Source organism: Balaenoptera ricei, chromosome 1 (assembly GCF_028023285.1).
Source record: "Balaenoptera ricei isolate mBalRic1 chromosome 1, mBalRic1.hap2, whole genome shotgun sequence".
Lineage (NCBI taxonomy): Eukaryota > Metazoa > Chordata > Mammalia > Artiodactyla > Balaenopteridae > Balaenoptera > Balaenoptera ricei.
In genome coordinates this window covers 141,993,740-142,095,282 of record NC_082639.1, presented here as the reverse complement: position 1 = coordinate 142,095,282, position 101,543 = coordinate 141,993,740, and the positions used below count along the sequence as shown (strand labels likewise).

At 38.9% G+C, this 101,543-nt stretch overlaps 2 protein-coding genes across 7 annotated transcripts; one reads left to right on the top strand and one right to left on the bottom strand.

The window, feature by feature from the left end:
- Positions 1 to 569: 569 nt before the first annotated feature.
- SOAT1 (sterol O-acyltransferase 1) lies at positions 570 to 59,031 on the bottom strand. Of its 6 annotated transcripts, none has more exons than XM_059903750.1 (18): positions 58,801 to 59,031; positions 54,150 to 54,256; positions 47,215 to 47,386; positions 46,738 to 46,866; positions 31,420 to 31,478; positions 13,980 to 14,128; positions 12,745 to 12,804; positions 11,916 to 12,023; positions 10,744 to 11,026; positions 9,925 to 10,003; positions 9,275 to 9,356; positions 8,925 to 8,970; positions 8,082 to 8,211; positions 6,375 to 6,472; positions 5,135 to 5,233; positions 3,960 to 4,095; positions 3,204 to 3,349; positions 571 to 1,670 (listed from the first exon to the last, which is right to left on the bottom strand). In XM_059903750.1, exons 4-18 carry the CDS (start codon positions 46,856 to 46,858, stop codon positions 1,614 to 1,616), a joined length of 1,653 nt encoding a protein of 550 aa, XP_059759733.1. In that variant the 5' UTR covers positions 46,859 to 46,866; positions 47,215 to 47,386; positions 54,150 to 54,256; positions 58,801 to 59,031; the 3' UTR covers positions 571 to 1,613. The 6 variants fall into 6 exon arrangements, with proteins under 6 accessions (XP_059759754.1, XP_059759733.1, XP_059759747.1 ...); XM_059903764.1 differs by having other exon boundaries at positions 47,215 to 47,351; XM_059903744.1 differs by lacking the exon at positions 54,150 to 54,256.
- Positions 59,032 to 73,404: 14,373 nt separating this feature from the next.
- On the top strand, positions 73,405 to 73,900 carry LOC132352933 (transcription elongation factor A protein-like 8). Its single transcript, XM_059903734.1, has one exon. It carries the CDS (start codon positions 73,405 to 73,407, stop codon positions 73,756 to 73,758), a length of 354 nt encoding a protein of 117 aa, XP_059759717.1. The 3' UTR covers positions 73,759 to 73,900.
- The last annotated feature ends 27,643 nt before the right edge of the window (positions 73,901 to 101,543 follow it).

The following is a 101,543-nucleotide window of genomic DNA, read 5'->3' as shown; positions in this document are numbered from 1 at the left end:
AACACATATATATGGAATCTAAGGCAAAATAAAGGTCATGAAGAACCTAGGGGTAAGACGGGAATAAAGACACAGACCTACTAGAGAATGGACTTGAGGATATGGGGAGGGGGAAGGGTAAGCTGTGACAAAGTGAGAGAGTGGCATGGACATATATACACTACCAAATGTAAAATCGATAGCTAGTGGGAAGCAGCCGCATAGCACAGGGAGATCAGCTCAGTGGTTTGTGACCACCTAGAGGGGTGGGATAGGGAGGGTGGGAGGGAGGGAGACACAAGAGGGAAGAGATATGGGAACATATGTATATGTATAACTGATTCACTTTGTTATAAAGCAGAAACTAACACACCATTGTAAAGCAATTATACTCCAATAAAGATGTTTAAAAAAAAAAAAAAAAAACACCCTTCCAAAGCTCAGTCTTTACCAACATAATCATATGTCATTCAAACAACCAAAATAATTCCTACACACCACACTGTATTAGCTATAGGCATCTTATAACATGAAAAATCACACAATAAAGTAAATTTTCTTGAAAATGATCACCTATTAATTTATTGCAACTAAAGTACACTACCATTAAAAGTATAATAATTGAGCAAATGCAGAAGCCAGCTTCTGGATCTTTAATATTCCCTTTAATATTAATGGTGGTGATTAATACTTATGTTACAGACTTACTAGTCTGAAAAATAATTCACGTCAGTATTTATTAGATAAAAATAACTGTACCAAAGGTTACTTCTAAATAACTTCAAAGAAGTTATTAACTTTTGTTGTTTAAACTTTCAGGTATCTTCCACATAAGTTCCACAATAAAATAATTTAAACATATGATTGACTCTGCAAGTTTTTAAAAATTACTTTAGAAGTTAAAAGAGGAATATTTTTCTTTGTCCTGTGCCACTTCTTTTTCCCTTCCTACTTCTGTCCTCCTCAATATATAATACTATGGATGCAAACTCAAGAATTCAAAGTGAAAGGGATAATTTTGCTTCAGACATCACGACCTACACTGTATAGCAAAAACAAGATAAAAATAGAATAGAACTGAAAAAAAATACAAATTAGGATATATAACAAGATTATCTTTGGAAAAATAGATATTTTCTCTCTACTAGAAATAGCAAAACATTCCACATTATTTTCTTTCCCAATTGCATGGTTAATTAGCATACATTCCAACAACGCACATGAAAAAATTTCTAAGCCAGAGGTACTTAAATGATTTCTTCATCAATGTTTTGGCTAATTCAGTGGCCAAGAAAACATGATGTTTAGTCTCTAATTAGATGGAATCAAGAAACAAAACAGAATTTCTGAGGTTTAAGCTGATATGACCCAGCAAAAAATCTGTCATTATATCAGCTACAAGTCTCCCTTCTCCCAAAAAGGAAAAAATTAAGAACTGCTTAAAAGTGTACAGGCTTCCAGGAAACTTCTAACAGCTCAGCTTCAGGTGACCTAGTAATGGAGTGAGTCATCTGTAAAGCCTGGAGTGGTCCAAATAACACAGATAACTTCAGTAACGGCTGGAAACAGATGCTGGCCCCAAATCAGGTAGAATACCCCATCTTCAGTCAAGGAAGGAAACAAAGTCCAAGCTTCTAAAACACGTAACGACAAGTCCAGGAACGTGGCCGGATATAATCCAGAAATGTGGGCTTCGAGGGGAAAAAAAAGAATGGAAGAGTAGTTTTATTTGTGTGCACTGTACGTATGAGAGATGGGGTAGATAGGGGGTGTTAATGTTACACATGGCACATCTCTAAAATGCCTCCCAGCATTTCAGTAACCTTTAAGCTATAAGCAGCTCACTAATTCAAAAGATGTTCATCATTTTTATCTATAGCACAGATTTACTTGATTTAGAAGCTTTACGTGAAGCTAAGTCCAGTAAACTCTACACAACTGCATGGACTCCTGACCAAATTCCAAATAGGCACTACCTTTTTTTCTGTATCTTGCATTTTGTTTTAGCACAGTCCTACTTTTAGTAGCCCAAAATCTAAATGGTGGTAGGTTAAGGATGATAATATACACAAATTACTATAATACAAAGCTTAAATTACTGAATTATCTAAATGAGGAACAGATGAAATACTATGAACGTTCAGAAATAGAAAAGAGACTAGAGCAGGAATTTTAAACAGCTTCATGGGGACTTCCCTCGTGGTGCAGTGGTTAAGACTCCATGCAGGGGGCCCAGGTTCGATCCCTGGTCAGGGAACTAGATCCCACATGCATGCCGCAACTAAGAGTTCGCATGCCAGAAGTAAGGAGCCCATGTGCCACAACTAAGGAGCCGGTGAGCCGCAACTAAGACCCAGCGCAACCAACCAACCAACCAACCAAATAAATAAATAAATAAATAAGCTTCATGGACGACATTGCATCCAAATCAGATCTTGATAAAATCTGACAGATGAAATCTGAGTGCAAAGAGCAGAGTGACCAGAGACACAGTCCAGAGTCCAGAGCAGTTAGTTCAAATGCACAAAGGGGACTCATAGGAAATAAGGAGGGGATGTGAGGGCAGCATAGCAAAATCAGGGTGGACAGTAGAAGCTTTGGGAGAGAAACTGATTAATTTGATTTTGAACATCTTCAGTTATAGGTATCTGTGAGAAATACCCAAGCAGATGTATCAAGAAGCCCCCCACCCCAAATATTTGGGAGTTTTCTATAAGCAGCCGAAAGCTAAAGCTCTAAGAATGAGACTCTTACAAAATTACAAACAAGAAAACAACAACAAAAAAAGGGAAATGGGCTCCTAGGCATATGAGTCTAGCTGGACATTTTTATAGAGTTTATTACTTCGGGAAGGAAGAGGTAAAAGATGTGTATTTGGGCGTGGGGGTGGATACACATGCCACTGGGAAAACCTTGGAGAAGACCTACATTTTCAGGGCACAGGAAGAAGATTAGAAGGAGCTAAAGAAAAATCAGATAAAGAGAAAAAAAAAGAGAGAGAGAACCAAGAACTAGGAGAGTTCAATGGGAAGAAAACCAAAGAAAAGAAAAAGTTCAAGGACAGTGCAGTAAGATAAGTTCCTGCTTTTACTCCACACTTCCCTCCCCTTAACATTCATTTATCACCATCTCCACTACTCCCTTCTCCTTAACACTGCCCACCAACCCTCACAATCAGGGGACAAATAGGTTACTTCACCACTCCAGCCTGATTGATGACTCACATTTTTCAAGGGGCAGTGTTGACGTGCATACCACTCTTGAGAATAAAAGCACAGGAGGACTCCATTGCCCGCGAAAAGGGAAGTCCACATCAGAACATTCCAAATTGGCCTTTTCCGACTATCATTGGCAATGAAGTTGAAAGCCACTAAAGTTAGGAAAACAACAAAAAATATATATAGTCATCAAAACAAAATCTACCAGGAGATGAGGGCCCTCAGATATCTGCTACAATCATTTAGTTATCATAAACAGCATCAACTGTGTATATACACGTTCTATTCTGCCCATTGGTCCCATAAGTAAAAATGAAGCTTCACTGTTGAAATTTATTAATCAGTGATTATTTGGAAATCAGTCAGTATTCAGAACAGGTGAAAACATATTTCATGGACGCATTCATATTCTAACTCGTCCCTCTCCACCCCACCCAAAAAAGGGTTAGTTTTTTTCAGAGGGTGAACACTGAACAGAGTTTAAGAATGGTGAGGTTGTTTATAGTTTTTATGAGCTACCAAGTCAGTGTTATCAATAGTCTTCAAGAGGTTATTTAGTTCATTTCTCTACATCAAAGTGTAAGCATCTTGCAACAGAGTTGTACATACTCAAAATTAATGTTCTTACCATCAGATAAACAACATTGCCTTGAAATGGTATTACTATTTACTATCTAGTTTTCTACATTGACTTTATATTTTATTTTCTAAATTTCTCTTTTAGCATGATACTCAGTACTCATGAGATGCCAAGATACTTACTTCCAAAGAACATGAAGAGCACAAAAAGCACTGGATAGAAAAAGTTCAAGCAAACAGCCAAGGCATATTCGTGCACTACAGCAGACACAGCAAAGACAGCTAACATGGCAGCTGACCTGAACTTCTTTGTGAAAAACTAGGGTAAAAGGAAAATATTAGAGGCAATTTTCAGAAAGTAAGTAATTAAAGATGAACTACATAAGACTTATAATTAACACATACTAAAGGCACCTATTTAATTATATTCATATTTGATTTTCTAAGTCTACTCGGAGTAATCCAATGTACTAAAATAATGACAAAAACATCTATGCTTAAAAATCCTTACTTTACTAAATGAGGCATTTTCAAAACCATTAATGTTGAAAGATCGAGCATATTTTCAAAAACATTAATAACTTATATTTGTAACTCACTATGGTTGACAAAACATAGTTTTCATTTATAAACGGACACATCAAATCTAGAGTAGCATTGTATGGTAGATTGGGCAGGTATCATTTTTACAGGTAACAAAACGAAGATTTAGAAACAAGGGACTTGCCTCATCCATAAGTCAAATTACATTTATAAATGAAAGAACATTAGAATACTGTGCTATTTGCAGCACAACACACTGTCATTTAGCCAAATAGTGCCCTTATTTAACAATTCAAACCTGCAATCCAGAGATATCAACGTTAATCAACCATGAGACTCAAGAGTACATTTCTTCTGTCTAAATAAGTTCTGCTCTAAAGAATGTCTCAAAGACATATATTAATAATCTATATCGGAGAGTTGTAAATCAGAACATAGGTGGTTTCTCCACTTCTAACAAAGGAAGAAAAACAAAAAAACAAATGGAAAAAGCTAGGGGAGATTATTTGTTGGCAATGAGACTCCAACAAAATGATCCATTACTGGTGGATCATTTCAACTTCTCCAAATGCCTGCACGCATTCTTACTTTGTAGTCATGTAAAATAAAAATCCAGAGCAAAAACATGGTCTTAGTCCTAGTAACTGTAGATACTGGTCTCAGTGCTATTCAAAGCAGAAGGTTTCTTAGACATTAATGGCTCACAAGAGAATTGAAGACAACTAAGTATAACTTCCTCCAGCTGCACAACAGTAATACTTTCTGGAAAAGAATCTCCATTTCTTAAACAACATTAACTAAATCTTGCTGCTTACCCAGAGAAAGTCCTTGTAAGCATAGTAATATAGCCAGTCATGGACCACCACATTCCAGGTCCTGTAATAGTTAGCGTATGATGTGGAGTTCCACCAATCCTAAGGAAAAAAAGCAAAGGTATACATATACACAGAACCAAAGCAAAACCTACTCCCAGAGAATATACACACATAATATAACACCTAGCGTGTGTTATGATAAATTGTTAGTCCATACGCTGATGTCAGAAAAATCTTCAAAGGCATTTTGAAGGCATTATTTGTGTTCAGTGTGACATTAATCCTAGTTCTATGGATGATTAAGTTCCCAGGTTCACTATCTCTTTATCACACAAGTTATGATGGAAGATACACAACATTATCATTAAATCTAATGTTCATCTAAATAACAATCAGTAAATCCCCCGTACCTTGCTAAAACACAATGAGAGATTCTAAGGTCACACAGACTTAGATAGTATGATAACCCTCAAGAGCAGTTTGCTGGTATCATAAACAGCAAAATTTAAGTTGTACCACGAGTGAGATGGTGGCTTCCTCCAAGTCCTGGTGCTCCTTTATAGATATCCTGTTTCTTACTCTAAGATCAGACCAATGGAATAAGACATATAAAATTTGCAACCCGCACTCGCTGCTTCTTTGAGAAAGGAGGGGTACGCTGGGAGTGTTGCCAAAACATGAACAGACAGACAAAATTCTAGAGGGCTTTAGGTGGGATTACAGAACACTGTGAACTACCCTGCCTCTACTCTACAACTTAATTCCAACTTTGGAAGTGTAAGAATACTATCTGAAGCAGAATTAATGCCTTTCAAAATAAAGGAGGGAGAAGTTATTTCCTTCATGAACTGTTCAACAATCTTAAATAGAATAATTTGCTGAGATCACTCCTACAGCACCAGACAGCCGATTTCAAATGAATAAAAAGTCAGCAAAAAAAAAAGTCAGCAAAGTCTCAGAATGCCCTCTGGACACCTGCTTTCCCACTGTAATCCCCAATACAGGATCCAGTAGGAACCAAATGCAGTACTAAGGGAGCAGATTTAGAGGTAGAAGAAAAGACAAGACTACGCCACTTAAATCAGTAATAAAATTTCAGACTTAATATTGGTAAAAACTGTGGAAGAAAATGATTTCACAACGTTTATGTTAAAAAGCTAGTAGCCAACAACGCTCAAATACTTAACAATGAGGACACAAATAAAATGTGAAAAGGAAGATGAGTCCAAGTACACATTACCTTATAAAACATCCTGTCACCAAAGCGTAACATCTCAGCAAAGGCATTGAGCCAGCAGTGCAAAAAGGCAAAAAAACTAAGGAACAGTATCAGCACAGCTAAAAATAAGATGAACAATATTAAGACTCTTTCCAAATAGCTCACATACCAATCAGTTAATTATATGTCATCATTTGCTTAGCTGGAATTATTTTGTAAAATTAAAGTTATTATTCCAGCTTACCCATTCTAGAAATGATACAGTGTATTTTGAAAGTTAATTATTTTAACCTAATAAAGAAATAACTTTCTTCCAAGTGGGTTTTATAGACAAAAATGACCCAGCCTGTTTTTAATGGAAATGCCTAGATGTATGGCTTAACTTGGTAGTAAAAGCCCTTTAAAATCTGGCCGTGTATTCCTCTAAACTAGCTGTTTAAAACTGGGGGAGATTTTGCCCCCAGGAGATGGCTGGCAATTCTGGAGACATTTTTGGTTATCACAATTCAAGAAGTGGGCCTTGTGCTATGATATCTAGTTGTTAGAGGCCAGGATGTGGCTAATATTCTACAATGCACATGACAGCCCCCCAAACAAAGAATTATCCAGCCCAAAATGTCAACAGTGACAAGGTTAACTTATCTCTGCCTCTACTCCCAATGTAGCAAACATCATCTGCAACTGGACTTCTGCCATTCCCAAATACTCCATACCTTTGAATCCATCCCACTACCTGGAAGCAACTTTCCACCACCTCTCTGCCCGGCAAACGACTATTTATTTTTCAATACCCAATGTTAAATGTCATCTCCACTATGAGACAAAGTTCAACAGCACCTTAGTATATTATATATTACACTATATTTTAAAATATCAATTTACATACCCATCCTTTTCATTCACTTGTTTTTTCAAAAAATATTAGTCTACTATGTATAAGACAATGTAGGAGAGGCTATGACTGGCTATAAGACACAATCCTTGAGCTTATGGAATTTGCAGCTTAGTGAGGAAGACACACATATGTAACACATATCCCATCAGAGGGACAGATAAAAGAATTTATTGGAGTAAATCTTGAGGGGCAATCATGGAGGATTACTAGCAGATGTCTGGGAGAGAGGGAGAGGAAGAAAGAACGTGATGGCAGAAAACAATACCAACATTTAATGGGTAGAGAAAAGAGAAAGAGTAAGTAAAGGAAACTAAATGTAATTAAACTGCAAGCTTCCAGAGGATAAAGAGTATGTATGTCTGGTTCACTGCTATGTATGGTATGGCCAGAAAGACAGGAGAATAAGAGAGTGGCAAGACAGACTTCAAAATGTGGTCAACAGCACCCAATGCTTCATGGAGATCAAACAGAATAAGGGCTAAGCCAACTACTGGAGGAGATTAGAGATCTTAATAAAGGCCATTTCAATGACCTGGTCTGATTAGGAGCAAGATTACAGTGACTGAAGAGTGAACGGGAAGATAAAGCATGAATACAGACTATCCACAGTCAGAGAAAGCAAAACTTGCGTGAAAGAAGACAAATGGAAAGACTGGCCAGGGACTGGAAGGATGCTTCATCTGGCAGATAGACGGAAAGAGGTTAAAGATGGGTACAGATGCAGTAGATGAGTTTATAGCAAAAAGCAGGTAAATCAAAGGTGCTCACACGCAATGGCTTTCTATTTTCCTTGCAACTTTATGAATAGCCAAATTAACCAGTACCCGTGTTACCTGGCAAGATGGAGTTAAATATACATAAGACCAGAACACGAGCGCTGAAGGGCTCCTGTTTGATATTCCGAAACAAGGGGGTGCAGAGCCTTTCAAAGACGTAGTACACATAAAAAAAGCAACCAAAAACCTGGAACATAACAAAGATAATTATAATAAAGAGAGCTTGATCAGGAAAGATGAAAAGTAATTTTTTTTTCCTTCAAAAGAACATATATATGTGACCTGTAAACTAACATTTACATATATATTCCATTTAACACTAGTATATAAGATTGCCGAACTGTAATCCTTCAGATTACAATCCTTCAGTACTCAAGCCTAATTTCTACCATACCTATTCCCAACCCTTTACCAAATGGCATTTTTGAAAGATCAGACTCTGGAATCTCTCTTTCCTGCTACATGAAACTCATAACAAAAGAACCTATTTCATAAATGGGTATTTGATTGACACAAGATTTTAAAATGGGATCTTCTGGGATTTATGATTCTGATAAAGGGTCGAGGGAGTGTCAGACCACCTCCACACAGATATACATCCAAAAATAAAATAAAAAACAGAAAGGGAGGGGGAAATTAATGTAGATGCATACTGAAGTAACCAAACGGAATTATTTTACTTAAATTTTTTTTTTTTTTAATTGTAGAAAATTAGTTTTGATGTATTGGCAAAGCAAACACCATTTACTGAACTGGGAATAGTTTAAAGACTTCAGTAAGAGTTCTAGAGCTCCCAGGAGACATGAATTAAACAACACTTTAAATATATTAAATTATTATTATATTCAAATCCCCATCTCCCACCAGCCAACAAACCTTAGGCACTTAAAAAAAATTTACCTGTGCAAACTGCATAGCCACGTAACCCCATCTTACAATGGGAGTCCTAAAACGGAAGAAACAAAATTACTTTCTAAATAAAGTAAATAAATGAACTTTAAAAAAGGTCCTCACAGTATCTTCCCACACAGAACATCATTTTTGACATAGGAAAAACTTGTATAATTCTGTCAAGAATGACTGAAATCAAATCAGATTGCTAGAATCACGATCTGGGGTTTCCCATGCCAGCAAGAAAATTAAAACCCATTCTAACTGCTCTGTAGCACTACATGAACTGGTCTACCTACCCCACCTCCTTCCTGGCACACTCCTGGTGCTACCCCATTTCTGCTTCATAATGCCATTACCTGGGATAGTTGTCACGGTAGATGAGGGTAGGAGCAAATAAGAAGTACAAGTACTGGTTGACTGTGGGTACTGGAACAGTGCCTGGAAAAGGAAAACTATGCTTAGACTGGAGGCTCTTCAATTTCTTTCAGCAAAACTGAAAGAGGAAAATAAGCACAGAATAGGGAAGACAAAAAGCTACCTCTCCTTAGCTCATGTTGTTCCTTCCTGCTCTCCCAAAATGATGACTTCTTATTCCTAAATTAATTGAATATTACCAATCCCTCTAAACTAAGTTACTCCTGTGACTTAGACATAACTTCTAGAGTTTGAAGCAGCAATTCAAGGAAAGTAAGCACACGGGGTGTAATGACTCTATTAACATTCTATACAAATAACGCAAAAGTTGCAAGAGTCTAATGATCAATGTTTTAAATTTTGGGGACCAAAGGTAAAACAGAAACAATCAGGAAACAGTGAGAAGGTCTTCCAAATCAATACAGATCATATATATATATTTTTTTCCTCCTCTCCCAACAGTTTTTTTTTTTTTTTGGATCCTTGTACTTAAAATGAAACATAATGTCTACAGAATGTAATATGCCATTCCAGTAAACACCAAAGGTTGAAATACCCTGTGAATAATCCTTTGACTTATGGAATTACATACTTGACTTCTCCTTGGCTGAATTGAGTACCCGAGGCACATTCTCTCTGACAAATGAGTGGGCCTTCATTATAAAACGAATCTACAAAGGAGGGGGGAAAAAAGATGAATTTTCTTTCATTGACTTGTCTCCTATAAGCAGCCACAGAACAGCACTAGATTATAAACACACAAAGAACTTAATTTTGTATATACCAACTCTAACTCACTTTTATGGACTAAAACAAATGAAAAACAAACTCTAAAGAGAGACATGTTATTACTCAAATTATTTTGCAACTAACAGCACCATCTGTTACAGGTATATTACAAATTAAGAAATTAAAAGCCTGTTCAAAGAAAGTCTCCTGAAAAGGTCCTTTCCATCAGTCAAACAGAGCATTACAGACAGCCAAACCGAACATTACAGATAGCCAATAAAAGTCAGAAAATTCTGAAGGGCGTACAAACAAAATAAATCTTTTAGATGGCTATATGACAAAACAATGAATCTGACACTTCAAAAGTAGAGTTTTTAATTACAAAAGTATTTTATACTTTAGATGGCTTCTACACAAAGTGTTCAAGAACAAAATTTGAATTCATCCAGAACAGTTCAATGTAATTTATTTCAATTATCAAGAATCAGAGAACACTGAAGCTAGAACGAATTTTAAAAGACAAGATGATGTAGTTTAACACTTTAATTTTATAGATAATAGCACAAAGAACCAGATATGAAAATTTATCCAACTAATACAACAAAAAATAACAATTATTATTGTTATTATTATTATTATTAACTAAGCATAGCATTGTATTGAGCAACACTCAAAACCTTACCTGTTCGAGTATAACAATGAATCGGGAAGCTGGTGGTAGTGTATACACTAATACAACATAAAGTGGTCCCAAACCTAGAACTCCAATCTGGAAGACCACAAAAAGGAAGCAATGCAAGACAGAATGGACTACTGGATGAGAACTCCTGTGATAGCCTCTGGCCCAGCGTTGAAACAGGAAATAGGGAACTGTAAGTGTACATAAGAACATGGTGCACCACGTCCACATAGCAACAGTAAGTTTGCCAAAAGCATAAGACATGAGATTGAACTCAAGCACTAGCCTGGGGAAAAAAAGCACAGAGAAAGAACTCAGAAGTGGATTTTTAATATGCACTGATTTATAAAATTAAAAACTTTCAGACCCAAAACTTTCAACTTTAGGAGACACAACAACACTAATACACAGAAGTCATGGATGTAACACTTGTGCTCCTAAGCCTCAGCTTCATAACTTATTTATCTATTTTCTAAAAGCTCTAGGATAATATGGTCTTTGAACATAAGATACCTAAACTACTAACCTAAGATAACAAGACTCTGAACTTCTCAAAGATTAGATTCTGACATTAATACATTTTAAAGTCTAAAATATGCTATGGGAAATATTTAAATATTTAAAATATTTAAATGTTTAAATAGCAATCATTTATGTACAAAAGATGATTTTGCAGAATGAAATAGTACAATTCGAAAATCTAATATACTATTATGATTATCTCAAATTTTAATTTACTAATAAAGCACATAATTCAATGTATGATTATCACACTGTCATTTTTAGTTATAATTTGATTTTTATATTAAAAATATCATGTTTTTCAAATGTTAAATTCCAATAAACTACCTATTTTTAGAAACAACTTAAAATGCATACCCATAGCAGAAAAATTGGTAAGTCATATATACAATATTCTCTCATTTAGGAAAATTACCTAGAAACTACTAAGATGGTCTATTAAAATAGACCATTTTAAAAATAAAAGTCATAAAACTTCTAATATTCTTTTTAGTTGTACTTTTCAGGAGAGAGAACTCTCACCCTCAAATCAGCTGCTTTGGGATTTTCTGAAGCAATTTAACCAAATCATCTTTTTTCAAAATTTAAGTATAGTGAAAACTCCCAACACCCCATGCATCAACTAAGCAAACAGGTATACAATACTGTCTTACCTTCCTTCATCAATGTAATCTACTACAAGTGTGCTGAGAATGAAGAGAATGAGGAGGGCAATGAACATGTGATATATCGTTCTGATGTGGTCCACCTCAAACAGCTCACTGTAAATGTAGTTCAAAGAAAATTAATCGATATTTAACTTTAAAACACCATATATTAAAGACTTTACTTCAAAGCAGTTCAGAAGATGCTTAATCCACACTCCAAAAACATCTCAAACAGTAATCACAGAACATTACTCACGAATATCAGTATTCTAATGAAGAAATCAATGATAATCAACTCAGACAGCATTTCAAAAGAAATATTCATTACCTACTCAAAATGTACCTTTAATTTTCAGTTCACAAATGAAGTTGCCACAATTAATTTACATTGCCTATTTTTTTCCCATAAAATCTACACAATCGGGGTTCTAAAATAAGTAAATCTGAGAAAACCATCAAGTCTCAAAGTTGGCTAGCCAAAGAAGAGATGAAAAAAATTTATGTATCAAGAAGACAGCACCATCGAAACTCTCTTGAAGTGGTTTACCTAATTAGAAAATTTCTGTTCTAGCAGCACAACTTCAAGGAATTTATCAGAGGACCAATAACCATTCTTATCTCCAACTCCTCCTTTGAAACTAGATACAGAACCAAAAGATCAGAAAGGAGGAGCAAGAGATGGCAAATGTACAAAAACAAGTATCAAAACCAATGTATTACATGAATACAGAACAAACCTATTAAACATTCATAGAGTACTCAGTGATTCTAACCATCAGAATAGTTTGATTTTTAAAAATTCAAATAATTAACAAAAGCAACTAAAAATACTCACTCTAAGAGAGATCGCCTTATAACAAAAATCTTTCCATGTTCTGGAGGTGCTCTCAGATCTCTGGGAAGAGCAAAAAATTAAAATATGAGTACTTCAAGTATTACAAGAAATTTAAACCTATGGATAAGAAAAGCAATATTACCAACTACAGCTTATAATATTAACTGCCTTCTCACTATGATCCAGGTACTGTGTTAGGGTTTTATGCATGTTTTGTCATTTGCTCCTTCTGAACAATGCTGTGAGGTAGGTGCAGACATATCTGATTAGGAAGGAAGAGATGTTAGGTAAACCTAACTAGAGCAGCACTCAAAAAGACCCCACAGCCCAGCCCCTATGGAGATGCATTCCTGGAATCACAGGCTGACAACCACTCTTCCTTCTCCTAAACACCCCTAAGGACAAGCCTCCAGCCATACTTTACTCAGTTCGCATACTATTTTTGGTCTGTCCTCCAAAACTGCACTGATATGTATGATACCCTCCCCTAAGGTCTTCCAACAACCCCCAACAGCCTCCTGATCTAAAAGGTTACCTCCAGTTACTAAAACCTCACATTTTAACATCTAACATTATCACCTTCTTTAGGGCTTCTTGCAGTACCATTAGCACCTCTGCTATGGTTAGCTATTCTGGTCAAAACAGTTCTCCAGAACAGGAGACTGACAGAGACCAAAGAGGCATAAAACCAAGGAAAGCACAAAATGGCAAATTAGCACACACTGGCCTTGGATAGCCTTCCCTCTACTGCTCTGGATGACTGACCAATTAAAATAACGTATACTAATTGCACTGTACTTTATTACAAGTACTGTATAGAGTACAATAGAGAGGCAGTATAAGACACAGTGAAGAGCACGGACACTGGGTTCAAATCCCCACTGTGTAATCTTGGACAACATTTAACTGCTTCGTGCTTCAGTTTCCTAACCTGTAATATGCAGCTATATTATGTGCCTCACAGGGTCATTGTTTGGTTTAAATGTAAAGCATTCAGCAAGTGTTGGCTATGTTATTTTATAAGTCAGCATGGTCTTAAATGAGGCATGCATGTTTGTTATAATCCACATATTAAGATGAAGAAACCCACCCTTCAAGTGTTTAAAATAGCAATACATGGCTAATAAAAGGTAGTGTGGTGTGAATCCAGGCTTTTTTAGTGCAATCCACATTGAGACCACTGAGCTGTGCTAGAGTAGACTTGTGCATTAGAAGAAACTATTACTCATACTTACTTAGCTCTGTGGCTGTTCTCTCCTTCAAGAACAGAAAAGGATGTGAGAGCACAACCACCATTGTCTAATGATGCAGATTTTTCTATGAGATTGGTCACAAAATCATCAAAGTGACTGCCAACTTCCTTCATAAAAAAGGGCTTCAATTCCTAGAATTTTAAGACAAATAAAGGAAAACATTAGGAGCTAACTAGCTTATGAGTTGTTGACATTTTTTAAAGGGTTCTCCTAAATAGAGCTGGATCAAAAGGAATCCATGATAAGTGAATTCACAGGAATAAAAACAGAAAAGTGATTTCTACAGCTGACCTGTAGTTTCAGAAACTGCTACTGAAAAAGCAACATGATGATTTGTCTTTTTAAGAATGTATACCCTTTGGACTTCCCTGGTGGCACAGTGGTTAAGAGTCCGCCTGCCAGGGCTTCCCTAGTGGCGCAGTGGTTGAGAATCTGCCTGCCGATGCAGGGGACACGGGTTCGAGCCCTGTTCTGGGAAGATCCCACATGCTGCGGAGCAACTAGGCCCGTGAGCCACAACTACTGAGCCTGCGCATCTGGAGCCTGTGCTCCGCAACAAGAGAGGCCACGATAGTGAGAGGCCCGTGCACTGCAATGAAGAGTGGCCCCCGCTTGCCTCAACTGGAGAAAACCCTCGCACAGAAACGAAGACCCAACACAACCAAAAATAATTAATTAATTAATTAATTAATGTAAAAAAGAAAAAAATGAATATCTGCTTAAAAAAAAAAAAAAAAAAGAATCCGCCTGCCAATACAGGGGACACGGGTTCAAGCCCTGGTCCGGGAAGATCCCACATGCTGCGGAGCAACTATGCCCGTGTGCCACAACTGCTGAGCCTGCGCTCTAGAGCCCACGAGCCACAACTACTGAAGCCCATGCACCTGGAGCCCACACTCCGCAACAAGAGAAGCCACTGCAATGAGAAGCCCGCGCACCGCAACAAAGAGTAGCCCCGTTTGCCGCAAATAGAGAAAGCCCGCGCGCAGCAACGAAGACCCAACGCAGCCAAAAAAATTAAAATAAATAAAATAAAAATTTTAAAAAAGCATGTATACACTTTTAGGCATAAATCAAAGTAATCACCTATTAAATGAACTCCTACGAATGATATACAAAAACAGAATAACAGAAATGCTAAAAATGACATTATTTTTTTCTCTTCAAATTTTTATACGGAAAACAAAAATCAATATTATGTCACCATTATATAATTTTAAGTCCCCTTTCTTCTCAAGCAACCCCTTCAGCACCAAGTGTCCAGTGTTTATATTGAATATTTTAAGTCATGTCATTTCTCTGTGATACCAACATTTATACAATAATGTATATTCCTACCTCCACAGCTATATAGTTATCTAACTATAACACACACTTTTATAACACAGAATTGTTATACATTTTAACACTTTAAAACTTACAGTTTTTGAAAAGTATGAGGCAAAAAAAATTTTTTTCTTCAAATTATAATGGGCCACCTACTGTGGATGCTCAAATTGTAAATTGTGGTATTTTAAAATTGGCAGGACTCATCTACACAAAGGAAAACAAAGTGTTACTAATTTTTCAAGAAAAAAAAATGCTCTCTCCTCTAACTATATTATTTAGGTTGAACCTAAAATATCTGAAGTAGCCTTTTTTCTGGATTCTGTTTTTGTTTTTGTTTTTCTGGACTCTGTTTTAACAAGAGCTTGGCCAAGTCTTTTAAAAGTAAAGCCTGGGGCTTCCCTGGTGGCGCAGTGGTTAAGAATCTGTCTGCCAATGCAGGGGACACGGGTTCGAGCCCTGGTCTGGGAAGATCCCACATGCAGCGGAGCAACTAAGCCCGTGAGCCACAACTACTGAGCCCGTGAGCCACAACTACTGAGCCTGTGCATCTGGAGCCTGTGCTCCGCAACGGGAGAGGCCGTGACAGTGAGAGGCCATGACAGTGAGAGGCCGTGACAGTGAGAGACCCGCGCACCGCGATGAAGAGTGGCCCCAGCTCGCCACGGCTGGAGAAAGCCCTCGCACAGAAACGAAGACCCAACACAGCCAAAAATAAATAAATTAATTAATTAATTCAAAAAAAAAAAAAAGTAAAGCCTGAAAATATTAATGTATCTAATGGAACTGTATGAAGGTTTTTCAAACTACTTCCTTCTAGAGTTCCCAAATGTTTTTGGGGTCCCGGGCAGTGAGAACTGGGCACAAAAGCCTTTCTGTGTTCCCCATTTCTTGTTTGTAGGAAATAGGCTTCATTCAGCCTCCTTGACCTTCCCAGAGTTCCAAAGGGAAGGTTCAAACAGCTGTTTATCAGGGAAGGGAGGGGATGCAGAAACAAGGGCGGAGCAGTCAAGAAACAATAGTGCAAGCCTTGGGACAGGGTCCTGGCTCCCCCTCAAGGAATATACAATATCTTTGAGCTCTTCTGCACAACAAAGGCCCCCACCCAGATGGAGGATGGCAACTTTAGGCTGAGTGCAAGATTCCTGGAGCACTGCCCTGTTACCTCACCACCAACCAATCAGAAGGAAGCCATACACCCTACAGCCCTCACCCCAAATTTTGCCTATAAAAACTTCTACCCCCAAACTGTAACAAGGAAGAGCCAACTGTGACTCCAAGTTGGATCTGTTTCTTTTACTTTAACCTTTGCGTTTCGTTGCTTTTGTTATTATAATCACTGTCTATAGCTGTAAGCACACATAATGGCCTGCCACCGGGAACCCCTGTCCCTCTGTCTGTTAAACTAAAAGGCCTTTGTTCAGCTCACAGAGAAACATTCTGACCCTGCCCACCTGTGAATGGCTGCAGAAAAGACAAAATTAACACATCCCCTCCTCAAGATAAATGGCCTTTTCTCTACTTCCTCACCTCCTCCCCATCTCTTCTATAAAAGAAACTGGCATCCAGACCCTGAATAAGATGGTTTTGGGGCGGGGGCGGGGGGGGGGGGCGGACCCTAGTCCGCCATCTTCTCGGTCTGCTGGCTTTCCGAATAAAGTCGCTATTCCTTGCCTCAACACCTCGTCTCCTTGATTTATTGCCCTGCTGTGCGGCGAGCAGAGTGAGCCTGGACTCGGTAACACAAACTCCGATGTTTCAGTTTATTTGGCCTCACTGTGTGTCAGGCACACAAACCTTGTTCAGTAACAATAGCTGATGGAGATGAAAAATACGAGATACACACATATGAACAATACACAGTAGACTACCTAAATGTCACCTGAGAAATAGAACCATTAATGAAAAGACTCAAAGAACATATAAAAGTTTAGCAAAGAAAGCAAACCGGAGATGACTGGAAATGCCTTTTTTGAGCTGGATGTCAAGCTGAAACCTTTAAGGATCTCAGTAAGTAGGACTTAAGATTAACTGAAAAGTGGGAGGAGGAGACAATATGATGAAAACCCAAGAGAGGAAAGTATTAGCCAAACAGAAAATGTGAATGATGCTGCCTGGTTTTAAGGACAGAAACATATAGAACCTATGTTCCCTGGAAGAAATAAAGAGTTTTATAAAATTATTTGTTCATATTAAGGTTATCAAATAGTATTTTATTTTAGTTCCTTTTGCTTGTTTCAATTATATGCCCATCTTCATTCTGAAATTTTTCAATAGGCATGATGCTGCTACCGAGTCCAAGCTCGCTCTGCTTACCGCACAACAGGCCAATAAATCGGGAGAGGAGGTGTTGAGGCAAAGAATACGACTTTATTCGGAAAGCCGGCAGACCGAGAAGATGGAGGACTAGGGTTTCCAAAAAACCATCTTATCGGGGTCTGGATGCCAGTTTCTTTTATAGAAAAGTAAGGAGGAGGAGGTGAGGAAGTAAAGTAATAAGGCCATTTATCTTGCAAAAAAGGAGGGGATGTGTTAATTTCTTCTTTTCTGTAGCCATTTACAGGTGGGCAGGGTCAGATTGTCTCCCTAAGAGCTGAACAGAGGAACTTTAGTTTAACATTCAGGCAGAGGGGCAGGGTTCCCTGAGTCAGGCCATTATGTATAATAACAAAAGCAACGAAAAGCAAAGGTTAAAGTAAAAGAAACAGATCCAATGTGGAGTCAAAATTGGCTCTTCCCTGTTACAGTGCTTCCCTAACCAAAAACAAAACAAACACCCAAAAAAGTGACACTCAAACAAAAAAAGGAGCGGGGGGTGGGCTATTTTCTCATTAAGTTCTAGCATTGGACTGCTTAATAAATGAAGGTATTTTTCAGGTACAAAAACGCTGTCTCACGTAGAAATACACTAAAAGAGAAGAAGGGAAAGAATTCGTTCATTCCACTAAGTGCTAGGTGTAGTTCTGGGCACTGCTGCAGGCACTGGAGATCCAACAATGAACAAAACCTAGTGCCTGCCCTCATGGAACTTAAAACTCCAGTGGGGGTAAACAGGACATATAGTATGCCAGATGGTGTTAGGGAAAGAAAGAAAGAGAAGGGACTGGGGGAAAGAGGGTGCTATTTTTCATAGAGAGGTCAGAGAAAGCCTCAAAAATAAGATGACGTTTGATAAGATCTGAAGAATGTAAGAGGGCAAGTTAGTCAATACCTGTGGGAAAAGTACCAGAAGAAAGAAAGCGTTAAGGGTAAAAAGCCCTGAGGCAGGAACACCCTTGAAATGTTTGAGTAATAGCAAGGAAACAGGACATTATAGTTGAAGCAAAAGAGTGATAAGAGTTGAGGTCAGAAAAGAAGGGGAGGGTGGCAGGAGAGGGGCGAAACCATGTAAGGTCTTAACACTTTACCCACTATTCACATTAGTGCATTGAAATTTTATTCAACATTAAAAAAGAAGCCTGGAATCTTTTAACTAGGATTCCTCATACTCTGGAACTAGCACCCTTCCCAATTAAGTATCGGGTTAAGTAGACCAGAAGCATGGGAAAAAAACAAGCCATAATGAATGTTATAAAAATATCAGTAAAAGCTGATATTTATCTACCCAACTCAAATGAAAAATACTCAACTTCTCACGGCACAAGCTCGTGCCTTACTACTCGCCCACAGATGAGCCGTTGCCGTACATGCCCCAAAACTTGCAATTTCCACAGCCTACAGCAACCTCCTTATCCTCACCCTCCTCATCAATCAAACCATTCTCTTTTCCCCTTCTTTTTCTCCCCATACTCCAAAACTCCTACTGTAAGCAAAGAATGTTGCCCACCATTCCAGTTCTACAAGGATCAAACCCTTGCCACTGCAGTCACCCACCCTTGAGGGGAATTCAGGATGGAGAAAACAAGGAAGCATTCCATGCTTTGGATATAATGACCCCTAGACAGTAAATTGCACATCTAAGGAAAATTTTCAAATGGCCCCAGATTCTTGTATCTTCCTGTACATAGAAAAGTACTAAAATCATTAATTTGAGATGTCTATTCTTTGTGATTAGCAGTAATCCTCCTATGCTTGACTACATGTTTTTCCCAGGCAAAAATCTCATATATATCCTGGCTCCTCTCCTGCCTCTTTTTTTTATTATTATTAATTAATTAATTAATTTTTATTTATTTTTGGCTGTGTTGGGTCTTCGTTTCTGTGCGAGGGCTTTCTCTAGTTGCGGCGACCGGGGGCCACTCTTCATTGCGGTGCGCGGGCCTCTCACTATCGCGGCCTCTCTTGTTGCGGAGCACAGGCTCCAGACGCGCAGGCTCAGTAGTTGTGACGCACGGGCCTAGTTGCTCTGCGGCATGTGGGATCTTCCCAGACCAGGGCTCGAACCCGTGTCTCCTGCATCGGCAGGCAGACTTTCAACCACTGCGCCACCAGGGAAGCCCTCTCCTGCCTCTTTTGAACAGTCTCCTCAGAGCCACTAAGAGGCTATTTCTTGGGGTATGAGGTCCCTGAATAAGGTTCCTGAATAAAAGCTTAACTCACAACTTTTACCTTTTGAGCTGTTCTTTCAGTGGACAGTGAAACTGAGCAGGAGCCTACATGGCCCTTCCAGGTATAAAAGCCTTTCTGTGTTTCCTGTTTCTTGTTTGTAGGAAAAAAGCTTGAGCCTCCTAGACCTTCCCAGAGTTCTAAAGGGCAGATTCATGCAGTTACTAATTAGGGAATGCAGAAACAAAGGAAAAGCAGTCAAGAAAGATAGTTCAACAATAAAACAGAGTCCTAGTTCCTCCTCAAGGGATATACATAACAATCTGATACATATCTTCGAATTGTTCTACAGGAACAATTCCAGGTGGAAGATGGGAACTGCAGGCTCAGACCCCAGACTGGTCTCACCCAGAAGGTTGATTTGAGATTCCTGGAACAGCACACTGTTACCTCACCAGCAACCAATCAGAAGAAAGTCATACACCCTACAGCCGCCACCCCAAATGTTGCCTTTAAAAACTCTTCCCTGAAAACCACCCAGAGTTCATGTCTTCTGAGCATGAGCCACTCATTCTCCTTGTGTAAGCAAATAGGGTAGGGGGTCCCCAGAGAAAGAAAACTAGGCATGGCTTTCTTGACATATGAGAAGCCATTTTTGGCCTAAGTAATATTGTGATCTAAGCCTGGTCACAATGCTTGCCCTTGAACAGATCTCATAATTAATGATCTTAAGGGAAGTAAGGGAATGCAGAACAAAGGAAAAGGAGTTAAGAAACAATAGTCCTAGTTCCTCCTCAAGGGATATACATAATATCTTTGAGTTCAGCAGGAACTAAGGCCCTCACGCGGGTGGAGGATGGAGTAACGATGTTGACCCTCATGACTTCAACTAAAGTTTAGACTCTGTGGACTTTCAGCCCAATTCTATGTTTCTCAGCTCAAGCCCCTCCATGAATATGCATGTACCCTTGGCTTAAAACTTCCCCAATTTTGCTGTTGGGGAGACAATGCTTTGGGAAAGATCCCCAGTGTTCTCCAAGTAATAAATCCTTCTCCCACTCTTTGCCTTGGTTGTGTCTTTTGGCTTGACACCCACCAAGAAGTGAACCCAGTTTTTCGGGTAACACTTGCTTGGTCCTTACAATAACTTTTCTCTGCTCCAAACTCTGATGTTTTGGTTGTTTGGTTTCACACTGCACCAGGCACACAAACTTGGGTTTGACAACAACAGCATGAAGGCATTTCTTAATGCTGATGATATAAAATTCACATTTTATGGCAAGACGAGAAAGATTTAAACATAATATTTTCCTTTGCCTGTTTGGACCTCCTCCCTCCCCCCTTTAGTGTGTATTGTGCATGTGCATTAACCAAACCTCCTTAGCAGATAACATTCTTTCTTAATCTCATCAAGGGTCACAACTCCTTAGGAGATAACCTTCCTTCTTAATCTTGTAAGGGGCCCCAAAGACCATGACCTACTACCTGCTTTGTACCTCTAGATCTGGATTGTGTCAACTGTCAATAATCTGTCATTTAATGTACAGCCCTCTATCTCAAAAACTTAATATAACTGTCTATGACCTCTCATAGGCAGAACAGTTCTTGGAAATTTCTGAGAGGCTGTTCCCAGGTTATAATCCTCAATTTGGCGTGAATAAGATTGTCCACTTCTTTCTTAGAAGGACTTACTAATTTTTTTCATCAACGATGCCTTTGTCCTCTTTCTCTGAGGAATTAAAGTTGATTGAAGCTGCTGCCACTGGGACACAAGGAAGAACTCTATTGTGGACACTATTAAGTTTCCTTAACCTCCTCCTTTCATGTATCCAAGTACTGATAGAAATAAAGAGTGACTGCTTATTACTGTCAATCCCTTTGTAAGAGGGAATACACGGAAGCACAGTACAAGAAGTGCTCCACTTCTGCCTTTTTCTGAGTTCTTCTATTTCATGAAACTTGTGTTAATTAGCACTTCAAAACGTGACCACAATAAATCTGTCTAAAAATGTCTATCAGTAACCTGAAAAGGAGACAAGCTTATAGGCTTTCTAATTTACTTATCTTCTCAATCTCATCTCTATTAACATTAACTTCACCCAGCCCATGGACTATATGATTGTCCCAGCACAACAGATGGACAGAAGGAAAACAGAAGGAAGGAGGCAGGCAGTTAACTAGAAACTAGAAAAGCAAGGTGCTTAGATAATCTATCAAAGAACCTCATTTTTAAAACAAGCAGTTAAAGGAGACAACCTCTAAGATTCTAAGAATGGGGAACAACCACCAAGAAGCAAAGATTCTACGGTTGGAACGCAGTGAAGGCACGCACGAGTGATCAGAGACGAGGCTGGAGAAACAAATAGGGTCTATAGTTCATGACAGATGTTTTAAGGTTTTTGTTTGTTTGTTTGTTTTTTGCCACGTCACTCGGCTTGTGGGATCTTAGTTCCCTAACCGGGGATTTATTTATTTATTTATTTATTTAGGCCGCGCTGTGTCTCAGTTGCGGCACACGGGATCTTCAGTTGCAGCATGCGGACTCCTTAGCTGTGGCATGCATGTGGGATCTAGTTCCCCGACCAGGGATTGAACCCGGGACCCCTGCATTGGGAGCATAGAGTCTTACCCACCTGACCACCAGGGAAGTTCCCCCAATCAGGGATTGAACCTGGGCCCTCAGCAGTGAAAGCAAGGAGGAGTCCTAACCACTGGACCACCAGGGAATTCCCCCATTTTAAGAATTTTTCATTTTATCCTAAGGGCAACTGAAAACCAATGTGTTTTAAGCGCAAGGTTTATAAACATATTCAGATTTGCACTTCAGAAAGAGAACGCTTCTAAAAAGCCTTCCAAACAGAGATTACTTTGGACTGAGTCTTAAAATGAGAAAAGAGCAGGGTCGTTTACGGATAAAGTAACCCTTACAGAGGCATGAAAAATTTTTAAAGTAGGTTGAGAGAAAGAAACACAAAATAAACATGTATACTCTGAGTAGAGAGTATAAAATATTATACTCTGGAACTTCCAGGTTGGTGAACCCATGGTGACGCAGGGAGAATGGCTCACTCAGAGAGCATGGAAGCTCCGCACCCTTTCCCCATACTTGCCCTGTGCACCTCTTCCACCTGGCTGTTCCTGAGCTATTATATCCTTTTATAATAAACTGGTGATCTAGTAAATAAAAAAAATTAAGAAATAAAAATTATACTCTGACTTCACAAGGTCATATCACTAGTTCATGAATTACTTGTTTCTTTGATTCACCACCTGGCTTTGCACAGAGAATCTTTTAACCTCACAGTGGCATGGAACCAGAAACCTGACCTTTTCGGGCAAAGCAAGTAACACAACAGAACAGGTAATACAGCGTTTAAATTGAATCCCCAAGAGAGGGCTCCCCTAACAATTCACTCTAACGTATATTGCATCTTATTCTTTTCCATCATTGCACTTAATCTAAAATGCTTAATATTTCTATTTTTTGGTGTCTTAATGTCCACCTCCCCCACCTGACTTTAAAACCATGTCTATTTGTTAACCACTCTACAGTCACCTCTCAGCAAAACAACTGCCAAGACTGTATGTGTTAAATATATTTCCAGACAGCTTTTGATATCAACTCCTGCCCCCGAAACCCCTACTCATACCACTGCTTGCTTTATTCGATATCTGTTATAAAGCAGAAAGTAGATATCTAAAACAAAACAAAACTACATAGCCCTGACTTCTTTGTGGAAACTATAAAGGGAAAGGAACTAAAAATCACTACTGTTGTTATTGTTGATAATGGCTGTTAATAACTGAATGACTGCTTTATGCTAGATACTCTCTTAGGGGCTTTTAAATATTATTTCTAGTCTTAAAACAGTCTTTGAAGTAGGCAATAGAATTCCTATTTTACATATGAGAGATCTAAGCGTGAACAAGTCAAGTGATGTGACTTACCCAAGGTCACCACTTGTAGGCTATAGAACTAGGATCAGAACTCCAGTCTATCTGACCTCAGAGTTCGCATTATATTATATTGCTTTCCACTGTACTTTATATAAAATAGCTTCTATATGATTAGCGCCATAAGCCAAAAGAGTAAAACCTAAAATGTCAATGATGTACATACATGTAGCCTGAAAATGGTAGGTAATCCAGTAAACAGGTGTTGTTTAGCTTAGTTCTGTTACAAACATTTCATCTGAAGGCATCCGTGTAGAAGAGGTTTAAAGTCCTAAATGGTGCATTGTAATAAATTCCTCCTACATAGTCAAAAAAAGTCTTGAGTGTAACTATTACATAATCCTTAATACAGGAAGCCAAAGGTTCAAGATAAACCAGAAACTAATCAAATTAGAGCTCTGAATTTTAATCCCTTTTTATTTAAAATAAAATTCATCCTGGGCTATTTCCCAATTTAAGTTAGACTACAATATTCTTGATATCATATTGTTATCAGTCTAAACTGAGCTGAAACACATTTATTTACCTGAATCTACTTAGGTAGCTCCTGCATCTTAACTATCCAAATGGTATATATTACAGTTTCTTATCATCACTGCCTACCTCCTTCACTTCATTAGCCATTATTAAATGCTAGAAAACAAGAAAGGAGTAAAAATATTACATTCCCAGTAGTTACCAAATGATGCATCCGTACAAATGACTATCATGAAATAATTTTTTAAAAATCACATTTTCAAAGAATATTTTAACACAAAAAAAGCCACAAAATGATGTTAAGAAAAATATACAACTGAATATATAAATGGATGCTGATTTTGCTAATGTATCTGACACAGATGCCTGCATGTGTCTACTTGGATCTGTGCATACAATATAAGAAGGAAAACAAATTACTGGAGAAAATAAACCAAAATATTATCTCCAAGTGGTGGGCATATGGGTGGTAAGTGTTTCCTTTTTATACTTTGTCTCATAAATTTTCTGCAATGAGCCTATATTACTTCTATAATCAGAAAAAAAAAACTACACTAATTAAGAAAATATATTCCTCCTGTTCTTCAAACAATCCTCCTGTTGTGATATGGTATCAAAACATTAAAATAAAATCTTTTAAACCTTGCACTTTTTTTCTAAAAGAAGGTACCTTATCTAATCTGTCACTGATCTTTGGCACTATGGAAAAAAAAAGCTGCCAAGTGAATTACACTACACAGCACAGTGTTTTCTTGTTTCCAGAGACATTACAAAACAGAGAGTAACCATCACCTGTAAGATCTTCAATAGAGCTCTAAAATCATGTAGTTTCTTACCAAGAATACCAACGTACAGTGACATCACCTAAGAGCTTTCAATGAACAATTTAAAGGTATCTAACTCAATTGCTGTTCCTCTTGCTTATCCATTTTGTAGATAGTATTCTCGGCTAGCATGAGAACAGAAACGACGTCTTCAAAATCTCAGCACCTACTGTAGTGCCTGACAGACAAAGGAACCAAGTAAGTGTTGTTCATGGAACTAAATTACTGAACATTCCTAAGGGGGAATGCGGCAGGTACATTTCTTCATTTTGTAAATAAGTGATGAAATCATAAAGAACAATGAACTGACCTTCCCAAAGTTTATCAAAGCAGACTAGAGACTAATATATTTATTTATGTATTTAAGTAAAATGAGGAAAGGCAGAAAGGGAAACAGAAGAATGTAGTCACACTTACACAGCCAAAAGAAGGTAAGATTTGACCAGAAGATCAGGGGTAGTAAACTACAATGGATAATTGGATAGTTATTATAGTGACTGTTAATTGTCAACCTATCATTTCCCACCCCCTTCCTTAGTACTAGAACCCCTAATTTTTACCTGGGCACCTAAATGCCCAGAATAAATAAATTTCCCAGTCTCCCTTTGCACCTAGGTGTGGCCAGGTGACTAAGTTCTTGCCAATGAGATACAGGCAGAATCGGTTTGACAAAACCTCCAGAAAAACTTCCTTAACAGACAGCTGGCACCTGTTCCTTGCCGCCTTTCTTCCCCTACATCAATTCTGCTCTTTGAAACTCAGATGAAATGGCTGAAGCCACTTGGACAATGAGAAGACAAATCACAGCCTACAAATGGTGAGGCGGGGAGGCAGAAGGAGGAGTCGCTGAGGACCAGAGTCACCATACCAGCTGTGGACCTCTCACCTCTGGATCATTGACACAAGAGGAAAATGCACTTCTATCTTGTTTAAGCCACAATTATTTGTGTTCATCTTGCGTTGCTATTACGGCACAAGCTAATCTCAACTTATACAAATGATCAAAGAATTTCTGGGCAGAAAACACTTAGACTTGTCTTTCCAGCAGTCTGCCAACAAATCAAATAAGTTGGCACTATCCAAAAACTTCTTTAGTTTACTTGAACAAGTGATAAGCCATGAAGAGGAGGCCTCGTTTGTAGACATGCCATTTGAGTCGTACTCATTACACATCGCTCATTTAATGGTTAGGCAACTGCACTAGATACTGATATGAAAAACAACACTAGAAATGCTATATAAGAAGCAAGTGAAATATAAATATGTATTTTTAAGAAGCAGAAAGAGAAAGTAATTTTTCATCCCTTCAATTTTCACATTAGACCTAACATTTCCTCTATAAAATTGTGTACATTAATAAAAGTTCTACAAACATCGATAGTAAAGATATCCTCTTTTCTCTTCTCAACATACTCACTTTCCTCTGGAAACTGTCCTCAAAGGTGAGGACAGGCACCCCGTGTCCAGGTTAGGGCTGTACTATATGGCCCTGCCCTTCTGAACAAAATTCAATTCTCTCTCTCATAGACCTGAAACTCTGAGCTTAGAAAGCGTGACTGGAAACCTTATTAACTGAAAAATTCAGAAATAGCTGAACTCTTGCCATTAAAATAAATATCCTTTCCAAAGCCTGAGCGTGTTCAACTTCTCCTAGGATTCTATGAGATACATTAATCTTTCAAATACACTTCCTTTTATGCTTAAATAAGGCAAAGTAGGTTTCTGGTATCTGCAACCAATAGAAAAAATATAAAACAATGTTAAAGCTAATTTCTCTACTAATGTAGAGAATGTAGCTCTGATGTAGCTGGTTGGAACCTAATCATTTGAATCTCCCTTGGACTGTTCCAAGATCTTTAAAGGCTTGTTACAATACAATTCTAAGGATTTCAAAAGGTCATACATAGTGCTGTATGACCCCACTAGCACCATATTTTTTTTTTTAATTAAGTACTTCAAAGTTTTTTTATGACAGCATTTAGACCTAGAAGTGACCTTAAAAAATTCAATCAGTTCAACCCACTAATGTCATCACCTCTCTCATTTCTCTTCCCTTAGGACTAAAGAGCTTGCTCAGTACTTGACAACCTTCTTCACACCTTTCTCCTTAATAGGAGCTCCTCTATCTGTATATATAAATTTTCACTGAATTCTTTGTAAGTTGCCATATTTAGCAAATAAAAATATAGGAGACCCCCCCCCACTATATATATTTAGGACAGTTGGTTAAATTTGAATTTGATAAACAACTAACTTTTTTAGTCTAGGTATGTCCCGAATATTGCATGATGACCAACAAACTATCTGTGGTTTGCCTGAAATTCAAATTTATCTAGGCATACTGTATTTTATCTGACAACTCTAGTGCCATGGAGCCGAAAGAGTTGCCCAGTAAGAGCTATAGTCTATCTATTCCCTTTACAACAGGAAGTAGAGAATTAGGAGCAAAAGTTTAAGTTAGCTACACAATGATGACACAGACTGTTAGAGCTGAAGGGTACCCCGGAGATAACTAGTCCAGTGTTCTTACTTTAAACATTAGGGTAAGAGTGTCCAACTGGGTTGGAACATGACACCAAATTACCAATGATTAGAAAGATTGTTTATTTTCATTTGTCTCTAAAATTATTTCTAAAATCCCACAAGGGAAAAGAACAAGTAAATTTCATGGCTCTGAACAATATTCACATACCTGCCACCTCAATGGTCATTTCGTATTAGTAAATGTTATTAACAAAGCAAACAAAAACACATAACCAGTTAGACATCACTGTTATGAATGGGATAATTTAAGTAAATAAGATTGCATACATAAAGCACCTACCTAGTATAAGGCCTAGCCCATAACAGGACTTCTAAATGTAGTTCCCTTCTCCTCCCTGCCTCTATTTACTCAGTCTAGAACACTAAAATATTATAGTAGCTTCCAGTCTGGTCTCATTGTCTCCAAACTCTATATCATCAACTTTGATATCAGTACAGCATTCCTAATGTATCTCCCTCAAAAACACTGCAATTAATTAATAATGGCAAGATGTTCAATCTCTTCAGATACCAAATTGCCAATTAAAACACTCCTAAGTCAAATCGTCCATAAGTTCACCAAAGGAATTTTGGTGATTCATTCAGAACAAGCAGTGTATAACAAAGAGAGTATATGCTAAGACCTTAGAAGTATAAAAGGGAGGACATCATTTCAAGCTGCGGTATTTAGAAAACTTTAGAAGCAGCAGCATTTGAGTGAGAATTTGAAGGATATACAATATTTTAATTGGTGAAGGTAGGAAGTTAAAGGAAATTTCAAGTAGAAAGAGCTTCATGAACAAGGGCATGAAGGTAGGAAAAAAATGCCTTACAATCTAGCCCAAATTTTATTTTTCTTTCTATCATGCTCCACCAGGGGCACAGATGCTAATCAAGTGTAATTTCCAAGACACAGTTTAAGTTTCTTTCCTCCATACCTCTGTTCAAGCCATGCCCTCCTTCAATAACCGGGAACAAGTCTTGCACAACACAGAGTAATAAATAATACTAGCTAAACCAACCTCCACCTTTCCCTCAGCTTCTATTCCCTTACTTCATCCATTTCTTTCTCTCTCCTTCAAATCTTTCCAACTGACCAAACTACAGAATATAATATTATTCACTGATTAATATATAAAGTAGAGAAGTAGAATACTCCCTTTAAAAACAAAGTTTCAACTTAAATCCTTGAAACATTCCCTCCATTCCCCCCCTCCCCTCCCCTTTTACTTCTCATTCCACATTCCCTTTCCTCTTTGGGTTACTGATGCTATATTTTTTTTAAATTCCCCTCCCACCTCAGATTTTTAAAATAAATAGCAATGACAGCAGGGATGGACTGCGCTTTCACAAATGTGAAACTTTCCCTCACAAGCAGAGCACAGTAAGGGCTTTGTGTTCTTTCTGGGAAGGGGACAAGGAGCAAAACAGGAACAGAAGGGGAATCTGAAAAGGAATGGAAGGTGTCCAGCCCGTCTAGAGGAATAAAGGTCAGGAATATTCTGGTAAGCCATAAAAACAAAATTTCTTTATTGTAATGACTAAATTTGCAAGAATGGGCCCTTAAAAGTAGCACATATGCCTACATACTAAATAGTTTTCTTTTGTTAGCCAAAATTATATATTATCTGTCAGAGAAGTCCAAGTTACCAAATAATCAAGTCTTCAATCTCTTATAATGGGATAACAAATTAGTAACTGGAAAAGACATTCACCAGAAATGGCCTGGATCATTGTAGTTTTAAAGGCTTACACAGGTAACCTAATGGAATCAGGAAAAATAAAATGTAACACACTATTAACTAGGAGTCTAGACTCTCAGTTTCAAGTATAGTCAATATACCTTTTGAATACCACTTTATAAAGCAATGTAAAGTGCTTATATTGTAGAAAATACATATATACCTCCAGAATTGGGGGGGGGGGGGAAGGGGGGGAGATATCGCAATGTTAAGCAAATAGGTACTTGTAGTAAAATGTCTAGTGAGAGCACCATCCCTGGACTCAAAAAGTGCTGGATCTCCAACAAACGAAATGACAGTGAAAATACCCCAGGACTGGAAATAACTTAACAACTAGCTCTCATGTTTAAAAAAAAATAAAAAAACAACAAAAAACAAACAAACAAACAAACAAAAAACTAGCTCTCACAATTACAAAGACACTAATATCAAAGTGAATGCAAACAATCTTGCATATACTGTTTTATGAAACAGGATAAAAATATCTAAATTTAAAGTATTCCATATAAATGCATATATGCATGCATGCATACGTAACTAAATTAATAAAAACAGGGCTATTTCATCCACATCATTGGATGTTTATATATTCAAGTTGGCCAATAATTTTTTTTCTTTTGCTGAGCACTTATGTATTTTTGACCATATAAGTCATTTGCTTCTCAGGTTTATTATTTACTGACTAATCTCCTGTGTTAGAATGTGAGCTTCCTGAAGAAAAGGCCTTTTATTTTGATTAGTTATGTATCCCAGGGCTAGTAACAGAGCCTGACATGTAGAAGGTGTTCAAAACAGTATCAGTGAATGAATAAACTGATAAGCAAATAGCCTAAGTTCACAAGGTAGGTTATAGAGGTGGGTCTGTCTGACTCCAAAACCCAAGCATTTCCACTAAGCCTATGTTAATACAAGTTATTCATATGCTTGGAGGAAACCATTTACCGAAATAAATTTTTAAAATGAATAATAGACATGGTGTATTTCAAAGACTCTTAGAAACCTTAGAAATTTTGAAAGTGATCTTATTGGGAAAAAGAGAGGCTGGCTTGGATTTGAAGTCAACTTATATTCGGCACACAGAGTATTAGATATTTTTTTTAATATAAAATTATTTATTTTCTTTATTTATTTTTGGCTGCGTTGGGTCCTCGTCACTGCGTGCGGGCTCTCTCTAGTTGCGGCACGTGGGGGTCACTCCTCACTGCAGTGTGCGGGCCTCTCACTGTGGTGGCCTCTCCCATTGCGGAGCACGGGCTCTAGGCGTGCAGGCTTCAGTAGTTGTGGCTCGTGGGCTGTAGAGCGCAGGCTCAGTAGCTGTGGCACACGGGGCTTAGTTGCTCCGCGACATGTGGGATCTTCCAGATCAGGGCAGGAACCTGTGTCCCCTGCATTGGCAGGAGAACTCCTAACCACTGTGCCACCAGGGAAGTCCCAGGTTTTTTTTGTTTTTTTTAAGTGTTCTTTGTCCTCCAGAATTTCCTGAGGGCACTGCTGAATTCTAACTTGTAGAACTGTTTGCCCTGCTTGAAATGTCTGCTATTTATTTATTTTTTGGCTGCGCCACACAGCTTGCAGGATCTTAGTTTCCCGACCAGGGACTGGACTCGGGCCACCGCAGTGAAAGCGTCGAGTCCTAACTGCTGGACCGCCAGGAATTCCCTGAAATGTCTTGATGTTGTTTGTGAGTTGATATTTCTATTTCTTCTACATCCGTAACAGGGAATCTACTTCTAAATTCAGATTCAATGTTTATTGAACGCCTATTATTTACTATGAAACATGACAGATACTTTCATAAAGCACCTACACAAGCACTTACACAAGCATTCAACTGTATCATGTTTGCTAAAATTGAGTTTTACCGGTAAAAGCCAGAAAATGAGAGTGATGGATGATAGTACAGAAAAAAAACAAAAAACAATCTGGTTCTTATGTAGGATGACGAGATGGCAGACCTTATTTTCCTGTTTCATTTCGACTGATAAGAAAGGTAAATAACTCTTTAAACAGTTTAGCATTAAAAATTGTACTGAATAAAACTCTTTACCCTAAAACTCTACATTTTTGTTTCTGGAAGAGGGAGTTACTTACCTCTGCCTCTGCTGTCAACTGTATCTTCTTTGCTATCAGCTGTTTTAAATCAATCCGACCTAAGGAAAGAAAAAAGTATAACTTTTAAGTTGATGGAGATAGTTACCTATCAGCATTATTTAAATCGTGAAGTTGAAAAACAAGCAAAAAATGACAACTATGTAAACTATGGTACAACCACAAAACATGACACAACTCTTAAAAATGAAGCACGGACAATATAAATAGAAGGAAATTTATACATAAAAATGCTAAGTTGAAAAAAAACAAAACTACTATATGTACACACAGTACTTACAACTATATTAATCATAGGATGCTGACGGTATAGGAAATTCTGACAGTACAGGAAATTAGTTTCTGTGAATGGATCCTGCAACTATGAGTAGTAAAATGTACAAGCAACAATAGAAAAATTAAATAAATCGGACTTCGTCAAAAATTGAAAAAAAAAAAAAAAAAAGTTTCTGCTCCAAAGAAGTAAAAAGACACAAAACGGGGAAAAAAACTTGCAAATCTGATCTGGAACCTGCATCCAGAATATGTAAAGAACTCTTACAACTCAATGGTAAAGATGAATAGTCCAACTTAAGCATCTGAAAAGACATGTCTCCAAAAAAGATATACAAATGGTCAATACCATCTGAAAAGATGCTCAATATCACTGGCCATCAGGGAAATGCAAATCAAAACCACAAAGAAATATCACTTCATACCCACGAGGATGGCTATAATCAAAAACACATAAGTGTTGGCCATTGTACACCTTAAGCTAATACAATGTTATGTGTCAATTATCTCAATAAAGCTAGAAAAAGAGTTGTACAAGCAGGAAATTTTGAGAAGAGCATTATTTCAGGGATTGGATGTGATAGCTTTTCTGTAATACAATTAGAGAGTGTTAATAAACACTTGTAACAATGATGTTTATAAGCTTGGTACAAATAAAACAGTTTATTATTTACTATTTTTTTAATTTTTAATTTTTTTGTTTGCGCTGGGTCTTTGTTGCTGCGTGTGGGCTTTCTCTAGTTGTGGTGAGCAGGAGCTACCCTTCGTTGCGGTGCACGGGGCTTCTCATTGCGGTGGCTTCTCTTGCTGCGGAGCACAGGCTCTAGGCGCACGGGCTTCAGTAGTTGCAGCGCCTGGGCTCAGTAGTTGTGACTCATGGGCTCTAGAGCACAGTCTCAGTAGTTGTGGCCCACGGGCTCAGTTGCTCCGGAGATCTGGGAGCAACTGAGAAGTTGTGGGATCTTCCCGCAGCAGGGATCGAACCCACATCCCCTGCATTGGCAGGGGGATTCTTAACCACTGCGCCACCAGGGAAGTCCCAAAACAGAGTTTTTTAAGTGAGGAGAAAAAAGCTTTGACCAGAACATGGAGAAATTAAAACCCTCCTACATTGCTGGTGAGAATGTAAAATGACACAATGCTTTTGAAAAAGTCTGGAAGTTCCTCAAAAGGTAAACACAGAGGTACCATATAACCCAGAAATTCCACCCTTAGGTAAATACACAAGAGAAATGAAAACAGACCCCCCTCTCCCATTTATAGAAAATTAAAGGGGCTTCCTTGGTGGCACAGTGGTTAAGAATCCGCCTGCCAATGCAGGGGACATGGATTCGAGCCCTGGGCCGGGAAGATCCCACATGCCGTGGAGCAAATAAGACCGTGAGCCACAACTACTGAAGCCCGCGTGCCACAACTACTGAAGCCTGCGCACCAAGAGCCTGTGCTCCGCACCAAGAGCCTGTGCTCCGCAACAAGAGAAGCCACTGCAATGAGAAGCCCGTGCACTGCAACGAACCCCCACTTGCCGCAACTAGAGAAAGCCTGTGCGCAGCAATGAAGACCCAATGCAGCCAAAAATAAAAATAAATAAATAAATTTACTTAAAAAAAAAAAAAAGAAAATTAAAAATCCAAGCCCCCCAAAAAAGATCTAACAAGATCGCTCATTATCCTATGATGTTCAAGTAACTAATATTAACATTTTGGTAAATATTATTTGTCCTTTTACTTTGGCAAATATTAAATAATAATATTAAATATAATATTATAAATATACATACTATAAAAACAGAGTCATTATGAATACTGTTTGGTAACCTGTTTTCATTTAACATATTGTTAATATCTTTGCATATCATTACATATTCTTCCACATCATTTTTATGGGTCTACTATTCTATTTTTATGGCTGAAATAGAATTTATTTAATCCTCTATTGGACATTTTGATTCTTTATATCGTTTCACAATATTCCACTTGGAAAAAAGGCATGGAGAACGTGAAGGTCCAAAATGCACCTAATAAAAGCTCTATAAGGAGAGGAAAAATTTGAAGTAATAATGGCTGAGAACTTTCTGGGAGTGTTAAAAAAAAGCCAATCCTCAAAGGAAGATCAAAGAATCCCAAGCAGGGTAAAGATATATCATAGTGAAACTGTGTAACACAGAGGTTTATTTAAAAACGAAACACAAAACAAAAAGACTCTTAAAAGCACCCAGAAAGAAAACATCACCTTCAAGAGAACTGCCATTATGCTGTGTGACTCATCAACACCAACAATAGAAGCCAGCAAACAGTGAAATAATATCTTAAACTGTTGATAACAGTGAAGTTTATGACTGGGAAGGAGGCTAGAGGTCATATCATGGAGAGCCTGTGTGTATCACAACAAGGGCTTTGAGGAAACTAAGAATTTTAAGCAGAAGAGTAACTGATCTGATATTGGAAAATCCCACTCTCTGGCAGGAGAGGAAGAAATGACCACATAAGAGAAATGCAATAAATCCTGACAAGAAATGATGTTGCCATAAGCCAAAACAATAGCGCTGAGAATGGATAGGAGAGGATAAATTTTGAGAATATTCCCAAATTGGTAACTTTATTAGGTAAGAAATATGAAGGTAAAACAAATATCCATTTGATTTTTCTATCAACTGTAAAAATACTTTTGTTTAGTTCTCTACTATCTATGATCAGACCATGGATTCATAAATAAGCTATTTACTTCATAAATAAATGAATACAGAAACTTCTTCCCTTCAACTAATTACCATAGGGGGATGGGGAAGAAGACGCCAAAGATTAATTCTCACTACTTGTGCATCATTTCCAAAAGGAATCTGTCTATTCATAAACAACCTAACCACCATTCAAACTGGCTTTGAGGAGGCAGGGACTGGAAAGCAGGGAAAGAGTTTTTTCTCACTTAGACTAGAATCTCTAAAGGCCCCGCTCCAAGTGACAGTAAAGTTATATAAAGTCGAAGAAAAATATATTAAAAATCCAATTCAATTCATTTTCTTTCACCTTAAAACTAACCTCACACAATATTCAAAATTACTTTCTTGCTACCCACCAAAACTTAAATGTCATAAAAATCAAAAGAATAATGCCCTAAAAGCTAACATCCAGTGATTTAAAGAACTATATACAGGGACTTCCCTGGTGGCACAATGGTTAAGAATCTGCCTGCCAATGCAGGGGACATGGGTTCCATCCCTGGTCTGGGAAGATCCCACAAGCCGCAGAGCAACTAAGCCCCTGCGCCACAACTACTGAGCCTGCATGCCACAAATACTGAAGCCCATGCACCTAGTGCCCATGCTCCACGACAAGAGAAGCCACTGCAATGAGAAGCCCACGCACAGCAACGAAGACCCAACACAGCCAAAAATAAATTTAAAAAATTTTTAAATATATAAAAATAAAATTAAAAAATAAAGAACTATGTACAGACACCCAACCACATAAGTCAACTCAAGGCTTCTAAATTTCTAAAACATTGACCCTGAAATAGTGATAAGCCAGGACTGAGGGTCATGCAATTTCTGAAATACCTGCCTAGATCTATTAATATCACTAACTGATAACTGATCATTAACTGATAATACCTATTAGTAGACCCAAAGATAAATCCTTAAAGAAAACTACTCTAGATTTTGTTTTTTCCTAACCCTCTTATCTCTAAGAAGTCAGGCTTGCGACATTTATCTTCATGAACACTACCTCACACTTGTAAAGTCTACAACATTGAATTGAGTATTTAAAAATTTACTCCTGGGGCTTCCCTGGTGGCGCAGTGGTTGAGAATCTGCCTGCCAACGCAGGGGTCACGGGTTCGAGCCCTGGTCCGGGAAGATCCCACATGCCGCGGAGCAACTGGGCCCGTGAGCCACAATTACTGAGCCTGCGCGTCTGGAGCCTGTGCCCCGCAACAAGAGAGGCCGCGATAGTGAGAGGCCCGCGCACCGCAATGAAGAGTGGCCCCCACTTGCCGCAACTCGAGAAAGCCCTCGCACAGAAACGAAGACCCACCCAACACAGCCATAAATAAATAAATTTAAAAAAATAAAAAATAAAAAAATAAAAATAAAAATTTACTCCTTGAAGTATCAAAAATCTAATTTGAACCAGTTTTGATAAAGACCTTCCTAAAATTATTACATGCTTTACCACCTTAAAAAAAAAAAAAAAAGAGAGAGAGAGAGACTGTACATAATCTTTATGTCGAATAAAAGATCATTTATTGCACTGTGCTATTATAGTGACACCTTTAGTAGAACTGAAATGAGAGCAATGGAGCCCACATTAAACAGCTCCAGAAAGTTGTGCCTTTCTACTAGGGTTGCTTCTTCACGGCTCTTCACCAAATCTGATTCCTGTAACAATCCTATACTTACACTACTATGCCAAATTTACTGCCAATGTTACCCAGAAGGAAAAGATAAATGACCAAGCTTATTAAATTAGTAACGCACTTATTCATTCAATTATATACTCACTCACTAAATAAAAACCCTCTGAGAACCCAATTTATACGGGGTACTAGGCATGTATTCCAAACCCCTCCTTTAGGATCTCAATAGAAGTATGCAAACACTGATAACTACAATACACAAAAGGGCTGTGGGATCATCAGGGTGGAGAGAGCTTTTGCAGAGGAAGTCAATATTTGAGCTGTCTCAACTGATAAAATGCCTCTAGGTGCCAAGCTCTCTTTGCTTTACAATACTGTACTTAATATAGGCTTTTGCCTAAGGGCAGCTTTTAACTCCTTACTTTCTAGGTTACCAGTTACTTTCTAGATCAGTGCTGCCCAACAGAAACATAATGTCAACCACGTTATGTAATTTAAAATTTCCTGGGAGCCACATGAAAAAGTAAAAACAGGTGCAAAGTGAGTCTTAAAAACAGGTGCAAAGTGGTATGTATTTTACAACTTTGGTGTTATCTCAATTCAGACTAGCCACAGTTCAAGTGCTCAACCGGACCAGACTGAACAGTGTAGTTCTAAATCAGGGGTCAGCAATTTTTTTCTGCAATGGGCCAGAGAGTATGTATTTCAGGCTTTGGGGGCCATATGGTCCAAAAGCACTACAGCCATAACTGAATGGAAGTGGCTGTGTATGACAACTCCTGTTCTAGATGGCTGAATTTACTGTGAGTCTGGCTGACAAAACTGACAGGTATGCACAATTATTTTTTATAATCTCACGTGACTGTGGTGAACAACGCTGGTTGCTTCCGCCACAAGGGCATGTGTTTCATTCCCTTTGCCAGAGACTGATTTAAGAATGGGCATGAGCACCAGTCAGAGATGGCCCGCTCAGGTTTACTGAGAAGAAGAGTGTAAAGGGACTATTTTATAAATGTGTGGGCAAATTTAAGAAAAGCAACAAAGGATGGCGTAGCATTCTAGGGCTAGTAACAAGCAACAGGAAAGCTGTTACTATCCTGAAAGGGCAAAGGAGGGAAATGGTTTAGGAAACCCGAAGAGAACTCCCTGGAGAGAACTATTAGACAGAAGAGATGGTTACCCAGCCCAGAGGGAACCTATGTTATAAACACACACCTTACTCTCTGCCCTTGGACCTCCTATCAATGCCACCCACCCCAACCATGACCGAACCCTACCAGAAACCAGAGGGTATGGAAGCCATTTGATTGTGCCCGGGGAGGCTGATGCTCTGGACACTAAGTAGGGTAGAAAAGAGTAAAGAGGTAAAAGGAAGACAGCATAACTTGTAATCTAGCTCTGGCCAATGAGACATGAGAAGTCTGTTGGGCAATTTCTAGGAAAGATTTCACTGCTCTAAAGGGAGGCACAGGGAAACGGTGTTCCTTCTGATGGAAATTATTCTTTTGCTTTCCCAGTTTTCTTACCCAGCCTAGAGTCACTAACCCTTTGTCATTATTTCTATCCTTCCCTCATCAACGCCACCAATTTCCTGGACCCACCTAGCCACATCCCAATCCCAGATATTGCCTGCTATCTGCTTTCTCTGATTTCAAACTGCCATGCACTGCAGAAATATAATACAGAAAATGGGCCCACTATAAACTGGCTGTCTAGCGTTAACCAGGCCTGCAGTAAAAATGAAATCTTTGTCTCTGCCTCTTGATGAATTTCTATAACATTCCTCCCAAGTGTAGTTCCAAACATTTTCCACCTTCAAGTCCCAGCCTTACAAAAGCAACCTTCAGTTGATCATTTTGGGGACCAACTCCTGAAATGTCTTCTATCTTAATTTTCGCTATCTTTAATCCTCTTCTCCACTGTTCCTTTGTCAGAGGAAGGGGTAGCCCATCTCTTTTTCAAGACTACCCCTTTAAACTATATTGCCTTGATCCTTTATATATCCTTTGAGAAACTGCTCAAATCATTCAACACACTGAGCCATTTATATTGTCCACATTACATTTAGCACCAACGTAGTCTTTAAAAATTTTCTGAAATTATGATATGGATGTCATAAGTGGTACTCAAAATTTGTCTGTGAAGTATTACATATTTACTTAACGTTTTGGAAACAAATATGTAACTGAAACAAACTATCACTTCATAGAATTTATTGCTTAGGATGAAGATTCTTCTTTTTAGTGAAATTTTCTTTAAATTACATAATAAAAAATATGGTACGGAGATAATGGCAAAATTATAAATAACTGAAATTTTGGAAACAATGTCCTTTGGAAACAAACAACAGCCCTTTCCAATGAACCTCTTATCTTTCAAGACCCAACTCATGCTGTTCTTTTCCTTTTAATATAAAATGTCCTAGAAAAGTGGTTTGTACTTCCTATCTTCACTTTCTCACTAGCAATTCATCCCCAACATGTTTCTGCAACTCTTCCTTTTCTGGAGTCACTATGGCCTCCAAATTTCTAAATCCTCATCCTCATTAAACTTGCTGCAAGGAGTTCCCTGGTGGCCTAGTGGTAAGGATTCCAGGCTTTCAATGACAGGCCCTGGGTTCAATCCCCGGTCAGTGAACTGAGATCCTGCAAGCTGTGCGGGATGATATCATATATCACTTATACGTAGAATTTAAAATGTGATACAAATGAACTTATTTACAAAACAGAGACTCACAGACATAGAGAACAAACTTCTGGTTACCAAAGGGGAAAGGGGGTTAGGGAGGGATAAATCAGGAGTTTGGGATTAGCAGACACAAACAATTATATATAAAAAAGATAGGGAATTCCCTGGAGGTCCAGTGGTTAGGACTTGGGGCTTTCACTGGTGGAGGCCCAGGTTCAATCACTGGTTGGGGAACTAAGATCCTGCAAGCTGTGCAGTGCGGCCAAGAATTTTTTTAAAATAAGAAAAAAAAAAAAAAAAGATAAACAAGGTCCTACTGTATACCAAAGGGAACTATATTCAATATCCTGTAATAAATCATAATAGAAAAGAATATGAAAAAGAATATACATATATATAATTGAACCACTTTGCTGTACACCAGAAACACACCATTGTAAATCAACTGTACTTCAATACAAAATTTTAAAATTAATTAATTAAAATTTTAAAAATCAAGGCCTACTTATAGTGACTAAATTCCTAAAGATGACTAAGAAGTACTAGGCAGTGATGAGTCACCATTTTTCAAGTTTCACTTCTTTTAACTAGCATTTTCTTTGTCTCCTTGTGGTAAGTACAGAATTAGCTAATGCGTAGGCACTGACTAGCAGGTTTTTACTGCCTAGAGAAGTTCAAACTCATTTTAAAATCCTGATTATTTTCTAAAAAACTCTCATTGACCATGTCTTAGAAGATCTTCATCCCAGCTTCACCTTGCTCTCCGTAGAGATATAAGTAATCCAAAAGAGTCATGTGAAAGCCACCTTTATGTCTAAGGATGGTTGGATTTAGGAGTAGTCCTTGAAAGAATCAATCATTTATCAACCTTAGAAGCAAAAGGGGAGATAAAAAAAAAAAAGTATAATCCATCTATAGGGACTTCCCTAGGGGTGCAGTGGTTAAGAATCCGCCTGCCAATGCAGGGGACACAGGTTCGATCCCTGGTCCAGGAAGACACCACGTGCCACGGAGCAACTAAGCCCGTGTGCCACAACTACTGAAGCCTGTGCGCCTAGAGCTCAGGCTCCGCAACAAGAGAAGCCACTGCGATGAGAAGCCTGTGCACAGCAACGAGGAGTAGCCCCCACTCGCCGCACCTAGAGAAAGCCCGTGCACAGCAACGGAGACCCAACACAGCCAAAAATAAATTTTTTAAAAAAAGGTATAATACATCTAAATCCTCTATTGCTCCATCGACCTCAAAAACCTTTCAAAATTGTCTACTAATCACATGTCTACACTGCTACAGAGAAAGGAATCTGAACTAGAAATGAGCGTCAGTATATAAATATCATACAGAAAAGGAGATTTAATAGATAATGTTGAAACAACTGGCTGGCCATTTTGAAAAACTGTCAAATTAGAGCCCTAGCTCACTTATTATTCAAAATAAATTTCAGATGGATCAAATATTTGAATCTTAAAAAACCCAGGGCTTCCCTGGTGGAGCAGTGGTTAAGAATCCACCTGCCAATGCAGGCGACATGGGTTCAATCCCTGGTGCAGGAAGATCCCACATGCCGCGGAGCAACTAAGCCCGTGTGCCACAGCTACGCCCGTGCGCCACAACTACTGAGCCTGCGCTCTAGAGCCCGTGAGGCACAACTACTGAAGCCCGCACACCTAGTTCCCGTGCCCCGCAACAAGAGAAGCCAGTGCAATGAGAAGCACATGCACTGCAAGGAAGAGTAGCTCCCGCTCGCCACAACTAGAGGAAGCCCGCGTGCAGCAACAAAGACCCAACACAGCCAAAAATAAAATAAATAAATTTAAAAAAAATTTTTTTAAGTTATCAAAGAAAATTATCAGCTAGTAACTCCCATTTCTTTTAACTAATCTTCCTAAAATGAACCAAGATATCCAAACTCATTATTTTGACCTTAAAAACTACAAAAGGGGGCTTCCCTGGTGGCGCAGTGGCTGGGAATCTGCCTGCCAATGCAGGGGACACGGGTTCGAGCCCTGGTCTGGGAAGATCCCACATGCCGCGGAGCGACTAAGCCCGTGAGCCACAAATACTGAGCCTGCGCGTCTGGAGCCTGTGCTCCGCAACGGGAGAGGTCGCGACCGTGAGAGGCCCGTGCACCGCGATGAAGAGGGCCCCCGCTCACCGCAACTGGAGAAAGCCCTCGCACAGAAACGAAGACCCAACACAGCCAAAAATAAAAAATATATATAAATAAATTAATTTAAACAAAAAAAAAAGTTAAAAAAAAACTACAAAAGGTACTAATTAATATTCAATAACTTTATTGCTGCTTTTAATTATGTCTCATTTTACAAAATCTTTTTCAAGTAAAGTGGAATCTGTCATCTCTCAAAATGCCATAGAGTTTATTCAAAAGGTCACATCATCCATGACTGAAGAAAGGTTGAAGAAACAGGCACTCTCATATGGCTACTGGGAGTGCAGTATTTCCAGAGGGCAATTTGGGAATACCTACCCAAAAAATCTTATGACCTAAAAACAATTTCTAGGAATGTAGCCAAGGAAAAATCATAAACACTTGAACTTTTGCTCACCTGCACTTTCTAAAACAAACATGTTTTGCTTTTATTCTAAGGGAAAAAGAAATGTGTTCTCAACCTACTCAGTGGATCAAAGCTCTATGTGGACTGGCCAGTTTTATGATTAGATGCATAAATTGGATGAAGGGGCTAAATTACAGAATAACAATGATATTAACTTTTTTTCATATATTTTTGCCAAGGGACTCTCAATTTTTACAAAAGGCAAGTTGTTCTCTCTGTTCAAATACTTATGTACATATCTCAAAGAACACTGAAATTGAATAGAATTAGAAGTATATTAATCAAGTTAATATTTGTTAAACACTTAAAACAGTGCCTGGCACATGATAAACTGTTAGCGGTTATTACAATATTTACTCATTAATTAGCTATCAAATGAACAATGCAGCAAAATAAACGGTAGTCAAGAATAGGCACTACCTGTAAATTAAGAGAAAGGTAGAGAATGTCCCCAACCTGATAAAGGGCACCTACAAAAATCCACAGCTAACATAATTAACAGAGAAACTGAAAGTTTTCTCCCTAAGATCAGAAACAACACAAGAATGCCCAATGTCCACTCTTGCCAATTCTGTTCAACATTTTACTGGAAATTCTAGCAAGGGTAATTAGGCAAGAAAATGAAATAAAAGGCATGTTGATTGAAAATGAAGAAATAAAACGAATTCTTATGTGCAGATGGCATGATCCTGTATATAGAAAAAACTACAAAACACACACACACAAAACTCTTAGAGCTAATAAAAGAGCTCAGCAAGGTTTCAGGATACAATATCAATATACAAAAACCAGCTGCATTTCTACACATTAGCCACAAATGATTGGAAAATGAAATTAAGAAAATTCCACTTACAACAGCAGCAAAAGGAACAAAATTATTTAGAAATAAATTTAACAAAAAAAGTGTAAAACTTATCAACTTAAAACTATAAAACATTGTTGAAAGAAATCAAAGAAGACCTAAATACAGGCATACCTCGTTTTATTGCACTTTGAAGATACTGCAGGATTTTTTTGTTTTTTGTTTTTACAAATTGAAGGTTTGTAGCAACAGTGCACTGAGCAAAGCTACCGACACCATTTTTCAAACAGCATCTGCTCACTTCATGTCTCTGTCATAGTTTGGTAATTCTCACAGTATTTCAAACTTTTCATTATTATATTTGTTATGGTGATCTGTGATCAGTGATCTCTGATGTTACTATTGCAAAAAGATTACAACTTGAGGAAGACTCAGGTGATGGTCAGCATTCTTTTAACAATAAAGTATTTTTTAATTAAGGTATGTACACTGTCTTTTTTTTAGACATAATGCACACTTAATAGTTTATAGTATAGCATAAACATAACTTTTATATGCACTGGGAAACCAAAAAATTCATGTGGACTCACTTTATCGTGATACTCATTTTATCGCGGTGGTCTCGAACCAAACCCGCAATATCTCCGAGGTATGTCTGTAAATAGAAAGACATCCCATGTTCATGGGCTGAAAGACTTAATATTGTTAAGATAGTGTATTAGTTTCTTGCACCTGCTGTAACAAATTACCACAAACTTGGTGGATTAAAACAACCGAAATTGGGCTTCTCTGGTGGTGCAGTGGCTGAGAATCTGCCTGCCAATGCAGGGGACACGGGTTCAAGCCCTGGTCTGGGAAGATCCCACATGCCGCGGAGCAACTGGGCCCGTGAGCCACAACTACTGAGCCTGCGCATCTGGAGCCTGTGCTCCGCAACAACAGAGGCAGCGATAATGAGAGGCCCGCGCACCGCGATGAAGAGTGGCCCCCGCTTGAAGAGTGGCCCCCGCTTGCCGCAACTAGGGAAAGACCCAACACAGCCATAAACAAACAAACAAACAAACAAACAAACCTAAAGTTAAAAAAAAAAAAAAAAAAAAACAACCGAAATTCTCTCTCAGTTCTGGAGGCCAAGCTGAAATCAAGGTGTCACAGCAGGGCTCCACTCCCTTTGGAGGCTCGAGATAGAATCCAGTCCTGGCTCTGCAGCTTCTGGTAGCTAGCAGCATTCCTTGGCTTTTGGCCATTGCACTCCAATCTTCAAAGCCAGTATCTACAAATCTCTCTCTGCTCCATCTTCAAATCACCTTCTCCTCTGTGTGTCATCAAATCTCCCTCTGCCTCCCACTTATAATATACAGGACTGCATTCAGGGCCCAGGTGGATATTCAAGATAATCTCATCTCAAGATTCCCAACTTAGGACTTCCCTGGTGGCACAGCGGTTAAGAATCCGCCTGCCAATGCAGGGGACACGGGTTCGAGCCCTGGTCCGGGAAGATCCCACATGCCACGGAGCAACTGGGCCCGTGCACTGCAACTACTGAGCCTGCACTCTAGAGTCCGCGAGACACACTACTGAGCCCACGTGCCACAACTACTGAAGCCCGCGTGCCTAGAGTCTGTGCTCCGCAACAAGAGAAGCCACCACAATGAGAAGCCCATGCACCGCAACGAAGAGTAGCCCCCGCTCGCCGCAACTAGAGAAAGCCCGCACGCAGCAAAGAAGACCCAATGCAGCCAAAAATAAATAAATAAAATAGATACATTTATTTAAAAAAAAAAAAAAAAAGATTCCCAACTTAATTATATCAAAGACCCCTCTGCCCCCTTTTCCTGTCATGTAAAGCAGCATTCACAGGTTCCAGGTTTTAGGACGTTTTGGGGGAGGGGGCATTTTCCAGCCTACCACATATGGCAATACTCCCAAAACTGATGTGGATATCCACATGCCCAAGAAAGAAGTTGAACCCTTAACTTATACAATATAAAAAATAACTCGAAATGGATTATTGACCTAAATGTAAGACCCAAAACTCTAAAACTAGAAGAAAACATAGGACAAAACCTTCATGACATTGGGCTTAGCAAAGATTCCAGGCAATAAACACAAAAATAGACAAATGGAATCATATCAAACTTAAAAACTTCTGTGCAAAGAACACTGTCAACAAAGTGAAAAAGCAACCTATGGAATGGCAGAAAACATCTGCAAGTCATATCTGATGAAGGGTTAATATCCAGAATATTATAAAATTCCTACAACTCAACAACAAAAAAGCATATAACCCAACAAAACAAAATGGCCAAAGGATATGAATAGATATTTCTCCAAGGAAGATATACAAATGGCCAACAGGTATGTGAAAAAGTGCTCAACACCACTAATCATTAGGGAAACGCAAATCAAAACCACAGTGAGGTATCACCCTACACCCATTAGGATGGCTACTATTAAAAAGACAAACCAACCACCAACAACAAAAACAGAAAATAACAAGCACTGGTGAGGATGTGGTTAAATTGGAACCCTTGTGTGCCACTGGTGAAACTGTAAAATGGTGCAGCTGCAAGCAAAAACAGTATGTCAGTTCCTCAAAAAATTAAAAATAGAACTACCACAGAATCCAGCAATCCTACTTCTGGGTATAGATCCAGAAGAATGGAAAGCAGAGCCTTGAAGAGCTATTTGAATACCTGTGTTCATAGCAGCAGCAGTATTCATAGTAGCCAAGAGGTGAAAGCCAAGTTACTCAGAAGTACGTGGGCCTCCAGCACATAAACAGTAAACTGTGGGACTTCTCGGTCTCCATCTGAGCCAACCCTTCATAATAAATCTTTTTCTATATCTATATATATCCTATTGGTTCTGCTTCTCTGGAGAATTCTGACTAATACACATCCCAATTGAGAACTGCCACTCTCAGAGCTGTGTCTCAAACTTTAACCTGCATATGAATCCCCTGAGAACTTATTAAAATGAAATTTTTATTCAATTAAGTGTGAGGTGGGGCATTTCTAACAGGCCCCCAGGTGGTGCAGATGCCCCTGGGCCTGGCTGGTAGGCCACGATGACTGGCATGGCGTGGTGTCCTTTAAACCCTCACTACTCAAAGGTCACATTTTACCCATCTGCTTACTCCCCCAAAGTGAACCAATGTTAAAGTAAGTGGAGAAACACATGCAATTTTCAGATCAGCGTTACTTACATCAAACCAAGGAGGAGGTCAGACTTCTTGTTTTAGGCTAAACAATTCAATTTTTATTATCTGCATTAAAACCTGGAATGATTAAAACTTAACGAACTGAGGCCATAAGGAGTACTGAAAACATGTAGAAATCAGAATAGTCTAAAAGCTTTTCTTTAAAAAATGGAACATAGTGAGAAAATCATATCTGGTAACAGAAAGTTTCAATAAAAAGACAATGTGAATTAGCACCCAGTCCCTAAATCATGGAAGGGGAAAGTTTCTACCCAATGCTGGCTTACCCTTTTGCACAAATTTCACATTTTATATCACACTAAAACTAGTCCATATGCCAATATAAATATTTCATAAATAGCTACGAGTCCAACAATCAATAAACTACATTATGCAAACTTAACCAGCAACATTTATATTCCTGGATCCAGCTGCTGTATTTAATTTACAATTAAATTTAAGTAGGAAAAGCAAAAGCTTTTCTTTATGAAAGAAGTCTCAAAAAGTTCCACACCTATTTGTTAACCAAACAAGCCTCAAATTTCAAATCCTCATTGAAATCAAACCTATACAAATGTCACTGCAAAAATAAATAGCCTGATGCAATAGATGACATCAGTTGGAGTTGTGTTTACAGATCTATCAATCTTAAGCACAAACCTTGACCTTAACAAGTACTGTGTCATAGTCTTCTTTGTATTCATGTTAAGCAAACTTGGACATGAGAACTAACAAAACTCCCCCAAGATTTATAACCTAGTACTGAACTAACTAGGTTAGGTACCCTGCTAATTACTCTCCTTATGCTCATTACACCTATTAAAAGAGTAATTAGTAGCACTTATTTACAATAATCTAATTATGCTAATGGCGGGAGAGGGGTTCTCATTCACTTAACTTGGAGCTCCATGAGGGCAAACACATCTGTATCGATCACTGCCGTAGCCCCAACACCTAGCAGGACACCAATAATTACTGACAGGTTAGGTAGTTGAAGGAATGAATAAATGAACGAATGATGTCTAAAACATAGTAGATACCCCAAAAATGTTCAATGAATTAATTTAAAAGGGCTTACTTTCTAGTTTCTTCGTTACCAGATATATAAAACTAAATTAAAACATACATTGCAAACTCCACTTACATCAATAAAGCTCACCTCTATGAGAGGTGCAGCAATTTACACACCAGTGCCACCAGCAGTATCTAAAGCAGCTGTGACTGGCAACTAAACCAAATTGTTCCTTTCTATTCTCTTAATCAATTTATTTTTCTCCCCTGCACTTTACAGTGCCTACCAGCATATCCATTTATAAGAGAGCTAAAGAGATGGCAATCCTTGTTCTAGAACACTGAATTTGTTGCCTGTTTCATTAATTCACCTCAGAAACAGTAAAAGCCTCACCGTTACTAGGTGTCTCTTGGGACTCCTCTGTACAGTCTCTCTGGCCTTCTTCCTTTTCCTCAGCATGTTTACTGGACTTCGACAGCCGTTTTTTTACAGACGTCTTCTCTTCGCCCACCATCGTGTTGTCTAGAAAAGAAGATATAAAAAGCTTTAAGTATCTGGCTTAGGCAAATTTCACAATATCACCATATTTTTAGGGGAGGCAACAAATGATATATTCTCTTCCTTTTGTTTTACTTTAATCACATTTAAGCATTTTCCGAGTACAAGATACTATAACAAATAGGAAGAAATTGGTCTTTATAAAGTAATTGGCTGGTTTCAAAACACAGCCCCCATTCTTAAAGAATAATTTAGTTAAACAAACAAGGCATAAGTACATGAAAAATTAAGAATTAAATAAAAGTTAAGTACAAAGATGCCACAAGGTAGAGCACAATCAATAGTCAAGTCAATGGTAAAAACAATACATACCTGAAGTGCAGAGACAGAAGAGATCATTAAGAGGTGCAAAGGTTTCACAGAACAGAAGGTATGTGACCTGAGTCTTGAAGGACGAGAATGGAGCACTTCATGGGTGAGAAAGGATGAAAACAAGGTCCTTGTAAGCCCTGTTCAGGGGACCATGACTGATCAGACTACTTCACTAGAGGACAAGAAACAAGCTTTTGTTGAGTAATTACTAACTACCAGGACTCTGCTAGGTGCTTTAAGTTTTCTCGTCTAATCTTCAGAACTCCGCAAAAAACCTGTTATTACTCCTGGCTCATATATGAGAAAAAATAAGGATCCAGGTAGTTACTGCCAATGCCTTCCACCCACACACCAGGAACATACCAATGGCTGAACAAGTTGAGTTTATCAGGAACGCACATCATGGGAAACTGTGGGGCATCTTGGTGAGAGAATATTAGAGAGGACTTATTTAGGATTTGGATTTGACTAAGTGATTTTGGGGGAGAGCCCAAAGAAGCGGGGGTTCACTCTGGCTTGAGTGCTGGCAGAAAGCGAGGACAATTTGATGATTGGGTATACCAACAAATCTCTGTGGGGAGGCAGACTAGAGGGAGGCTAAAGCTGTAATTGGTAAAGCATCAACAATCGTTCCCAGTAGCCTGGAGAGGGGAATGTTGGATATTTTGTGACTTGGGCAACATTCGTGCCTTTACCTGTGTTAAGACATGATTATAACATGGCCTTATTCTTGTCTTGACCCATCATACTCAAAGAATGGCTTTGTGTGATGCTGATGTTCAGTGAAACCGTTTGTGCTGAACAGAATACCCAGAAGACCTAGCTCTTAAGTTCCAGGCTAGGTCACAGCAACACCAAGGCCTAGCTGGCTGCACCAGGGCAGCTCCAGGACACCAAGGGCTGTTTGCTTCTTCTCATTACAGTAACTTGCCCAAGTCCACAAAGCTAATGGCAGGGTCAGATTTGAACCTGGGTCAGATCCAAACTACAAACACCACCCACTATTTGGATTTTTTTTTTTTTTTTAAGTTGGTAACAGAAAAGTGGTGAGGGAGAAAGACATGAAAAAAAGAACTGGGGTCAAACCGTAAAGGCCTAACAAATTAGGACTTTTTTCAGTTAGGCAGTAGTGAGTGAGACATTTTACACCCTGAAAAATATGATCAAAATCAAATTTTCGGCAGATCAGTATCAGGACAGTACAAGGTTTACTCCAAAGCAGTGTTTTACTTTGTAGAAGTTTTCAGTAGTTGGAAGCAAAACATAATGAAGTACTCACTACATTATTTTTAAAATTCTAAGATTATGGTCTTTTTAAATGGTTATGTTTAAATTCCTTTTCTGTATGAAATGGAGTACACGGTGAGCTTGATTGTTTTCTTAAATATCACTGCTTGGCAAAGTAAAAATCTGACAAATCTAGATCAGTTTCCTTCTATCTTTTTCCGAAATCAAATGAAACAGAATTATGGAATAGTAGATGACTATATCATGTAGAAACTTTAGGAGACCAATAAGATCCAATTAAAAAGAGGAACCTAGGAAAGAGGTCAGGGCAACCGGTAAATTTTTAAATCATTTATGTAACAGTGAGAGAGGAAGCCAGAAGAACATCTAATTCTCCAAAAGAAAAGATTAGACAAGTGAGAACTGACAACTAAACTGAGGGATGCCCTCAAGTAAGACAACAAGAAGTAGAAAAGAAATCAGGGACAAAAAAAGAAAAAGAAAAGATGCAAAAAGAACCAAGATGTTTCAAAAAGGAATTATACAGGAGTTAATAGTGTGGAATTAAAAATAGGGACTCTACTTCTGAGTGCTTATGTGTTTTACGTGTATGATTATTTTAATCTCTATATAATCTTTAAAGTAGGTACTACTACTTTATTCCCCCCAATATTGTCTTTGGTCACCATGTCTTCCCATACACTCTTTCCTGTCTCTAGAAAGCTGTTTCTCCTCTGCCCTTTCTAGCTAATCTTACTCACCATTCAAAGAAACAGTCCCAGCAGCAGCAGTAATAACAACAGTTTTGACTTAATGAGCAGCTGTTTTGTCCCTACCAGGCACTGTGCTGCTAAATCCTTTAAATTTTCTTATTCAACCTTTACAATTTCAGAGGTAGGCATTAGCTCATTTTACAAGTGAGAAAAATATAGGTTAGGGAGGTGATTTAATTTGCTCCAAATCATATAATTCTCCAACTGCAGAACAGGGATTCAAAACCAGAACTACTGGATTCCACAGCCTACACTGTAATCACCAGATGGCCTTGACTCACCTCCTCTGCTAAGGTTTCTTTGACCACCATCTCTCACCTCACCCTCCTCTGTGGTCCAACTGCACCCTGTACATCCTGTCACACTAAGATACTCAGTGAGCAATACTATCTGCCTCTTACACTCAGCTTAAGCTTCTTAAAGACAGGGACTAAATGGTATCTTCTCTTTGAATTCCCAAAATCTAGTGGGGCATATCTGGAATATGATAGGTATATATTAGTACAGAAAGTGATGTACCAGTTAATACCACAACCAATTATTCTGAGTTATAAGTTCTCTAAACTCAGAGAATCAAGAGGAAAATATATGCTGGGAGAACGCCAATGAGCATCATCTTCACTGTTAACAGCTTTATACCTCCTACTCAACAATAAGATCTACAACAATCCTTCTTAATTGGGGGTGCGGGGGCCCCCTAGACTAAGGGTATGCAAAAGCTACTTTGAATATTTCAGTAACTGAAATAAACAATTATACATTTATCACATTAAGCAAGCAATACCGCTAACTAAAACAATGTTACTTTGCTTTTGGCTGAGACTGTATCAACTCAGTGAGAAATCAGTTCTCTCTTGCTGATTAAAAGGTGAAAAAAAGAGGTTAAAAAAAAATTTAAACCAAGTTTGACAAACAAATGCTGTTAAACAGGCAAAAAGGAAAAAAACAAAAAATCTAAGCCTGGGTACCCTGTGGAATAATGAAAAAATTAAAAGGCGTCCTTGGTGATGAGATTGGGAACCATCAACCTAGTTTACAGAATAAAACCTGACTTCAAAAGCTAAAGCACAGGTACTGAGTTTGCACAATTACACTGCCATAGATCCATCGACATTTTAGAAGTGAGCCAAAGAAGAAAACACTAACTCTGCATAAAAAGCTTTATGTCATAGTCTATGCTATTTGGCCTCAATTTCCTCCATTAGCAGGAAGAGAGAACCATAACACAGCGGGGAAAGCACAAGATTTGGTATCACACCACCAAGAGGTAAGTTAACGTCTCTGCTCCATCATATTGCATCCTCAGGTAAATCCTCCAACCTCTCAACCTGTGTCTTCATCTAGAAAGTTTAAAATACTACTGCACACACACACACCAAGATAATACACACTAGAGTGCCAATATTCTATTAACAACCTAGCTTAAAAAATTAAGTGAATCTGATCCCTACATATCTATGCCCTGTACGCTAAATGACACAAAGTCATATCATCCCTCAAATTCTACTTGTGTTTGCTCTTAATATGTGCTAGATGAGGGTAAATAAAGTTCCATAATTATACACTTTCTCGAATGCAGCTCAAACACCACGTGGCTTCCAAGAAAGCATTAACAAATTTTGTTATTGTCACACATACAGATGTTAGGAAGGATAACTATTACTTATGCCTCACCTCAATTTTGACCAAATCCTCATAGCATGTAAATCGTAAGATTATGAGATGATGCCTGAATTGAGCTCCTCCTGCCATGCGTGTCAGTAACAGCACACGGCTGTTGCGGCAGAAAATGGAGGGAAATTACAGTAATGCTCAGTTCAACTGTTCCTTCTCTACACAGACGGGTCACTTTGGCCTCTGTGTGGAGAGCAGACCACAAGGAGGGCAAGAGCGAAAGAAAGGGACACCCTGGCAGTCATCCTCCCAGCAGACTCCTGCAATCATCCAGGTGAGATGAAGGAGAGCTGAACTTTCTGACCACTCATTCAGGACTGTGAATCCACCCCCTTACCAATCTAGACACTAGCTAGGCAGACTACTTTAACTGTTGCAAAGTCAAAAATTCAAACTGTAATTAATTCTAAGTGGTTTCTAGGTGCTGACATGGATCACTGCCCTTATATGTGAGGTGTACCATAGTTTTTTCTTGCCCTCCTATTAACACAGGAGGGGAAGTTATCCTCCTCGTTTCCTCTTACTTCCAGGTCACCATTCCTTGTTCCCTTCCTTAAATACCTCAGCCAGATTATTACACCTGATACTTCTCTTTGTTGTATGTTCTGTCTTCCTGATCACTCCCCTCCTTTACTGAGGATGTGAACACCTCACTCAACTCCCCCTTTCACCCTTCCACCAATTCTTCCACACTTCTTTCATTTCAACACCTATGTACATAGATCCAACCTCCTGGCCTCCAAGCTCCTTGACTTCTTCCTTTCTCCAAAAAGCTGTTCTTATGTCCCAGTCACATCTTCCCCTAGAACTTACTGTTACCAACAACTGCACCATGTCCATAATTTTAATTTCTAGCGTCTAACCCTCTGATCACCACCAGTTCACTTACTGTGATACCCTCCTTTCCTCAGCAGGTCCAGACTTCCCTGAGCTCCAGACTCCTATCCAAAGGCCCACCGGACACCTTTATGTAGGTAGATGTCTTACAGGCATCTCAAACTTTAACATGACCAAACTGAATTACTGATGTTCGCTCCAATTCCATTCTTCTGTCTTTCCTAATTCAGTTAGTGGAACTAGCAGTCAGTCTTTGCCCAGATTAAAAACAAAAAACCCGAAGTTATCCTTGATTCTTTACTTTCCCTTAATCAATCCAACAGCAAGTCCATTTTACTCTGCCTTCAAAATATATATCCCATTCTAAACTTTTCACATCCATCACCTTCACCACAGTCTAAGCCACCATCACCTCTCACTGTAGTAGCCTAACTGGTCTCTCCTCATCTTCTCCCTTCTGGTCACACAGGGCCCAGAGTACCCTTTTAAAAGGTAAATCTGAGCAGGTCATTCCCCTGGCTCAAAATCCTTCAGGCACTGAATTCTGTTCCAAGCCCTCACCACTGTCTAGTAACTCCTCCATGATCTGCCATTCACCTCCCGACCCTCCACTTCCGACTACAATTCTCATTGCTCATTCTCATTACTTTGGCCTTCTACTGTTTCTTGGTCAAGCCAAGTTCACTCCCACTTAAAGGTGCCCGCTATTTCCTCTATCTGGATTATCTCCCCCAGACACCCTCCCTCAAGGATTTCCCCCTCACTTCATTCAAGTTCTCAAATGTCCCCTCCCCAGGGACTCCCCTATCTATCCCAACTAAAATAAACACTCTCACACCCTGTTAGTCTTATCCCTTACCCTGCTTTATTTTCCTTCAGTGCACTTATTTCCCAATACATTATAGTTCTAATTGTCTACCCCACAAGACTAATCCCCATGAAAAGTAGAATTTTGTCTTGTTCACCATTTTATCCAACTATCTAGAACTTTGCCTGAAACAGTCTGTACTTAATACATGAATGAACGAATAGTTATCAAGCATTTTCACACACAGTAAGGAAATAAAACAACTTCCCTTCACATGTTCATGAAACAATCACCAAGAGGATAGTATGAGAGTTGGAACTCATGTTCATTTCTAACTTTACCTGTTAACACTAAAAGATAAATATAGACCCCAGTTTGGGGTTTAAGTTGTATGGATGTACATAAAAATGATCCGTTCTAGAGCTTAAGGCTTTTCATCAGCATCTGCCATTCTGGACCCAATTATAAACTCACGCTGTCTAACAGACTTTGAAAAACAGTTTGCTAACAAATGCCATGACTTTTACTTCCCTGGAAAATCTCTCAAACTTGAGAGATTTTTCTCCTGAAACAATTCAAATAATTAGAACAAACATTATTAGAATTGCTGGTAAGTTCCTTTTAATGGGTACTTACCACTGGCTACACTTCCTGATAAGATCTTTGTGTACATTACCTCCTTTAAACTTAACAATAACCCTGTGAGGTAGGTAATCCTGTCCCCAGTTCACACAGAAGAAAGTAGTGACAACCAGAAGCATAATTATAGACAACAGTAAAGAAAGAAAACTTTAAAAGTAGGAATCAACTTTGAAAAAGAGAAAGCAAGCATAGGTCTTTTCATGTAGGGTTAAAGGGCTTATGTTTCTTATGAGTCTCCCAACACATCATTGTATCAAAGCAGACCTGCAGGGACTTCCCTGGTGGTCCAATGGTTAAGAATCTGCCCCCCAATGCAGGGGACATGGGTTCGATCCATGGTTGGGGAACTAAGATCCCACATGCTGCAGGGCAACTAAGCCCACGCCGCCACAACTACAGAGCCCACGCGCTCTGGAGCCCGTGGGCCACTAGAGAGAAGCCCAAGTGCGGCAATGAAAGAGCCCCCGTGCTGCAACTAAGACCCGACGCAGCTAAAAAAGAAAAAGAAAAGGAAAAAAAAAAGAAAAGCAGACCTGCTGACCTTCGCTGAATTCACGCTGTCTTTTTTGTTTTTCGGTTTTTGGTTTTTTGGGCCGTGCCACGCGGCTTGCAGGATCTTAGTTCCCCTACCAGGGATTGAACCTGGGCCAAGCAGTGAAAGCCTGGAATCCTAACCACTAGACTACCAGGGAACTCCCCTGAAGTTCATGCTTTAATGACCCTGGCACATCTTGTAAAAGGCTATGGTACTTTAAAAATAGAAGGCAAGGAAAAAAAATTTCATTTGCCTTGAAAAACAATTTTTTCAAGTTTTGACACTTAAAAGGTACATGTCAATTATCTGAAAATCCATGTATTTTAAGCACCTCTTTCTACAATGATGTTAGATGTATTGTAAATAATACAGAGGTCTACCCCATTAACTGTTCTCACACACTTACGCACACACGGTGTCAAGAGAAGGCATAACCAACCATTTAGAGAAGTTGAATAAGTCCTCACGGAGGTGACATTAGAGCCATAGTTCAAAGAAGACACAGGAGTTTGCCAGGCATCGAAACAGAACCAGATGAAGAGCACTCTGAAAACATGAACATGTACAGACCTTGGTGACAGATCCATTATTTCAAACATTTTATTGAAGTCTACTACGTGCCAGGCCCTGGGATACAAAGATGATTAAACAGTCTGAGCCCTCAAGGAATGAAAAACTAGTGAGAGAAAGATATAAAAACATAATTATAGGAGTATTACAGAACAGTAATTGAGATGTATGTACGTTATGAAGGGAATACAGGCCTGATGCCCAATAGAGTTTAGGGGCAATTAGGAAAGGTTTCCTGAAGTAGGTAAAATCCAGGTTAAATCTTAAAGGAAGAGAAGGAAAAGCCTGGAGCACAGGGTAAATGGAAGGGCAAGGACAAAAGGTCAAGGGCCCTTAGGGGCAATTCTAAGGAGTTTGGAACTTAACACACAAACAAGGAGTTGATAGAGGCTTTTAAACAGAGGGTGACTTGGTATCTGTCTGACTTGATATTTGTCTTTTAGTAAGAACTCAGGCAGCAGTGTGGAGGATGTGCTATTGACAGTGCTGGAGCCCAGGGCGGGCTGCCCCACAATATGCCTCAGTGGCATACTGACTATTTTGAAGAAATAGCGGTTGCAAGGGGGAGACTTTGACCCTCCTCTGTGTCTCCCTGAAAGCAGGAAATAAATCTCCCATGTAAAAGGTGCCCTTCCTGCAATGGGAGGTAGAAAGACATCCTTATCACCAGAGATAGGGAGCTCAAGGCCCAGAGGCCTGTATAAGGTAACACCTGCCACTTCTTTGCTAATTTACTACCCAAGCCCAAACTTTGCTTAAGTTCCTTACTAATTAAGCACCCAAACCTAAGCTTCTTTGTCCTGTCAATACCTCTCTAATTTATTGTTGGTCTAAAACATATAAAAGCTGCCTACTTTGGCCACTTATTAGGTCTTGTTTCTATGAGACCTCCATGCACATGAATCAAAGATTCTTTTTTCTCCTGTTAATCTACCTTGTATCAAGAATTCAAGAGGGGTTCAATCAACTATACTCCAGTATAAAATAAAATTGTTTTTAAAAAGGTTAATTTTATGATATATATATTTTATCAGAATAAAAAAGCAAATACTGGGAGAAAAAAAAAAAAGAGAACTCAAGAGGGGTAAAGGGGGAAATTGTGCCCTCCTGGATCACAGGGAGAACAATGAGATCTCACAAATGATAAAGGCCTAAAGTAAGGCTCAAATGACATGTATTTCTTAAATGGACAAATGATTTCATGAGGAAGAGATAAGAGAGATCAGATAAATTTACAAACATTAAGCTGAGGCATCTATGAGATATCCAGGTGCCTACATCCAGAAGGCAGTTGGAAATACAGATCCCAAGCAAGTTTCCTAACTAAGCCTACAGGTGTGCCATTAAGCTAAGTAACTACAGGAGAAGAGAAATGAGTAGATAGGTTCAATATGATACACCTGTGAGTCAGCCAAGTGATGACGGCCAACAGGCAAATGAATATACAAATCTGGACTAAAGAGAGAGATGTGGGATTCATCGGTGTATAGGCAGCAGCTAAGGCCAAGCACAGGAAGGAAGTCTCAGGGAGAGACCATAAGTCAAGAGAAGAGATTACTTAGGAAATAAAGCTAACATTTGCCTAGTACTTACTTTGGCTCATTTAATCCTCACAACAATCTATGTGGCAGATACCATTATCCCTTTTTTTCTTTTGGCCACGCCACATGGCTTGAGGGATCTTAGTTCCCTGACCAGGGATTGAACCCAGGCCACAGCAGTGAGAGTCCTAACCACTGGACCGCCAGGGAATTCCCACTATTATCCTATTTTAGAAGTGGTTAACATTTTCCCAATATTACAAGGCAATTAAAGAACCGTAAAAAAGCAAGGCCTAGGAAAGATTAGAGGAGAACCAGGACCAAGCAATGTTCCAAATCAAGTTAGAAGATACAAGAGGTAACCTATGGTCAACATCATGGAAAATTCAGGTAGGACCAAAAAAAATACAGGAGGAAAAAAAAAAAAATAGCGTGGGGCACTGAATATTTCACAATTTGGGGACATTAATAGCTACAATTTACATGCATAGTTAGTTTCAGGAAGAAGGATAAAGAAACATATTGAATTGGGTTGCAAAATGAGTTGAGGAAGTGAAAATCATGATCATAAGACTAGTCTCACAAGAGGTCCAGCAATAAAGGAAATAGGCACTCATGTTTATCATGCCAGTAACATTTACAATGCTGGGCGCCAGGGTCAGTGCATCACATTCCTCATTTAAAATTTCCATTTTAAAAGATGCAAAAGATTCGGAAACATTACTAAACTCAAAGTCACATGACAGTAAGTGGCAGTAGAAACATTTACACCCAAAGTGGCATAAAGCTGACTAGCTATTTTAAAAATACAACACACTGAACAATTATTTCTTAAGAATCCAACCAGTTCACTGGTTTTGGAATGTTCAGTGTGGTAGTATCTAACTTGCCTTAAGAAAGTGAAACAAAAAGAATTGGATTGAACTACTGAAATGAATCACGTTGGAAAGAAGTGTTCACTTTAGCCTGCCTGCAGTGTTCCTTATTATTAAAGCTTTCAAAAGCACCTTTAAATCTATAAAACAAAGAAACACTGAACACCTCTACTCTAGGTGAAGACTTTGCTACATCGCTCCCAGGTTCAGTAGGGGTAAAGAGAAACACTTTACAGATACAATTCAAAACATAAACGTTCCCTTTCTTCCTTCCAGATAAAGGTTTGCCCTAGTACAACCCTATATTTACATATCAAAGAACTGGGTCATTAATCAATTAGCAAAACTAAAGAACACAAATTCTCATTTACATCTGTATGGTCACTATAATCATTTATCCTATGTGATAAATTCCAAAAATAAATTTTGTTAAATGGCTTTTGTTAAAAAATTTTCCCTTTTCCTTCCCAAAGGAAACAGGTAATCTCTAGCTAATATTTTTCATTCAAAAGTTCCCTCCTTGGGACTTCCCTGGTGGCGTAGTGGTTAAGAATCCGCCTGCCAATGCAGGGGACACTGGTTCGATCCCTGGTTCGGGAAGATCCCACATGCCGAGGAGCAACTAAGCCCGTGCGCCACAACTACTGAGCCCGCGTGCCTAGAGCCCGTGCTCCGCAACTAAGAGTAGCCCCTGCTCGACCCAACTAGGGAAAGCCCACGCACAGCAACGAAGACCCAATGAAGCCAAAAATTAAATAAATAAATAAAAGCAATCATTAAAAAAAAAAAAGTTCCCTTCTCTGTGCTCCAACTATTTCATTCTTTCATTGTGCCAGGTGCTGGGCCAGACTTTGAGAACTAAGACCTAAATAAGATGGTCTAGCCCAGCCTTCATGAAATTTACATGCTATTAGAAGAAACAAAGCATCTAAGTAACTAAGGCAGCTCATTACAACCGATGATTTACTGCAGCAGCTCATTACAATCGATGATTAACTGCAGCTAAGAAAAATAGAGTGCTAGGAGAGTTTAACCCCCCACAGGATGGGTTTCCTGAAGAAGTGATATTTGGGCTGATATTAGAGGAAATGAGCGAATTAGAGCTGAAGGAAACCCCTAAAGACCAGGAGATAGTAAAGAGAAAGAGGCTTTCTTAGAAGAACAAAAATAAAACCGGTGTGGCTTGAGCCCAGAGAGCTCAAACTGAACTGGAGATAAGAGTGGCAGCAGTGTTTTGACCTTTATCCTAAAAATGTGAAATCTTGAGAGTTCTCAGCACATGATGCAATGAGACACGTGCATTTTTAAAGGATTACTCTTGCAAGCATCAGAGCTCCTTCCAAAATCCATCCTCAAGCCTAGACAACACACAACTTCCCTAACATCAATACCGCCCACCTTAAAGGGGAAAAAAAGAAGAATGCTTCCAGTAGAATTCTACTCAAATTCAAGGGACTCTGGAAAAAAATTAGTTTAAACAGATAGCACCCACCTAAATACTAAGTGACCAGTAAACTTCATATATAAACATGGAAAAGAGAGCTTATAGTTGTTTCTCGCTTACAAATAACTTCTAAATATACATATCATTTAAACTGCATGGCTATTAACATTTAAGAATGACAGAAACTTAATCACATCCTAATACTTCAAAATAAAATATGAATTGATTAAAGGTTTTGGTACCCAGATTTCGATGTCTTGAAGTACCACCTATCCCTTCACGCTTTTTCCCCCTAAAATCAGTCAGAAGCTGACACCCTGAGGGCGCTTTTGGTTTCGCTTTTTAAGGAATAAAATGTATTCTAATTCATAACTTTCTTTACTACTGGCTTGAGAGATGTCACAGGATTTGGGGGGACACCAAACAAACCTCCAAGGTTTAAAAGGCTGCCAGCCATACCGGCGCCCGAAGGTAACTTTCCCGCCCGCCCCATCCCCCAAACTGCCCAGGACTCGCAGAGCCTCCCCCTCCCCTCAGCCCAGGACAAGGCCAGGCCCCCGCGCCGCCGGAGTTGCAGTCGCCACTTCTCTCCCCTTCTCCGGCAGAGGCGGGTGGACCCTGGCAGGAAGTGAGGAGGGGACTGGGGAGCATGGGCATTACCTGGGGCCGGAGCCTGGCAGCGGGGACCTCAGCAAGGAGGGCAAAGCCGAAAAGCCGTCACAGCGCGGCTAGCAGGAAGGTCGGCTCCTGACCGCTCGCTCCCCGGCTGCCCCAGGCCGGCAACGCCGCCAGCCCAACAGCAAACGAATATAACGCGCCCGACTCCCCAGCCCCTCCGCCCCCAGCCTCGCAGCCCGCTACGCAGCGTCATGCGCACGGCCAGCGCCAGCTGAGGCTTTCATTGGTGGTCCCGCCCACCGTCAGGCTCCGCCCACCGCCCACGGCCGCCCCCGCCCCTTCCCGAGTGCGCGGGGTTCCCAGGGCGAGAGCCCCTAGCTGGCCTTGGCCCAGTAAGTGGGAAACTTTGCGCAAGCAGACCTTGATTCCCGCGACAGTACCTTGCTTTCCATTTCTACCCCAGCGATCCAATGTTCTGCAGAAATGGGACCGAGGCAACTTGCTGCCTGTCCGAAAAGGAGCCCTGCATGGTAGCGCAGGACTGACGAGTCTGGTGCCTCTTCCAGAGACTCGCAGAATCCGCCTATAAAACTGTGGATTATTGCAGTTTGAACTGACCCCCTAGGACAACTAGAAGCACTAGCCAGAAGCGTTTGTCATGGGATGCTTTAATGCTTTGAAAATTGTTCTTAACTGTGTCCTTCAGCGAACTAGATAAGGAGACAGTAAGGTAAGTGAAATACCGGGGCAATGAAGTAATTTAAAAGGGGGCTTCACAATTAAAGAGAAAATAATGATGCAGAGAGATTAGGACACAGATTAGATACAATTAGATTGTATCTGTTTAGATCGCTTAGATTTTATGAAGGCCAATATGTAGGTAAACTTAGAGTAAAGGTAGGTGAAAAGGGAATGATGTGGGCGACAGGGACTGAAGGGCCACACTCTCAGCCTGCAAACCAGTACGAGCTAACCTAGCCTGTCTAGTCAATCCAACCCTACACTATCAGTTTGAGATGGCCACCCATGACCTGGTCAGGCTTCCCTGAACGAATGGATCAAGGTTACCTAAACTGACTACTCTCGGTGGACCTTTTAACAAGGAGATTTGTATAAGTTCCCCTGGCCGCCCAGAGCACCCAGCATTGTTCACCCTGAAGCAGAACCTGGCTTCAGCGTTCAGTCAATTCAGGACTGGCAGTCATTGGCAGGCGCACCCAGTTTACCTCTTCTACAGTTGTAATTGCTAATTCTGCCACCTGGATGACAATAGGATCTGATACATCACCTCTCCCCTCCTACCAGTTTAAGAGCAGTAGGGACACAGGGACTCCTTTCTTTAAGACTGCTCACCACTATATACACACACTAAAAAGACTCGGTTTTTTCCCTTGTTTTGTTTATTCATTCAAAAAATATTGTGTTTTGTTCTTGGTGCTAGGGATACAGGAGTGAATATTACAGAAGCCCAGCACTCAGATGCTTCTGTTTCTAGTGGAAAAGATAAATTTTTTTAAAAAGTAAATAAAATAATAGCAGGTAGTGATGTGTTAAGAAGAAAACAAAACAGAGTGGTCAAGAAAGGACTTTTTGAGGAAATGATCTGAACTAAGCCTTAAATGAGGAGAAGGAGCCAGCTATGCCAATTATGGGGAAGAAGAGCATTCTAGACCGAGGACATGGGTGCGGAAGTGCTGATGCTGAACAACGTTGGCTTGTTTGAGGAACAGAAGGCCAGGAGGCCTGAAACACCTTGTGTGGAGGGTATGAGACTGAGGTTGGCAAGTTAAGCAGAAGGCTAATCCTGTTGTTTGGATTTTTTGTTTGTTAAGTTATGTCTTGTCTTGTTTTTTAAGTCAACCTGTTTTGTAGAGAATGACTTGCAGGGGGTTAGAAATGGAACAGGGAGAAGCCAGAGAATGATAGAGAGCTATTGGACAAATCCATGTGATATATGATGGTGACCTGGATTAGGGTGGTTGCTATAGAAACAGAAGTTGAAGGATCTCAGGATATTTTCCTGGGGTGCAGGTGTGAAGAAAGGTGGTAAACAAGGTGACTCCCAGGTGGTTTTCTTAAGCAAGTAGGAGGATGCCATTTAGTTCAAGGGGAAAGATCATTTAATATGACTGGAGGGACCCTAAATGCCTCTGCCCAAACTCCAAGCCTCTCCCACCACTGACCTGAAAATCTCACATCATTCACTCCTTGGGATCAAGGCTTGGTTAAATATGAATGTTGGCTTTATCACACTCCAAAAACCACATGTACGGAACTTACATTAGTTGCTAGGAATCTAAAGATGAATAAAAACAACTGTCTATTGGGGAGATTGATAATAAGTTAGCCATTTCAAGACAAGTAGGACAAGTATTATAATAAGAAGGGATAATAAAAGTGCCTACCTTGGTGGTGGGGGTGGGGGGGTGGGGAAAGGAAGCTGGGACGAAGTGAGAGAGTGGCATGGACATATATACACTACCAAATGTAAAATAGATAGTGGGAAGCAGCCACATAGCACAGGGAGATCAGCTTGGTGCTTTGTGACCACCTAGAGGGGTGGGATAGGGAGGGTGGGAGGGAGACGCAAGAGGGAGGGGCTATGGGGATATATGTGTACATATAGCCGATTCACTTTGTTATACAGCAGAAACTAACACACCATTGTAAAGCAATTATACTCCAGTAAAGACATAAAAAAATTAAAATTAAAATTAAAAAAAAATTTTTTTTAAGTGCCTACCTTACAGGGTCACTGTAAGGATGCAATGAGTCAATGCCTACAGAGCTCCAAGTACAGACACTGGCATATAGAAGTGCTCAATAAATATCAACAGTTATTTTACACTTTTCTACACTGAGGTTTATCATTATTTTTGATGTTGTTATCTTCTGGATTCAGTAGGAGCAGATGGAATGATTATCACAGCCTGCTACTCTAGGAGAGGGAAGGTTGAATGGTGGAAGTCTACCTGACTCTAGCTTTCTGAACCAGTAGGAAGAAAGAGAAGTTTAATTGGCAGGCAAGGGAGGAGGGACATTCTAAGCAAAAGAAAAACGAGATCAAAGGCTAACAAGGCAAGAGGGAGCCAGAACTAGAGCCAGAACTATGCAAGAGACTGGAAAGTAGTTGAGTATTGTTGAAGTGTAGGTTACTTACTGAGAAGTGGCAAGAGATAAAGTTGGTGTCAGGGCTTAAGAAATGGGAAAAGGGGTTTCCCTGGTGGCGCAGTGGTTAAGAATCTGCCTGCCAATGCAGAGGACACGGGTTCGAGCCCTGGTCCGGGAAGATCCCACATGCCGCGGAGCAACTAAGCCCGTGAGCCACAATTACTGAGCCTTCGCGTGTAGAGCCTGTGCTCCACAACAAGAGAAGCCACAACAATGAGAAGCCCGCGCACCGCGATGAAGAGTAGCCCCCGCTCGCCGCAACTAGAGAAAGCCTGCGCACAGAAACGAAGACCCAACACAGCCAAAAATAAATAAATAAATTTAAAAATTAAAAAAAAAAAAAAAAGAAATGGGAAAAGAATTTGAAAAAGAATAGATACATGTATAGGGATGACTGAATCACCTTGTTGTACACCTGAAACCAACACAACATTGTTAATCAACTATACTCCAATATAAAATAAAAACTTAAAAAAAAAAAGAAATGTGTAGACCATGCTGAGACATTCTGACTCAGACTCCCATAGACAGCGGGGAGCCAGTAAAGGATGTTAAGTAGGGAAGAGTCATGATTTAGGAGACTGTACTGTACTAGAGGAAATGAAACTGAAGGTGGAGAGACCAGTTAGAAGGGCATTACAGTACTATGGATGAGAGATGATAAGTGCCTAAACTAGGGCAGTAGCAAGTGGGGTGGGCATATTTGAGAGAGATTTAAACAGACAATTAACAGAATTAGAGAGTGTTTGGATGTGATGGTTCAGGATGTATCCAGGATTTTCAGCATAGCAGGCTGGGTGGCTGGAGTTAATGCTGACTGAAGTAAGAAAATGCTTCCTGGAGAAGGACGAATAAGCTGTACTCGGGTTAATATTTAAGCTGCACTAGTCCATCTCCAACTGAGACCTAAAGAAACTGAACAAGAAGCAATCAAGATTTGTTTAATTTTACAATAAAAATAGCTCTAACGTTTTTTGCTGGTTGTGTCAATAATGCATACTTACTGCAGAAAATAAAATCAAGTACAGAAAAGCACAAAGATAAAAGCCATCTAAAGTCCTACCACCCAGGGATGCAGCTAAACTTTGATGTGGGGAAGGAAGAGAACAGTGGCCTGAGCCTGGGGACTGAGCCATATCACAAGAAGACACTGGGGTCTACAGGGAGCCAGAATGGGAAACTGAACAGGAACCAAATTGGGTTTTAAAATACAAACATCTCAGTTCTTTTTTTTTTTTTTAAGAAAGGTTTTGGTTTTTTTTTAAAATTAATTAATTAATTAATTTTATTTTTGGCTGCACTGGGTCTTTGTTGCTGCCTGCTGGCTTTCTCTAGTTGTGGCGAGTGGGGACTACTCTTCATTGTGGTGCGCAAGCTTCTCATTGCAGTGGCTTCTCTTGTTGCGGAGCACCGGCTCTAGGCATGCGGGCTTCAGTAGTTGTGGCTTGCAGGTTCTAGAGCGCAGGCTCAGTAGTTGTAGCACATGGGCTTAGTTGCTCCGTGGCACGTGGGATCTTCCCAGACCAGAGATCGAACCAGTGTCCCCTGCATTGGCAGGCGAATTCTTAACCACTGTTCAGCCAGGGAAGTCCAACATCTCAGTTCTTCAAAGGGTCACATCTCCCTTAATGATACCAAACAAGCAACAAATCTTTATCCCATTTCAAATATGTGTAATTTCTCCATTGGCACTCAGGCGTAGTGAAAACATAGACTCATTCGGAGTTAAGGTTTTGTGACTAAGTCAGTATGAGGCAAGAGTGTAAATCAGGACAACCTTGATTGGTATGTCCCTGAAAACTCTTGGAGAGTTGGACTCCTCTCTTTTTTATGTATTCTGGAAGCATCCAGCAAAATATGTAAGAGCCACCTGAAAAATACATTGAATGAGTTAATGAAGTCAACTGAAATATAAGATTGTGGGCAGATCCCAAACTAATGAGAGGTCAGACACAACTTCATTCCTTCTCTTAGTGATTCAGTCATCTTGCATGCTGACATCACTTGTTTTTCTACAAACAGATTTCTTTATATACAAGGAAGAGTGCCACCTATCCCTGTTAAGTAGACTGCAGCTTGACTCGATAGACTGCCTCTAGCTCTAAATAGCAAAGTATTACATTTTAGACACTGCCATAGATGTAATAATAGTTCAGGTAATATACACACGTAAGAAAACACCCTCAAGATTTCCTAAATCACCAGATGATTTTTTTTTATCTTACTGGGACTAAGTTGGTATAAATCTGAGGAAGATTCTGGTCAGTTAAGACGATATGGTAAGACCTAGAGAAACCACTAAGAAAATAACTCCAAAAAATATAGGGAAAAAATCATTAAAGAAATTTAAATGTTACACTAAGGAATATTCAATTAAAGAAAAAAAGAGTAAAGTAGGAAGAGATGAACAAAAAAGACATGAGACACAGAAAACAAAAATTATAATGGCAGACATAAATTCAACTATATCGATAATAATAACATTGTGTGAATGAATTGAACAGAATACATTAATAAACAAAATCCATCTATATGCTATCTATAGGAGCAGTTTAGATTCAAAGATACACAGAGGTTGAAATTAAAAGAATGGAAAAACATGTATCATTCAAAAAGCAATCATAAGAAAGCTGGAGTGGCTATATTAATATCGGATAAAACAGACTTTACAGTAAAAATATTTAAGTGGTGCAACCACTTTGCAAAACAGCCTAGCAGTTCAGCATATAATTGCCATATGACCCAGCAATTCCACTCCTAGGTATATATCCAAGAGAAACATCTGTCCACACAAAAACTTGTGCAAAGTATTCATAGCAGCATTATTCGTAATAACCAAGAAGTGGAAACAAACTAAATGCTTATCAACTAATGAATGAATAAATAAAACATAGTATATCCATATAATTGAATATGATTCATCCATAAACAGAAATGAAGTACTGACGTATGTTTCAACATGGATAAAACTTGAAAATATTATGCTAAGGGGAAATAAGATTGTCACAGAAGACCACATATTATATGATTCCATCCATATGGAACGTCCAGGATAGGTAAATCTGTAGAGACAGAAAGAACATTGGTAGTTACCCAGAGCTGGGAGAATTGAGTGGAAATTGAGAGTGACTGCTAAGAGATACAGTTTCTTTTGGGGGTGATGGAAGTGTTCTAAGATTGATTGTAGTGATGGTTGCGCAACTCTGTGACTACACTAAAAACTATTGAATTGTACACTTTAAATGGGTGAATTTTATGGTATGTGAATTATATCTAAATAAAGTAATTTTTAAATACAGAAAAAACTAATATAGAGGTCCGAATGGTGGTTACCTTTTGCCAACTTATCAATTGAGAGAAGGCATGAGGGAGCCTGCCGCTGTGTTAGAAATATTCAGTGTCTTGATCTGGGTGGTGATTACATGGGTGTTCACAAATGTAAAAGTTCTTCTAACTATATACTTAAGGTCTGTGTACTTCACTACATGTAATACATCAGACAAAAAGAAAAACATTTTTAAATGCCAGCTTTATTTAAATAATATGACTTAAAATATTGATATTAATTATATTTAATTTTTCCATTTAATTTTAATATAATATTTTATAAATGAAATAACTTTTAAGACATATATTAAAATAATTTTTATTTTACATTTTACATGTACTTTCCTAATGAAAATATATTCAACACATTCAATTTTTGTACACTTTAAATTCTACTACATTTTGTATACTAATACTTTGAATCATTACTGTAGATAGTGCACAAAAAATGAAAATCTTAATGATAATAACATAATTAATGATTTTGTTGATGATGGCAAGATAAAAGTTATGAAATAAATACATGATAATATATGAATTACATATGTTTTAATTTTATTCCCCATCCAAATATCATTGGATCATCAGCCCAAAATCTAGACACATGCAATAATATTTAAATTGTAATATTTGACATTTTACTTCTCTTTCAGTCATACAAAAGTTATAGCTTTAGATATATTTTCCCATTTGATTGTTATAAAGGTTTGTTTGTTGATATAAGAAGATATATTTTATTTGATAGTCCTGTGTGAACTTGATTTATAACTTTTAAAGACTTAAACATAAGGCACGTGGGCCTCAATTTATTCTTTGGTTCTCAATCCCACACATGTTATTGGTGGGCCTACAAATAGCATGTGTGACCTGCCTTATTTACAGTTATCTATATACTTTTTAACCACCTACTTCAACTTCCTGTATACACACACAAACACAAACATACACACATACACATACACAAAATTCTCTATTGTTCCTGAAGAACAGAGATGGTCTTACCCATTCTTGATTCCCCTGTGTAGTGTGTAACACAGTAAGTATAGGAAACAATAAATAGATTTTGAATTTAACTGAATCACATATGTAGGAAGTGGGAGGCACACCTCAAGAGATTTCTTGAGAAATCATGGATTTAAGAAATCCAAAAATAGACAGGAGTGATAGGTGTGAAGAGTCAAGACTTTTGCCTTCAAGACATCTAAAGCATATGCAATAGAGAGCAAGTTTACCCAGTTTGCTTCACTAATGTACATCCTTTGACACAATGAACAATCTATGGAGGTGAGAGGTTCACTGACTCAGAGTCGGGCTGGGCAATGTGTGGTAATGAGACATGTCTTTCGGTATATTGTTTTAGAAGAAGACGTAGGAGCACATTAAACTTCATACTCAGGGATGAAAAGCCACTCTCTGGAACTATATAAGATCCTCTATGCAATGTTCTAACAGTCCACCTTTAATTTCCACTGGAATCTAACTCTGCAGAAATTACCAGTAAAAATTCAAGAAATAATTGTGGTGGTTTTAGCAATATAGTAAATAGCCATCTGTTAGAAATTTGACTAAGATTCCCTAATAGGTTGTCAGGGCTGAATGAATTTTAAATAACAAAAATAATGTCAAGCAACAATTAATTTCACCAAACTGCTATCAGCTGGAAACAATCGCCCTTATTGGCTGAGTTTGTACAGTTGCAGAGTCAGTATGAAACAATGGATCCAGGTCTTCAAATTTTAAGTCATAAGGCAGACTTGCACAAATGTTAGAGGATTGTTTCCTTCTGTAGGAACACAGAATGTAGATCGAATCGTCCTGGTTCTGGACAAGAACAAGTTGGCTTTTTACCTCCTCTATTTTACCAAGTAAATTTTGTGACTTGAAGGGTTTGGCAGGAGCCAAAGCATGAAGTCAGAAGATACAGGATGAAAAAAAAAAAAAAAAGATACAGGATGTGTTCAGGAAATAATGAGTAATCAAGTTGGCCAGGAGACTGAGAGCTTCTCAAAACGTTTCTGCCAAAATATCTCCTTACAGAGAAAGAATAAACTCAAATGTCCCATTCATCAAGAAATTTAAGCGTTTGTCCCCATATCCCCACTCAATGTCTTTGAAATCTCATGTTTTATCTTTAAAATGAATGCAAACTTTGCATACCAGTCTATCATATCAATGGTGCTATGTAAAAATAATGTTTCAAATGTCTATTATCAGAGGAGAAAACAAGTTTCCTATTTCTGAACTTGGCTAATATACTTTCTTGGGAAAGGAGGTTCATTATACATGTGGCAAAGCCCTTTATATAAATACATATTTTTGGAATTTTGTGAGAATTGTCACGAATATATACATATATTTTAAATATTATTATTAAACTGTTCTGTTTTCAAACCTAATTCAAATTCAAAACTTAATAAACAGTTTATTATTAAACTGAACAGTAAGTAACTACCACTCAGCTTAAGAAATAAAACAGCCCAGAACCTTAAAGCTCCCAGTATACCCCTCCCAGACTATTCTCCTTCTGCTTGTTTTCCCTCCAGGAAACCACTATCCTGAATTTTATGTTACTCATTCCTTTGCTTTTCTCTATAACTTACTAGTTTACCACAAATGTAGATATTCCTAAACAATATAACATAAAGTAGCATAAATAGCTTTACTTGTTTGTGACCTTGATATAAATGATGTATATATTCTACAATTTGCCTTTTCAGTTCCACATTGTTTTTGTGATTCTTTCATATCAATATATGTGGTTAGAGTTCATTCACTTTCACTTATGAAGAGTATTGCTGTATATTTATCCATTCCAGTGTTGCTGGACATGTTGTTTTCAGTTTTTTGTAATTACCAAGTGTTGTGTCTCCAGATGCATATGGGAAGGAATTTCTGTAAGGTAAATATCCAGGAATGAATTAAATTTTAGTAAATAGTGCCTATGGCACATAATATTTTCTAAAGATAGCAACAAAAATATCTTCCGTCCAAATGCTCTTTTTACAATGTGACTTTGACATATCTCCCATCAAGACGTGGAGTCTATGTCCCCTTTCTTTGATAGTGGGTGAGCTTTTGTAACTTTCAGTCAATAGAGAATGGTGGAAGTTACTCTGTGTGACTTTCAAAGCTAGTTCATAAAGGGCCATACACCTTCTATTTTGTTAGCTCAAATACTTGCTCCTAAAAGACTTTAGCTTCCTTATAAGGACTCTGACCAACCAGAGGCCTGAGGCCACCATGCTATGAGCTCAGTCTAGCTGCCCAAGTGGAGAGGTCCCAAGGAGGGACGCTGAGACAACATGAAGAATGATTCCAGCCAGTTCCTAGTGGCCCCAGCTCCCAGATGACCCACTGGAACTGAATGAATGATTCCAGAGCTGCCCAGCCAAGCCCCTTCCAATTTGCTGACCCATAGAAACTGTGGAATGTTATTTTAAGTCACTAAATTTGGGGTGGCTTGTATGCAGCAATAGAACACCAGAAAAATACCAAATTGTCTTCCAAAATTGTTGTACCAACTTTCACTGGTAGTGAATGCAAGTACCTGTTGTTCTACATCTTCATCACCCTTTATGTTTTGCTTGTACGGTACACATATGAAATATGATTATAGTTTTAGATTGAATTTCTCTGATTACCAGGGACTTTGAGCATTTTCATATATTTAGTGGCCATTTGTGTTTTTTCTTTCATAACATCAAGGCTTTTGCTTGTACTTCCATTAGATTTTCTCTGTAGAATTTAAAAATATTATGAGTACTAATACTTTGTCAGTTATATACAAGCCTCTTCTAGGTTGTTTATTGCATTTTCCACTCTTTTTATAGTGTATTTTGATGGACAGAAAGTAGCAATATTTTCTTTTATGGTTTCACCTTTTTCTGTCTTAAATTCTTTCACCATGGGATCACAAAGAAGGTTTTCTGTAATTTATTTTAGAAGTTTTACAAGTTTTGTTTTTCATATTTAAGTCTTTAATCATCCACGTGGAATTTATTTTTGTTTGATATGAGGAAAAAACTTTAAATAGGTCCAATTGAGCATCTTTTCTCAACTGAAAACTCTATTGTATGTCAAGTTCCCAAAGCATGGTCTGTCTCTGTGCTTTCTTGTCAGTTCCATTGACTTACTAATCTTTTTGTCAATACCACATTGTTTCAATAATTACAGCTGAATGTTAAGACGTTTTTCAATCTAGTAGGGCATGACCCTCTTGCCTGATTTTTCTTATTCAAGAATAGGCTATATCTCCCTATTTATTTAGTCTTCCTTAATGTCTTTCAATAAGCTTTTATAAATTTCTGCACTAAGATCTTGCACGTTTTTTCCAGATTATTTAACAGTTTTTGTTGCTACAGTAAGGCTATCATTTTAAAATAAATGTTCTTTTTTGCTGCTGGTATAATCTTATATCTATAAGTTTTACTAACTGCTCTCATTAACTGTCATAGATTCTTTCTCAGTTTTTCATGTAGGAATCATATCATCACCAAAGCATTACAGAGTCATGTCTTCCTTTCAAATTCTTTCCTTGTCTTGCCTTATTACACGGGCTAAGGCCTATAATACAATGGTGAGTAGAGTGGGGAAAGTGGGCATTTCTGTCTTTTTCCTGGTTTGAAAGAGAATGCTTTTAATGTTTTGCCATTAAACATGATGATTAGGGTAAGTACTTTGAAACTAGCCTTTATTAGATTTAGAAGTCTGATTGTATTACTAAATTACAAAAAGCATACATTTTTATACATCCAGATAATAATTACATGGTTACTGTTATGTGGTACCTTGCCTCCAAGATGGCCCCAAATGATTCTCACCTCCTGGTACTCAGAGTCTTATGTAATTCCTCTCATATTGTACCAGAGTAAATCTGTGTAATCAACAGAACATGGCAGAAGTGATCAAATGTCATTAGATTAGGTTATAAAAGATATTATGGCATAAGGTTACAAAGGATCATAAAAGACTATGAACAATTATATGCCAATAAAATGAACAGTCTAGAAGAAATGGACAAAGCCGTAGAAATGTACATTCTCCCAAGACTTAACCAGGAAGAAATAGAAAATATGAACAGATCAATCACAAGTACTGACATTGAAACTGTGATTTTAAAACTCCCAACAAACAGAAGTCCAGGACCAGATGGCTTCACAGGCGAATTCTATCAAACATTTAGAGAAGAGTTAACATTTGTCCTTCTCAAACTATTCCAAAAAATTGCAGAGGAAGGAACACTTCCAAACTCATTCTACAAGGCCACCCTGATAGCAAAACCAGACAAAGATATCACACATACACACACACAAAAATTACAGGCCAATATCACTGATGAACATAGATGCAAAAATCCTCAACAAAGTATTAGCAAACTGAATCCAACAATACATTAAAGGGATCATACACCAGGATCAAGGGGGATTTATCCTAGGGATGCAAGGATGGTTCAGTATCCACAAATCAATCAATGTGATATGCCATATTAAAAAATTGAAGAATAAAAACCATATGATCATCTCAATAGATGCAGAAAAAGCTTTTGACAAAATTCAACATCAGTTTATGATAAAAACTCTCATCAAAGTGGTTATAGAGGGAACATACCTCAACATAATAAAGACTATGTATGATAAGCCCACAGTTAACATACTCAATGGTGAAAAGCTAAAAGCATTTCCCCTAAGATCATCCTTGTTCCACAAGACAAGGTTGCCCACTCTCGCCACTTTTATTCAATACATTATTGGAAGTCCTAACCACAGTAATCATAAAAAAAAAAAAAAAAGAAAGAAAAGGAATCAAAATTGAAAAAGAGGAATAAAACTGTTATTGTTTGAAATGATATGATACTACACTTAGAAAATCCTAATGACCCCACCAAAATACTACTAGAGCTCTTTAATGAATTTGGTGAAGTTGTAGGACACAAAATTAATATACAGAAATCTGTTGCTTTTCTATAAGAACTAACTAATGGAAATTGAGAAAACAATCCCATTTACCATAGCATCAAAAAGAATAAAATACCTAGGAATAAACCTACCCAAGGAGGCAAAAGACCTGTATTCAGAAAACTATAAGACACTGATGAAAGAAATAGAAGATGACACAAGCAGAAAGAAAGATACACTGTATTCACAGACTGGAAGATGTAATATTGTTAAAATGATCGTACTACCCAAGGCAGTCTACAGATTCAATGCAATCTCTATCAAAATACCAAAGGCATTTTAAAATTTTTATTTATTTATTTATTTATGGCTGCATTGGATCTTCATTGCTGTGCATGGGCTTTCTCTAGTTGCGTTGAGCAGGGGCTACTCTTTGTTGCGGTGTGTGGGCTTCTCAATGCGGTGGCTTCTCTTGTTGCAGAGCACAGGCTCTAAGCATGTGGGCTTCAGTAGTTGTGGCATGTGGGCTCAGTAGTTGTGGGGCATGGGCTCAAGAGTGCAGGCTCAGTAGTTGTGGCACACAGGCTTAGTTGCTCCACGGCATGTGGGATCTTCCCGGACCAGGGATAGAACCCATGTCCCCTGCATTGGTAGGCGGATTCTTAACCACTGTGCCAAAGACATTTTTAACAGAACTAAACAAGTAATTTTAAAGTTCGTATGGAAACACAAAAGACCCCAAATAGCAAAAACAATCTTGAGAAAGAAGAACGGAGCTGGAGGAATCACGTCCCTGACTTGAAATTATACTACAAAACTACAGTAATCAAAACAGTATGGTGGGGGAGGGGTGTGTGGTGGTTGTGGGATGAATTGGGAGATTGGGATTGACATATATACACCAATATGTATAAAATAGATAACTAATAAGAACCTGCTGTATAAAAAGTAAATAAAGTAAAATTCAAAGAAAAACAGTATGGCAGGACTTCCCTGGTGGCGCAGAGGTTAAGAATCCGCCTGCCAATGCAGGGGACACAGGTTCGATCCCTGGTCCAGGAAGATCTCTCATGCCGCAGAGCAACTAAGCCCGTGTGCCACAACTACAGAGCCTGTGCTCTAGGGCCCGCGTGCCTCAACTACTGAGCCCACGTGCTGCAACTACTGAAGACCACGCACCTAGAGCCCTTGCTCCACAACAAAAGAAGCCACTGCAACGTGAAGCCCGTGCACCACAATGAAGAGTAGGCCCCGCTCGCCGCAACTAGAGAAAGCCCACACACGGCAATGAAGAAGCAACGCAGCCAAAAACAAAAACAAAAAAAACCATTTTGGCACTGGCACAAAAACAGACACATAAATCAGTGGAACAGAATAGAGGGCCAGAAAAAAATTCACACACTATGGTCAATTAATCTATGACAAAAGAGGCAAGAATATACAATGGGGAAAAGACAATCTCTCCAATAAGTGGTTCTGGGAAAACTGGACAGCTACATGTAAACGAATGAAATGAGAACATTTTCTCATACCATATACAAAAATAAACTCAAAATGGATTAAAGACCTAAATGCAAGACCTGAAACCATAAAACTCCTAGAAGAGAACATAGGCAGAATATTCTTTGACATAAATTGTAGCCATATTTTTTTGGATCTGCCTCCTAAGGCAAAGGAAACAAAAGCAAAAATAAACAAACGGAACCTAATTAAGCTTAAAAGCTTTTGCACAGCAAAGGAAACCATTGACAAAATTAAAAACGAATCTACTGAATGGGAGAAAATATTTGTAAATGATATGACGAATAAGGGGTTAATATCATATATGTATATGTATACATATATACACACACATGGACACACAGACACACACAGCTCATACAACTCAATATCAAAAAATGAACAACCTGATTTAAAAAATGGCCAGAAGACTTAAATAGACATTTTTCAAAGAAGACATACAGATGGCCAACAGGCACATGAAAAGATGCCCAACATCACTAATCATCAGAAAAATGCAAATCAAAACCACAATGAGATATCATTTCACACCTGTCAGAATGGCTATCATCAAAAAGACCACAGGCAGCTCCCTATTGCTGGAGAAGAAAAGTGCCCCGGATCCTTTCAGGACTCTTGGTCTTTTGGAAGTGACCCAAATCGAGTGAGGGAAGAGGGAGGAAAATCCCCTGGGTCCCTGCAGGGTTAATTTTTTCAAAAAAGAAATAAGAGAAAAATGCATGCAAAAGTCAACATGCAAAAGTCTTGTGAAGAAAATGAAGGAAAAGCACAGAACATGCCAAAGGCTGAGGAAGACTGCCCTATGGAAGCTGTACCACAGGAGGCAGAAAGAAATCCTCAACCTTCTGAAGAAGGTGTAAGCCCGGAAGTAGAAGGAAACCTTAGAGGAGGGCTGACTCAGCCTGGTCAGGGATATAAAGAGGACACTCCGGTTAGACATTTGGACCCAGAAGAAATGATAAGAGGAGTAGATGAGTTGGAAAGGCTTAGGGAAGAGATAAGAAGAGTAAGAAACAAGTTTGTGATGATGCATTGGAAACAAAGACATTCACGCAGCCATCCTCATCCTGTGTGCTTTAGGCCTTGAATTCTTTTTTTTTTTTTTGTCTGATATTAAAATCTGGCCCCTGCTTTCTTTCTGTTAGCATTTTCTGATGTATCTTTGACTTTTGTTTTATTTTTAATCATCTGGTGGAGTTTTGTTTTAGGTAGTGTCCTTATTACCAGCATCTGGATTTTGTATTTTTTTTTTTAAATAATTTATTTATTTACTTATTTTTGGCTGTGTTGGGTCTTCGTTTCTGTGCAAGGGCTTTCTCTAGTTGCGGCAAGCGGGGGCCACTCTTCACCGCGGTGCGCGGGCCTCTCACCATCGTGGCCTCTCCTGTTGCGGAGCACAGGCTCCAGACGCGCAGGCCCAGCAGCTGTGGCTCACGGGCCCAGTCGCTCCACGGCACGTGGGATCTTCCCAGACCAGGGCTCGAACCTGCGTCCCCTGCATTGGCAGGCAGATTCCCAACCACTGCGCCACCAGGGAAGCCGCTGGATTTTGTATTTTGACACATTCTCCAGGTCTGTTTTTCAATTGGGAAGTTTCACACATATGCATGAAAATATGTTCATTCCATATTGTAAAGTAAAACATAACAGCTAACAAAGCAGCATATTTAGTATCAGCTCACATATGTAGGAGAAAATCTCAAATTGTGTGTGTGTGCATGTGTGTGTGTATACATACATACATATATCAAAAATTTAACTGTGCTTATTTCTCTGTGGTGTGAGTTTTTTTCTTTTTGCTTATATGTATTTTTTAATGAACACGTCACACATACAAAAAGAATTAAAGTTTTTTTTTATAATTAAGAGTCAATCAAATAATTTGCAACCAGCTTATAAGGGCAATGGGGGCACCTAAATTCTTAATGAAAGAACTATTTAAAAAAATGTAAACCTCAAATTACCTCTGGATCTCTTAGCCAGAGGAATAAAACTGGCAGTTATCACAGAAGAAAAAAAAAAAAAAGACCACAAATGACAAATGTTGGTGAGGATGGGGAGAAAAGGGAACACTTGTACACTGCTGGTGGGAATGTAAGTTGGTGCATCCACTAGGGAAAATAATATGGAGGTTCCTCAAAAAACTAAAAATAGAACTACTTTATGATCCAGTAATTCCACTCCTGGGTATATATCCAAAGAAAATGAAAACATTAACTTGAAAAGATACATGAACCCCAATGTCATAGCAGCATTATTTGCAATAGCCAAGGTATGGGAGCAACCTAAGTATCCATCAACAGAAAATGGAAAAAGAAGATGTGATATATATGCTCGATGGAATACTATTCAGCCATAAAAAAGAACGAAATTTTGACGTTTGCAACGATATGACTGGACTTGGAGGGTATTATGCTTAGTAAAATAAGTCAGAGAGAGAAAGATAAATACTGTATCTTAATCTAAGAAATAAATGAATGAATATAACAAAAATAAGCAGACACAGATATAGAGAACAAACTAGTGGTTACCAGTGGGGAGAGGGAAGGGTGTAGAGATAAGATATGGGTAGTGGATTAAGAGTTACAGACTACTATGTATAAAATAAATAAGCTACAAGGATATATTATACAGCACAAGGAATATAGCCAATATTTTGTAATAACTATAGGTAGAGTATAATTATAAAATTGTGAATCACTCTGTTGTACACCTGAGGTTAATAATATTGTAAATCAACTGTTCCTCAATAAAAAAAAAAACAGAGATATTATGGTATAAGTTTAGACATATAGATCAATGGAATAGAAGTGAGAGTCCAGAAAAAAAAACAAACACCTACATTTATGGTAAATTGGTTTTGAGAAGGGAGGCAAGTCACTTAAATGGGGAAAGAATAGTCTTTTTCAACAAATGATGCTGAGTCAACTGGACAACCAGATGGAAAAGAATGAAGTTAAACATCTGTCTCAGATCATGTACAAAAAAGAAAAAAAACCTCAAAATAGAGTTAAACCTAAAAAACTCTTAGAAAAAAAACATAGGCCTAAATCTCTGTGACTTTACATTAGGCAACGATTTCTAAGGTATGACACCCAAAGCACAGGCAACAGTAGAAAAAATAGACAAATTATACTTTATCGAAAGTACTTGTATTGAAAATATATAAAGAACTCTTAATTCAACAATAAAAAGATAAAAACCCCAATTTTAAAGTGGGCTAAGAATTTGAATAGACATTTCTCCAAAGACCTAATAGCCAATAGCACATGAAAAGATGCTCAATGTCATCAGTCATTATGGAAATGCTAATCAAAACCACAATGAGAAGGACTTCCCTAGTGGCGCAGTGATAAAGAACCTGCCTGACAATTCAGGGGACATGGGTTCAAGTCCTGGTCCAGGAAGATTCCACATGCCACGGAGCAACTAAGCCTGTGCACCGCAACTACTGAGCAAGCACTCTAGAGCCCGTGAGTCACAACTACTGAGCCTGTGTGCCACAACTACTGAAGCCCGCACGCCTAGAGCCTGTGCTCTGCAACAAGAGAAGCGACATCAATGAGAAGCCCACACACTGCAATGAAGAGTAGCCCCTGCTCACCACAACTAGAGAAAGCCCGCGTGCAGCAACGAAGACCCAACACAGCCAAAAATAAATAAAATAAAATAAATTAATTAAAAAGAAAAAACACAGTGAGATACTATTTCATACCCACTAGGGTAGCTATAATAAAAAAGACAAATAGTAAGTGTTGGCGAGGATGCAGAGAAATTAGAACCCTCCTATATTGTTCGTAGGGAGGTAAAATGGTGTAGCCCCCTTGGAAAACACTTTGGCAGTTTCTCAAAAAGTTAAACAGAGTTACCATACGCATGCTCATATTCCTTGGGGTGTCTCTGAGGCCTAGGTTTAAAGTGCATTTTTCCAGAGAGTATTTGAATTTGCTCTGCAAGGTACTTCTGCCAGGTGGAGAAGTAGCAATCCAAGCCCACTTTAAACTACATTTTTAGTTGGAATCTTTTGTTTATTTTGTTTTTTGCATAGTTCAGAAATTTCACCAAAGTCATGTTTTTCCTCCAACAAAACTTAAGTTGAGACAGACAAAAGTCACTGATAAATCCTTCTGTTTGGTATTTTTTTCCTTGTTTATAAGCTGAAGTAAAGTACTGTATCTCCTTGGGGTTCTCAGATCCATGTAGGGATTTCCATCCAGTCTTCCACCATAAGGGGACAAGTCTTTAGTTTTCTCTCCTGCTCACTGCACCTGTTATAACTCAAGCTTTAGGCCATCCATGTAGACAGATGCCTCCAGAGCAAACACCAACATTTGATTATATATATATGTATATATATACATTTTTAGGTGTTCTATGCCAGGAGAGTTTCTCTAGACACCTAATCCTCCATAATGCCCGAAATGAAAAATCTGACAAAGCATATTTGTGCAGAAGTTCACATTCCCCATCCACCCCCATCTCTAAGAAAAAGTCTTTAAGTAAACACCACTAGTCTCTAGGAAAATGTACCATGTTCATTCTGTGACTTTTTACCCTCTGGACATTCTCACATCAACCATGGTTTCAGGAACACAGTGGAGGAGGGAAAGATTAGATTGAAAAGTTAAGTTACAGTCACATTAAAACAGTCTTAAATGCAAAGATAGGAATATTCGGATTTCCAAATTATCACTTTTTGATTCAATAGGTTGAAATTCCATGACAGACATACTTCCACTGACAATATATATATTTTTTTCAAATAGGTTCTTTCATTCAAACTACTGATGGAAGAAATTTTTACATACTAAGGTATGGGGAAATCATTCTAGCTTATACACAAATTAACTTGAATTTTATGCTAACTAAAACAGCCTGTTTGTGGCCTATCAAACATACATTGTACATCTGCTTTAATTATTAAAGAAAAGGGTGCATTGACCATAAGTAAAGAATGTGCATGTTAAAAATAAAAATTAAATGCCTCCCTTCCTGGGACACCGATGCTGGTATTCTTTCAATGATAAAGACTCCCTTCCTAGGTGCCAAGGCCACACTGACTCACTGTGTACATGGTGATCTGGTTTTTTTGAAACTTTGAAAGAATGTATCCCTTGGTTGATGTTCTTTGTTCTTATAAGATATAATACTGCTGAAAACCATGCTTCTCTGGAACAATTCCTCAGAGTTATCTGAGAGTCTGTCTCCTTGGCTATAGTCCTCAGTTTGGCTCAAATAAAACTCTTTTCTATTCCTATTACAGATTGTTTATTGATTATTTCCATCAACATTGCTTGGCATAGTTGGCAGGATATCAGAAAAACCCATCTGAGGTTACCTGGAGTCCATGCTGGACCAGCGCCTTGGTACCAAGCACAGCCCCTTGAGTCCCCCTGGCTTCACAGAACCCTTCAGGTGCTTTGGTGAGTTTTTCCTGATATCTAGATCTCCTTGTATTAAGTGACAGTCTATGACTTTTATTTGAGCTGTTATCTTAAGACTTGGAGTCTTAAAGGGGTACTGTTACATTTCCTAGGTGAAGAGGACCTAGGGAAAGATCCTAGGCAGAGGGTCTAGAGTATAAACTTTAAAAATTGTGAATCACTATACTGTACACCCGTAACATATAATGTTGTATATCAACTATACTTCAATTTTAAAAAAAGAATGATTATATTTTATGGTCTGTCTACCTAAAAATAGTTTCTCCAATTTTTGGTAACTTGAAACTTCAGAGTTTTGCTAAGTTAAATTGAATGATGAGAATTCATTGAATATCCAGATCATTTCTCATTATGATAAAATACTGAAACATTAATTGCTAAGCAAGTCTAAGTTTACCTACTTTTCTTACTAAAGAAAAACTAAAGATGTTTGGATTTATTAGACCTATGTCTTATACCACATTGAGGGAAGAATGTTATAAGAAAATGTACGTTTCTAGAGGTTATAAAATGTGTTCACAGATTTACCAATCAGGAAGTGCTGATATGACAGTTTACAATAGCCTGCTTCTCAAGAGATTAAGGTTTTTTAAGGGTTAAAAATTATAACATAGGTGTAATTAAAGCTACTAGAAGTAATAAGGGAAGCATTTCAGTATACAAGGAAAATAAGATGTGTGTTTTTAGTAAAAGGAGATAAGAAGAATGGAAATGTATTTTGTTAAGGGAAAAGAAAGTGATTTTGTCCTGAAGCACCTCAAAGAGAGATATTAAACTAATTAGGCTTATTTTGTATATTAAATTACATGGGAAGCATTGTCAAATAAAAGGTAACATTAAGGGCTTCCCTGGTGGCGCAGTGGTTGAGAATCTGCCTGCTAATGCAGGGGACACGGGTTCGAGCCCTGGTCTGGGAAGATCCCACATGCCGCGGAGCAACTGGGCCCGTGAGCCACAATTACTGAGCCTGCATGTCTGGAGCCTGTGCTCCGCAACAAGAGAGGCCGCGATAGTGAGAGGCCCGCGCACCGCGATGAAGAGTGGCCCCCGCTCGCCACAACTAGAGAAAGCCCTCGCACAGAAACGAAGACCCAACACAGCCATAAATAAATAAAAAATAAAAATAAAGTAATTCCTTAAAAAAAAAAAAGGTAACATTAAGCCTTCTTTATGTTGTGTTTATATATAAGTATTTGAGAAATTATATGAAATTCATAGAAATCTTATATGTCCTAACATAAAATGTTATTTGTCATCAAAATTTAGGCTCACATGAAAGGGACTGAACCTGAGTATTAGGGAAATGCCCTAGTTGACTTTCATACAAAGACAACAGCAACAGGGACTTCCCTGGTGGTCCAGTGGTTAAGATTCCACGCTCCCAATGCAGGGGGCCCGGGTTAGGGAACTAGATCCCACGTGCCGCAACGAAGATCCCACAGGCAACAATGAAGATACTGCATGCCACAACTAAGACCTGGTGCAGCCAAATAAATAAATAAATATTAAAAAAAAAAAAACAAAGACAACACCAACAGAATCTGTAAAGATTATGGCACGTGTAGATAAAGTCCATTCTGTTTTTGCAAAAATTTACCCCTCATTGTCAGACTTTTGCCATCCTGATGTCCTGATAACATGGCAAGAGTCTGCTCCTAGATCAGAGAAATTAAGATGGGTAAACAATATCTGTGAATTAAACAGTCAGGGCTATGGGAAACCCAAAACAGCTTGGCTCTTTTTGGCTCCCTGGCCAACCCCATCTTTTTGTTTGAAGGTTAAAGCCTCTGCTTGCTGCAAGCTGATGCCCTCACAATGAAAAAGAAACTTAGAAAATGTGTTTTCCACTTGGGGTATAGTTCTACAGTCTCCAGTGATCAAGGCACCCACTTACTGGGCAAATCAACAAAAACCTCACAAACTTCTTGAAATTATCACTGTCAATACTATCACCCTCAGTCATCAGGCAATGTGGACAGAACTAATGGAAAAAACTGGACTCAAGTAGAACAAAAATTAATTACACGGCTTTGAATGAACTGATAAATATGATTATAATTTTACAACTTTTTGTCTGAAATATTACTAGCTTTTAATCTTTGTTGTCCAGATGCAAGGGAAATTTTCGCCTTAAGCTAATTATGACTTACAGCAATTTAGTAAATTATACCCTTGTTAAGAGAATTGAAGCATTTATCTTTTCTCTCTACCTGATCCCTCCAGAATTTGGAAACTCTTAGGTTCCCAACAGGAGCTTTCCAGGAAGGAAGGAAGGCCACTTCCTGGCAGGTGCAGGAACCTCAAGATATTTTGGACCTCAAGAAGAGAGATATCCACCTAAATCTGTAGCTATTGCAGATGGGATCTGATGACAAGTCCTTGGCATGGCTCTCCTGGCCTTGAGAGGTCTTTTAAAAGTTCAGTTTGAGATTCCTTATGAAAAGTTCCAGCGAAGCAAAATTTAAAAGAGCCTATACGATCAATTATACTTATGTAAATAATCAGGCCAAATTTATTGAAACCAGACTTATTTAGCAAACAAACTGGTTTTAATTTAACTATATTTGATAGAAATAGGATAATTTTAAAGATAAAAAATTATGTTTCAACAATATACCTTTATGGATATTAAGTTTTAAGTGTTACTGTCTTTGAGGTTTGGTATTTTCTGCCTTCGACTCACTTCCTAGTTGGCTTCTTGTTACTATGTTACATTATAATAAAATTTAATTGAATTATTAAAAGGATACTCTAAGCTTGTTTCTGAAGCTAATCACAGTAATCTATCTTTGGATGAAGATCAGATGCCCCATGACCCACGACCAGGGGATTATACATACTGGAGAAAGACATCAGTTAAAGGACTCTCTCTCCAACCTAGATGAAAGTGCCCTTATCAGGTAGCATATGCACAATAAAACTGAAGGGCGTTGACTCTTGAATTTATATTTTCCACTTAAGAAGGACCTCTGTACTGGACTGGTCTATGGAAAGAACTGCTGACCTCAAACAACACTCACACCAGGATAAGAAAAAGATGACAACAGTAGTAAACAGCTTACCCAAGAACTCAGACCAGGACTGTGAGACCCATTCTACTAGTTCAACTGAAAGCTTACCAAATGTTTGTCACCCTATCAAAATCTAAAGTTATTGTTTTACTTCTAGCTATACTTTTGACCCCGTATTCAGGATGGCAAAAAAAATTCTTAGTAAATTTATCACAAAGTATACTTCTGGGGCAATGTAACCAATTGTTGGATCTATCATCAAATTCCTCAGTCAACATAAGACCAATATAGGCCCCTCTTAATACCTATCACTGACTTTCAGATGTACTTAATATTGCCATCCCTCTAGACCAATCCCCCTCTGGCCTAACCTTTCACGTTCAAATTCTTCAACATACTAGATGGACACATTAGTATGTGTCCATCTAGTATCCTCAGATACTATCCTCAGTCCTCAGAGACTGAGCACAACTTACCCCAGGATCCCTTCACTCTGTCTCTTACTCTATTGAAAAATGTCTTAAAGAGAAAAATGCAAATAAATTATGCCAGCAACTCCCATATGTTAAATACCATGCAAATGACTTTTGGAAAGCCTGCAAGAGAAATGACCCATAGTTTAATATTGTGTTGACAAAACTTCCAGTTAATAAGGCTATCAATGAGAGCACTCTGGGAGGGATCACTTGTGCTCTCCCAGGTTTTGTCTTCGTATGTGGTACTGGAACTGATCCACTTTCCCAAGGATGGGCATATAAACGTCTTAATAGCTGGTAAATAGAAAGTTTATATTTATAAGGACATTATGTTACCCCATTTTCTGTACATAAGGAAACAGATGAACTTCCTTCCTTTCTTCATTACAGAGTCAAAAGATTCATGTTAGGGGCTTCCCTGGTGGCGCAATGGTTGGGAGTCTGCCTGCCAATGCAGGGGACGCGGGTTCGAGCCCTGGTCTGGGAGGATCCCACATGCCGCGGAGCAACTGGGCCCGTGAGCCACAACTACTGAGCCTGCGCGTCTGGAGCCTGTGCTCCGCAACAAGAGAGGCCGCGACAGTGAGAGACCCGCGCACCGTGATGAAGAGTGGCCCCCGCTCACCGCAACTAGAGAAAGCCCTCGCACAGCAACAAAGACCCAACACAGACAAAATAAATAAATAAATAAATAAATAAAATTTAAAAAAAAAAAAAAAAAAAGATTCATGTTAGCAAGAAACCAAGATACCTGGTGGCAAAATCTTTTGGGAATCCTGGTTCCTAATGCAAGAGTACATGTAAACAAAGAGATGATCAGAAATCTATCAGCCACTATTGGTCAAATAGCCAAAAGACTGTAAAAAGCATTTTAGCACAATAGACACCCCTAAATTCCTTAGCCCAAGTAATATTAGATAACAAGGTTGCCTTAGATTTTCTTTCTTTTTTAAAAAAAATTAATTAATTTATTTTTGGCTGTGTTGGGTCTTCGTTGTTGTGTGTGGGCTTTTTCTAGCTGCGGCGAGTGGGGGCTACTCTTCGTAGCTGTGTGCGGACTTCTCATTGTTGTGGCTTCTCTTGTTGTGGAGCACAGGCTCTAAGCGTGCGGGCTTCAGTAGTTATGGTGCGCGGGCTCAGTAGTTGTGGCACATGGGCTTAGTTGCTCCGCAGCATGTGGGATCTTCCTGGACCAGGGCTTGAACCCGTGTCCGCTGCATTGGCAGGTGGATTCTTAACCACTGCGCTACCAGGGAAGTCCCTGCCTTAGATTTTCTACGGGCTAAACAAGGAGGTATTTGTACTATTACTCATACTACTTGTTACATTTATATCAGTACCTCTGGAGAAGTTGACACACCCAGAAAAAACTTCCCCAAAAGCAAAATGGTTACAAGATGTAAGAAAAACTAACCCTTTAAATGATCTGTTCAGTAGACTCCCCTCAGGAATAGACATTTTTTTTCTGTTTTGCTTTACAGATGATTATCATTGTCATAGTATGTATTATTATTCTTTTCCTAGATATCATGACATGTATCACTGCTTGCTTTAAGCCTACTGCTAAAAGCATGTGTACAATGTTTATGTGACAATTCAGTGCAATTGCTAAAGTGTACAGTCTCTAAAATATTTTCCCATTCGCATACCTGTGTGCTTGTTCACTATATCTGATTAGTTTACCCTCAATGTGGATAACTAGGCAAATCTCTATACACATATAAACAACAAAAAAAAGAGGCCTAGCCCTGAGGGACATGATGGACCCAGGGCAAGCAGCAATCTCTGGCATCAAGGGACAAATATTTTGATCATCAATGCTTTCTGTTGAAAGATTTACAGTCTAAAGGGGGGAAGTGATGAAAGAAATTTTCACATACTGAGGTATGGGGAAGTCATTCTGGCTTAAATGTGAGTTAACTTGAATTTTGTACTAACTAAAACAGCCTGGTTTTAGCTTACCAAACATACATTATACATCTGCTTTATTTTATTTTATTTTTTTATTGAAGTGTAGTTGATTTACAATGTTGTGTTAATATATCTGCTTAAATTATTAAAGAAAAGTATGCACTGACCAGAAGTAAAGAATGTCCATGTTAAAAATAAAGATTAGGGAATTCCCTGGTGGTCCAGTGGTTAGTACTCCATGCTGTCACTGCTGAGGGCCTGGGTTCAATCCCTGACCGGGGAACTAAGATCCCACAAGACACGCGGCGTGGCCATAAAATAAAATAAGATTAAATGGCTCCCCTCCTTGAATACCAATGCTGGTATTCCTTCAATGGTAAGACTCCCTTCCCAGACACCAAGGTGATACAACTCATTGTGAATAGGGTGATCTCTTTTTTTTGAAATGTTGCAGGAATGTATCCCTGACTTGTTTGATGTTCTTTGTTCCAACAATATATAAAACCATGCTGAAAACCATGCTTCTCCAAAGCAGTTCCTCACAGTTATCTGAGAGGCTGTCTCTGGGGCTATAGTCTTCAATTTGGCTCAAATAAAACTCTTTTCTATTCCTATTATAGATTGTTTATTGATTATTTCCATCAACACAGCTAACTGGTTCACGTGTGCCTGACACTGGTTTCATGCTGTATGGAGTAAAAGAAATCATTAAAGACAAGTTCTGTCCTTAAGTAGTTTATAAGGAAATGTTTATCTGGGAAACATTTCTTGTATACAAATAATTACCACATAAAGCAAAAGAAGCGCTAAATTAATGGTGAGAGTTCAGACAGCTAAAGAAGTTCAAAGTAGGGAGTAGTACTTCCAATGTGGACTGGGGGGAGGGTGACCAATGATCCTGGTTTGCTGGGGACTGAAGGGCTTCCTGGGACACAGAACCTTCAGAGAGAAATGCAAGATAGTCCTGGGCAAATAGGCCAGTTGGTTACCTTAATAAAGGCAGTGTTGTAGGCGGAGTCAGAGAAGGCCTTGTGGAGGACAGGAGATGGAAATTGAAAAGAACTCTGTAGAATTAGTTGGATTGGATTGGCTACCTTCATTAATACCTTTGACATATATACAAACTAACGCCCTTCACCACTCTTACCAATAGCAGTCCTAGCAATTGTGCAGTGATTCCATTTTCGTGAGTACTTTCTTTTGATTGTCATGTGGGTTGAAATCTTTTATCAACCATTGGCTTCTGCTTTCACTATTGTACCTGTGTATCCTACATAGTTTTCTAATTTCCAGTTGCTCTACTTCCCTTCAATACTGTGTTAAATGAGAGCTTTTTGTAATGCCTCCTCCTCTCCAAATGTATTAAATTACAATGGAGTCTGTATTGGTGGGTCAAAAATTAGAAGGAAGGCTGCTTAGAAGCAAAAATGGGTCTTCATTTGAATACAGATTCTCATAAGCAAGAGTTAGCTGACCTTAAACCAGAGAGGGAAAGTGTCCACCTATGTAAAATACTGTAAAGCAAAGCTTCTCAAACTTTAATGTGTAAAGAAACTACCACCTCCTCCTCCTATCTTGTAAAAATTGCAGATTTTGACTAGTAGGGCTGGGAGGGCCCAGGATTCTGAATTTCTAATAAGCCCCCAGGTGATTCCATTGCTACTGGTCCTAGTACCATACTTGGGGTAACAAGGCTGTAAAGCAGAAAGGCTCTTTCTGGCACTTGTACTTGCCCAAATTTCCCTCCACTCCCTAAAATTCTTTTACTTTGCTGCTGAGTATGAAAGTCCATCAATTATACTTTCTGAAACAAGGTGCAGATATATTCACTACTTAACATTAACTTGTTTAATCAGATAATTTTCCTCATTATACCCACTGAATTAGGAACTTTAAGAATGGACATTGGGGCTTCCCTGGTGGCGCAGTGGTTGAGAATCTGCCTGCTAATGCAAGGAACACCGGTTCGAGCCCTGGTCTGGGAAGATCCCACATGCCGCGGAGCAACTAGGCCCGTGAGCCACAATTACTGAGCCTGCGCGTCTGGAGCCTGTGCCCTGCAGCAAGAGAGGCTGCGATAGTGAAAAGCCCGCGCACCGCGATGAAGAGTGGCCCCCGCTTGCCACAACTAGAGAAAGCCCTCGCACAGAAACGAAGATCCAACACAGTCAAAAATTTTAAAAAATAAATAAATAAATAAATAAGACCCGGCACAACCAAATAAACAAATTAAAAAAAAAAAAAAAAAAAAAAAGAATGGACATTGATTGTTGTGGGTAAGTAATAAAGAATTTAGTAACGAGGCACTGTATTAAAGGGTGAACATAGAGGTGGAACATGAAGAGGTTAGGAAGAAAGGTGGGTATTGGGCACCTGCAGAGTTCTGTGAAAGCAGAGGCACTTGGGGTTCTGCCAAAGGCCATATTAGCAAATAGGAGGAAGTGAAGAGGCGATAGCCCACTTATAATGAACCTCATAGTTTCATAGCCTTGCCTTGGGCCAGTCTGAGGAAACCTGATCCTAATAAAAATAGCAAGTCTAGTCCTTGTTTTTTATAGAAAGATAATATGATGCCTGTATATATCAGTAAAGATTCACTGTTTTTTCTCAATTTACTTATGCAGTTGTGAAATTCAAGAAGTTAGTTTGGTAAATGCACATGCTAGTTGAAACTGTAGGAAATGTCTTCTAATAAATATGTGAGATTTCAAGATAGGATTTAGAGCTAAAATTATGACCAGTGACTGACAATACAGAATGATAGCGCTTAAATGAGTCAGAGATCACTGAGCCTTTTTATCCTATGGATGCAGAAACTGAAAACAAGCAGGTTTAAATGGATTTCTCAGCTTCGTTCAGGTAGTTAATGTAATAGTGTGGACTTGACTACCATGACTGTTGACTTTTAACCAAGGGCTTTCTATAATACTATGTACAAGTTAAAAAACCCAGGTTAATCATCAAAAAATCTAGAAACAATAAATGCTGGAGAGGGTGTGGAGAAAAGGGAACCCTCTTGCACTGTTGGTGGGAATGTAAATTGATACAGCCACTATGGAGAACAGTATGGAGGTTCCTTAAAAAACTAAAAATAGAACTACCATATGACCCAGCAATCCCACTACTGGGCATATACCCTGAGAAAACCATAATTCAAAAAGAGTCATGTACCAAAATGTTCATTGCAGCTCTATTTACAATAGCCAGGACATGGAAGCAACCTAAGTGTCCATCATCGGATGAATGGATAAAGAAGATGTGGCACATATATACAATGGAATATTACTCAGCCATAAAAAGAAATGAAATGGAGGTATTTGTAATGAGGTGGATGGAGTTAGAGTCTGTCATACAGAGTGAAGTAAGTCAGAAAGAGAAAAACAAATACGGTATGCTAACACATATATATGGAATCTAAGGAAAAAAAAAAAAAAAGGTCATGAAGAACCTAGTGACCTAGTGGCAAGACGGGAATAAAGACACAGACCTACTAAAGAATGGACTTGAGGATATGGGGAGGGGGAGGGGTGAGATGTGACAGGGTGAGAGATTGTCATGGACATATATACACTACCAAATGTAAAATAGATAACTAGTGGGAAGCAGCCGCATAGCTCAGGGAGATCAGCTCTGTGCTTTGTGACCACCTAGAGGGGTGGGATAGGGAGGGTGGGAGGGAGGGAGATGCAAGAGGGAAGAGATATGGGAACATATGTATATGTATAACTGATTCACTTTGTTATAAAGCAGAAACTAACACACCATTGTAAAGCAATTATACTCCAATAAAGATGTTTAAAAAGAAAAACAAAAAACAAAAAAAACCCCAGGTTAACATTTCCCAAAAGGTTTCACATTTTAATGTCAGTAAGGTTTTTTTTTTTGTTTTTTTGTAATGTATAGAAGTTTTTTTTTTTTTTTTGGTCACAAAGCATGTGGTAATCTTAGTTCCCCAAGCAGGGATCGAACCCATGCCCCCAGCATTGGGAGCACAGAGTCTTAACCACTAGACCACCAGGGAGGTCCTATATAGAAGCATTTTTGTGCTTAATGATCTTGTACTTAATGGTTCAATTACTTTTGACAAATTTCCAATTTTTTGAAACTTTTCTTTTCTTTCTTTCTTTCATTCTTTCTTTCTTATAAATCCTTGTGTCACGAGCTCCATTTTTAAAAAATTTCTAGGAGACCTATGCAATTTATTATAAATGAGATCAACACGAAGATAAACCCATTTATTTTCTGAACATATTCCAGGTGTCACCAAGAACCCTCCTTTTTTTTTTTTAACATCTTTATTGGAGTATAATTGCTTTACAATGTTGTGTTAGTTTCTGCTTTATAACAAAGTGAATCAGCTGTATGTATACATATATCCCCATATCCCTTCCCTCTTGCACCTCCCTCCCACCCTCCCTATCCCACCCCTCTAGGTGGTCACAAAGCACCGAGCTGATCTCCCTGTGCTATGCAGCTGCTTCCCACTAACTATCTATTTTACATTTGGTAGTGTATATATGTCAATGCTACTCTCTCACTTCGTCCCAGCTTACCCTTCCCGCTCCCCGTGTCAAGAGCCCTCCTTTTGATAAAACAGTAAAATCTACTCTCTTATCCTGAAAGTAAGTCTGGTTTTCTTCTGAAATTCCTCCACCTACTATACACATATTTCCATGTCTGAATTTGGATAGCTAAAGGCAGATGCAAAGTAGAAGTTAGAGTCAAATGAGATATATATGTAGTCCTGACCTCTGATGTTACCCCACCTGTCAGCTTAGCCTACTTGGTCAGGACACACCTTGAAGCAGTTGGAAGGTAAATATTAAACAAATAAAGGTTAGTATGTACTACTTCACAATGGAGATTGTAAAGCAGTGAAATTTCTCACCAGGAAGGTCACAGACTAATATGTTACTTTCCCAGGCTCCACCTTCCCCCTTATCAAAAATGTATTATGATATCAGACTTTCATACTCTAATGTGAGTTTTAACTCAACTTATTGCATTTTATAAAACAATTTGGATCTTATACCTCTGTGCTACTCTGAGTAAGAGTGACAAAAATGTGAGGTCTCCAATCTTATCTGTTACTGTCATTGGTAGAGGACAAGAAAGCATTGTTTTAGTGGAGAAGGTTTTCAGAACCCCTGAAATCTCACTCGGTAGAGAACAGACTATTCTGGCTTTATTGTTCTGGTGCCTGCAGGTTAATTCATTAGGTTATAAAGCACAGAGTTCACTATAGTTAGCCTAAAAGGTGAATGCAAAATTTTGGATTCAATGTCTCTGAAAACAAAAACACACCTTTTTAGAGGAGTTCTTCAAATACAAGAGAACTGAATTTATGTTATGCCAGCAGGACTTTCTTTTTAGTGCCCCATTCAGTGGAATTTTATTTGGAATACTTCTGGATGTTAATTTATAATGTCTTCAGGATTTATGTTTAAACAACATGTTTTTAAATAGATTACTTTAGAGGCTGATGAATCAGAATAATAAAAATAAGAAATATGTACATTCATTTCTCAGAGGAAAGGCATTAGATAAACCCAGAGTAATGTTGTTATTGTCTTAAGATTGCTCTTTCTTTTCCTAGCTCAAGAAAATGTACTTAATAATTTTCTGAATGTCTCTAAAAGTCCAGATGTCATTTCTCTATGTTGAAATTTTGTCTGTTTTAATGAGATTTAACTTATATACAGCAAAACTCACCTGTCAGAGATATTTAATTGTCCTGTAAATCGATCTGATGAACTAATCACTGCTAATGTTTTAACAGGTATGGACTTATCAATGTGTTCTCTAATAGAATTACACTCTGGGAACTTTTTGAAATAGAATCTTACCCAAAGTTGAGATTCTTCTGGAATGATTCCAAGGATGCTTGCAAATCTGTGGTCAGAGTACTTTGGAACAGACAGTTCTCAAAACAATCTCACCACATAGACCCTTAACTAGCAGCCCAATCCTTTATACCAGTATGACTGGACTGCCCGTATAAAAATTTTCCCTATAATTACAGAGCTAAATGAGAATTCCCCTTTCTGATGTGTAAAACCTTTTTACAGGTCAAGGATGAGATAGTATAAAGTAAATCCCTTCAGTATGAGAGACAGAACATAGCATGTAGAAATCTGTGCTTTCCTTTTTTAAAAAAAGTAAATAAATAACTAGCACACATCCCTCTAATACCTTTTTTACCAGAATACCTTCAAATACAATCATATGGCAAATGAATAAATATTTACTGAGCACCTACTATGTGTCAGACACTATGCTGTGTGGTTTTAAACGTGCATATTTCATTATTCTTACTATACCCATTCCTCCCTTTTATAAAGCCAATCCAGTGTTTACAATGCTTACAATCAAGGCTCTAAATTTCACATATGTAAATATAAATAAAATGGTTGTATGATTTATATACCCATTAGACCATATTCCTTGAGGTAAAAGACTACCTGTTCACTTTTCTACCTCTGAGCCTGAGCCTAGTCCAATGCCTGCCACTTAGTACATAGGATCTCATTAAATCTTTTTTGAATAATTCTTTTTTGGGGGGGGGGCTAGTCCTGTGGCTTGCTGGATCTTAGTTCCCTGACCAGGGATCGAACCCAGACCATAGCAGTGAAAGAGCCAAGTCCTAACCACTGGACAGCCAGGGAATTCCCTGGAATAATTCTTAAAGAAATTGTAGGATGGTTTGTTGGACAGATCATTGTGATTAGTTCTTCATAAGTGTATTACTGATATAAATGGTGTTTCAAGTTACTAGGTAAAGGGGAGTAATATGTGAACTTGACCTTCCTCAACAGTGCTTTGTACGTAATGGGTACTCAATAAAGATTTAATTAAATGGGGAATTTTAAAAAGCATTGTGAAGGGTACAAAGCTCTATATGACATGGTTTTATAAAAATATATGTAATCAGAGACTCCACTTCCCTAGTCCCCAGGCTTGGGGTTTACTCATGCCCTAGTTTTTCCTCAGAGTGTGAATACTGGATCCTTGTAGTCTAGGATGCTTGGAGAATCCAGGGTAACCAGTGCACAGAATTTCTTGCTGCTATCATGAAATGGAATGCTGATAGCAAATGGCAGCTGGCCTCTACAGAGTGCTGGCTGGTCCTCTGTTCTGGCTTCTGCCAAGGCACTGGCAGGATACTTGTTCATAACAATATCCTCTATCCACATGCACTGCTGCCTTATGGGCCATAATCTGGTCCTGGACCCAGAATCAGGATGTACTCAAGTATTTGCTACTTTATGGACCCAAGGTTCTGGCTAATTTTTCTCTTTTCCTCTTTGGAAGCCTAGCAAATTACTGCTAAATTTAGCTCCAAACAGAAAGATACATTGTTTTTCTAGCCTGAAGTTCCAGCCAAGCCTTCATCCTCAGAGTTATGACCATCTTCTAAGTCCCTGGGCCCCACAAAAGAGAAGAAATAGCTCTTTATTTGCACTTATGGGCCCTCCTTCCTGTACGTTCCTTGGTTCCTGCCATGGGATTCAAAGAATGGACAGTAACTACCTTTTAGGCAGCCAAGTAGGAGGTGGTCTTGCTTGGATGCGGCCAGCCCCCATACTGCCTATTTTCTGTTGTTTTGTGAGCATTCCAGCCTCTTCTCTCCATCTTGGATCCTTTGCTACCTATGAAAGGAGAAAGAGCTTCTATCAGCCTTGGGATCCTCTTTTCTCTGGGTTCACCTTTGTTTCTTGAAAACTCCAAAACATGCCTTAGCTTTTATGGTTCTCCTTTGTGCAGCCTTCTATACATACCCATCTTTTCCAGAGCAAATAAAAGCAAGGACATAGCTGGGCAGTTCCTTCTGGCCTTAAGAGTCTTTGATGATTACTCCCAAACAAAGCTCAGAGCTGCTAACATTCCCAATTGACTGTAGGGACCTTAGAGTGGGTTTTGATGGCTCTTTCAAAAGGATTACGTCTTCTTTTCCTCTTTCAGAATTAACCTCCTTAATTCTAGAAATCTTGGAGGCAGTTTCACAGCTTTAGCCTACGTCTCTGCCCTTCATTAAAAGCAGTGTCTCTGATAACTTGATTTCTCTATGGCATCCATTGGAGATAAGTTTTTGGAGCAAAGCCCCTAAATGTGTATGATGTCTTAATAGTTTTGAATTTGGAGCTTCCCCTTTCTCTGAGTCTAGTCTTAAAACTTCTGACCAGAGAGATCCAACGATTCTCTATATTCTCAAAAAAAATTTTTGTTTAAGTCTTTTTTTTTTTTTAATTAATTAATTTATTTATTTATTTATGGCTGTGTTGGGTCTTTGTTTCTGTGCGAGGGCTTTCTCTAGTTGCGGCAAGTGGGGACCACTCTTCATCGCGGTGCGCGGGCCTCTCACTATCGCGGCCTCTCTTGTTGCGGAGCACAGGCTCCAGACGCGCAGGCTCAGTAATTGTGGCTCACGGGCCTAGTTGCTCCGCGGCATGTGGGATCTTCCCAGACCAGGGCTCGAACCCGTGTCCCCTGCATTAGCAGGCAGATTCTCAACCACTGCGCCACCAGGGAAGCCCTTGTTTAAGTCTTAAGGTCCTAAATCCTAATACATGCAACAACATGGATGGATCTCAAAAGCATTATCCTAAGTGAAACAAGACAGACTCACAAAGTTACATACTATATGATTCCATTTATATGATATTCTAGAAAAAGCAGAGGTCATAGGGACAGAAAACACATCAGTGGATGCCAGGGACTGGCAGGGTTTGGGGGAGGGGTTGATTACAAAGAGGGCAGTTTTTTAGAAGACAGAAGAACTGTTCCATATCTTGATTTTGGTGGTAGTTAAATGACTCAAAACTCACAGAAATGTACTAGGGTACAGTGTTAGTAAAGAGTGAGTTTTACCATATATAATCATAATTTTTAAAAATGGAAAAAACTGTTTCACCCAGATACTTTTAAGAACCTACAAACACTTGGGGGTGGGGTGGGTGATGGTGGTGGGATGACTTGGGAGATTGGGATTGACATGTATACACTAATATGTATAAAATAGATAACTAATAAGAACCTGCTGTATAAAATAAAATTAAATTAAAAAAAAAAAGAACCTACAACCACTTCACCACATTTATAAAGATATTTTCTACACGGGGTCATCAATAACTTTTAGGGCACCATCATTGGAACACTATATTGATATCTAGTCCCCTTCTAATATCTGCTTCTTTTGTAGGACTTCAGCAATTTGTCATAAAATTTTATTTCTTTCTTTCCCAGGGGTGGAAAGGTCATTCCAGATAATACCCTCAGATTCTGGAAATCATTACTTCTATCACAGGCTGAATGCCCTTTCCCACAGACTATTGCAACATAACGCGTTGGGCATGTCTCTGATGGCTTATCTAGGCTTGGGGTAATTTGCGTTTTCTTGAACACCAAGACTTGCCACAGTCCTTGCTTCAAGAAGAGTGCTGTTATTTTTTAGAAATTTTTGGAGTCTGAGTTAGAAGCTTTAGAAACTACCTTCTATATGTCTACATTACACAAAACTCTCCAGGGATGGGGATCACAAAGAAGAAATTAATATCATCATGTCCTCTCTCCTGCATATTCTGCCAACCATTCTATATCTGCCTGGTTTTGAAGCATAGTTTAGAATCCTTTCAAGCTCAGACTCACCCCAGACTCTAGTCTCTGTCTACCACATTAGCAGGGACTTTAAGTATCTCATCCATCCATGTACCCTAGCCTGTCTGTAGCATCATAGCCATTGTCTAAAAAATATTCAATACTTCCCACTTTGGGAGTTTCAATTAGTCCATACTATAAGTATGTGCTAGATGGGAATTCATAAATATCCTGGATAAGGCCCCTGGTAATGTAACTTATTGTCTCCATGAACACATGATACAAATATTGTCCCACCTTTTCATCTTCCCAAATAAATTGCACTAGTCCCAAATCCACTTATCAGGAAGTCTAGAATTGCTGTCTCTTCAGGCTCCTTCCTCCCGCTGAATTTTTCAATTAACTCAAGGCCTTAAGCAGTTCAAAAGGTCAGTCTGACATCCTGCCCGTGACGAAGACTGTCAGCTGATCACCAAAGCTAGGATTGTTAGATTTAGCATGTAAACATACAAGATGCCCAAATATTATATGGAATATAACTTATACTAAAAAAATTATTTGTTATTTATCTGAAATTTAAATTTAACTAGGTGTCCTATATTTTATCTGGCAATCCTACACCAACCATTTCGTCTCTCTGGACATACAGCTCTACTATATTTCCCAGCTTCTCTTGCAGTTAGGTGGGGTCATGTCACTGAGTTCTAGCCATTAACCTCTCAAGCACAATCCTCCTTTCTCTCTTTCTTTCTAGCTGGATGGGGAATCCATCTGGTAAAGATGATGGGGCCACAAGATGGAGGGATTCTGGGTACCTACATCATCTCTTGAGTGGGAGCTGCCCAGGAGAATCACCCAGGACAGTCATGTGCTGTGACCCATGAACACTGCATTAAATGTTATTTTTATTGTTAAGCCACTGAGATTGAGCATTTATTTATTATAGCAGATAGTTTTACCTTAACCAATACAGGACATTAGTATCTTGAAGTGGATGGAGTGCTGTTATCTTAGTCTGTTCAGCTGCTGTAACAGAATACCATACACTGAGTGGCTTATAAACAACAGAAATTTATTTCTCACAGCTCTGGAGGCTGGGAAGTCCAAGATCAAGGTGCTGCCAGATTCTGTGCCTGGTGAGGCCCTGCTTCCTTGTTCATAGATGGCCATCTTTTTGCTGTGTCTTCACATAGCAGGAAGGAGAATGGATTTCTCTGTGGTCTCTTTTAAAAGGGCAAAATCTCATTCATAGAGCTCTGCAGCTAACATATACAAAACCCTAAAATCTGTGACATCAGCTTAGTGGATCAGCAGTGGGAAGTAAGGAAACAGATATCCAAACTTAGAAAAATGGAGACGCATATTATGCGCTAAAAAAAAGATTTGATAAGACGTCACTTGAAATAACTTAGAAGGATGACTGTGTGCCTAAATGCATTTGTAATTCTAGGGCAGAGAGGTTAATCTTTTCATCTCTTCTCTTTCTTTTTTCCCTTCCTTCCTTCCTTTCCTTTTTTCGTTTTGGTGCCACGTACCCCTATGGCAGTTTGGTGAAGCTGACAGACCCCATTTCAAAGTAATATTTTTAAATGTATGAAATAAAATGTGTACCAGAAAACCAACTGTATTGACAAATGCTTAGGAAAATACTTTTAAAAAGCAAAGATGTGATACAGTAACATATCTGCATCTTTATTAATCCATTAAATAACAAGATCTAGGAATGTGTGATGGTTAATTTTATGTGTTAACTTGACTGGGCACTGGGTGCCCAAGTATTTGGTCAAACGTTCCTGGTGTGTCTGTGAGTGTGTTTCTGGATGAGATTAGTATTTGAATTAGTAGACAAGCAAAGCAGATTGCCCACCCCAATGTAGGTGGGCCTCATCCAATCCATTGCAGGCCTGAATAGAATAAAAATGCTGAGTAAGGGAGAATTCATTCACTCTTTGCCTGACTGTCTTCAAGCTGGGACACTGGTATTCTGTCTTGAGACTCAGACTTGGACTAGAACTTACATCATTGGCTCTTCTGGGTCTCAGGCCTCCAGACTCAGACTAGAACTATACCGTCAGCTCTCCTGGGTCTCCAGCCTGCCAACTGCAAATCTTGGGACTATCATAATTTCAAAGTAGCAATGAGTATATGAGTGTAAACAATATCTTGAGGTATGTTACAACATGTATGCAACAACTATAATATTATATGAATATACCTGGGACATAATTCACAGGAGCTGCTAATACTACTGTGATTTGTTGCCTACATTCATAACTGAATAAAGGAAATGTTAACTTTCAGTTGGGGTTAGTGAAAATAAAGATGTAATTTGTTTCCCATGTTGGTGGACACTGTTGGTTCTCTGCCTGATCTCCTCAGATCCTTTGTAGGGGTTCCATCTGCTAATCCCACAGTTTCTATTACATTTGCTTTACCAGCTTTCACCTGAGACATTTCAGAGCACTGTCCTTGGGCTATGGGAGCCCTTTGTCTACAGATGTAGAAATTTGGAAATGCATGGGTGTTTAAGTCCAGAGGGCAGCCATGGCCAGTAAGTGACTGGTGAGGATGTATGACAACCCAGCTTCTTTGCTCTGAGGTATAACATATGCTCCAGAGTTCCCCTGTTGGATCAAGCTGAGGTTGGAACTTTGCCTAAAATTGCATCCTATCGTTATTCTGTTTTTCCCTCATTCCTGGTTAATCCTTAATAAATCACTTGCACATGAATCCTCATTTCAGTGTCTGCTTCCAGAGAACTTGACTTAATGTACCATCCAAGTTACAAATCTTTAGGTCTAGAATCCCTGCTATAGGGAAGTGGTTGGAAAGAGTTTGAATGCTACTGTATTTGAATTTTAACTTTCTGCTCTCAGCAAGTTATTCTTGAAAGAAATGAGTGTAGGCTAGAATTGAGCTGGACTCAATTCAGGCAGAGATCAAAGAGGATGAGGAAAATCCAGAGATCATGAGCTTTATAGGGCTGGGAAATCCTATGGCTTCTAGATTCCAAATATTAAAGGATAAGATAAAAAAAGCCTTGAGAGAAAAAGGCTCAGCAAGACTACTGAGTAAACAAAATGACAGCTGTGTGGCAATTAGGCAATTAAGGATGTTCTCTTCTCTGCCAACCCTTAAGGTAACCACTTTTTAGGTGAAAGAGCAAATCATGAGGTAAAGAAGCAAAGAATTAAGATGACCCTGAGAAATGGATCTAGATATGGTTGCCAAATTTAGCAAATAAAAATACAGGATACCCAATATTTTATCTGGCAACCCTAGGTCTAGTAAATAACTTCGGGAGTAGTTACTGGCACCTGAGTCTCAAAGCAAATAGATCAGAATAGCCAAGTTCTGGAACTTGGAATTGTATTGATAAAGAACCCACAAGCCTAGTCTATAAAGCTTTTGCCTATCCAGGAAATTTTAAAACAGCTCTCAAGCCTCCACATTTGCGTGGGCAGGGAACACGCTGTGAAAGTCCCCAAAGATGACGCACTCTCTGACATTGGCTTCAGATGTGGCCATGAAGGATAACGGAAAAGGAAGAGCCTCTTAGAAGACTGCAGAGAAAATTGGGAAGAGGAATTCTTCCCAAAGAGCAGGACCATGGTCTAATCAAGGAAATTCTTCCACACCAAGACAGAGGTCTTCACAGTGCCTGCGCAGCTGGTTTTCACAATTGCAAAGGACTGGCAACTGTGTGTTACCTCCTCTTCTTCTTTTTCCTGAATGGGGGTTTGTTTGTTTGTTTGTTTGTTTGTTTTACTGTGGATAGTATGTCCTAGCTCTGCCATTGAATGTAGGGGAAGGGAGAGGACAATTTACAGAAAACTTGTTTCCCTAATTCTAAAGTCATCAGACCATGAGGAGCTATTTCCAGACCTAGAAAATACTGACACAGAAAATACTGTGTCACCCAGAGATCCTGGATTTTGAGCTTGATGTAATGACTGGAAGAGATTTTGAGTTGTTTCCCTTGGTGGAGAAAGAGGATTGTGTTCTGTATATGGTAAAAAGGGATGAAATGGATATTTGATGGCCAGGAGAGAAGACTGTGGCAGAGACCAAACCCATGTTCTCTTCTTCCTGGGCACATAGTTTGACAACAGTTCCTAGTCTTTCTTGCAGTTAGGTGTTGGCCATTTGTCTGAAAAATATAGTAACTTCTAGGCCGGATCCATAAAAACTTCCCAGGATTGGGGAATTCCCTGGCGGTCCAGTGGCTAGGGCTGGGTGCTTTCACTGCCAGGGCCCAGGTTCAATCCCTGGTCGGGGAACTAAGATCCCGCCAGCCGTGCAGCACGGCCAAAAACAAACAAAAAACAAACAAACAAAAAGCTTCCCAGGAGTGATCCTTCATGCTTGTCCCCTATCCCCACGTTTGATCGCTGGAAGGTAATGATCCCCAGAGCAACCTTGGGAACACAATATTGAAGTTGGCAGAACCACACGGAGGAACTTGGGTGCTTGAGTTACCATTCAGAGGAGAGCTGCCTAAGAGAACCACCTAAACAGAAACACACACTTTGGACTGTTGGGTGAATGAAGATTATGCTAAACTACTGAGATTTTTGCCAACTCATCTAATATTAAGATTAAGCGGCTCTCAAAATATGGCCCCAGACCAGCAGCGTCAGTATCACCTGGCAATTTGTTAGAAATCCAAGTTTTCAGTCTCTTACCCAGATCAGAACTCCGGAGATGGGGCCCAGCAAGTCTCCTGTTGATCCTGATGCACACTGAAGTTTGAGAACGACTGACTAAGGAAACAACTGGTGTTAACTAATACAGTATCCAAGTGGGCAGTCCCTAAAGTGGACCAGTCTATTGTTCCTATTGTTTCACAGTGATGCTACTGACCACTGGTCTAACTCTACTGACAGAAGATACTGGTACCCTTCTGACCCTGATCTCAGCAAAGGCCATGATAGAACCTTGAGGGAGGATGGTCCTTTTCATTCAGTGATAAGCTCATCTAAGGTTGATTTTCAAAGGGGTTTCATTGGTGCTCGTTTTTCTCAGACCCATCACCTCATAGACCAGGCACCACAAGAGCACTGTGTCAGTTAGGATGATTGACTTGTCCTGGTTTGCCTGGGACTTTCCTGGTTTTAACAATGAAAGTTTCTTGTCCTAGGAAACGATCCCCTGTCTCAGACCATCTGGGACTGTAATAGGGAAGAACCTTTGTATTCTATTACAAGTTAATCACTAAAGGCATGCTGCCTATAAGCTTAAATTATACAAAATGGCCCATCTCTGGGAACCCTGCCTTCCAGGTAATAAGCATTAAGCTAAAATACCTTTGTTTAGCTCACAGGAATCATCCTGACCAGGCCCACCTGTGAATGACTGCAAGCAGGAAGAAATGAACACATCCCCTCTGGAGGCTGACCAGAACCAGAAAATGTTTGACTTTACTCCCTTCCCTTTTAGTATAAAAGAACCCTGAATTCTGATTCAGGCAAGATGGTTCTTTGGAACATGGGTCCACCATCTTCTCGGTCTGCCAGCTTTCCAAATAAAGTCTCTAATCCTTGCTCCAACGACTGTCTCTTGATCTGTGGGCCTGTCACGCAGCAAGCAGTGTGAGCTTGGACTTGGTAACAGCATGTTTGGTCACCTTAGTCAATGTGGGTTGAAATGTTCACCATTTGTGACCCAGAGCCTTTTCTCTCACAAGGGTGATCCATAACTCAACGAGTCAGGAAACTTTTTATTTTCAACTCCCAAACACAAAAGTCCTAATTACACTATCTTTCCCAGATAATTGACCTACTCATCTTTGAAGCCAGATATGCTGACTGTCTTATAGTTCTCTGCACACCTGCTTTTGTGGATGTGTGATTGCCGGGGTGGGGGTGGGGGGTCTCTTTCATGGTCAGTGGATAAAAGTGACCAAGGTAACTTCCGAGTGCTTACCTCACTAAAGGGAGGGAGGAGGGGTAGGTACATTGATGTGTACCCCAACTTTATTTTTTATTAAAAAAATTTTTTTTGCATTTTATTTTATTTTATTTTTTTGAGGTATAGTTGATTTACAATATTATGTAAGTTTCAGGTGTACAACATAGTGAGTTACAATTTTTAAAGATTACACTCCATTTATAGTTATTAAAAAATATTGGCTGTATTTCCTTTGCTGTACAATACATCCTGTAGCTTATTTATTTTATACTGTATCCCAACTTTATAATGCAAGGTAGGATGTTAACTTTGCTGTGAATAATACACAAGATAAGGATTTCTTGGGATTTCCCTGGTGGCACAGTGGTTAAGAATCTGCCTGCCAATACAGGGGACAACGGGTTCAATCCCTGGCCCGGGAGTACCCCACATGCTGCGGAATAACTAAGCCCGTGCGCCACAACTATTGAGCCTGCACTCTAGAGCCCATGAGCCACAACTACTGAGCCCACGTGCCACAACTACTTAAGCCTGCACACCTAGAGCTCGTGCTCCACAACAAGAGAAGCCTCTGCAGTGAGAAGACCATGCACTGCATTGAAGAGTAGCCTCCACTCGCCGCAACTAGAGAAAGCCTGCGCGCAGCAATGAAGACCCAACCCAGCCAAAAATAAAAATAAAGAAATAAAGAAATGCACATCCTCTATTAAAAAAAAAAAGATAAGGATTTCTTCTTTCCTTAATTTCTTTAGGACTCATTCAGAGCACTGGTTTTCAATGGTGGGTGTGGGGTACATATCTAAATTAAGTGGGGGAGATATTTTTTGAAGTACAAATCCTCCACTGATATGGAGTGCTGACTGGCCCTTAAATCCTGCCTGCTTCAAACTCATTAAAAACCTGGGGTTGGTTCCAGGACCATCTTCGGATTTGGGGTCCAATTCCATTTTAAATAAGAACCTTAATGTTCAGGCTTATGTACAATTACATGAAGTTTTAGCAACTTAGGAAGGTAAATTCTAAAATGCATTCAAATGGTTTGGATTGATCCAGCACATGAAGATTAAGTGACCTCTCACACTGTTTTAATCCTACATTATGACCTTGTGGCAGTAACTATCTATGAAGAAAAAGAATGATGACACATGAAGACGAACTCATTATTTTGTAATGGCTTGATAGCATCATTACAGGACGAAGTCCATGGACTTTGGAGCCAAACTACCTAAGTTTGAATCATAGCTCTGCTACTTATTAGGTATGTGACCTTTGGGCAAGTAATTTCATCTCTGTGTCTCAATGTCCTCATCTGCCCATTTAACTGAGCAGTTATAACAAAGGCACAATATTGAGCAATAAAAAAATCCTTTTAGAAAGGGATGGAAGTGGGGAAACAAGTCTGAATACTTAACGCTGGTTTATTTTTGTCCTGTGACTTTATTATCCTCACATCTCCCAGTTTGCAACCTAGTTCATGTGTGCCAAATGTTTGTAGAATCATATAAACTGAGCTTATTTATGTTCTGTTTAGAATTCTGAGGCATTATTAGACTCTTTGATCTATGCTGACCAAAGAAAAATGTATGTCTTCAAATAATGACTGCTCTGGAAAAGTCCTCGGTAGCAAATAGCTACAGATTTCTTCTATCCAAGGAGGACACCTAGAGGTTACTTTTGTAATGTGGCTGCCTATCCTGAAATGCTTTCCAAATTGTGTTCTTCACAGATCCAATCATAAATCATTCATCACAGATCCAATAAGTCCAAGTAGAATAAATGTTAATGTGTAGCTAATCTTTAAGGAGAGGAAATAGACCAAAAGAGGTTACATTTGTTTTCCAGGCACAGTAGAAGTACATTACAAGGTACAGAAGAACTTTCAAATGTGATAGGTGGGGGGAACAGTTATGAAGGAATGTTTGGGGGACATTTGGGGAAATTTGAGTATTGACTGAATGTTGGGTGACGTTATTGAGTTCATGATGATATTCTTAGGTGTAGTTAGGGCATTGTGCTCTTGTAGGAGAATGTTTCTGTTCTAGGAGATGCAGGCTGACATATTCAAGGGTAATGTACAGATGTCTGAAACCTAGTTTCAGATGTTTTGGCAAAAGGGAAGTGTCCTCATATGGAGAGAGATGAAGCAGGTGTAACAAGATGTCAACAGTTGGTGAATCTAGGTGGGGAGGAATATGAAGCTTCATTATACTGTTCTTCCAGCTTTTCTGCACATTCAATTTTTTTTCAAAAGTTTCAAATTATAATGTAAAAGCATTGAGCTAAATCACTTAAAATGTTAACTGAGTTTGTATCTTAACTTGTGACATCTCTTGTGCTGTTTTGTTCCTGTGTTGATATTTAACTTTTTTTTTTTTTTTTTTTTTAAGATTTTTAGAAATTTCATGTAATGTCTGAAACATTTATATTAACATATTTCCATACATATTTCCATACAAATACAAATATGATTTTTAGAAATTTCATGTAATGTCTGAAACATTTATATTAACATATTTCCATACATAT

Bases quoted from the DNA above. Each gene is read 5' to 3' on its own strand.
- SOAT1 (XM_059903771.1), bottom strand. From the start codon at position 46,858: ATGGTGGGCGAAGAGAAGACGTCTGTAAAAAAACGGCTGTCGAAGTCC. The intron at 11,027-11,915 runs GTAAGACAGTAT...TTTTTTCCCCAG, and splicing joins GATTACATTGATGAAGGAAG to GCTAGTGCTTGAGTTCAATC. The intron at 6,473-8,081 runs GTAACACGGGTA...TCTTATTTTTAG, and splicing joins ATTTAACTCCATCTTGCCAG to CTGTGCTGATACTGTTCCTT.
- LOC132352933 (XM_059903734.1), top strand. From the start codon at position 73,405: ATGCAAAAGTCTTGTGAAGAAAATGAAGGAAAAGCACAGAACATGCCA.